The 121,896-nt window shown below is 32.9% G+C and overlaps 6 protein-coding genes across 9 annotated transcripts; 2 read left to right on the plus strand and 4 right to left on the minus strand.

Moving 5' to 3' along the window:
* The first annotated feature begins 14,310 nt into the window (after window positions 1-14,310).
* Window positions 14,311-16,916, plus strand: LOC100267688 (WRKY transcription factor 71). Its single transcript, XM_002283567.4, has 3 exons — window positions 14,311-14,975; window positions 15,461-15,604; window positions 16,184-16,916. Exons 1-3 carry the CDS (start codon window positions 14,542-14,544, stop codon window positions 16,539-16,541), a joined length of 936 nt encoding a protein of 311 aa, XP_002283603.1. The 5' UTR covers window positions 14,311-14,541; the 3' UTR covers window positions 16,542-16,916.
* A 28,829-nt stretch (window positions 16,917-45,745) lies between these two features.
* Window positions 45,746-50,531, minus strand: LOC100245375 (probable receptor-like protein kinase At2g42960). Of its 2 annotated transcripts, none has more exons than XM_002283553.5 (8): window positions 49,993-50,531; window positions 48,636-49,353; window positions 48,441-48,545; window positions 48,121-48,243; window positions 47,717-47,887; window positions 47,474-47,603; window positions 47,157-47,366; window positions 45,746-46,257 (listed from the first exon to the last, which is right to left on the minus strand). In XM_002283553.5, exons 2-8 carry the CDS (start codon window positions 49,280-49,282, stop codon window positions 46,132-46,134), a joined length of 1,512 nt encoding a protein of 503 aa, XP_002283589.2. In that variant the 5' UTR covers window positions 49,283-49,353; window positions 49,993-50,531; the 3' UTR covers window positions 45,746-46,131. The 2 variants fall into 2 exon arrangements, with proteins under 2 accessions (XP_002283589.2, XP_010657122.1); XM_010658820.3 differs by lacking the exon at window positions 49,993-50,531 and adding an exon at window positions 49,836-49,953.
* Window positions 50,532-67,030: 16,499 nt separating this feature from the next.
* On the minus strand, window positions 67,031-68,053 carry LOC100250504 (chlorophyll a-b binding protein 40, chloroplastic-like). Its single transcript, XM_002283530.5, is given in 2 exon segments — window positions 67,031-67,270; window positions 67,272-68,053. Coding segments are annotated over 2 exon segments (834 nt in total). The 5' UTR covers window positions 67,995-68,053; the 3' UTR covers window positions 67,031-67,159.
* A 12,859-nt stretch (window positions 68,054-80,912) lies between these two features.
* On the plus strand, window positions 80,913-83,818 carry LOC100254072 (receptor-like serine/threonine-protein kinase At1g78530). Its single transcript, XM_002279358.4, has 5 exons — window positions 80,913-81,493; window positions 81,598-81,936; window positions 82,035-82,289; window positions 82,372-82,505; window positions 83,585-83,818. Exons 1-5 carry the CDS (start codon window positions 81,358-81,360, stop codon window positions 83,777-83,779), a joined length of 1,059 nt encoding a protein of 352 aa, XP_002279394.1. The 5' UTR covers window positions 80,913-81,357; the 3' UTR covers window positions 83,780-83,818.
* A 1,721-nt stretch (window positions 83,819-85,539) lies between these two features.
* On the minus strand, window positions 85,540-104,240 carry LOC100255682 (T-complex protein 1 subunit epsilon). Its single transcript, XM_002283502.5, has 9 exons — window positions 103,869-104,240; window positions 102,528-102,846; window positions 99,571-99,919; window positions 99,157-99,289; window positions 98,995-99,047; window positions 89,371-89,473; window positions 86,425-86,591; window positions 86,234-86,347; window positions 85,540-86,025 (listed from the first exon to the last, which is right to left on the minus strand). Exons 1-9 carry the CDS (start codon window positions 104,065-104,067, stop codon window positions 85,855-85,857), a joined length of 1,608 nt encoding a protein of 535 aa, XP_002283538.1. The 5' UTR covers window positions 104,068-104,240; the 3' UTR covers window positions 85,540-85,854.
* A 6,770-nt stretch (window positions 104,241-111,010) lies between these two features.
* Window positions 111,011-119,674, minus strand: LOC104880844 (protein NLP3). 3 transcript variants are annotated; one of them, XM_010658819.3, is made up of 4 exons: window positions 119,446-119,674; window positions 118,748-118,815; window positions 113,679-113,812; window positions 111,011-111,771 (listed from the first exon to the last, which is right to left on the minus strand). In XM_010658819.3, exons 1-4 carry the CDS (start codon window positions 119,543-119,545, stop codon window positions 111,198-111,200), a joined length of 876 nt encoding a protein of 291 aa, XP_010657121.1. In that variant the 5' UTR covers window positions 119,546-119,674; the 3' UTR covers window positions 111,011-111,197. The 3 variants fall into 3 exon arrangements, with proteins under 3 accessions (XP_010657121.1, XP_019079383.1, XP_019079384.1); XM_019223838.2 differs by having other exon boundaries at window positions 113,679-113,795; window positions 119,446-119,462; XM_019223839.2 differs by lacking the exon at window positions 119,446-119,674 and adding an exon at window positions 118,922-119,274 and having other exon boundaries at window positions 113,679-113,795.
* Between the last annotated feature and the right edge of the window lie 2,222 nt (window positions 119,675-121,896).

Here is a 121,896-nt window from a genome sequence, read left to right on the forward strand (position 1 = left end):
CCTCAGATTCAAATTCGGTTTTTGCAGACATGCCTTTTCCAAATAAGGAGTCATATAAGGTTTTCTTTCTTATTTTGTTTTTCCTTTAAAAAAATAATAAAACAAAAATAAGTGGCAATTCCAAGTCTTTTCTAAAAATCATATTTTTCACCAAATAAATAAAAAACGAGTCTCGCCATCAAGTGGGGATGCACGTGAAAAACGCAGGTCCAAGCATGTTCCATGAGTGAGATGATTACTTTCCAAGAATGCCATCTTGACATCTATTTTCCATATCTCATAATCGAGATGTGCTGCAATGGATAAGAGTATTCTAATGGACTTGAGTATGAGTACCGATGAGAAGGCCTCCTCATAGTTCAAACCAAGTTTTTAACTATAATCCTTTGTTACAAATCTATCCTTATATGTTTTAACCTTTTCATCTACCCTTTTTTTTCTCTTATATGTCTTGACCTTTCCATCTACCCTTTCAAATGCTTCACAAGATCCCAAATGTCGTTAGAATACGTAGATTCTAACTCTACCTCCATAACTCCTTGCCATCGATGAACATCTATATCACTATGATGAGGCTTTCATGTACTAGAACTACTAGAAATGGTAAATATAGAAACCTCTGGACCCATAGTCCTATGTGCTAATGAGGAAGTATTTTCAAGTGCTCTTTAGTTTATATCATGTTTTGCCTTATTACTTACCATATAGTTTCCTTCCAAAAATCTAGCATTTATACTAACAAATACCTTATGGTCAACCTGATTATAAAAGTAATGCCCTCTTATTCCTTTTGGATAACCTATAAACTAACATACCTCAAACCTTGCTTTTAACTTGTCTACCTTTGGCCCTAGCATGTGTGTTAAGCACCCTCAAATGTGAATGAGTTGAAAACTAGGTTTATGACATTTTCAGATCTTCGTTAGAGTTAAAGTTACCAACTTGGAAGACACTAGGATAAGAAGGTAAGCCACAGTCTCCTAAGCATATCCCTAAAATGATACAAGAAGTGATGAGAAACTCATCATAGATCTCATAATGTCAATTAATGTTTAATTTCTTCTTTTCACTACTCCATTCTACTATGGAGTTCTAGGTGCACACAATTAGGATATAAGTCTTTTTCCACAATACAAGTGAAAGATCCCAGGATGGTTTGGAATTAATTAAAAAAAAAAGTAGGCGTAGTCAATTTCTTCAAGTTTTACATCAAGGGGCACAACTTAAGGCTTAAGGGGCATCACCACAAGGCGTGGCACCCTTGTGGCTTCAATTATGTGTTTTTTTGGAGAAAAAGGTAGCTATAGCCGTGGCACCCCTATAGCGTTCTTTATGGTACCCTTATGACTCCATTTATGCCAGAAGCATCACTCTTCTTCCTTTAGTTGGTTTTGCGAGAAAATGACCTTAAAATTTTTAAAACCTAGTTAGATTTAAGTTTAAGAAGTAAGAAATCCAAAAATAATCTTATTTGAACATCTTTAACCCCATCAAATAGTTAAAAACATTTTATTGGCCGAATAGGGACAACACCTGAGAGCTCCATACAACCTTAGTTTTTTATTTATTTAATTCATACCTTGTCCTTGCATCTAGGATGTCCCTAGCGAGTCTCAAGATCATCATTATTCATATAAGAAGGCTATAAATATAAAAAATTAGGGGAGGGGAGGGGAGAGGAATGAGAAAACTAAGTATACACAAGGTAGTACCCAATTAACTAGTTTGGGAACACGTTTAATGCATAAATCAAGCTAAAGACGTGATTTTTGCCCTTATCACCATGCAATTTATAAAACAAATCAACGGCATATCAATTACTTTTTCTCCTTTCTTGGACATCTTTAGTTGTATCTAAAAAATCACTTTTGAGAAAGAGAATGGCTGAATTATGAAATTGAGTGCATAAAACACCATTTTAAAGCTTTTCAGTAATATCAAATAAGGATCTCATTCATATCATGAATCATCACCAAAATATAAAACTTTCTCAAACAATCATTTTCATCTTACCAAATATCGCCAATAGGGCTTGATATTTGGTAGCTCATGAATTGCTCTTGACCATGGAGACCTATATTGTAGAGACTCTTATCTAGTGACAATTCGCCCTTATTAATTTCATGAGACCACCTATCACGGTTCCTTGTCTTTGACCTATTAATGCCTTGAACACTTTTTCCATATTGCTCATCCTACACATCAAAATTAGTTCCAAGCATATCTCACCCATGAGCAACAAGTTCAGCAATCATTTATCATTTATGGTACTTGAGGTCAAATAATCAGAATTTTCTCAACAATATTCCCATCAGCATTCTCATTACTCTCTAAAGAATATGTATATTCAACAAATTCTGTTATAATCTGTCCCTTAATTAGCTTATCCTGTCACACTTTGATTAAGTGCCATTTCAAAGCAATATTATGAAGACAAATGGTTCTCCTTCATCCACTCCCATGTGCGTTAAGGCCTAACATAATCCCAGCCACCAAAGTTAAACAAGTTGCTGATATATACAATTGTATGCCACATTCAAGTGCTCCTCCTTAATTCAAATTAGTCCTCCAATCACTTCACTAATAAACTCAAATTTAACTAAGATTTTTATGCAAAAGTCTCTACTTTCATTCCTCAAAATTCAATATTCTGATTCTAACAATATTAATACCTTTATATATTTAAACAAGATCATAGCACAATAATAGAATCATGATCATTACACAAATGTTAGGTTTTATACCAATACCCTAATTGAATAATCAAATAAGGTTTTTATAAAGCACTTTTACCAAAAAGTCCATTAAAAATGTAAAAATATGATTTAACAAATAATCAAGGGAGGGTGTTTTGACTTTGTATGGTTGAACATCCATCATGAGGACATTTTGAATGTCCCATACAAAACATTTGAACATTCAACCATACTTTTTTCAATTTTTCCTACAATTTTTTTTTAAATTTTTTTTCCTCTAGGTTCTCATTTCCTTTATATACCATAGCTATAGCCATTTAACATACTCTAACAGATTTAAGATAATATTTTTCCTCATATATTTATATGCTTACATAGAATAATATAAAGAGTTATTTGATTAAAAGGGTATGTGCAAACCCAATTTTTGAAAAAAAAAATGCCCTTATTATTTTCTTGTAAAAAGAACATTTTCTTTGAAAACTTACATATAAATACTTGAAATGATAAATGACATTTATGTCAAAAATGAGTTATTTTTCAAGTAAAAACATAAAAATGGTTGGATTTATAATTTGGGGATTATCTCATCCATTTTAACCAAATATTTTTAATATAAAATAGCACTACTTTAATTAGAATATATTTAGGGTTATTTGATTAAAAGAACCATTAAAAACTCAATTTTAAAAGTCTAACCTCTTATCTTTTTTTGGTCATATTTTGACAAAAATGTCATCATTCTTTTCTTGTAAACATAACCATTTCTTTTAAAACATATATGTAAATACTTAAAATAGTTATGGACATTTATGTTAAAAATTGGTATTATTCAAATAAAAACATGGAAGACATTAAATTCACAAATATAAGGATTATTCCATCCCTTTTAACCAATTAATTCTTATATTTAGTTCACTTTTTTTTTTACCATTTTTAAATATCTCCTTTTTTTGATAGATTTAAGTAATGAATACTAAATAAAATTTGGTTGTCTTATTTATCAATAAATTAAAATAAATACTAATCTTCAATCATCATATCCAACATGATAAAATAATAAAATAATATATCATGATTAACCAAACTTTCTTTTTCCATGAAATAAAAGAAAACATTTTCTTCATTAATCCGTTTAACAATATTTCTTACAAGATCACCAGTAAACCAAAAATTTCAGAGTGGAGAAACAATTATTTGACTTTTTTCTTTCTTATGTTTCATGTCTTTACAAGTTCCAAACATTTTTTCTTCCCCGCTCTTTGCTCAAAAGTCTTTATCATACTTCACATCAGCAAATCTAATTAATTGCAAAAGAAATTGGGTTGGAGCAGTTACATGATTTTTGACCTTTATACAAAGGGGTATTTCAAAGGTTTCTTTTTATATATTAGCACAGTTGCTGAATAGTTGTCCATGCCGTGTCATGACCCCTTCGTAGGTTGCTTCCTTCCTTCAACAAGTGTCTTACATGCTTCTTAGCAGGAATTCAATCTAGAATGTTGCTAAAACAAACCCCATAAAATAGTGATTCCAAGAAGCTTAAGTCAGTCTCTCTCGCTCTCTAACCCATAAAATAGTGATTCCAAGAAGCTTAAGTCAATCTCTCTCTCTCTCTCTCTTTCTCTCTCTCTCTCTCTCCCCAACCGAATCATTTATTTGGGAATGGTGGCATCAACTGCCTACCCCTTTGAAAATCTGCAAAAGCAAAGCTTTTAAGTGAATTTTGACCTAGACTTTGAGCGTAAGGCATGGGCCAGTCAAAACTTGTACCATAAACTGCCTTTGATGATTCAGATCATGGATCATGGAATCAATTATTATTTATTCATAAAATGTCTTGTCTAGCTCCTTCATTTTTCTCCCCAAGGAATAGTATATGACTATATATCTTCATTGGTGGAGCAGAGTCTTAAATAAAATAACCTAGAAATTAATTTTAAACGAAGACAATCCCAATGAAAAGGATTTGGGTTGATGACCTTCTCTCTTAGTCTAAGCACTTTAGTGGTTAGAAGCAGTCAAAAATAGTTCCGAACTTTTGAAGGAATCATACAGCCCCGACATCCTTTCACATTTCAATTAGGACTTTGTTGAAATTTGCAACATGCAAGTGAATTGAAACTGACATAAAATAATACAAGATGAAATATAAAAAGTATATATACGCAAAGTCTTGACTGCACCCATTTGATGGTGTTGAATATTTAATATTTTTTTTTGGTTAAAAAAATTACGGGGAGAAGTAGATAAACACACCTATCAAATATACTGATTATAAATGAGAGAGCCAATAGGCATTGAGGATTAATACTCAAAAATTACAAATTTAATACCACATTAAAATGACCCATTTGTCTCAAAATGAATAAGTTAAAATACTATAAAAAGAAGTAGTTATAGAAGAAGAAAATATAAATATATTTGAATTTCTTAAAATATAAAAAGATATCAATATAAAAGTTTTACATAGGTGGTTTTTTGTTGAATAGAAAAAGTCTAATTTTTTCTCTTTCATTAAAAATAATTTATTAATATCAATTAATATAATTAAATTAAACTTATTAATAATAAATTTATTTTTTATTAATATTAATAAATTACTTTTAATTGAACAAAAAAATCAAATATTTTAAAATTTTCTATTCAACTAAAAAATAAATGTCATCTTACACTTTCAATAGCATTCAAATCTTTGACTTGTATTAACATATTTAGTACCATATATATATATATAAAGGATATAAGGATTATTAGATCCAAAGTGAATAATATTTTAATTTGACAAGAAAATTGCAAATGTAAATAATTTTGTTTTAAATGGATTTTATTATGGATATATTATTTCTTAAAAATAAATATATATATATATATATATATATATATATATATATATTTATATATATATTTATTTATTTTTAAGAAATAATATATCCATAATAAAATCCATTTAAAACAAAATTATTTACATTTGCAATTTTCTTGTCAAATTAAAATATTATTCACTTTGGATCTAATAATCCTTATATCCTTATGCATGTTTATATGGTATTGAAGACTTCAGGACATCGAATCTGATTTTTAGGGTCATGTCGAATTTTTCTCCATTTTTTTTGGTGTGTAGCCTATTTTCCCTGTCCTTTTGCTTCCGTTACCACCGGAGCCAAAATTTGACCGGCGGAACTTTCAATGCTTGACTATGACCACATGGTAAAACATGTGGTGGAAAACCTACAGCATAATTGAGAAAAACGAAAGACCAAACAACATATGGCTCCTATAGTTTAATATAGACCAATAGAGTTATTCTCCATTGTTAATTCATTTATTTCAAAGACTTATCATTATTCAGCCTATTTGGTAATGATTTAAAAATAATAATTTTAACTTAAAATATATTATTAAAACCCTTTATGATGTCTCATGTCCAATAGTAAAAAAAGTTTATGATGTTATGTATATCCTTTTAACTGTATAAATACGTTTTAAAGTATCATTTTAAATTTAAAGTAGATAATATCTATATGGTTGATTACGAATAGTTATAAAATGATATCAAAGTCAATCCTCAACCTTGATGTGGAGATTTGTTTAGCCTTATAAGAGGTATTTATCTATTTGATCTCATGAGATGTATTTATCTGTTTGACCCGTAATTTCATAGGACACAATGAGGATATTATGTTTGTATGAAAAGTGTTTATGATATCCCACAATGAATAAATGAGAAAGTTCTAGTTACTATATATGTATAAATTACTCTTAATCATGTAGATATATTTTAAAATTATGATAACTCATTTAGGTGTAGAACGAATAATATCTACACGGATGTGAGTAGTTACAAAAATTTGATAAAATTTATGAAACACTTTAAAAAATTTTAAAAATCGATTATAATATTTTCTAAAAAAAATATTTTATAAATGATTATCATAAAAACATTTTCTTAAAAAACACTTCTACTAAAAATATTTTGAATATAACCGTTTCAAATGCAATCTTATAAATTTGTTAGAGGGATGTTATAATTCATAAAGGGTCTTTGTTTTTTTCTTGTGTTAAAAAAGTAACTGTATTTTTTAAAAATAAAAAGACTTTCGGTCATTATTTAAAGACAATACATTTTCTTGCTTTTTCTTGATACATATACTTTAATTTGAGTATAATTGTGGCAAGTGTTCACATTTATTAGTCCGAATCAACTATCAACTAGAAAATTTATGGATTGATGTATACATTTTCCAAACATCCTTGTTTTTGTTGGCATTTTTTGCTTGGTAAGGTAGGTGAGCTACATGTACGATTATAAAATAGACAAACCAAGCTGTTTTCGTATGCTATTTAATAAAAAATATTTCGAACTAAAAGGACGGTTATGCTACTTTCAAGTTACTAAATTTCATTTTCAGAATAAACAAAGAATTTCAAGACTTTTGTTTCACCCATGTGTTGCAAATCAAGTTGAACTTCTTCTTTCTATGTTTTCATGATATCGGAGATTACATGGAACACATTGTTGGTTAATTGGAAGTAATTAATGGGTATTTGGTAAATAAATTTAATAACTTAAAATGACTTAATAACTTAATTTAAGTCATTAAATAAATTAGATATGTTTCATAAAATAACTTAATAGTATGACTTAAAATTAAAAATAATTTTAAATGATAAGTAAAAATAATTAATTCATTCTTAAATTCATATCTTCATTTACTTTAATTATCTTCATAATCTCCCTTTTTATTCCACAACTTCTTATATTGTTACTTGACATCTTTTGTCATAATTATAATTTATGAGGATATATATATTAATTTAATGATTTATAATAATTTTTAAGTTAATTTTATCAAACAACCTTAATATTTAAAGTAAAAATTAAATAATAAATTTTAAATCAACAACTTAAATATAATTTAACTTAAAACCAATTTAAGTTATTAATTAACAAGTATTAAGTTTTATCAAACACACTCTTAATTTTTTCATTTATGTTATTATTTTTGTTTCATTAAAGTGATATAATATGGTAATATATACATGTATTATGTGAAAACCTTTAACTTTTTATGCTTACAAAAAATTAAAAATAAAATTCAACTTAAAAAAATTGCAATAACTTAGCCTTAAGAGATTAATACAATAAAGCTTAAGTGGAGAGGCAGTCAGGGTTTTTCTTTCCTCTCTCAATTTTTTTCTTCCCAATAAACCCCCTATCATCAAAATTTCTCCTCCCAAGCTTATTTGACAACAATAAAGAATTTAAATCAAATCCAAAGCTAATTTTAACCTCTTTTACATATATACTAATATTTTATTTATTCCACATAAATATAATTTAGGATACTCTTTATATAATTTTTTTATAAGAATTTATCATAAAAGTAGTTGAAAAAAAAAAAACCATTGAGGAATACTTCATAAGTGAAAACATTTAAAAATAAAAAATAAAAGTGAAAGAAAATTGTAGAAAAAAAACCCTCACTTGAAAGGTGATACAAAAGGTGAGCATCTATGGGTGCAATGTTGGGCACGGTTAATGATGTCCAATAATTAATCTCGATGTCTTGAGGGTGTTAGGAAATATAGTTTCGGTGCTTTAAAATCGATTAATATTATAATTTTAGATATTTTCTTAATTATTTACTTTATAAACCCTAAAATAATGAAAAAAAAAGTAAAAATAAATAAATAATACGAAGATTATAATTGGAGGTGCTTATTCATTTATCTATTATTTAAAAACCATAATTTCATTAGGGGTTTAGAAAGATTGAAAGAAGGAAAGGGATGAAGAAGAGGAGGAAGGTGAGCATATGAAGAAGAGGAGGAAGGTGAGCATATATTAAATTTTTTAAGGATATTATGATATTTTTATTAAGAGGTCTTTTTACCCCACAAAAAAGGGAATGTGAAGAGTTATAAAATAGACGTATGTGTATATATAATTTTTTAAATTAAATTTTTTAACTTTTTATACTCAAACAAGATATTTAAAAATAAAATTCAACTTAAAAAGCTATGATTGAAATGTACTATGACCATAGAGAAAAAACCAAAGGAGGTAGCTAGCCTTCATCTCCATTAATAAAATAAAGCCAAGTGTGGAGAGGAAGTCAGAGTTTTTGTTAGATACTCTATTGTTATGCTCCATATATGTCCTTTTCTGAGATTAATACTTCATGATATATATAAACCTAACAAAGCATCTGCCCTACCTTGACCGGAGACTTCCCACTTAGCTGTACAAAACGAAGGACAAGAATGTCAACAATCTCAGGCTCTTCTACTTTATTGTGTGTGAGTGTTTCTCTATAATATCTTTGTTCTCAAAATGGTAGCCCATGACCATGGCCAAGTATGCAGTATTGAATTCACAAAGCCTAGCTAGCTAGGGTTCCTGATCAACAGCTGTGTGTATATATATGTATCAGTACAATTTGCTTGGGTCCAATGACTCCAATATCAACTTTATTTCATGTTCTTCCTACACATGGATGACGTGAGAGCTGTGTCCACAAGTGAGTGAGTGGCTCCTTATAGGTAATAGGTATCATCTGATGTGATATTATTTTTTATTTTTATTTTTATTCTCAAGTAAAAATGACTGACCACAATTTCAAAAGCTTCTTCAGTGCTGAACCATTACCTTGAATTGCATCCCTGGAATGGCTCTCCAGCCCATACCCATTATCCAGCATATCTCCACTTTCTCAACCATTCCATGCACGTATTCTCTTTGACTTGTTCTAAAAATGACATTGTTACATGATGAAATAAGGCCAATTATGGTAAAAATATCTGAAGTTTTGTAGCTTTTTTTTATTGATTTCACCTTTGATAGAAACCATCTCAAAGAGAAATGGCTAATATTTGAATATAATAAAAAAATAATTTTTAAATTAAACACTTATTGAGTATTAATTTAAGAATTATGTAGATGTTTAATAAACAAATTTAATAACCTAAAGTGATTTAATAATTTAATTTAAATTATTAACTTAATGATATAATTTAAAGTTAAAAATAGTTTTAAAGAATAAGTAAAAATAATTAATTATTTTGAAGTTTACATTTTTATTTTATATTTTTATCCTTATTTATTATAATCACCTTCATAATCTCTTTTAGCACTCTATGCCATCCATTATTATTCAACTCACTTTACCTTAATTATAATTTATGAGGATAGATATATTAATTTGATGATTTAAAATAAATTTTAACAAATAATCTTATACTTAAAGTAATAATTAAATAATAAGTTTTAAGTTAATAATTTAACTTAAAATTAACTTAAATTATTAATTAATAAATATCAAATAAGTTAAGATCTAATTTTTTTTATAAAGTAAATGTTTTTAAGCTTTAAAAAGCACTTTACTATTTTCTTCTATATATATAATTAAAAAAAAAAAAAAAGGTATAACCCTTTGCCTTTGGTGTATATATATATATAGATATAACCACTCAAGATCATATTGGCCCAAGAATCACGGTATAGAGTAGGTTGTGATAATCATTTGGTTTAGAAAACCATGATAGGTGCTTGGTCAATTGCGGGACAATTCCCATTCAATATAATTGTGATGTGATTTTGATAATACGGCGCAATTATAGAGAATCCAACCCCAACATGGCTCCATTCAATTATTTCCATTTTATTGAAGGCACATCTTTTCATAATTCCCACTCTTTTCTTTATGAACATAGAGAAATATTTGGTGAAAATAAAAACAACAACAATAATAATAATAATAATTTCTAAATAACTAAAATAAAAATATGGAATCTAAGGTCGGTTTGATCATTTGTTTATAAAAACTATATTTTAGTTAAAATATATATTTATAGAGTTAAATGAGATTATATTTTTCTTTTATTTTTAAAAATTAGTAAAAAAAACTCTTACTTATTTTTAAAAAATTATTTTATATTTTATTTTATTTTTAAAAAACAACAACGACTAGGGATTTTTAAAAATGGTGTTTTCTTTTTAAAAATTGAAAACCGTTTTTAAATCACAAACAGAGACTCTAACCTAAACAGAGACCAACCTTTTTTTAGAGAAAATACTTTTTATCAAACTTTTTGTGCTCATTTCAAATCAAAATACTTTTAATTGAGATTATATTCACTTAACAAGTGAGGGTTAATTCTTCATAATGGGATTATCCCTCCTTTTTGACCCAAAATTTGTGTGTTTTAAAATGGCAATGAGGGTGAATGTTGTTGAAATTATCATTAGGGACACTTAAAGGTGATAGGTGGGTGAGACAAGAACCAAAAATTTTCAAGCGACTTGTCCTTGATATTATGCAAGTGATGATTGAATTGTGTTGATTGGTTCCTAGGAGTGGACTGCCTTTGTGGTGGATTTTGCTCTAATTTTGCAAACTATGTATGGTGCTGCCTAAAAAACAAAAGGGGAGCTAGGGATGATGTATGTTGTTGACTTTGAGTGTTTGGTAAAAAATCATTAGACACTAAATCCAAAACTTTTTTCCCCTCTTCACATCTAACTTCAACAGTCAATTTCAGTTATGGTTGCAGGGCTTGAGATGAATTTAAAGAGAATCTTTGTATGTAGTGCCCAAAGATATCACAAACATTTATATGAAACCCATATATAGTTGATGTTTAGTATTTTTATACCATTCAAGAGTTAAATGTCTCACCCAAAGAGTTTTGGGAAATGTGTGTGTTTTGATGGGCACTTTAAAAATAAAGTAAAAGGTAGATCTAGATTTGTAAAATTCAAGTATAAGGTAAGATTTGAACTTAATATATTGAATTTTAAAATAAATTAATATTTTATATATTTTTAGATCAAAATTAGTATTAATATACTATCTTTTAATTATGGAAGTTATATTTGACTTAAATGGGTATTATTACCTCATATTTGAAAATGAATAAAATTTTAATTATTTTCAAAAGTTTTCTTTTTTATTAAAATTTACTAACTAGATCTTTGATAGGCTTAAAATTTTATTTTATCTTTGAAAAAAAAAATATATGAAATATATTTTTTTAAATATAGTAATTAAAAAGCATTTTCAATTCTATGACACTTTTTGATAAGCTAATTAAAAAGTTGTCTTTTAAAATAACAATTTTAATTTAAGAATTAAATTTGAAAGTTATTTTATAAAAAAATAATTTTAAATTTTATATTAAAATTATCTTTTCAAAATATAACTTTAATTTACTGTTGGTAAAAAATAACCTTCTATTCCTATTAAAAAACATACCATAGATTTGGGATATATCTTTCTATTATTTGGAAATAATTTTCCAACTAGTATAAAATCAAAATTATTTTTACAACCACCACTTTTTTACTCATATTTTGTTTAAAAACTTACAAAAATATAGAAAAATTGTGTGGCAAGAAGGATGCACCTTTGAAAGTTGGAAGACATATAAATGGCTTGCTAAGCTTTGTAGGTTGGTAAAAAATAACTCTTCACAATAATCCTAAATTAATAGACCATCTCAATTTATCAAAATTCATATTTATACCTTCCTTTTCACGAAATAATGACCAACTCTCAAAGTTAGTATCAACTTATTGAGTTAACTACTTCAGAAGACATGTGATTGACTTCAATTCTTATGACCATTCAAATAAAAAATGTAATGGAAATTAAATGAAACTAACTCTAAGAAACATTGTGTAAAATAGAAGATAATTTAAAAAAAAAATACATCATAGAGTTTATACATGAACAAAGAAAAAAAAAAAGACTAATGGAAATAAATTACAATCTTATATCTCTCTTGAATCCAATAAATTAAGAGAGTATTTAGTAAAATTTAATACTTGTTACTTAATAACTTAAATTAACTCTAAGTTAAATAATACTTAAGTTATTAACTTAAAATTTATTATTTAATTTTTGTTTTAAGTATTAAGGTTATTTAATAAAATTAATTTAAAATTTGTTCTAAATTATAAAATTGACATATTTATTTTCATAAATTATAATTATGATAAAAAATATTAAGTAACAATAGAGGTTGTAGAATAGTAAAAAAGATCATGAAGGTAATTAGGATAAATGGAAGTAGGTAAAATAAAGGTATTAGCTTAAGAATAAGTTAATTGTTTTTATTTATTATTTAAAGTTATTTTTGACTTTAAATCATTAAATTGGCTTACCAAATACCAACTAAGAAATGAGTCATTCTAAATTTCTAAATGTTTTTAAAATAACAATAAGATAATTACCAAACTAATAACCACTATAAAAAAATAAGAAAAATGGGGTGATGGATGGATTTAATTGTTTTTTCTTTCAACACTCACGTGTAGAATGGTGGTTATCTCTGTCGTCGTTTAAGATATTGACAATCGTTTTTTAAAACAAATACTTATTTATATAAACAATATTAATAAAATTTACCATAAAAAATAATTTTATAAGAATTTGTACAAGTCATTTTTATGATAAATTTTAGGTGTATTCATTTTCTTTGAGCGTTCTGAATAATAATTTCCTTTCATATTTTAATTTAAAAATAAAATTTTGTTCTTGAAAATAATTGAGGTGTACCATTTTTAAGATTGCTAGTAAAAATTGGTTTTTGATGACTATTTTTGAAAATGTTTCCAAAAACAACATTATTTTTAGCAACTAATTTTTGTAATTTTTGTAAATTAATGAAAATTTAAGTGAGGAAATACCAAATCCATGATATCCAAATGCTTTCACGTAATTTCATTTGTTTGGCAAGGAAAAGGGGAGAAAGAAAGAAAGAAGGAAAGAACAAATGATTGCATGGAAGAAAAATGAGGTAGTAAGACAAGGAGGTTGTTGCAGGTTGCGAATAAAAAAGAGAGGGAGGTGTTGGTGACAAGAAAAAATACATTGACTGAGAGCAATGAAGATTGAAGAGTGTGAAAGGCACAAACTGGGAAGAAATAGCAACGGTAATGACGTTCAGGCCGCGTCACCTAAGCCTCAAGGCCTCAGAGCCCTCAAGGCCTAAAAAGGCGTAGTGGCAGGCGTGGTAAGCAATACTCTCTCCCACGTGCCGACTGGGCTACTGTGGGGCATAGAGAGGAAGCGGGTCAAAATGACGGTGCCCAATCACTCACACGTGTTAGCCTCATGCTCCATCCATAACTCCCCTTTCCATCCATCTTCTATCTTCTCAGTTGGAAACATTGACCGCCACTTCTTTCGCCCTTTTTGGTGACTGCCTACCACCGCTGCTCTTCAGTCTTCACTCGCCCATATTTCCATTCCATTTTTTTCCCAATTTAATTAGTATTATTATATGCTTCTTTGCCTTACAGATGTCAAATATTGTGTCACTAAATATATCTTAGAAATAATGGAAATTTTGATTTTGATTTTTTTACACCTCAACTTGTATGATCATGGGTAATATTTTATGTGAATTTCCATCATATTTATCTTTAATATTTTTATGAAAAATCAAAATAATTTTTTGAGTTAAGAAAAACATTTTTGAATATTTAAAAACAATTTTGAAATTTCAAAATTACTTCCAAGTGTCTTTTGTTATTTTCCTTTACATCTACATTTAATTGGTAACACCATAAAGAAGAAACTATAAGTATATCCATACTTTTGAGTGTACCCCTAAATTCAGCAATCAAACCTCACCGTGCCACAAGGTAGGAGACTATTTTTTCCTACCTGAAATGAAGCCAAACTCTTGTCCAAAAAGCTTCAACAAACCCCTTTCTCTTTCTCTCTCTCTTTCTCTCCAGACAAAAAGAGAATAAAATCCTCAAGCAAACCACTCTCTGAGCTTTCCTTTGATCTTCCTTCTCTTTCGTCTTTCTCTCTTCTTTTCTTCTTCTCCAATGTCTGATGAGAATAGGAGTACTCCTTACCACCACGATCCTTTCTGTCATGACCAAAATAGGGTTAGTGGGGCTGGCTTCCCATTCTTTTGTGAGAAGCCGGCCATCTTCAATCAAGGAGTGACTCCTTCACCGCAAGGCCTACACGCTACTGATCCCTCCTACATGACCTTCACTGACTACTTACATGGCTCTCTCGACTACAACACCCTTTCAAAGGCCTTTGACATGTCTTGCTCTTCATCCGAAGTCATCTCTCCAGTCGACAATGATTCGGGAAAGGGTACAGCCAGTCATGAACATCCCTCCACGCCTAATTCCTTGGACACTTCTTCTTCCACTGAGGCCATCACTGAAGATTCCGGGAAGAGTAAGCATAAGCCTGATCTGCAGGGAGGAGGGTGTGAAGATGGAGATGAAAATTCTAAGAAAGCGTAGGTTTTTTTGGGGTTCTTCTTTGTAGGTGTTGATTCATGGTAAAGATCACATGATTTCAAGGAATATATTAGTATATATAAGACTTTCTCTCATGGTAGACTTTCAAAGTCTTTGAATAACTGACATTTTTCTTTTATTTCCTTTTTTTTTTTTTTTTTTGCAACATTTTCCCTTGAATTCCTTTCTTTCAGCTCATGGTATTCGACTTTCTCCAGCTTCACGGACAAAAGAAATTAAAGGATTTTTGTTTCATCATTCCCTTTTTCTTTCTTGTCGACTTTCTGATCCAGTAAATTCTTTCTTTTCTGGTAGTTGAATGCAATACCAGTTTGTGGGATCAACAAAGAAAACGGCATACAAATTCAACCCTATGTAGCTGATTTATCATTTTTCAAGCATTCTACATACCCACCAAGGAAATTTTGGTTTATATCTCTGTGCTGCACACATATACTGACATTTTTTTTTGATAATGTTTCAGGAATAAATCGAAGAAGAAAGGAGAGAAACGGCCAAAGGAACCACGGTTTGCTTTCATGACTAAGAGCGAGATCGATCATCTTGAGGATGGATACAGATGGAGAAAATACGGACAGAAGGCAGTCAAGAATAGCCCTTACCCAAGGTTTTACTTCAATTATCACTTCACACAGCACAATTTTTTTAGTAAAGGATTTATTAATTCCCACAAAAAACTGAAAAAATTTTACCTCAATACTTCTGTAAATGAACCTAACTGCTTCATCTTGGCGATCTCTGGGGGAAGAACACTAGAATTGGTCTATATATGGTTATCACAGTATAGCACAGAAATATCAGCTTCGCTGAGTAGTTTTGGAAACATAGGTCTTGCTTGATGTCATGATCTAGAAAAATTCCCCAACATTCCATGGATTATACTTTGTTCATATAAACATAAATTATTGCTCTAACCTCTACATTGAACATGACCAGGCCTGGTTGCAGTCAGTAAGAGTTTCATGAATCATGGTTCTTGTCAACTTACAGATTTCTTATTTTAAAATTGATGATAGAAGGCAAAAACCACTTAGTATAGAGCTTCACTCAGGAGGGGTTAGTGATATTCATTAACATAAACATATGGACATTTCAATATTTTCATCCTATATTGCCTCGTAGAAATCTGTAGATTGCATAGAAGCATGTCATCTCATAGCTCTCTTCCATGGTTGTATGAATGCAGAAGTTATTACAGATGCACCACTCAGAAATGCACTGTGAAGAAACGAGTTGAAAGATCATTTCAAGATCCCTCCATTGTGATCACTACATATGAAGGACAGCACAACCATCCATGTCCGGCTACGATAAGAGGCAATGCTGCTGCAATGTTGCCAACTTCATTTTTCTCATCTGCTACAGTGGGATCTAGCTTCCCTCAGGAGTTTCTGACTCAGATGCTTCCCCCAAATAATCAAAGCGGTCCGAACTCTATGTACTATCACAACATTACTCCCCACCACCAGCAGCAGTTCCAACTTCCTGACTACGGATTATTGCAAGATATAGTTCCCTCTTTCATCCGCAAGCAGGAGCCATGAACTCTCTCTATTAATGTAGTTGTTTTGCATGGTAGATGAACCGATACCTTATGTCTAGCTTTTATATATGAAGGGATTGCAGTGAATGCATATTTCTGGCCTATGATGTTCGAGTACAAATATTATTCAGATCTTACAGAACTCCCTCACTTCAGATCAACTTTATCTTAAAGTTGAAACGCAGTGTTCACTTGAAGTAATGGCAGTTCGCTTTGACATTGCTTTCATGGGAAATGAAACATCATATCGGAGGATATGATGGTCAGGTCCAATTCGTATGATTGTAGTTGTTTGATCACACTAGAGACTGTAATTTTGCAATATTGGATGATTGTTGAACATTTTGTTTGGGAATCAGCAGTTTAGGTTATTGAACGTACAAGTTATATATACACACAAAAGATCCAACACATTGAACCTCTAAATTTTATTATGGGATAGAGCAATTGGGTTATAGAAGTTTGGTGGTTCACACTTCAGATGAATGACTCGGGGTTTGTCTACATATTCATTTAAATCCCATAATGCAAACCCACATTTTGATCTCTCTCTGTCTCTCTCTTTCTATATGTATATCAACCTAGTCTCTGAAATAATTCAATGGAGATCATGTCGCCATAGTTGCAGATTTAGAGTTCAGCTCTCTCAATCTATTCATTTAAATTTGAGTTTCACCTTTCAATAATCAGCTTTTTTGTTTTTAGAGCTTCTTCAGTGGCTGTTGCCATATTAATTTCGCACTTTATATGATTAAGGAGTGATGCTCCGACAGTGGAATATCAGCAGCATTTCATTCTAAGATCAGCATATCCTGACATGCTTATAATTACGAGGATATAAACTCAACCCCATTCTGTCATATATTGAGAGGCATTTGCAATAATGTTATGCGGGAATTTAGACTGATGTTCCAAGGAATAATAGGATTAGCATATTATATTTCAATTATACAATAATAACGCAAGCCCAAAGCGTGACATGCATTCCAGGAACTGCATAATTATAGTAGAAGAAAGCAAATCGCATTGCAGATGAAATGCTTTGTCAAATTGCTAAGGAATTGAAAGGCCAACATCTTGGAATATAGCTGGCCATGCACATGATAGCAGCCAAACCACTTACGGTACATATATTACTAGGGTATCTTAAAGATCCATTTCCGACATTCCTTCATCTTTGCATGTTACTTCAACATCAATCAGGCCTACAGGGTGTACTCTCTCTCCCTCCCTCTCTCTCTCTCTCTCTCTCTTTCTCTCTCTCTCTCTCTCTCTCTCTCTCTCTCTCTCTCTCTCTCTCTCATAATGAATGGAACTTGAATAGCATGACAAACAATAGTGTAGACTTTGTTTCATCATGAACCATATAAAATAAAGATGGACCATAAGGTCAAATGTTTTCCAAAACAGTTTTCAAAAAATAATTGTTTATGATAGTTTTTGAAAACAATTCTCAATTGTTGATGATATTTTTTAAAAACAATTCTCAATGTTCTCAAAAACAAGCAAAAGATTTTCGTATTTTCAATTGTTAGTGTGAACACTTAACACAAAACAACAAAAAAATACATTAAATTTCTATACAACAAAATTTTCAAATAAATTGTTTATTTTAAAAAATTTATTAAACATAAAGAAAGAATTCCAAATAAACATTAACTCACCTTTTTCATATAGTTCTATTATGAGATGAGCAACTTTAATCCATTGTAAGTGCTTTAATGACAAGGGATTCCCGCATCATATATCTAATGTATTCCGATAATTAGGCTTAAGACGAGATAATTAAGTACCAGTTATAAGTATGATTTTTCATTAATTAAGAAAAAAAAAAGTGTGTTCTTCCGAGTATGATAAGCTTTTGATAGCTATAGCATTTTCTTAACTCCAACTATCTTTCTTGCTGTGGATATTTAAAGACCACAAGAAGTGGGCATCGTCCATGTAAGCTTGGATCCTCCTCTTGGTTCAAACTGAATTACGAAGGATCACACTTTCAAGGATTTAACTGCAGAAAATTCTTCAACTTCAAGCCATGAACTCTTTGCCTGAAAGATTTGACGAATTAATTTTCTAAGATGGGATATGTATGAAAACAACGTACACATCGTGTTAAAAGCTTTTCTTTCTCTCTCTCCTTTTTCGTGTCAAAAGCTTTCTTTTCTTTCTCCTTTTTCGTGATTGAATTTTGGATGGCCTCCCAAGCTACAAACACTAAAAAATGATTTGAGTCCGAATTGCAGTGTAAAGTTTTATCTTTTTTTCTCCTTTCGACAACCCTTTTTGACCTTGTGATTTCCTTTCCAAGGAAGTATTGAGATTTTCTAGATCTTTGATTTCAAACTCTTTAGCAAGAAAATTCTTGAGTTTGCATAGTTCTTCCTCATAATCTTAGGATGATGATATCATCTACGTATGATAATGGCCATTTTAAGTGCAGTACAATTTGAAATATTGGGTCTGAACCTTTTATCAGGTTGAGTAAGACTTTGTGGTAAAGAAAAGTCATTTATTAACCATCTCATGTAGTTAAGAGACAAATCACAAAAAAAAAAAAAGCATGTGTTCATTAAAGGTCAAATGAAAGATCTTCATGTGTCACAATCCAATAATGCAATATAGGTGTGGAAAAATAAAGGACAACGACTCCAACAAATCCAAAAATAAAGAATTTTAAATATGGTTTGAATATATTTTTTGTTTTCTATTTTTAAAAAATAGAAAATTATAGTACTCCTTAAATTTACTTTAAGAAAACAGTACCTTTTTAAAACTGCTTAAAAAAATGAGGTTATTAAAAAAATTTCACCATCTCAATAAAAATTTTAAAAATAACTTTTGAAGGTATAAGACCAAATTCATGTTTTTTTTGTATATAAGAATTACTATATTTTATGTAAGGGTTACTACTTTAAAAAAGAAGAATTGTGTTCAAACGAGCACTTAGTAATTATGATATAATTATTGAAATAAACAAAAACAATGGATTGGATGATTAAGAAAGTAATTATCGATTTTCATTAAAAACTATCCAAATATGTTCTTCCAAATTCCCTAAAATGTTAATTTTAATTAGAGTATAATATTTTAAGTGTTAGGACTTTCCAAATATATTTGAAAATTTTCCTTAAATATTAACATTAATTAAAAAATTATATTTAAAAGAAACCAAAAAAACTATCCAAGCATATCACTCTGCAAACCCTATAAATAGTCCTCAATACTTTCAAGACATAACATATATAACATATGAATAGAGTTAGAGAAATTGTTTCAAAGTCTCAAGAGCTTTTCAAGCCTTGTCTTTTATCTTAAAATTTGAATTTAAAGTTTCAAAGGTTTTTCAAGGTCAAGTTGAAGATTCAAAGATCATTTAAGGAAACAAAAAAAGTTTAAAGGTTTAAAGTTTGGGAAGAACACAATCAAAATACTTTAGAAATCAAGCCCTTAAATGCTTTTGATCCTAGATTATTAAGCATTCAAACTCTTGTATTGCATTATTTTCTTTTGGATAGAAGAAACAAAGGATAAGATAGAGATTGTACCAATTTCTCAAATTGAGGAAATTTTTTAACTTGATCGTACATATTTTTGAAGAGAAATTTATGTGTACAAATTTTTGACTCGTTTGATGGAACCATCTCACAAGAATTCATTCATTACATTAGCTTTCCTAGTTGTAAAGGACATGGTTGAGCAAGTGGTATCACACTCAATCTTGTCTTAGAAAAAACCTTTAAACTCTAAGTCCTCTTCACTCAATAAGTTCATGAATCCAATAACGAGTCTATAGCAACATCTTTTGCGATAATTCGAAGGCAATGCATGATGTGGCATCTAGTTTTGTTGACACTTCTAGTGACATCATGCTAATTATAATGAGAATCATGCTCACTTTAGAACAACTTGTCAACATGACTAGAACAATTGAAACTTTAACTAAGTTTATGCCATAAACGAATGCTCAAATAACTCTCCATATTAGCGGAGAGAATCAAGTCATGGTGTTAATTTTTAATAAGCTCTATATCTCAAGAAAATCCTTTCCAAGCTAAGGTTTTGAACGTGTAAGATCAATACAAGAACTTCTAAGTCTCTATAGATGAATTTATCCCTATTAGTCAATTAAGGGCATTTCTCTTTGATACCATAAAAAACAAGGAAGAAAATCTTTCATCTTTCCATGCCTATGTGATGAGATCCCAAACTTAGTATCTTAATAGGGTCAATCAAACCTATTTTGATGAGTAAAAGGTCTCAAAATTAATTCCTAGTTAAAGTTTGGTGTTGGAGCCCTTGTTTTTGAACTAATGTGTTTTGAGGCTTAATTCAAGTAATTATAAGTGTTTTTAGCAAATTGGGAAGCCATTGAGAAGAAACGTGGAAAGAAAAAAGCATTCAAAAACACAATTTTCTAAGAGGATAATTGTGCACTCATTAGGCGCACAATTCTTAATTTGTGCATTTTTCGTCTACGCAATTTTAAGAATACCAACCCTTAGTTAAAGGAATTATGCACTAAAGAGAAGTAGTCAAGATTACACAATTAAAAAGTCAAGGCTGTAGGGTGTGTAATTTAAAATAGCACACCTCCCACTCTTCATACGTCAAAAAGCAAAACTTACTCTTCGAGCCTCAAATTAAGCACCCCTAAACTTAAAAGTGCACAAAAGACACTGTGTGAAAATTGTGCACCTCACTCTCCAAATCTAAAAGAGCACAATATGAAGAAGTGTGCAATTTCAAAGGCATGCCTACCCCGATAATTAAAAAATGCACCTCAAGAGGCCCTCATTACATGATTTCACACCTAAACCAAAGCTTGTCAACCATTTTCTCTGATTTCACGATCATATCCAAGATTGATGAAAACAACCATTCCTCATAGTAGTTGCTACTTCACCAACTAGCCCCATCATACCTATCAAGCCATTACACCAATCAAAATTGGACTCTACCTACCTAATTTTGGTGAGTACAATTACAATTATAGAGGCAAAAAAAGGGAGAACGCAAAAAAGCCAAGGCATCAACAATTTAGGAAGAGACATAAATGATGAAAAACATAGAGAAGATAGTATAGGACATAATTAGAGTTAGGAAATTTCTTAGGAAGTAGTGAAGGGTCTGAAACCTTTTTACCCTATTTCTAATCTCTCCATATCTTTCTAGTATAACACAATCTTGTATTTTTACTCTCTTTTTATTAATCCAATTCAATTTCTTGAACACCCTTTTTGCTTTGTGTTTATAATATAATTAATTTCCATGTTAAATTATTTGCACATGTTTTTCCATTTGATCGTGATGTTGGGCTTAATTAGTTGGGTGTTGTGAGTGGAAGAGTGGGGTATTTTCCCTAGCTCCTTAAAATGTTAATGTGAATGTGGATCGGGAAATAAAGCCAATGGTTGGAACAACTGCATGTTGCAATGATTGTGAAGGCCACAAGTTAAGCAATCATTAGAAATATGTTTGAACTGTAATGAAAATGGCTTATATCTCCCCTGAAATAGAGCATTATAGTAATGGTCAAAGCAGGACCCTATTGTAGTTAATTCCCACTACAATAGTTGTGAAGACCGCAAGTCAAGCAACTTTGAGAGTGAGTTTGAGCAAGAAAAGTTATGGCCTAGCTTAACTCGATCCAATACCTTAGTATCCCAATAAGTCAGATGACTAAAAAATGATACTCTACACCTATGAGAATAGATTGACTTAGCAAGTGAGATTTCTCCTCTAACCTCCACTCAACACCTTATCTATTTTACTTTCTAAACACTTTAAATCACACACATCAATCTTTCCTTACTTGGATGATATTTAGAAATACCTAGCTAACAACTTTGTAAGAAAGCAACTTTCCCTATGGGATTAATCCTAGTATCCACTAGGCAATAATGAAAATCTTTGCACTTAGAGATTTGACACACTTTTGGTGCACAACCAAGATCAACTACTATGCTAAGCCTTTCTTAGAGAGAGTCTAGCTTTTGAACATGCATATAGGCTTTTAGCCACCAAAATTTCAATAATTTGATGACAAAAGGAATCGAGGGCAACGTGTGGCCTATTAATGGAAACATGTAATAATGTGGGCATTCATAGGATCTCCTAGTCAAACAATTTGATTGTTCTATGAAAGAAAATGCCTTTGATTGGTACATCGATCTTAAATTTGGTTTAAAAGATAGTTGGGAACAACTTAAGTAAGAGTTCCTCAATCGTTTTTAAGGTACTCAATACATTGTAAGCATGAAAAAGCTCCAAAAAATCATTGATCGAATGAGGATTCTATCATTGATTGTATCAATAAATGGAGAACTCAACTATGATGACAAATTATTCACAACCCAAGCTATTAAGACGTGTACACAATTATTAGGATTTACACTACATTCTACAAGGAATAAAGCCAATAACCCTTAAAGAATTAAGAACATGAGCCCATGATATGGAACTTAGCATTTCAACTAATGGAAATATGGCTCTATTTTTTTAAGATCCAAGAAATGGTAAGAATAAGAAATACACTTTTAAGGGGTTAGAAATCTTCTATAAAGGCAAGTAACACAAGCATTATGAATACTAATACTATTCTAGAAAAACTCCTAAGTAACATGAATGGGTAAAAGTCCAAAATAATTTACATTTTTTAGGATAGAACCCTTAAGAGCATGATATGATATAATAGATTTGGAATTCATTATTTATTTGATGATATTCTAATTTTACTTTAATATATTATTATTCCATGCATTACAACTTATGAGGTTTTTTGCCTAGCATCTCTTTCATTGTATATGACTTGAGTGCAATAGGAGTTACATGAAAGTTCCAAGTTATGGGTTCCTTATAAGTAGATGACTTATTCACAGTTGGTTCATGAATTTAAGCAATCCATTAGAGAATGTAAGACACCATCTTCTAATTGGAGGTCGATGACTTGTTTTGATCATCAAGATGAGTTTCCCATAGTGAGTGCATTTGTGTGCATGGTTTATATATTGGATAGGATCCACAATGAGTCATGACGTAAGGTTATTGAGTAGTAATGACTTCACCAAGTTGTTATGTTGTATTGTTTCTCAATTTTGAGAGAATACTTTGCTTATGTTAAAATTAGCAGTAGCTTTGGCCCACAAGTAAGATCCTAAAGTGATCATATATCCCCTATGGATTGGGTTACTATTAGTTGAAGTCAGTAATAATAGTTATTCTCAATAGAGGTATCATAATATCTCATGAGATTCAGTTTCCTTGGGTGATTCTAATGATGTGTATTTAGCTATGGTCATTGTAGTTCCTTAAGTGAAACTTGACATTAGTTCTGATGAGTTAACATATGTCAATTGATCACATTATATGAGGATTTGGAACTCAAGGATTGTAGGTAATCATGAGAGGTTGATAGTTTTCACCTTGTTAGATTACAAATACCAGTTCATAAGGAGATTGTATACAATGGATAATGAGTCATAGGTTCAAACACCTAGTGTCTTGTTATAATATACTTAGACTACTAGAACATAGTTGACATTTTGTAGTGGAATATTAAGTCAACTTTTGAATTAGATTTTGAGAGAGCTAATACTATCTTCTAGGTCTTAATGGTCCCTATTTGAGTTCATATACCTTATATACCTTGTTGGCACGTTTTATGAAAGTTGAATCAACTCTAAGTTCACCTATGTGCATAAGGTCATTTTAGTAATTATGCAAGGTTGCATAGAAATTAGTGGACAACATCTCTAGACTAGACTAATTGATTAATTGGAACTTTATTAGGTTAATTAATTAATTAGGACTCTTTTTTGGGCTAAATTAAGTGATCTAAGCCTAAGATGAGCTTTAGTCACTTAAGCCCACTAGGAACCCTATAAATACCCCTTATAAGGTTTTTATTCTTCTATTCTTCATTCACATTCTAGAGATAGCCCTAGTCTTTACCTTAAGATACTTCTACTATCTCTATACCAAAGCTAAAGTCATCGAGTAGAAGATCTCTAGGTCTTCAAGGTCATCTTCAACACTTAGAATTTAAGGTTTGGGAACATCTAAACTAAATGTTAGATTTTTAATCCTAAAAATCAATTTTTTTTAAAAAAAATTGGTATTGCTTATATTGCATAGATCTTTATTTAGGGTATGTCAAATAAAATCTTACAAAGAGTAAAATTTTGATTTTATTACAAACAAAGAGTAAAAGAGAAAAGATAATAGGATATCGAAGTACCTTTGAGTGCTTCAATAGTTAATAGAAGGAGAAATTGCAACCCCATGGGTGGAGAGAATCTTTGAGTCCTCTATTAAAGTTAAAAAGAGAGAAAGAGTTTGAAATAGAGGGTTTTCTATTTCTGTTTGAAATAGAATAGTTTAGAGAAGGTAACAAGAGTTATATTTAGTATATATAGTAGCAGAACGGGCTATTATTATTACATCATTCTTAGTGGATTTTTTTTATAAATTTACCGATATTTGATAAATTAATTTTTAAAATACAGTAGATTAGAAAATAATTTCAATTATATGACAGTTTCGGACATGTAGGAATGTAATGTGAAAAAAAAAAAACATAATACTTTCACATTTTAATAAAAGTTTCTGATGCAAACCTCACGTCACTCATTTCTCAAACCCCAATAACCATTTCTCTTTCCTTCTCAAACTTTTCCCTACACTTGTTGCTTACCATCAAAGTGGAGCTCCTTGCATTGACATCAATAGAAATGAGGTGTAGGGCAAATCCAAGACACTGCCACTCGCAGGTGTTAGGTAAGTTTTGTGGTTGTGTTCGGTGGTTTAGAAAGTGTAAGAAAGTTGAAAAAAATGAAGTTTCCATTATTTTATTTTTATTTTTACAATTAATCTGAATAGACTAAAAGTCACAGAAAAAGTTTTCATTTTTTGTGGTTCCATGTGTTGTGATTCATGTCTATCCTATTAATCCATCATACACACCAAGTAAAGGAATGCATGCTAACAACACATAAATCTAAAAATCATCACTGAAAACACCCTTTTCATTTAATATAGATTCGATTTTGTGGACTATTGGAAAGTGTCTCTTCAAGAGATATTTTTAGTATAAATTCGATTTTGTGGACTTTTGAAAAGATTTTATGAAATTATGGAAATTGTCTTTTTTAGAGATGCCTTAGTATAAATCCAATTTTTTTGGAATTATGGAAAGACACCTTTAGTTTAAATTCAATTTTTTTTAAGCGTATACCAAGTATATGAAAATTATAAAGGGTGTCTCTTAAAGAGACCTTTGATGTGACAAAAAATGCCATAAATTTGTAAATATTTTTCGAACTACCATGTTTAAAGAATTTTTTTAAAAAGTTATTGTAGAAGTTAAAAAAAAAAATCCTTTTTGGTCTCAATATAAAAAAACCCGTAACTATAGCATCCATGCTTATTATCTTTGGTTGTGGTTTCCAATATAACTGCTACCGTATACTTTATCAAGAAATTTTCCCACGAGACTTTCCTTCTTCACATATTGTAGCCGCAAAAAAAGTCTTAGTGAGTCTATGTATCATCGTTGGTTGCAAAAATTTTTTACCCCTGTTATAGCCATGTAATATATGTTGTATTTCTTGTAGTGACTTTTAGCAATTACATTTATTTTCTAATAATATTTTTTCAAATAAAATTTATTCCCATGCATTGGACTCGTACCCTCCATTGTGGCTAATAAAAGATAATATTATTTTTTTTTATATCTTAATGTCATAGGGAAAATGTGAGGAATAACCATTAAAACAAATGAAAAACAAAAGTTTGAGGAAAATAATTTTTAAAATAATTTAATTTTTTTTACTTTGAATTTTTTTATGGACAATAAGATTTCAAAGAAAAGAAAATTTATGCATTTTCTTTGTTTTTTTTAAAATATATTTTTCTTTTTATTAATATTCCAAACTTGATAACTTTAGCCAACTAATTTTAACCATACTCAACAAAATAATTAAAATAAAATTTAGGACTTTTCTACACACACACACACACACACATATATATATATATATTGCATTGGCGTTGCATAGTGATTAAGAAAAAAATGATCAAAATAGGAAATTTATATTTAAAACAAATTGTCAAGTGCAACCTAAGTGTAAACCCCTTAAAAGACCAAGGGTTCTTTTCATTTGTTTGGGACCACCTGGGGAGAGAATTTTCCATTCATTTTTTTGAGATGAGAGGGGGACCCCTTTTCTGCCAGGAAGAAGCCGCATGGACAGGTGGCTAAGGACATGGCTGGCTATGAGGGTGGTTGAGAGGCCATGCTTGCTGATCGAGAAACAGGAGAGTGGGTGATAACTGTGACAAGAGGGTTTGAGGTTGAGGGGTTTGGAATGGCAGCTAGGAGGAGCAGAAAAAGGGGACTAAGTTTTTTTTGAAAAAAAATAAAAATCTAGAGAGTTGAAAGAGAGGACAGAAAAGATCACTGGGAGGAAAGCTGGAGAGAGAAAACAAAAATATGAGAGCTAGCTGGAGGGGAAGTTTTGAAGGACGTTGAGGAAAAATGCAGGAGAAGAGTCCAAAGAGGAGGAAAAACAAAGGAAATGGAACTGGCTGACGTTTTTTTTGGGATTAGGAAGAAGGAAACTAGAGGAGGAAGCTTTTCGGATATGGGTTTTTTTTTTTTTTTTTTTAGTAGGGAGGTGAGAGAAAAGCTGGACTGAGAGAGAGAGCAACATATAAGCAAAAAATGAACAGAAACTGAACGGGAGCACTCTCAAATAATGCAATTCAGAATATCACCCTGGAAGCTCCATGGTTTAGATCTAGTGAAAGATTATGCGCTTACATAAGTTGCAGTTCTTTGCGAGAAGTTGATGCATCAAAAGTTCTGTAAAAAATTCCATAGAAGCCAGCCAAAGGTCATCACTCAGGTATGTTCTTTGCCTCTCATATTTATTAGGGTATTTTGTTGTGATTTTCATTCAGTACTCATTGATTTATTTATCAATTGTTATACTTGTTTCATTTTATTAGTAGAGACCCGACTTTAGGGACTTAGAGGGGTGCTACGGTCTTTACCGTACCTTCCCGATAAGTAACCTGATCCCCGAGCCCAATCCGGTTTTTCGCAAACCACCTTTTCCAAATAAGGAGTCACACTTAGGGTTTTCTTTCTTATTTTGTTTACTCTTTTAAAAATAAAACAAAAATAAGTGGCGACTCCAAGTCATTTTCTTAATAAATAAAAATCATTTTTCAAATAAAAATCGAGCTCACCATCGAGTGGAAAACGCATGAGCCGAAATACGGGGTCCACAAAATGGCGACTCCACTAGGGATCACTAGAAGGTCAAGCTTGAACATAAATTAAGGCAAATGTGGCGTTTGATTAGTCAATCAGTGGGTACCCACCTTTCTTTGTGCGTGTATTTATTTGACTATTGATTACACATTGAGAGCTCTTGATATCATTACACTTGATGCATTCTTGGTTATTGTATTTGTTTGGGACATTGACATGTTGATTATATTGATTGATCATTTCGTTTTTCCTCACATGTCGACTTTCCTGGTTGTACGATCACTATGCTCACCTTGACATGTACATTCTTCTTGTTGCTTATCTCGTTCATCTTGACATGTTTGATTTTTGGTTGTATATTATCATGATTGTTATGGAGCATGCTATCATTGCCAGATATTCTTCTCGATTAGCTTGTGTGTAGATTTGGATGATATATACCTATTCTGCTTGTCTGTATGTTGCATGACTGTCCTTCTTCTGCATGATTGCATGTCGCTTGTCCGTGTGGGTAGCATATCTATCCCCTTACCTCAAACTCTCTTGGTTTCGGTCATTCCCTTAATTCCGGTTCTCACTATTGCAAGTGTGAGGCATTCTGTGTGCTTGTTCTCTGACCGAGCCAGAGATTAGGAGTAGGGTCTAGCGACGAGCTATACTGATGTTTGGGAGCATTCTTGAGGTGTCCGACACACTGATGTCGATTGGAGTTCGATCATTGAAGACCTGTATAGCCTAGAGCTAGGTTTTATGGATATTTGTGTGGCCAGTGTGTTTCCTTTTCTGTTTTAGCTTCTTAGGGTTTTCAGATGCACCCATACCACTCACTGTGCACCTTAGATCGTCAATGAGTGATCATGGTTGTGAGATATGCCAGCCATTAGGAGAGTTTTCACCATAGGAGCCCCTTGGGATGTCGAGGTAGTGCATGTGTGGAGGTGATGACCACCTTGCACGGAAGCGCCCCGTCTCTTCGGAGGCATGCAAAGGGTTGCGTACCGTCGGAGGGTACGATCGCTTCTGCTAGGGATCCTTTAAAGTCCACCATTTTTATTTTTAGAGCCACCTTGACCTTGTAAGTTGAGCCATAAATCCTTCGATTAGGACTCTCTCCTTACACGTGGGTGCATCTAAGGGCTTTCAGAGCCTCTATGGTCATAGTTTGGATTCGACACTCCCTCTTTTTAGTCTCTAGTTGAGAGTGCTCAGAGATTGGTATGAGTTTGAGTATCGGTTGGATCACCTTTATCATGTCGCCTTAGTTTGTTCTTTTCACTCGATGAGTTTGTCATGCTTTCTCCCTAAGGCCTTTCGTCTTTCTTTCTTGGCTCGACACATCCATTCACTTTGCTATCACTTGCTCGATGCTTTGGGATATGTTCATTGATAAGTTTTTTACACTATACACCCATCACAGGCTCAGTACCTCATTCTTTGTTGGATACTTGATTTGATTTTCAACTCGATGCTCATATTTTCATTACAGAAAGGTGAAAGACACATTTTCACATTCACACCTTTTTCGAGAGAGTTGTCTTGATCACCTTACCATTTTTTTTTCTTATGGAGCTCGAGTTGAAGGTTGAGTTAAGGACATGTGGTTATAGATGGAGTATTGATCTCGTGATAGCGTGTTTTTCACACTTCTTTCATCTTGGATTGTTGATAAGAATTCTCTAGTCACATTTGTAGTCATCTCGCAATTGACACCTTTATGACTCCAAAGTTCTCATCATACATCCAGATTTTGGATTACCACCTCAGGATCATGTGCTTGCATGTTGTATTGTTGTCTTTTAAGGTCTTATCTTGTGTCCTTCATCCATTTCGTTTGCATTGTAGGGTGTCATTTTATGAGTTGATTGAGTCTGGAGTTACATCCTTGGAGGAGAGTTGGAGGTCGATTGATCAGAGTAGATTCACATCAGAGTTCAGACAGTTCGATCGAGATGTCAGACGAGTTAGCTTCCACACTTGCTTCTATTCAGGAGTTCATGACATGGGTTAGTAGACGTTTGGATCAGATAGAGAGTTCTCGCTAGGATCATCATCTAGTTGGCATTAGCACCGACGATACAGTTCCTCATGTACCTCAGACAGCGCAGGTTTTTCCACCTGGGACTTCACCTGGCATTCCATTCCATTTATCAAATCATTGTGAGACTGCTCCACCACCTACTGCCACAATGTCACCTCCCATGGTTCCTACTATTGATGATGCTAGATTGGCCGAGCAGGAGGCCAGGATCAAGAGGCTTGAGTCTAAGATGAGACAGATCAGATTGCAAAATGGAGGTTTGACTTGGGATGATAGGGATGGTATATCGGCGGCTAGCTTGCCCACCAAATTTCGCATGCCAGACATTGAGCATTATAGTGGGATCGGTTGTCCTAAGATCCATTTGAGACTATACAACACAGTCATGAGAGCACACGGGATAAATGATGCACAGTTGGTGGCCCTCTTCCTTATGTCACTTAGTGGAGCGGCTCAGAAATGGTTTGCTTCAGTTGAGCCTTCGAGACTCCGCACCTGGGAGGATGTGGCTCATGAGTTCCTAACTCAGTTCGCTTTCAGTGCGGATATTGATGTATCTAGACGAGAGTTGGAGGCCACCAGGCAGAGGCCAGATGAGTCTATTTCTTCCTTTGTCATTCGTTGGAGGGCAAAGGTGGCTAGTATGATAGATCGGCCTAAGGAGCAGGATCAGATTGATATGGTTCTTCGGAACCTACAACCGAGGTTCGCGAGACGTCTTGTGGGCATCCCATTTCAGGATCTTAAGAGTCTAGTTCATGCAGCTTTTAGTGTTGAGGAGACCATCGCTCGAGGATTATGGACAAATACTACTCCTTCTCCAGACACTAAGGGGAAGAAACCGATTAGATCATTTAGTAAATTTGGAGAGGTTGGTGCTATTAGTTATCAGCATCAGCGACCTGCACATCACTCACCTTACAGACCTCTTACAGTCAGAGCTCATTTATCTCATCCACAGTATCAGTATCAGCTGGTTTATGTTCAGGAACCTTACATTGCACAGGCCAGCATGCAGCCACGACCATCACATTCGAGAGCCGCTACTCACCCACCGCCTAGACCATATGCATAGAGGCTCGCGAGACAGTTCACTCCCTTGGGCATGACCATGACTAGAGCTTTTGAGAAGCTCGGAGATGGCGGTTTGATCGTTCCTTTAGCGCCACGCCTTTTGCCACATCCTATTCCTCCACATTTTCGCTCCCATGAGCATTGCTTATATCATCAGATGCAAGGGCACAATACTGAGCATTGTTCGGCACTCCATCATGCGATACAGGACTTGATCGATTCAGGGTTGGTCAACTTGGTTGGGCCAAGTGTGACCACCAATCCTTTGCCTACGCATTCTACACATGCAGTCTCTCCTCCTCCTAGTCTTCAGTAGATCGATTTGGATGTTGATAGTATTGATGGTCGCATGGTATTTTGGGACATCCCGGGTTGAGGGTTTGGATCAGTCGACATGGGTACATCATTTGGTAGCAGTTCAGTTCAGAGCATTTTTCATGTTGATTATGGTCATCATCCGAGTCATCTCCATTTTGTTGAGTCCAGTTGTTAGTTCGTCAGAGTTGTTTTTATTTTGTTGAGTATGGTTTTGGTCTAGAGTCGTTTATAGTTCATGTTAAGAGTTTGGTCATTTATAGTCCTTTATCGTTTCACACATGATGTACTCGTTGGTTCATTCAGTGATATGATATTTTATCTGAGTATGTGGTATTTTTCTCGTGAGTGTGTTTTACATATCTTGTGTTGACGTGTGTTATGCTTTTGATATGAGACATCTTTCACTTACATCACGATCACTTTGGCCTAACCTATCATGGAAGATATTGAGCCTATGGACTTAGGATTAGGAGATCGACCTAGGGAGTTCAATACTGTAACCCATTTCACTTTCTGTTCGGAGCAGTACCATATCTATATCCATACCCTGACTTTGTGGACTTGATGACCTAGCCATTTTGAGCCTAACATGACACCACCTCTTGGTACCACTGTACGATTTTACCATCCATTGTTCATTTTAGCGTATTACAGTACCATTGCCTACTCTTTCCATCATTTCCTTGATTTGACTAGGTAGAGTCTGAGATGGTTAGACTCGAGGTGAGCTTTACACGATGATAAATGGATCGTGATGAGAGAGTGGCTTGACTGTTTGACAATATTATTGAGATAGAGGGGTTATCATAGAGCATCCAGATTTGAGCCATTGCATATGACTTCAGAGAGTCGGGATGATTAGAGATGGTGATTTTATGAGATGATGGTGAGTGGCTTGTGATGATAGAGTAAGTTGATTTTCAGAGGACATTGATCGTTATCATAGAACATCAGTGGGAGCTTTCGCACGATTTCAGAGGAGTCGCCATGACTATGTTGGATGGATGCCAGTCTTTAGTATTGACCATGTGATATCTCGAAAGCATGATGGGTGGCCATCATTTCATGAGTCTATTTACTTTATCACTCTCGCATATAGAGTTACCCGTTGCTAGCCCTTTGAGCCTCGCAGAGCATCATAGCTTTTTCTTTCATCACCTCAATAACCTATAACACCGGGTTGAGGATCCTATAGTGCTTGCATGCTATGATTGGATACGTCATGAGTTCCAGACCTCATTTCTCACTCTTCATTGTGATATTGCCCACTTGGGCATCATTTCATCACTATTTTCTGATATCACATATCATTACCTATGATATTCGTTCTCTGTCTTTTCTTTCATCAGTGCTTACTTGATATTATCCTTGTTTCACCTTGAGTGTTGGTTTCTCACACGTCACTACATAGAGAACTGTCACGTTCTTCCCCCCCCCCCCCCCCCCCGGTTCGCCTTATGAGCAGTGGTTCATAGATCATAATTTGAGAGGTTGTCTTGTTAGTGAGGATTCATGTTACATCAGTACATGGAGAGAGTTTATTCATTTAGCTATGTATTTCATGGGAGATCATTCACTATTGATCAGAGTATGCGCAAAAAAAAAAACAAAAAAAACAAAAACAAAACAAAACAAAACAAAAACAAAAAAATGAAAAAAAAAAAAAAAAAAGGATAGCGCATTGTTCATTTTCTTATTCTCCATTGAGCAGGTGTATGGACATGCTAGTTTACTTCATTGAGTTCATGTGTTAGAGAGAGTTCGTATGAGAGCTTCTTTCTGAGATTCTATCTTGGTATATTTTGGGTGAGAGTATGAGTTGCCCATTCGTTTTGGTGAGAAAGGCAAGTGATTTTTCTTTAGTATCTCTAGATCCTTGCTCTATCCATCATCCCATCTGTTTCAAATGTGACTACTTTCCATGCTTTGATGTAGGTTGACCATCACTCACTTTTCTATTTCTCTGTCTTATTTTTATCCTTATTTTATCCCTCCATTTCACTCTACCTCATCTGATTTCATTCTTTTCTCATCCTGCTTGATGTTTGACATGGGTTCAGCATCCACACTTTATTCTTGGTTATTCGATGTGACCATTCATTTATCATCACTTTTCGTGTAGAGACCCCAAGGTCCGGGACTCATGACATTTTCTACGTATTGCATCTCATGCACAAGGGGTATGAGAATTATATCATTGGGATCTTTGAGCCTAGTTTCCTTTCATTTCTTTCACCCTATTACCTTAGCCTACGTTACGTCCCGTGTCTGAAGACCACCTTGAGGCCATTACTTCACATTGTGTTTGACAGCTCACACGTGGGCAATACTCGAGCTTGGTCGGAGATTATTCCTCAGAGCATGATGATAGGGAGTTGAGATGATGCTTTACACTGGGGCATACCCCTCTTATCAGTGATGGAATTTTAGAAGTGATGTGATCTACACTGGGGCATACCCCGCTCATCAATGACGTTTTCTTTCAGGATGATGCCTTGCACTGAGGCATAGTCAGTTCTCCACTCATTGATGGTTGATTTTTTAGATGACGATTTATTTTGAGGCATAGTCCTCTCATCGATGATGGACTTTGATTTATCTTGGAGCATAGTCACTTCAGATGGTTTATACTGAGGCATAGCCAGTTCATTCGTACTCATAGAGCTCGGGGATTCTGATTTATATGGATTATGTTGAGATGTTTCTGTTTTAGCACCAGGAGTAGAGATTGATCGATTTGTTGACCCGTACTAGGCATGGTCTTCCTCAGCAGTTGTTGACTTGGGTATACTGCTTTACACTGGGGTATAGCCAGGATAGAGAGCATTTTTCATTGGAGCATAGCTACCATATTTGGTTCCTTTACGCTGGGGCATGTCCATCTTTTGGAGGGAGATCAGATTGATTCTTGACATTGGAGCATCTAACGAATGATATGGAGATCATTGGATTATTTCATGTTGTCCTCATTGCATACTAGGGCATAGCCACCTAGTTGGATTTTTTGACATCGAGATTTGACTTCCTGTTTGTGATTGCTCCACGATGGGTTATGGAGCTATCGACACCTCAGGTTTAGTCTTCTCGTCGTATTTGGATGATCTCAGATACTTACATACCTTTCATTTTGTACTCAGACATTTCACCTTGGATACTTTCACGTCTTCTATCATATCAGAGCCTGATCATCACCTTCTTTTATCCTACACATCCCATCGTGACACATGACCTCACCCCTTTCTCGATTAGGAGGAGATGTAGATCAATCCTCGATCACCTTGGTTGTGCTTTCATACATCTTTCGGACTTTAGGTTCAACATCTTCCATGATGGTAGGGCCTGACAGATTGTTGACTTATTAGTGACGATGTTTTCACTTAGACAGTTGACATGTTGAGTATTGATTTGCTTGCTCTTTGCATTTTGAGCACTGATCATTATTATTGTTATTCACCAGTTAGTTTTGTTTTGTTAACATGGTGTCATGATACATGGTCCTGTTTGGCATAACCTATCTGAGGTTGTACATTTTCATTACATGATGGATGAACATATTTCAGAGTATAGTAGTTTTGAGGCATTTTGCATCTCTGTCTGTTCATCATTGCATACTGGGGCATATCATCCTTCCTCGAGAGCATCGGCCTTCCACAGGCTTCATTCACCTTCCAATCTAGTTGTTGACTCCTTCGAGTCGTCATACTAGGGCATACCCCCTCTCCGAGAGCATCGGACCTTCCATAGGTTTCATTCACTTTTCGATCTAGTTGTTGACCCCTCCGAGTGGTCATATTGGGGCATACCCCCTTCTTCGAGAGCATTGGACCTTTCAGTAGACTTTCATTCACCTTTTGATCTAGTTGTTGACCCCCGCGAGTTGCATACTAGGGCATACCCTCCTTCCCTAGGATCATCAGACCTTGATCATGCTTCATTATCTTTTGACCTAGTAGTCGATCCTTATGAGTTGTCATACTGGGGCATATCCCCTCCTACTGAGTTTGCTTGCTTCGTTATCCTGGTTATCCTTTGGCTTTGGGCCACTTGATTAGATCACCATCATGTCAGTTCTGTTTGAGTCAGGGTCGCACCTATATCGATCGATCATCATTCTGTCTGTTTGAGTTTTCGGGACTGCACCTATATCGATCAGTCATTCATCTTGTCTGTTTGAGTTTGAGTCAAGACCGCACCTATATCGATAGGTCATTCATCTTGTTTGTTTGAGTTTGAGTCGGGACCGCACCTGTATCGATCGACCATTTTCCTATCATTTCCATGTCAGTTTGAGTTTTCGGGACCGCACCTATATCGATCGATCATCCTCTTGTTAGTTTGTGTTCAGTTTGAGTCGGGGCCACACCTATATCGATCAGCCATGTTCCTATCATTTTGTGTTCAATTTGAGTCGGGACCGCACCTATATTGATCGGTCATCATCTTGTCAGTTTGAGTTTGCGTTTTTTGGGCCGCACCTATATCGGTTGGCCATCTTCCTATCATTTCCTTGTCTATTTCAGTTTTTCGGGGCCGCACCTATATCGACCGGTCATTTATCGTCTTATCAGTTTCAGTTTGAGTCGAGACCGCACCTATATCCATTGGTCATCATCTTGTCAGTTTGAGTTTGCGTTTGGGAGGTCGTACCCATATCGATCGGCCATATTCCTATCAGTTTGTGTTCTGTTTGAGTCGGGACCGCACCTATATCGAACGGTCATTTTCCGTGTCAGTTTGAATTTTTGAGGTTGCACCTATATCGATCGGCCATCTTCCTATCAGTTTGTGTTCAGCTTGAGTCGGGCCCGCACCTATATCGATCGACCATCTTCCTATCATTTCCTTGTCTAATTCAGTTTTTTTGGGACCGCACCTATATCGATCGGTCATCATTTTGTTAGTTTGAGTTTGCGTTTTGGGGGCTGCACCCATATCGATCGGCCATCTTCCTATTAGTTCAGTTCGACGTCCAGGGTCTTTGTTCAATATGTCATTCAGAGTCATTCCTCTTTAGCCATATCATTCAGAGTCACAGTTCTTGGTATTCATATCCACTGGCATTGCACATCTAGCCTTCATGGTTTGCACTTGACCTCATTTTCCTCACCTCGTCACCCTATGCTTATCGCCTATTCTTCATTGCCCTTCTAGACTTCTCCTTCCACTACTCACGACACAGTCATTTGAATTCACGACACATACTTTGGTCATGTTGTTAGGCACCGCGCATTTGGCATTCTCATGTAGTTTACAGACAGCCATTCCCTTTGGGCACAGACTTCCCTATACTCTAGGGTGGTTAGGTTGTTATTCATCTTCGACGTTGGTTTTTCGAACCACTTGTGGAGATGTCTTAGAAAGAGTATGGGTCCTTGGTACGGCTTCAGAGGCACTTTGAGATATCCACTCTCCTTTTAGGATTTTAGGACTCCTTCTGTTCCTCTGATGGTTTGGGTGAGTTTGTGTTCTACGTGTATACCTTTAGGGGTTTTTTTTTTTTTTTTCTTTCTTTCTTCTGTAGAGTTCACTTTGTTACACTCACTATTCACACTTTCTTTTCACTCTAGTGTTTATGTTCCTTACACTTGTGAATTCTACCAAACATGGGCATATTTGTAAACCCCTTAAAAGACCAAGGGTTCTTTTCATTTGTTTGGGACCACCCGGGGGGAGAATTTTCCATTCATTTTTTTGAGATGAGAGGGGACCCTTTTTCTGCCAGGAAGAAGCCGCATGGACAGGTGGCCAAGGGCATGGTTGGCCATGAGGGTGGTTGAGAGGCCATGCTTGCTAATCGAGAAACAGGAGAGTGGGTGATAGCTGTGATAGGAGGGTTTGAGGTTGAGGGGTTTGGAAGGGCAGCTAAGAGGAGCAGAAAAAGGGGACTGAGTTTTTTTTTTGAAAAAAATAAAAATCTAGAGAGTTGAAAGAGATGACAGGGAAGAGCACATGGATGAGAGCTAGAGAGAGAACACAAAAATATGAGAGCTAGTTGGAGGGGAAGTTTTGAAGGACGTTGAGGAAAAATGCAGGAGAGGAGTCCAGAGATGAGGAGAAACGAAGGAAAGGGAACTGGCTGACATTTTTTTTGGGATTAAGAAGAAGGAAACTGGATGAGGAAGCTTTTCGAATATGGGTTGTTTTTTTTTTTTTTTTTTTTTTTTTAAGCATGGAGGTGAGAAAAAAGCTATACTGAGAGAGTGAGCAGCATATGAGCAAGAAATGAACAAAAACTGAACGGGAGCACTCTCAAATAATGCAGTTTAGAATATCACCCTGGAAGCTCCATGGTTTAGATCTAGTCAAAGATTATGCGCTTACATAAGTTGCAATTCTTTGCAAGAAGTTGATGCATCAAAAGTTCTGTAAAAAATTCCATAGAATCCAGCCAAAGGTCATCACTCAGGTACGTTCGTTGCCTCTCATATTCATTCAGGTGTTTTGTTGTGATTTTCATTCGGTACCCATTGATTTATTTATCAATCGCCATACTTGCTTCATTTTATTAGTAGAGACCCGACTTTAGAGACTTAGAGGAATGCTATGGTCTTTATCGTACCTTCCCGATAAGTAATCCGACCCCGTTCCCAATTCGGTTTTTCACAAAGCACCTTTTCCAAATAAGGAGTCACGCTTAGGGTTTTCTTTCTTATTTTGTTTACTCTTTTAAAAATAAAACAAAAATAAGTGGCGACTCCAAGTCATTTTCTTAATAAATAAAAATCATTTTTCAAATAAAAATCAAGCTCACCATCGAGTGGAAAACGCATGAGCCGAAATGCGGGGTCCACACTAAGTTGTAAATATTTGTTGAATATAAAAGGAAGTAAATTTTTTTAAGTGGATTGTTTTAGACAAAAATAAATTTAAAAAAAAATTACAAGCACTTGCATAGACACCTTAATAATTGAAGTTAATTTTTTAAATATTAAAATATTGATATTTAACATATTTAACTTCAATTTATCTATTAATATAATAACACATTATTAGATAATGTGTTTGCTATATCTATTATAAATATTATGATTAATATCATATTCTTAATTTGCATATTATGTCATTTTATATATATTTTTAATTAGTTTAAATTATTTATAAATTGTTTAAAATGAGATAACTTATCACAAATTACTTTTTCGAATAAAGAATGTGTATAGAAAAAATTTTCATCTAATTTAAATTAATTCAATATTATAAAAAATAATTCATAAAATTTTTCTACATTTAAAATAATAAATCAAATTTTCATAATCACTAATTATCTTTTAAAACATTCTTTTTTTTTTTAACCTACTCTACTTGTACAACATTATCATTTAAACCTTTTTGAAGTTTTATTCCTTCTTGCCAACCCCACTTATATGACATACAGATTTAATTTCACAATAAATTAGAAATGACATGATTTAAATGATATAATACAAATAATAACTAATAATTAAAAATAATACTAATAATAATTAATTTTCAAACATTAAATAATTTAATATCTAGAGTTATTATAGCACATTTTGATTTAGACAATATAGTTGAAATAATGATGTAATAAAAAGCTGATGATGATAAAAAATAAATGCATATGTCAATGTCAGTTTTTATGCAATAAATTTATTATTTAGGAGTGAAAATTTTGAAAATAATTATACACACTTAATATTGAAAAAATAGATTAAATTAGGAAACAACATCATTCACATGCACTCTCACTTTCATATATTTACCCTTATCGAAATTAAGTGGAAACAAGAAAAGAAAGAGAGATGACCCATTAAAATAAAGAATGAATGTGATTTAGAAACAGACAATTATTTTAAGTTATTTTTAACTTTCAATTATAATAATAAGTTATTTTACTAAACAATCTTAATATATTTAATGAGTTAAATTAAGTCATTAAAATAATTTAATGGCCCCTTGTGCAATATTCAAATATGAGATGAGTGATTGCATCGGGGTTAATGCTTGGTCCAATGAATTTTAAGCCGATAGGAGATAATTCTTGTCCCATCTTCATAAAAAAAATATTAACATAGTATGTAACTATTAACTTCATCTTAATGGTTAAGAAAAAAAGGCATAATCACAAAACATTTTTTTATTTATGTTGCTAAAATATATGGTCTTGGCAGTGGATGTTAATGGCTCTAGGAGGATGTGATCTACCTGCAAACGAAACTGATTAGGCCCAAAACCAAACTCAGTCCGATTACTGAGAATCCTCTCTATAGGGTATAGCCCATATCATTCAAAATAATGTGTTTTTTTTTTTTGGCAAATCCTTGACCGATTTCAAATGAAAGGATGGATCAAAACAGTCCCCTAAAGGTAATATTACCCATATAAGCCTACATTATCTCGGTGCAACTTGGGTGGGTTTATTAAACCCAACATGAGTCCAACTCAAACCCGATATAATTTATAATATTTATAATACAAATTATCCTATATAATAATATTCGTTTTCTTTTTCTGTTTTCAAGAAAAAATATTAAATTATATTATATCATTTATTTTTTTATTTTTTTCAAAAATGTATAAATTTACATTTATTCTTTTGTTGTTATCTTAAAATTGTATCCTATTTATTATTTAAATTTTTATGTAAATACATTGAAAATATTTTTTTTAAATATTATAGATGGATTTTGAATTATACAACCCGACAACCCAAGTCTATCTTGACAAACCCAAATCTAACTTGATCAATCTGAGTCTAAGTTGAACAATTTGAATTCAACTCGAGTTTTAAAAAATAAGATTGGATTGAGTTAGAATTAATACCTCGTGTTAGAGTTTGGGTTGGATTTGGTTCGGGTTATTTATTTCTCAATCCATATTAGACTCGAGTTAATCACCAACATAAGCAACACACCCAAAGTATTAGACTCAGGTGCCTAGTTCCCCTTCAACACAAAAATCTCACTTTCTCACTATTCTCATATGCCTAACTCTCATATTGATTTTCCTAACTCAAAAAATTTCTATCTTAGATTTTGAGCTATTAGGAGGGAGATGAGATAGGGTTCACAGCTTGTGGAGAAGACAACCCTTCTAGCTTCATTTTCTGCCTTCTTGAAACACGAAAAAAACGAAGTCGAAACTCACCTAGAGTACCAAAATTCGAGGTCTAAAGGCTTTTGGTTTTGTTTGAATTTCTTGTTTTCAAGTGAAAAAAAAAAAAAAAAAACCTAAATTTCTAGGTTTTATTTGCTCGAATTCCTCTTTCTTGTTCTTGCCTGAAAGCTCCATATAATTTGTTATTGTCAAAGTCAAACCAATTTGATTTAGTGGTTTAACATGCATGAAAACAATGAATGATTTTATGATTTTTATTTCCCTTTTATCAACTCATTAATTATAAAAAAAAATTATTTGCTTTAACCCTAGTTTGAAATCCGTAATCATTTTTCTGATAATTTTTTTTTCGTATTTATTTTCAAAATTTTCATTTCACATAGATTTCGTTTATGTGCTATTTAGAATTTAACAACTCCATAACCCATAATCATTTTTTTTTTCATTTTTTCTCTATGTTCTGTTTGATTTCTGAGAAAGTGTGGGAAAAGATATACACGAGTCAGAACGGGCTGGGGATGGGATTTTAATGGTTATTTGAAAACGGGATCGGGACCACGAACCCCTTCCTGCCCCGAGTTTGGGAAGGGGATGGAAAATAATTATATATTTTGGGATGAGAATGGGATAGGGGGAGCCCGTCCCAAATCCGCCCCGTTGTCATTCCTGGGTATTAAATATCAAGGATCTCCACCTATTCTTGGGGTCTCCTACCAAAATCATTAAACAATTGAACTTATGTGACTAAAAAACAAAATCCAAGGACAATGGCCCTATCTATCCTTATATAGTCTGGTGACCAAGTACTGATGGACCCAAGGCTCTCTAGTATATTTTAAATGTAAGGTCACAAAATCAAACATATCCAACTTTATATTAAAATATGTATATAAAATGCAAGCAAGTGGGAACTTATCAAAACACATCTATGCAGGTATAACCAACAATCAAATTCCCCAATTTTCTTATTATTAAAAAATAGTCGTTTGACAATACACAAAACATTCAACAATAAATAAAGAAATTCAAAAGAAATATGGTGCTTGTACTTCTAAAATCTCTATATTGACCTCTATTATAAGTCTTTGATCTAGATCAACACCTATAACATAATTATGTATAGGATATAACTATGAATATAATATAAGTTTACATATCAACACAATAATGTCCTTCATCCCACTAACCATCATTAGGTATCTTTTATTCAAAATGCTAAATGTTCCTTCATCCTACTAACTATTATTAGTTATCTTTTATTCAAAACGCTAAATGTTCTATCAATTGTATTTTTCGAGGATGTATGTTGAAGGTTAAAAACCCTCTAACAATTTTTGGTTGATGAGTCATGAGTGAGTTATATCTAAGAAAAAAAAACCGTTATTATTAGTAATAATCATTGGTGATAAAAAGTTATGTTTGTATTTAATCACTAATAATCACGTATTGGAATAACCAATTTGTCCAATTCTCTCATTCACATATCATCTAATTCTTGAATTATCCCTCTTAACTAAGTAAAATGAGTATATATACATAGAAAAGAACATATTGTAAAACTATTCTATGTTGAATGGTATCTTCATCTTCAATACTTTTATACAATACTATATGAAATTTAACATGAGAATATATATGACCCATTAAATCCTTCTTAACTAGGTAAAATATATATACCAAATTTACATTAAAATAAGGTCAAAATTGAATTTTATCCTTAAATTTCTTAAAGACACTCTAATCCATTGGATTGTCCATAGAAAATATCTCCGAAAAATGCTATAGCTCTAAAAACTTGTTGAAAACGTCAAAAAGGAGTTTCATTTGTTTATAATTCAATTCATTAAATTATGAATAATACTATAAAGGAACATAGTAACTTCTTCTACATTATTATATGCACTATTTCTATGACGACTTATTCCTCAAAGTATGTTTACTAGTCTTTTAAACGCATCCTAATCAATGGATAGTTGGTAATGACAATCTTCTTTGTTTATTGTATCATAATTTGTTCCATTAAGGCATGTCATTAGTAATCTTCTTCCTTTGAAATAGGCATTTCTGCATACGTTGCATATCTAGCTATACAAGTTCTAGTCCATCTTTTAAGTCTTTCTCACTCCTCCTACCTACACAAGTTGTAGCCCACCTTCCAAGCCTTTGACACTCCTAGCTACATAAGTTGTCACCTATCTTCTAAGCCTTTGTCACTCGGTATCACTCTACCAAATAGCAAAGTAATCATTCAATTTATCCCAATTATTAAAAGTTCAAGCATATAAGCAAAGAAGTTACTAATTGATTACATAATTCACTTCAATATCGTTGAAGTCTACCAAAAAAAAAATTAACTAGTGCATATCTGTTCAGCTAGGCTCCTTTCTGATTACTTACGGACCAATAGTATCTGGCGTGTGGAGAGGTGAGGAGGTCTCTTGTATTCCTGGGACTTGTTTATATTATACACCAGGTTTGTATCAGGCCCTACATGGCTCATGGAATCCATTTCTATGAAATGGAAGAAGACTACTCACTCAGCTTTTGAACCAAATTAAAGGTTTCATGGGATGAATGTAGAGGAAATGGAAATGTAAGTCTCACCCATTTAATTTTTAAATCATTTTTTTTATTTTATTTTTAAATTTAATTTTTTTATGAATAAATTAAAATAATTTTTATTTAATTATATTTATAAATAAGGCAAAATGACATTAAATAAGACAATACATGAATTCATCCTAGGCCTAGGATTTAAAATAAATTTTCAAACTCGTCCCAATCTATTCATCTTTATCCTCGATGAAGGTCATCTTTATCTTCTTGCATGCAAATTACTTTAATTTCTTCATGTTCTCTTACTCCATCTCTCACCTCCTTTGCGGAATATAACACAACTTAATATGAAATATTAGCCCAAGATTATGCTTGTTTTGCCCTCAATGATTCTTATGATGTTTCAGAATGATCAATCAAAATTGGGTCTAGTGTATGAAAATTAGCAAGACCTAACCGCCCAACAAATCACCACCTAAGTTTAGGCAATATCCTTTCACATTATGTTCACTTCATTGGACAACAACAGGACCATGACATGAAATTAAGCAAACTACCAACATCATGTTCACTTCAATTATTATTAGTTTCAAATTATCCTATAGATGTAAAATTTATTTTTAAAATAATAAAATTTATTTTTTTTAGAGAATTATTAAAGACATTTATTTAATCTAAAAAATAAATTAAATAAATTTATAAATATGCTAATTGACCAAATTTAAAACTAATAATGATTTGGTGTATTTGCACCAAATCTCATGAACTTCTTTTAGGACAAGCTAACGTGGCTATGTAGCATCCTCATTTGGTTTTCAAAGTCAATTACTCAACCAAGAAAAGTGAATTTTTCCTTCGCTTTTCACCCAATTTTCTCATCAAATTTTCCGGGAAAATACCTATATTTCAACATTTTGCTTACTACTTCCCCTCGTTTGTTTTGTTTCACATCATTTTCCTAGCATCCAAATCCAAATATAAGAACCTGTCTTTTAACATTTTCTTTTCCCTAAACACTCACTATAGAAAGTGACGAAAAAAATATATTTTCATACACTTATGTAAAAATAATTATAAAATAGAAACCCTTTAAATGTAATTCAAGTTTTATACGCTCACCCATTAAAAGTAGTGTGTAGGATGATCAAATATAATATTTATAATATTAAAAAAATATTTTGTTAAAATAGATTAAATAATCTTCAAATTATAAATCTAACTCTTTCTATGTTTTTTTTTTTTAAAAGTAACCAATTTTTTATATAAATGTCTTTTACCATTTCAGGTATTTATATATAGGTTTTAAAAGAGAGTTTATTTTTATAATAAAATAATAAGGCTATTTTTGTCAAAATAAAGTTAAAAAATGATGAGAAGTTAAATTTCAAAAATTTGATTTTCAAAAACCTGTTTAGTCAAATAATTCATTATTAAAAGGTAATACCACAATGGTCAAAGGTACCTTTTACCGAAAAGTATATAAAATACTAATTTTTTTAAATAGTTGTTTGAAATTTATATTTTATAAATTTAGGTTTCTATTTTTTGGTTTTTTTTCATATGAGTGTATGAAAACACAATTTTTTAAGGGTTTTTTTTTTTTTTTACTTGCTTTAAGACTTATATCTTTGGACTTTAATGTTTTTTAACTTCTCACTTTTTATAAATAACTTTATCCTAATACAAAATGTAAAATATTTTTATTTTTATCTTAATAGTAAAAATCACTTTTTCTCCTTTTTCTTTCCAACCTAACTTTATTGTTAAATTATTTCTAAAATTTTTGGATAGTTTTTATTTTGATAACTAATCAATAGAAAAAGTCATTATGACTTCAAAAAACAAACAAACAAATAAATACATAAACAAACAAAGACCACCTAAATCTTTCTCATTTTCCTTCAAAAGTTGAGAATTCTTAGAGAATTTTATTTGCTCGTATTTAATATTAGAATAAAAAATAAGGGAAAAAAAAAGTTAAATATAATTAAAATTATTAAAAAAAATTATATATTTTTAAATTATTTAATTTTTATATTGAAGAATTTAAATAAATAAAAATTTTAAAATAATATATAAAAATAATTTATTGATTTTATTTTTTTTTTTTTTTTTGGCCTTTTTTTTCCTTCTACATTTTGCTTTCTCTTTTTTTTTTCAAACTCCCCGACAACTAAGCATAACAATAAAAAAGTAAAAAATAAATTTAAAACTAATAAATTTCTCTGTATACTTCTTTAAATTCATTTTATTTATTTTAATACTTATATAAAAATTGAAATTTTAAACACATACATTATTAAACAAGTAAACATATCAACATCAGTGGTTAGGGTCCCATTTTCTGGTTCTGTCCATCTCATTTTCCGCTCCCCCAAACAGTGGCGGAAATCATTGGCAGTGACTAGTGAGAAGCTCCAAATACAAGCAAAAGAAATATGACCGTTAGAATGAGTGAGACAGGAAGTCAAAAGACGAAAGGACTTATGAATAATTGAATTATAACAGCAGCTCAGCTCTTATCTGAAGCTGACACAGCTCAGAAACCCAGGCCCCAGAAAAGAAAAAAACAATTTCCCTCCAACCACCATCTAATGAAATTTTCTATTAAGACGGCGACACAATCATAACCCTCAAGTAATATAAAAAATGAAGCTGGGACGGAGAAAAAAGAAAGGGGAAATGGAGTGTGCATCATTCAACAGCAACACAGAGATAATTTGCTGCAAAAAGCAGATAGAAAAGAAAATGATGAATGATTCAATACTTTGAAGACTAATGCAGAAGATATATTGAAGACCCAAATGTAAAAGGCAAGAAAAAAGAAAAACCCAGATGAGTTTTTTCACCATCCCAACAACAGGAATCAAGTCAAAAACAACAAAGAATAGTAATCATGTATAAGAAAGAAGAAAAAAGCACAGCCGATGATCCATCCATCCAAATCTGTACAGAAACAATCTCTCCAGCTCTCTGATATTTTACCCGGTTTTTATGTGTTTAAGAGCACCTCTGGTAGGGCAATACACAGGAGAAGGTAACATTTAAATAACAGCCAATGCTTTAAAAATGGAGAATCCAAATGGGCTTTATCCTCAATCAGATTGCTCTCTTACAAGCAGTAAACATCATTTTTTTTTTCCCTGGAAAACAAACTTTGGAAGGTAGTACCTTGATCTATTGATCTGTTACTGAGTGTTTATATTTTGGGTGAGTAGCATTATTCACCCAGTTGTCATGTCCGTGTCAGTCCTATCCATGAATCGCCTCTGAAGTATGGCACTCTGATTCATTTACCTTGTTCTCCACGTCGCCTGAACCAGAGTTCTCCTTCATGGACTCAAGGTCCATGCTGGTTGTTCGGCTCTTCCTTCGGTCCTGGGAAAAGATTGTACAAGCCAAAACTATCAGCTTCTCATCATACCACAGGCTCATTTGCAGTAAAAATTTTAGAATGGCAAAGCATCCATCACTAGAATTGACCTACACTACTATAACTAGAAACATGTCTCCATTGAATAGTGGGAAAAAAAAAAAAAAAAAACCAAAAAAAAAAGGGTTTTCATGGGGACAAGGGGACAAAAAAGATGGTCAATGTTATAACTTGTACTGATTTTGGATTTCACCAATAAAGCAGGGGTAGAAACATTAACAGGGATATGCATAATGGTAGATAAACATTGTGTTGGACATAGAAAAGCCCCTAAATCTAAATATGGGGATTTGAGGACACAACTATATCTGCTTGTGAATATGCTATAAGAAACAATATCTTAGTTGAGTTTCTAAACATATGGAAAGACCCCATGAGTTGTCTCGGTTAGCCAAATCCAAGATAGTAGCTATGGTGCAAAACAGTACAAGTCTCGGGTATCAAGAGATCTTACATTGTCAAAAACAATAAAAAAGAAATAAATAACTTTACACCGTCTCATATCACAAGCAGAAAACAAATTTGCTTTTGCACAATTTCTAAGTAAATAGAGGTGAAACTCCTCATGAAAAGGTTTCAGACTAGTATTAAACAGACTGGTGTGAATTTTTAATGAATGGGACAATGGTGGATATGTTGCTTTAAAATCAAAGGACAAAGGTAAATGTATAGCATGACTTGATTGGAAATACGTGATAAAATCAGTTGTGAGTGACAGAGAAAAAAATCAAATTGATTATTCTTTATCAATTTTATAAAAAATTATTAAAATATAGTAAGGAGAAATAAGATAAATAAACAAGTAATTAATTGTTAACATTTGAAGGAGAAAATTGGTAAGCACCTCACGAAATGGGTATTCATCCTGTTCGAGCATTCGAACAACCTGACTCATTTTGGGTCTCTTTTCTGAGTCAGGGTCAACACACCTAAGGGCGACAAGAAGAGCGCGTTTTAGAGCACGTGTTGTGGGCTTAACTTCAAGGTTTGGATCCACAACTTCTTCAGCTCTTCTTGTCCCTACCATCACTTTAAGCCACTCGACAAGATTAACCTGCCATGAGCATGAACAGCTTATCATAGCTCTTCTTGAACAAGCCTGTATATTTACCTTTCGACGAAAGGAGAAAGAAGTCCCCAATGCATTGGACAGAGAAATACCTCATTAGCAGGCCGGCCATAGTCAACTGGATCCCTTCCAGTAACTGCTTCCAGCAGGAGAACACCAAAGCTGTAGATATCACTCTTCTCATTTAACAAGCCAGTATTAGCATATTCTGGTGCCACATAACTGAAATCCAGAGAAAAGATGTCAGGTTCTGAGGCTCTCATAAAAAATTTATATCATACAGGTGGAAAAACTATAAAGACTAAAGGGGACTTAAGATGAACATATAAACATACCCAAATGTTCCCATTACTCTAGTCGTTATGTGGCTTTCACCTGAGCCCAAGAGCTTGGCCAATCCAAAATCAGAAACCTTTGCATTGAACTCATCATCAATCAAGATGTTGCTTGATTTTATGTCTCGATGAACAACTTTCGGTTCTATTGCCTCATGCAAATAGGCAAGCCTGCAACCCAATATGAAACATTTTTTTGACTTTTTCAAAGTGTGAAAGACCAAGATGTTCAATTTCAGTTCTGGAGTAGATTTCAGTTCTGAATGGAATAAAAACAATGACTGGAGTCTCAAAACTTAGAAAGGATTTCATAGAAATAGAGGAGGTAATTGCCTATATTAATCTCGGTTCTAGTAACGCAAATCTTAATGATGACACTATTTTCAGTTGAGAGATGGACTTACGCCTTGGCTGTACCAAGAATAACCTTCATGCGGGCCTCCCAAGTAAGGTTGCCATATTGGCGCATAGCTCCATGAAGCCACTGTTCTAAGTTGCCATTGTTCACATATTCATACACCAGCATCCTATATTAAAGAATAATAAGTACATAACCACATCCCAGGCAAATCAGATCGACAAGATTGCAAAAGAATTGGAAAAGTACTTTGTTTTTCAACGAAAAAGTACTTCATCATGACAATAAATAATAATAACATCCAACATGCCAAATGAATAGGAATGAAATAAATTACCACATCAATAAAAAGTGAACAAATCTTACCTGTGAACTCCTTCTATGCAATAGCCCAAAAGTCGCACAAGATTTTTATGCCGAACATGGCCTATAGCCTCAACTTCAACCCTGAACTCTTTTTCTGCCTGTCCCCTGTGAACCCATTTCATAATGCAGTCATAAACCAAATTTCAACCAAAGCATCATAAAAAGTGAGAGAAGGTGCTTTTGATCTATTCTTACAGATTATTAAGAAGCTTCTTCACTGCTACCTCAGCTCCATTGATTAGTCTGCCCTTATAGACAACTCCATATCCACCTTCCCCAAGCACATTTTCAGCTGAGAAACGACTTGTTGCATACTCAAGATCTCTAAGAGTAAACCAGTGGCCCCAACCAAGATGAGACACTTCTGGTAAACCGATTAAAGGAGAGGCTGATGCAAGCCCATATGACAATGAAGAATGCTTCCGAACAGTTCCAGAACTTCCTTCTTCCCCTGATTGTGAACTACAGCCTCTCTCATGATGATAAATGGAGCTGCACTGGCTGACATTGTCAGGATCACTTGATTTGCTCACACCCAAATGATACATCTTCTCAGAATTTCTGTCAGTTGATTTATCATTGACATTAAGGAATAAACTTTCATCATGAAAATTCTGAGTCCCAATCCTGTCAACCTTGATATCTTTAGAGACATTGGGTATTTGAGAAAGGGTGAATTTGTCAAGGGTTCTTCGAGATTTTCGTCTGAACATGACCCATATAGATAAGATACATAGAATCAAAACTATGAATGCACCAACACATACACCAATTAAAACCCAAAGTTTTAGACCCAGAAATTTCTTCGACAATTCAGTGTCCAAAGATTTCTGCGATGACATTTCTGATGCTCTGGTAGCAAAGAATGAAAATTGTGCTTCCTCCTTGTGATGCAAACTCAAGACATTTCCACCTGGGTACCATAAGCATGATATGTGACTCTACAAATATTAAAATACCTAACAAATATATGAATTTTTTTGAAAAATATTCTGATGTGGTTTTCATTTTCCTTGCTGGAACTCTGTGCAAAACAGGCCAGATATCAATAATACAAGTTACCCAAATGATAAAAACCATTCTTAACCTGATTCAACACTCAAACTCAGAAACAAAGACTAGCTAAATCCATTTGATGCAATTTGCAAAAAAAAAAATATGTATATGTCAAAGTAATAATAAGATTCATGGCTTCATCTAATCATTTAAAGAAATTCATATACATTCCTGTTGACAGCTTCATAGGAGAACAGTGATTACTAGACATTCCACAATAAAGAAGCAATTGTTCCCACATTCCATAAAACCTCATTTGCGTCAAATCCATTCCAATTTTAAAGAAAAATATTAAGCCAATTTCAACATTCCATAAGAAGCAATCACATACTCATATACCTCCTTGGATGAAATCACAAATCCAAATCTAAGAAAGCAGGAAGAAAATCTAAGAAAGCATCACTTATGAACCAAGTAAGAGAAAGAGAAAAGAGAGAGAAAGTGAGAAAAATGTGAACACTCCATCATAAAGTGATTCAAAAGAGAAAGCATTTACCTTTGTGGTGATCTAAGCTAACCCCCTTGATCTTCCTCCTTGAGAACCCAGAGAAGAAAAGAAAGGGCTTCTTTTTTAGGCAAGAGAGACACAATGAGCATAGATAGGCCAATGTAGACCTGAAATAACACAAACCCACCAAAACCCAATAGGCCAAAACAAAAGGCAACAGCCCCAGAAGGAGTAGTTTACAAGTAGAGCTTTGTGGCCTGAAGTGGGCCAAAAAAGAATTGAGAGAATGATAAAAGAGATGTTGATGAAGGCCAGACAAAAATCTAATCTTTCAAGGGAAAAAAATGCAATTCATGGAGAGAGAGAAAAGGAAAAGGAGAGAGATTATATAATTTAGAGGGCCATAAAAGCAGAGGTGGGTGAAATGGTTGGTGGGTTGTGTATATGTGGAGGAGAGAGAGCTCAGAAAGCTGGAAAGAAAGCTTGGTTTGCAATGGAGGAAACCAGAGAAAGAGATAGTAAAGAGAAAGCAAATGTGGTGAACAGCGTTTGCATTTATAACTGGGTAAAAGAAAAAAAAAAAACTAGGAGAAAAGGGGCATAGTGTGTGTGAGAGAGAGATAGAGAGAGAGAGAGAGTCAACTCAAAACCCAACAGGCAACAGGAGGGAACTCCAAATCTAGCTTCATGTGAGGTCCACTTACTAAATTGTCCTCATGTTTTAAGCCCAATAACTAAAATAAATATAATAATTTAGGTGTGATTTGAATATATATATATATATATATATATATATTATTTTAAATTTTTAAAAATAAAAATTTATAATTTTCACACAAAATATAAAAAATTTACCTTATATTTTCAAAAATTATTTTTAAAATTTAGATTTTTATTTTTTGAAAGACTTTTTATTATTTTTTATTTTTAAAGTGTTTAAGATTATTTACATTGTAATTATTTTTATTTTAAAAATTAAAAAATGACTAAAATTGTATCTTAAATTTTTAAATTTAAACTTCATTTATTTATACTATTAATTCTTCTTAATTTCTTGATTTTTAAATTTGTAAAATTATTATCCTTTTTTATTTCATGATAACTGGGTAGATTTTATTAACATTATTATTACCTTCCTTATAAGAAAAAAATAAAATAAAATTCAACTTCTAACATTTGTATCATTAAGAAATTAGCTTTGTTTCCATGTTTTTTATTTATTTCTTCTTTACCCTCTTTCCATAAGTATAAATAAGAATTATTAAAATATTTTTCCCTTTTAATTGAGGGAGTTATAAAAAAAATAATGCACTCAATTTTAAATTATCTTATTTTTCATAGATTTAGAAAATTATTAAGATTTTTCATATCGAGTCTATTAAGATTATGTTTGATAATAATTTTAGAAAACGTTTATAATCTTGCTAATACTTGAAAATATTATTTTTCAAATATTAAAAATATTGAAAACGATTTCTAAAATTATTATCAAATAGACTCTAAATTAACTTTGTAAAACTTTTTCATATATTTTTTTCATTTTTCTCCTCAATAAAATTGAAATTTCACCCTCTTGCGCATGCAAAAAACATATCAACCGTTTGTTTGTTTGTTAATAAGATTATTCGAAAAATGATACGATAAAATTATAAGAAATTCGAGGGGGACACATGAAGTGTCAAATTCACACCCATGTGATTCATGGGTCATCATCCTCATCACTCCATCTTATGTTGTCTCTGATAGCTATAGTTTTAACAAAGTTATTTGCATAATTTTTATTTTTTTCCTTTTTATCTTAAAAATAAATTACTTTCACCTTTTTTTCTATACCAATCTTTCTAATAAAATAAATGCAATTAAGTTGGCAAAAAATTAATAGGATTGGCCCAATGATTGGGATCTTCAATAAGTTTACAATAATTTCAAAATAAAATTATAAAAACACAAAACCTAATTAGTACAAAAAAAATATTTGGAATCTTGGACATGTGAATTTTTAAATTTAAAATTAAATCTTGATGACATAATTTTATTTCTATTAAATTGAACTAAAATTAATGCCTAATTTATGTCATGCAAACTATCATAAAATTGAAAATAGTTTTAAAATATCATTTTATAAAAATAATTTTTGAAATTTATTCTATTTGGCAAAGAAAAGAAAAAACAAATCCTCATTTTGACTTTTTTAAGTAACCTATTTTTAATTTTTAGAAAATATTTATGAAAATAATTTTAAAACGAGAGAGAGAGAGAAAGAGAGAGAGAGTGAGTGAGTGACAGGGAGATATTTCTTAGTCTAAAAAGAGGAATAAGGAGAATAATGGCTTCTCCAATCAAACAAGCAAGCAAAGTCTTTGTCTTAAATACATTTTACATCAAAAGTCAATTCCACTGGATAAGTATGTGCTTTCCACGTCGCCCATATTTAAACTTCTTAAATACATTTATTTACTTTTGATTTTTAAATTTAATAACAATTTTTCAAAAAAAAAAAACTAAAAGTAAAATTTTATTGTGTTGACGACCGTTTTAGACAAATTTTAATTTAATATTGGCATTTTGGACTTGTTTCATAATTGTTTTTAAAAATTATTTTAAAAAATAATTTTTTAAACTAGTTTTTAAAAAACTAATTTTTGATATTTTGTAAAATAAAAATCTATTTAAAAACTTCAAATATTTTTAATATTTTAAAAATAATGTTTACATCTAAAACTTTATTTTTAATCATTATGGATATTTATATAATTATTTTTTAAAACAAGTCTAGAAAGACAAGAGAAAATGACTAAAAAATTTTAAAAATATATATATATATTATCTAAAAACACCATTTTTTGTTCTTAAAAAAAAAAAAAACAATTTTTTTGTTATCAAACATGTTTTTCAATTTTTCCTTTTTAGAAAACAAAAAATTAATCTCAAAAATAATTATCAAACACAAACTTATTCTTTTCTATAAAACTAATAAAATTTGTCAATTACAATTAAGACCCCCGAGTCAATTTCTTTTTTTAAAAAAATAATTAAATTTATTCAAAAAAACTTATAATTTTAAAAAAATTAATATAAAAGTTTTTAATTTATATGATAATTTTTTATGTTTAATGTAATTTTTATAATATTAATATTGTCCTTTAAAAATTATCACATTGATTTCGATTTCAATTTTTAATTAAAATAAAAAAATAAATAAAACTTTCTCAAACTAGGGCTAAAGATGATTAAAATTCATAAAAAAAATAAAAAAAAGAAGTCATAAAAAATTTTCACCCGTTAATCCTAATCAATTCTCAGTGAGTCACTCATACATGGAATCAAATTAAAAAATTTGGTTTAGGTAGAGGCAGTGAATATAATAAGCAACTAATGGTTTATTAAAATATTAAGATTAGTTAAAGTTTGAGTGGTAACGGTCCAAAAAGGGCAATTATGTCAATAAAAGTTAAACTAAACCTAACCTTGTGGACTTAAAAAGAAGTGTCTGGGTGTGTTGAATATGATGAGAGGTGGCTTGGAAGGAGATAAAGCCTCCATTTGAGGGATGAACAAAAGCTTTGATTTGAAGCATTAGCTTTTGATTAAAGTATGCCCTAAAACTTATCTTTTTCAATCTTTTTTTGGACTTACATTTAATCTATGGGCACATATGCTGTGTGTTTGTATTGCTCAAACTAGCCAACCAACACCCATTTGATGCCTAAACCCAACTTTGACTTTGGCCCATGATCTTGACCATCTGATTTCTTCTCTGAATCGGACGGTTGTAGACATCCCATGGGGTATTGCTTTTAGTAGATGAACGAGCATGGAGGTGGACCACGTGGATGGCACATGGGAGGGAGGGCACCATTCCTCATGAGTCATGACCCACACTTTTCAATGTCACGAGCGTAGACCCCTTTCTCTTTTTGTGATTAGATCTATTGATGGAGAAATGTTTAGATGTTTTCAACCAAGTTAAGATTTTTACATTTTTTTTTTACTTTAATATTAAAGTTATTATTAGAATAGAAGGAATTTATATTAAAGAATATTATTTAGTGTGTGCGCCTAACCTTTCTATGAGGAAAAATAATAGAAAATTGTATAATTTAGTGGTGGTTTGCATAATTTTTTATTTTTTTTCAAAGTAGAAAAAGTAGTAATAAGTTTTAGGAAAAATTAATACTAAATAAAATGGGATAATGGTGATACGGATTCTGAAAAGTCACATATCTCATAAATTCATATGACAAACCAAATTTATTACAAATTTTTTACTCTTTAACGGCGATTTAAAATGTAACTTGCTAGAAATAAGAGAAAAAAAACATTTCTTTGTTTCACTTCACGTCTCATCGAAATTTGTAATTTAACTAATTTGATCTTCTCATTGTCATGTTGTAGTCTTAATATCCCTTCTATTAACGATGATGTAAAGAAAATTTAGAGTATTTTTCTTCAAAATGCACATTAATCTCTGTCTCTCCATGGATATTTTCGTTTTTTGTTTAAAAAATCATCTTTATAGTCATTTTAATTTCTCAGGTTTTATTTTGAGTATATGAGAATCCCCTTTATAATATTTCAATTTCCAAGGTTTCTTTGATTATATGAGAGATTATTTCCAATTATTTGAATTTCTAGGGTTTTTATTTAGGATATCCTAAAAAATCTTTTTTTTTTCAAAGATCTATTGCAAAACCAGAGTAATACTATTAGAAAATTTATACTTCGATTCTTACATTTATAGAGTTGACAATTTTATGACTCAAACGTAAAAAAAAATTATATGACTAATTATAATGTCTTCTATCTTATGGTTTTTGCTACATTTTATTATTATTGTCATTATCATTTTTCATCATTTACTTTCTTTACTTGCTTCAATTTTGCTTTTTTATGCATTCTTGAAGGTTTTTTTGTATTTTAACGCTGTTCTTTTTCAATTTTAAGGTTGATTTTTAGGAGTTTTTCCTTTAAGGCTCCATTTATGAAACTTAAGAAAAAGAAATTTGTCATGCCAATAGCTTTAGGAATCAAATATATGTTTAATCCTAAAATTTGTTTATACATTTATCCCTATAAGTTTTTTGTTTCTTTTCTTATTAAGGTCCTCAATGTATTTTTGTTTTAATAGAATTTTTGGTTTTTTATTTTTAGGGGAAAACAAATTGTCATACCTTTTCAATAGATTTAAAAGTAAAATATTTGTTTAAGCCTAAAATTTGTTTATACATTTATATAAATATGCATTTTTATTTTATTTTTTATTTTTCAATATGACAATCATTTCTTGGAGAAAGAAAAAATAGAGAAACAAATGCTTCGAAAAGGACAAATTTTGTACTTTAATGATAGATTCTCATTAGCACACATCTTGATACTCAAGTTGGTTGTAAGCTTACAATGTTGACCTTAAAAATCTATGTTGCTTATTTTTGTTGAATAAATAATATGAATTATTAGTCATTAGTATTGCAATGATGTTACTCACAAAGCTTTTTAATTCAAGAAAATGCTCTTATTTTTCAAAAAATAATATGAGATTGCTTAATGCATATTGGCATGTGACTTTAATTATTTCTACTCATTATTGCATTTGCATTCAATTTATGTCACTTTAAACACTTGAGGGCTATTATTCCATCTAATGTAGGTTTGAGTCAATTTACACTCTTTTTTCCTTTTATAAAATATAGATACTATAGGAACTTTTAATATAAATACACTAATATTATAATACATTAAGATAAGACATAATTAGAAACTTTTAAACTTTGTTTATGAAACTTACAGTTGTAAATTATCATGCTATATAAATATAGTATCAATTTGAATCCACAAAACTTGTATATTTTCTTTTTTAAATAAAAATCATTAAGTAATATTTCAATGCAGGTATTAAAAAACATCTCTAATAATATTACTTCTATCATAAAAGTTTGGTATAATAAAAATGCATGATAGTTACAACATAAATAAACTCACATTATGATACACTATAGCATGACTTAATTTATAAAGTTGTGAACTTTTTTTATGAAACTGACAATTATGGATTGTCATGCTATATTCCCTACGATGCTTTATATCACAAACCAACGAAAGAAGACAAATAAAGCACCACTTTGAATTCATAAGGCATACAAGGTTTTCAAATAAATAATTGAGTACTTTGTTGGAAATTGTGGACTAATAATAACTTAGAAATACTTTCTTATAATTTTCAATAGAAGATGACAAAATGCAAGATAAAGCTTTTGACATAACTTATAATGTTCAATGATAGTGAAGTTCGAGATACCATTTATAGTGCATAGGGAACACACAAAGTCCATGATGCTTTATTAAGAATAACTTATAATGTTCGATGATAATGAAGTTCAAGATACCATTTATGATGCATAGAGAACACGCAAAGTCTATGACACTTTTCTTAGGATTCATTAGGATTGTTTGAAGATGAACAATGTTAAAATAATTTTCATGTTAATGATTTCATTGTATCTATTTATATGCTAGTGAACTTTTTCCTTTTTGTTCTCTTAGTGGATAGTCAATTAATATGTTGTATCTTTTGAGAAAGAAATTAGTATCAAGTAATTATCACAACAAAAAGTTAAATATTTAGGCAAATAAGAGTTCGGTTGTTTCGATATTTGTGACATAAATTTTTTTCTTGATATAATATGATACTTAATAGTCATCTTATACAAAAATTTTATATAGATACTATTTAACATAAAGTTTCATATTAATTGTTCATACTGTAAATTTTTTATAATTATTTTCCTAGTTGAATATGAATCAAGGTTACTTGAATACCTCATTATTTGGACATTATTAAAAAATGTAGTTACTTATGATGATTTAGGCTATTCCACATTAATGTCAATTCACTTATTACTGTTTTTCCTAGTTGAATATGAATCAAGGTAACTTGAATACCATACTATTTGGACATTGTTAAAAATTTTAATTACTTTTAATGATTTAGGTTACTTTACATTGATGTCATTCACTGACCATTATTCTTTGTACTATCTACTTATTGACTTTTTGTAAGAAAATACATATTGTTTGTTTGAAAAAAAAAATGAATAGTTTTAAATTTGACCATATCATGATGCATCATACTTGTAGTACTTTTACATGATAATATTAATGTATTTATATCATAACTATAATTTGATAGGCTAAAAACCTCCCTAACATTTTACCATTAATGATATACAATACACATGTGGTAAATATAAAAATTCAATACATAAATCTGCAACTACATATTTATAATGTATTACACCAACTCAATTTTGTTAAAATATGATTAACATCTTCATCCACTAGATGCACTCTTTTTTGAATAAGTTCTTCTACTTCTTCATACTTGCTACTATCCCCAGATTCTTTAAGGGGTGATTATTTAAAGAAATGACAATCATGTTTACTATCGACATAATGACAACAAAAATATAACCTGTTCAAGTTATCATTTCACTCTAAAATCCTAACAATTGCCCTTTGTATAAGTACAAATCTGCACATACAATCACAACATACTAGATATTTACCTCATCTTCCATTACTTCTAATATTCCTAAATGACAATACTTGAAGATGTCATGATATCTACATTATTGAATACCCAAAATTAATTTATTAAATTTAAGAAATTTGGATTAAAATAACACCATGAAATTACTCATCAAGATAAAATATTTAGTCACCTACCATGACCTATATTATTATATATATAAAAAAAAGGATGATAATCATAATAAATTGAAAATGTCTTATGTTGTAAAGAAATGTATTTATTGTGCATAAGACATGCTAGGGAGTATAGCATAATAATCCTCAATTGTGAATTCATAAAAGAATTAAATAATTTCTAAATTAGGTTATATTATAATATACCATAACATTCGTATATTTATATAGTAAATATAGTGCATTGTGCTATACTTATATTTTATAATGAAGGTAATAATTTTAGAGATATCCATTAATACTGTATTGTCGTTTGGTATTAATAGATTAGATCGATATATGAGTATCATTCACTTAATGCTTTGAAATTATTTAATAATTTTTATAAAAAAAAATATTGAAAAACCTTGTGAATTGAGATCGATATTTTATTTGGTTTTAAGATTGGTTAATAATAGAATACATGCTAAGGTATATAGTATAATCACACAAAATTGTAAGTCCTATAAAATGATTCAAAACCTTTTATATGAGGTCTTGTCGTAATATTTTGTAACATTGGTATATTTATATTGTAGTATAGTGTATTTGTGTTGTACTTATAATTTAAAACAAAATTAATAGGCTTAAAGATATTTTTTTATACTTTATTGGCATCTAATATATCATATGAGCGTATTAACATCTAATATATCTTTTGGGTCCTTAGCATCTACAACCAACCTTATTTGGTAATTTTTTTAAATTCTATATAAAAAATATAAATATATCTTTATCTTTAAAAATCACTATAAAATTTTAAAATTTGAGGCATTAATTTTTTTTTTGATACTTTAATTCTCTTAAAAAGTTTTTAAAACCATTTACTATTTTATAATTTTAAAAACAAAAAATAAAAAGTGTATCCAAATGAACACCTAATTTGCCATGACAAATATCAAATAAAAATAAAAGTATAAATTATTTTATAAATTAAATACTTTCAACATCTTATGTTTGTGATAAAAAAAATACAAAAGCATAGTATAATACAAACTAATGACTTCAAACTCATGGTTTGTTTCCTCTTCTTTCTCCTTTTCCTTTGGAATAAAAATTGAAGATCAATTTTACGAGTTCACATTGAATTATTTAATTCTTAATTTATTTGATGATTTTTTATTTGTTAATTGTTTTAGGAATAAAAAGTAAATATTTAAAATAAAATAATTTATAAAAGATTGGTGCTACATATATGTCATATTTTTACCATAATTTTTATCAGAATTTTACTATCTTGTAATTATAAATAAATAAAAATTAGATATAATAAAAAAATATTTATTTATTAATTAAAAATAATTTTCCACATCCAATCATCACTTATCTCCTTATTAGGTGATAAAAATAACAGTACAAGTGATGAGTCACATGGTCTGACCAATGTTTTTCTTCATTAAATTATTTAATCAAAATAATCAAAATAATTTAATAAATTAGTTTTAATTTAAACATTTTTTGGACACTCAACTATACCATTTTAATGATATATTTTATTTTATTTATTTTTAAATTATTCATATAGTATGGTTTGAGTAGAAAATTTGAAATTTGAATAGAATAGGGAGATTATAAGTCAAAGGCCATTGAGTGCAGTGTAGAGGAGTGGAGGTGTAAGTGATGTAAGGGCCAAGCTTGAAGTCATTGAAAGTCTTTCCAGCTATATTTCTATTTTTGGTAAGTTTGTGTGAGTGTTGAAGAAGTGTATTTTAAGCCATAATGATATCATTACCTTTTCTTTTTAATAAAAATATAAGTTTTTTTTTTTTTGCCCTAGGCTTTCCTCAATCATGTCACTTGCTACTCATGATATATAGGATGAAGTAATTAAAAGTGGAGTTTAGTTTGATCCTTTATTATATATAAGCTAAATATTGTATTTTAAGAAATTTTTTATCAAGTTAGAATAATGATTTTTTTTTTTTTGGTTAGATTTGAGGAATTTTTATTACAAGTGAGACATAAATTTCCCAATTTATTTAAATTCATCATTATTTATCTTCTTCACGAGAAACATAGTCTTAAAAGAAGACTTTGTTTTTATTTTAATAATAATAATAATAATAATAATTCTTACCCATAGAAGATATAGATTTTCAATCAATCTACTAAATTTTGTTACCCTAGGCCAATAGCAAGCATTGTACTCAAAATTATGTTATGTTAATTGGTGTCCTTAATCTATATGCTAATTGGATCGGTGACCTACTATCCGTTATCAAGATTATCTTTCAAATCCTTGAGTTATAGATCCTATTTATTATTTGATTAATTGACATATTTTAACTCCAATGAGCATATGTCAAACTAAGTTCTTAAAATAAATTCAAATCAAATTCAATGTTCAAATATGGATTTAAAGAGATCGAATTTTAACATAAAAGAATATCTTATTTTGAAATCAATGGTCTTGTCAAGATAAACTCACATCTAAAGATCGATCTTAATCTAACTACAAAATCAAATTTCAAATACAACAAATCAGGTTGATTATGTTTTGTTCTTATTCTTAGAATTTAGTCCTTATTTATCTTCAAGTTTAGCCTTAATTTTGCTTACAAATGATCAAAATGAATTATCAATGAATTAAATCACAGAGATAAGCATTCACCAAACCAATTCTAGTATCAATTGTTCTAGATTAAGGGATATCTTATAGAGGGTTTATATAGTAGATATGATTACCAAAAACATAGTATAAAGGAAATTAAATAAATAAGGACTCTTCTTTCTTGAAGATTTATGCCTTCTTGATCTTTTTTTTGCAAAAGGAAGTATTTAGCCACATATAATGACAATTTCACATAATTTCTCTATATTTGATCATCAAGAAAATGAAAGAAAACTATAAATAAAATGGAGGAAAAGAGAAAATTTTGAATTGCAACTCAAATTCAAAAAGTGGAGAGAAATCCTAAGGTTTTTCTATCATCTAATTAACTCCTACTTATAGAAGAATATTAGGACAATCGACAATCCCATAAACTACCCAAAAATGCCTCTTAAGCATTCGAATATTCTAGAAAAGCAATAGAACTCTCAAGTACAGGTTCAACGTACAAAAATTGTTTAAATCAATTTTCAAAAGGCTATTACAGCAAAATTTGTCATACCATTCACTACTTCAGTATTAGAAAAGCTACCCTGTACCTAAATCACTTTTGATCTTGAAATTGTTGCCTTTAGGAATCAATTTGAAACTTATTCCAACTACTTCAAGTAGTATCTCCCAGTGCAGTTCACTTTCATCATCTTCAAAATAATTTTTAATCAATTTTTTATATTTGAAATCAATTTAACTACCTTGCGGAGTAACATGAAAGCAATTCCAAAACTGATTTTATAGTCAAATCGATTTACAAATTAGTTTAGTGTTACTTCAAAACCTATGCTTCATCCTCTTCTCACTTGCTTCCATTGACCTTTTTGTCTCATTAAATTCTTTTAAATTTAAGGATTAAAATTTGTCATCTTCATTGCATCTTACACTCACATGCACATTAGTCCATCATATCGGCACTTAGCATCGCTTTGAGCTATAGTTGAAGTAATTAAACACTACATATAGAGCATAAAACTCAATCTTTTAGTGCTCAATTTTTTTGAATGAATCAAACCCCTCTTGTTAGATACAAAGTTGAACTTGACAAACTAAACCTTGAGAGCTCCATTTATATATGTTTATGAACAACCTAAAAAAATGCAACGAAATGGATATTAAACTCACTTGAAAACTGAATTGAATATTAAAAACTCAAAACCAAATTTAGAAATAAATTTTATGCAAAAGTAAAAATGTGTAAAGAATTAACTCTAAAAAAGATAAATACAAAAGAAAACCTAAGTAAATGTACTAAAAATTAGATTTAGTTATAAATAAAAAGGAAATAAAGGAAAAATACCCACTATCCTTTTATCTTTTTTCCTAAGAATACTAAACATTCCATGGATGTGAGATTTTCTCAATTTTTAGGGGAACTCATATTCAAGAAAATTAAGATTTCTTTAAGTTATGCTTGTCCAAATATTACAATCTTATACTTCAACATAAGAAACTATTTTTTAAATTAAGATACTTGTGACCCTAAATTAAGGATTTTGCTCCATGCAAATTCACCACCAAAAAGTTATCTATCACACTTTTCCATGATTTTCAAATATGCTTGTTATACTAGCACATAGGTAAACTTATTATTGTTTTGCCTACCATTTTAAGTGAATGCCTAAGGTCCTTGTATGCTATCCATGGGATATGGAAGAAGTTCTCTTACGCTTCTTAGAAAGTAGTCTCAAAACTTTTCTAAACATCTGTATGAAACAAGTAGTTTTAAAGTATACTAGAAGATAAATGTATCAAATATTAAAGGAAATATCATATATTTTTATCACAATAAGCTTTAAGGTGATGATATTACCTTCACTTGTTTGCTCTACTTGATGTATTGTCACTCATTAAAAAAGATGTCTTCAATGACAATCTCCTTCTTTCTCCAAGAGAATGGTCACTAAGATGTTTCTATTACTTTGAAGTGTAGAGTTCTCCTATAACATTTCCTTCAAGGGTGCTTAATAGTGAGATATTCAAATGTTTCATGTCTGTTTGAGTTGAGAACATACTTAAGGAGTACCACCTACGTTTAATACACTTCAAGGTGAGTTTTGTCTTCCGTGTTCCATGCATAGTTTGAGGATCTTACTTTGATGCTAGAGTAATAGGTATGTTAAGAAGAAATAGTTTAAATAATGGCGACCTTGATTGGACCAAATTAAAATCTAAGACAAGGACCTTGATTGATCATAGGACATATGTTATTTTCACCACATTTTCCTCAAAAGAACCTTTATGAGGCTTGTAACCCAACTAGAACATAGTAAGGGGGAAAAAAAACCTTAGAAGGTTTGATAATTAATCATTAGTAACCCTTAAGTCTTAAACCACCATAAAAAATTCTAAGAATTTTTAGGGTACGTACCTCCATTTAAGAAACCTCTTTTAAGATACTATTTATATACCTACCAACTTTTGATTAGTTTGCCTCTCTTGCCTCCTAAATTTAGGCACCTCACCATTTACTTATCTACTATAACCTTACCTAGACATGGACCAAGAGGTATAAACCTAACTCTGCTCTGTTTCCTATAATATCATGAGAATGCCATTCTAAAAGTAAAAAAGAAAGCTTCATCACTCTTATCATAACCACAAAAACTAAGAATGTTCCTACACTTTCTCTTTCCCTCATTTTATTCTCATCATAAGTAAAAATAAATTCACCTTTTGATTTAAAGGCTAACTACACAAAAAGGGAAGACTCACTAGGTGTATAAACCCAAGTACTTCTCTTTGATATCCTATTTTAATCAGCAAAGCATTCTAACATAGAAAAAAAAAACATTAGATCTAATATTCTTATACCATAGAAAGTAATTAAAAAGCAAGTAAACAATGTAGGCATACAAGGACACATAAAGATATTTTATCATTTTGTTATTTTTTTTTAGCTAGGAACACACTTTACACAAGGTGTACATGAGCATGCACCAAATTAAATTATTATGTTTTGTTAGTGAAAAAAATGATTAAGATTCACTTTTGGAAGAATTCTACTTAGTACCATGAGTGCCAAGAAAATCACTTATTTCCACTGTTGCATCTATTTATTTTTCAATTGTTATATCAAATTTTTTGGTTAACAAATCACTCAAATAAAAAACGAAAAAAGAAAAAAAAAAAGTTAGTACTCTTTTGAATGGATTTTTTGTTTTTTTGTTTTCAAAAATAAAAATCAATAGTAACCCTTATAAAATATGAGAACTCTTTGAAACTTACTTTAAAAAGACAATGATTTAAAATTTTGAGGTATTAAATAATTTTAAAAACAAATATTCAAATGAATATTTAGATAAAAACTTTTTAAGAATGTCATAGCATTGATATTTATATAAAATAACTATATATGTAAAATATGGTCGATCTCAATCCTTTTTTCTAATGTGACATGATTTAATATCAAGCTTAAGATGTTAGGAAATATCTCTAATGTATATGAAACTTATTTAAGATAGAGCTTCAATACCACTTATCTCATGTATTCCTCCCTTGCATGTGAGTTTAAATATAAATGAAGAAAATAAATAAGCAGTCAAATCCAAACTCATGAACTCTCGAGTTAAAAATGGGGGTCTAATTAAAATTTCGATAAATAAATGTTTGATAAATTAATAATCTCATTTAAATAATAAAATCTTCTTGCCCTAACTCAGTATAGTGTGTATTAAATTAATAACCTCTTGGTTCTAAAAGTATTTTACAAGAGTTTCACTATAGTGTCATTTATTTATCCAAAAGTTCATGTTTTTGGGTATTAGGAAAATGGAACTTAACCGGAAATAAAGCTAATAGGAACTTAACCTTAAACAAGGTCAATGGGGACTCGACAAAGATCACCACCAAAAACAAGGCTAATAGGAACTTGATTAGGAACAGGGTCAACAAGAGTTTGGCAAAGAACACGGCCAACAAGAATTTCACCATAAGCAAGGTGAGAAACATGACCTAGAATAAGACCATTGAGAACTTGAACTCCAATTCCAAATAGGTAAGGGGTATTGGGAACTGGAATGGTTGCCTAACATTCACAAACGAGTTAGGTTTGCAAATTTCGCCTTCCAGGAATGACTTTAGCTAATAAAGAAGTTCTGAAAATGCTTAGGAAACCACCTTTGATCATGTGGATTGAAATTATATATTATACACCCTTAATCAACTTATTAGGCAGACCAAATCATGGTTAACGGTCATAATTCAATGTTCTCGATTGTTGTACAGTAATGGAGAGGGCATGACATGAGACCAGCCCATTAATCCATACCATTTGGCCAAGTGCTTGGGCTCCTTTACTTTCCAATACTTGCATTTTCCCTTTCTTTTTTGGGTCCTTGGCCTTTCACTTTCGTTCAGTAGACAGATTTGTATCTACATTTCAAGGCTAAAATATTACCAACTTCCTCTTTGTGGGCAATAATTTACTTTTGGCATCCCCCCCTAAAGATGTACTTTGAATAAACAAAACGGAAACATGGAGATTTCCTGCTCATGAAAATGTCACAGAATTTGTAATTTTGTTGGTTTCTTTGTGGTCCTTTGACTGTCCAATAAGATGCTGTCTTCTTGGATGCTTGCAGAAGGGCCTTTGAGAATAACTTCAGATATATTTTATATTTCCTCCCACACTCTTGCCATTATCAATGCCCTCATTCTTCATTATTTTAATAATGAGCACAATTATCTCAATCATGCTCTATTATAATCATATAGTACAACTAAACATGTAGTAAAAGGCCCTTGAACTATGGGGAAAATAAAAGGGAAAGTATGGCATTTTTTGAGGGCAAGATTCTTTGTGAGACCCTAGGAACGATTTCTCTTGCTCTATGGTTTCCTCAGACTTTTTCAACTGTTCACATTGTCTAACCTAATGTTGAGTTTGTTTTTGCTTTTGTTTTTGTGTTTTTCTTGTTTTTATTTTTGTTTTTGTTTTCTTTTTTAAAGGCTAGACACTTTGTTCAGGACAGTCCTCTCTATATATCTTAATGATTTGTGGTTAAATTTTGCAGCAAGTACATCATCCATCACAAAGCTTTCCACTTGCCTATTTTTTGGTTCATGATTTAAAATATGAACTCCATGGGGAGGGATGCAAGCATATTTTGAGCTGTTTCTTAAATAAATAGGTAGATTAGGTTCTACTTTTATTTTTCAAATTTTTTTTAGTCCAAAATTTAAAAACAATTTTAAAAATTATATTTTGTGTCATATTTTATATTTTGTTTTAAAATTTCAGATCACCTGCATGTTATTCTTCTTCTAAAATAGAATTATATTTAGTAACATATTTTATTTTCTTTTAAATTTGAGAGAGAAAAAAATAGAAAAATTAAAGGTATTATCAAATTTTATTTTTTTTGAAAAAAAAATAAGAAATTACACTCATGAGTCACCTGCATCTTATTCTTTTTTATCATACCAACAATCTTAATGTCTCACGAGTGAATATTTTATTGAAATATTATCGAAAGTCCCAAAGAAAAAAAGACCCATAAAAAATTTTCAAAAAAGTTTCTGTACTTGTTATTTAATTATAAAAAATATTTCTTTTTTATTTTTAAAATAAAAATAAAGTTTTATTACTAAAATCGTTTATGCTTATAAAAAGTAAAACCATAATTAAAAATCAATCTTATTTTCTACTTTTGAAATATTAAAAACAAAATTATATCCAAATTATACCCAAGTAGTGTATAAGTACTTTCGAGTTTCAATTAAGCCATTAGGAGAATACAATCCTAAGAATGTTAAGGGTGGGGTGGGGGGGCTTGTGGTTATCCTAACAGCCAAGAGATGCCCCTCGAAGCTATCCTCTGAATTTTGTGGAATCCATTTTGACCCAAGTTTGAGACTTGCTCTTTTGTTTTAATTAGGCCATGGGTGGCCCTCGTGTGTCATGCATTAATGTTGTTGTGAAATGAATATCCTCGTCATGTTTCCCAATGGGCCTTGAAGCCTATTGAATGAGCTTCACTTGGAACCAATCCCAATAAAACAAGCAAGCTGAAAGCCCAGAGAGAGGACTGAGAAGCAAGTAGAGCTTGGACCAACTTTGCTCAGCTAAGCAAATATTCTTCAGCTTCCCAATGTGAGGAGCTAGCTAGCTGTACCACAAAAGGAACTATGAATTCAGGGCAGCAATTCAATTGCTTTCCTTTTTTTTTTAACTTGAACCTCGTTCTAAAACAGGCCCATTACTTCTATCAGCCTATTAAAAGACAGACCAAGAACATGTAATTTTCGTTTGATCATATATATTAATTAATTCAACCAGATCAAATTGTTCATTTTGATTTATCTAAGCTGCCTAACATGTCTCATTTGAATTGTGACACTTTAGCCAGCCAGCATAATCATTCTGAAGTATCAAGATTTCAGGTTTTCTGAATCCGTTGAGTTATAAAGCCCTTGAAGATGGATTGATGTCTTGTTCAAGTGCTGACAATTTGGATTTTTAAACTAACATGAGTTAATTCAAAATTAAGTTGAATCTATTGGATAATGACCAAACAATATATATATTAATGTTTTAAGTTATGAATGGTAGCCGACTTTGCATATCATGCCAATTAATACTAAGGATAAGCCTTAATCAACACAAATTACTATATCATTGGACTTGTGGGTGGAATTGCTTGCAGAGAGATTAGTCCTTGGAATCCAAACCCTACAGCCACTGCAATTAATTCTAATTAGGAATATATTTCAAAAGGCGAAAAAAATTAATCACTAGCATAATAAGAGAACAATTTGAAAATTTTTCACATTAACTAATTAAGCTCCAAATGCTCACACCATTGTCCATTGATCAGTTTCTCATCAGTTGTAACAAGACCTCACAAATATTTCTCATCAACCAAACAAATACTATTCTGTCCATGGATCAATTTCACTTGCCAGGAACAAAGTTTGTGGCATATGCCCAAGCATTGTTGTTAACGGGGTCGGCAAGGTGGTCAGCCAAGTTCTCCAGTGGACCCTTTCCGGTGACAATAGCCTGAACAAAGAAGCCAAACATGGAAAACATGGCCAGCCTCCCATTCTTGATCTCCTTCACCTTGAGCTCAGCAAAAGCCTCAGGGTCATCAGCTAGCCCTAGTGGATCAAAGCTTCCACCGGGGTAAAGGGGATCGGTGACCTCCCCAAGTGGTCCTCCGGCAATGCGGTAGCCCTCAACTGCGCCCATCAGGATCACCTGTGTGGCCCAAATAGCCAATATGCTTTGTGCATGCACCAAATTAGGGTTTCCCAAGTAGTCCAGTCCACCCTCGCTGAATATCTGCGCACCAGCCTTGAACCACACTGCCTCCCCAAACTTGACCCCGTTGCGCGACAGAAGCTCCGGGAAGACGCATCCGAGAGCTCCAAGCATTGCCCACCTGCAGTGGATGACCTCAAGCTCACGATTCTTGGCGAAGGTCTCCGGATCAGCTGAGAGGCCTGCAGTGTCCCAGCCATAGTCACCAGGGAACTCACCAGTCAAGTAGGATGGTGGCTCACCAGAGAAGGGCCCCAAGTACTTGACTCGGTCAGGGCCATACCAGGGGCTTCCTGAAGAAACTGCTTTAGATTTTGCCACAGATTTTCTCATTGTGACTCTTCCTTGATCACCAGCAAGAAGCTCAGTGACATTGGGTGCAAGCTTCACAGCTTGTCCAGCAAGGGAAGGAGAAGAGAGAGCCATTGTTGATGAAGTGGCCATAGATGTGTAGAGTGAATATTGGTTTTCTGAGTAGAGTTGATGGTGTGGTGGTGTGGTGGTGTGATTTAATACCATATACTGAGGGGTCCATATTATCCTTATCACTATCTTTATCTCTTCTCCCATTGGCGAAAATGAAAGTTTTAAGGATTTTCTTGGTGTTTGTTTGGAGTTGGCATGCATCAGCTTTCCTTCTCCTCCACCAATTTCTTTGGAGAGTTGGTTTATGCCTTAATGGATGTGGGGCATTTCCAGCCTTTGCTTTAGATTTCTTGGCCTCCGTGCACCTAATCAAAGTTCCACACATGTTGCTTTCAGATGAGCTTTAGGATGTGGACACTGGAGAGCCACGCAAATTTCAAAAGTAATAAAATCTCAATCTGAAGCATGACATGTGATGATGTAGAATTTATTAAGAGACAGTTAGTTGAGGTAGTGGAACTGTTGTTTTAATGAAGATATTTTATTATCAATAAATAAATAGATAATAAAAGCAACTATTTTTCCGAGGTAATTAATTTTATGCTAATTGTAAACTATCTTAAAATTTTAAGACATACAATATTTAACCTATTTTAAAAAATGTAAATTTTAAGATAAAAGTTACATTGGACAAAGGTAGATCTCTCTATCTATATATCAATCCATATGTCTATATATATATATATATATATATATATATATATATATATATATATATATATATATATATATATATATATAATATATTAAGGATTGACATGTGGTATAGTGCATGTTTCACCTTCTGAAAAGTGGTGGCCGTACCTCTACTTGTGACCTTCCTCTATAACACAAGGAGAAAATGATTAGAGTGGGACAACCAATTTAGCCAATCCCTCTGTAATGGTGAAGTTAGTTATGGGTGGTTAGAGGGGTTAATAGAAAGATACTAAGAGAATGAATAAAGATTTAGAATGATACCAAGTTGGCTCAAATGATCACTTAATCCAATAAGAAAGTGTATATAAACCCTTTAGAGGTACAAGGCCTAACTTTTGGCCATTGTTTTCCCAAGTCTAGAAAAGAAAATTTTAACCTCCCTTAAGAGAAAACCACATTTTTCTTGTGCCAAAGATCCATAAAAAGAGTGATCGGACGGAAAATCTTTGGGTATACAAAATCTATGACACCTAGGCTTTGACATATGAGTGAAACCTTAAAGTGGTTATATACTCCCTATGAATTGAGTCACTATTGTGGAGGTTGTTGGCAACAGACATTCTAAATAGAAACATCATGATATCTCATGGAATTAAGACATTGTTTCTTCTTAGGTGATCCTAAGGACATGCAATTAAGAAACCTATGATCATAGTAATTTTGTATATACTCTTCGTAAACTAAAATATGTTATTTGATCACAAAATAGGAGGATCTATAATTCAAGAATTTGAGAGTTAATATTAAGATAATGATAGCATATACTTTGTTAGATTATAGAAACCAATTCATGGAGAGTCTGCATGTAGTGGATAGAAGGTTAGGGACCCAAGCTTTCTCTCGTTGTAAAATTATAGGATACTAGAGTGCAATTAACTCTTTATAGTGTGATGTTAAGTCAACTTCAAAATTGGATTTTGAGCGGGCCAAAATTTTCCTATAGGTCTCAATGGTTCTTATTTGAGCTTCTAATTCATCACTACACGTTTCTTTCATGGAATTATGTTTTGTAATTTGTTAGTATGTATAAAGGCATCGGGGTAAAATACAATATTACATTAGATCTTATAAATGGTCTTTTCATATTAGTTTAATTAATTAATTAGAGCCTAATAAGGATAATTAATTAATTAGAACAAGTAGGTTAGATTAAATGAACAAGCCCAAATTGGGCTCAAGTCATTTAAGCTCATAAGAAAGCCTTCTAAACCCTCTTAGGGCTTAAATATTGGTCATTATTTCCCAAATTCCATAAAAGAAAACCCTAACCTTCCTGTAGAGAAATGCCAACCTTCTCTTGTGTCAAAGATCCATGAAATGAGTGATCAATCAGAAAATCTTTGGGTAGACGAGATTTATGATGCCTATAATATGTTTCATCTTATTAGAATCGATTTGGGAACATTAATTTAGATCGCAAGTATGATGCTTTTCTCTTTAAATCTATGTTATTATGGTTTTAATTGTCATGTTCTTCCACTGTGTTTAGATTTGAAGAAGTTTAGGAATAGTTAGCATGCATCCTACAAGATCCAAGACCAAAGAATGGAGTACTTCAAGTTTCCCTATAGCTAGTTGACCACAAGTGCTTCACTAATACACTTAGGACTATGTTTCAGATGGGGGTCATTGAGGGGCCACTATATAAATTTTCATATTCTTACATAGCTACCTCTTCCCCCTCTAAGATTTGAAATGTTTTCCTCTTACTTTCATAGGGGGTTCTAATAAAAGAAATAAAAACCCTAATCCCAAATTTGTCAAAGGCTCTTAGGATCCCTATGACACCACCTCATAAGAGGGTGGTCGTAGGAGAGAAGTTTACCCAGTTCAAGACGAAAAAACCTGAGAAGGCAAAGTTGTCCCCCTCTCTCATTATAGAAGCTATGTTCCCTAGCAGCTTCTCTCAACACATATCAAGCCTTTCTTCCACAACATATGCCATCTCAAATAACTCATAAGGCAGGCATCTTCCCCCCAAATGATTGATTTTTCCATTAAGTGGGACCTCACTATGTGAAGCTCTCTAGGCATAAGCCTACAACATGATATTCTAAAGGAAGAGTGTCATAAGAAGAGTTTCAAGCATTGAATAAGATCATCTCACCTTTGGACTCTCAACACCTTGAGTTTACAATTGACGTGGTATGAGGATTTTTCTACTCACTTTTCTTCGTTTGCTGTTTTTTTCTAGTTTCTAACTATTTTCCTTACATGATTACCTCTAATTTTGTTTATTCAAGTTTTCTAGTAAGTACCATGAGCTATTGATGAATCAAGTGAAGGAGGTGAAGTACCTATGATTGTCTTTCAATAGAAAGGTCGTAGTCTAGGCCCAAGTTGAGGACCTGATCTTAGCCTTGGATATATAGTTGACCAAGAAATTCAAGGAATTGAGGAAAAAGGAGAAGGTGATTGCATTTCAAACATCAATTTCTATATTGTATATGAAAAACAAAGCCCTTTGAACCAAAGAACATCTTTCTTGACTTCCATATTAAGCTTTTTTTTTAAGTTACATGTTCTTTGAATAAATTAACCAAACTAGCATGAAGCTCTTATTGAGTTACAAAAATGTTTTTGACTTCTTAATAGTCAATTCAAATAATATCTACATAAGAAAATTGTTACAAGTTAAAATGACTTATCAATTTGCTTCAACAATATACTTGATAAAGTAATTTTTTCGTAAAAAATAATAATAATAAGGAGAATTTGAGTGGCATGTCTATTTAACAAATCGAATTGCAAAGTTTCCAATTTGAGTAGTATTGCTCAATTATGATATTTAAAGTCATTGGATGTACAAAGCTAATACTAGATTTTTGGGATATGACCAAGTTACTATAAAGATCATAACTCATATGAGTCTTAGTTTAACAAAAAAATTATATCACATGTCAAAGAATGGCATTTGTTGAATAACCAATTTAATAAATATATCATTTTTTGAATGCAATTGTACTTGGGTTGAGGAAGAAAACATTAACAGGCTTAAAACCTCACATTATTTTTGCATCATTAATTTGATCCAAGCTCAAATCCATACATAAAACTCAAATTGTCTAAGGTGGTGTTTGTTTTTTGGCTTAATAGAAAAAGTCAAAATATTTGGTTTTTTCTATTCAGCTAAAAGTAACATGTTGACATCATCCAACATAACTAAACTGAACCTATTGATAACAAGTTCATTTTAGCTATATTGGATGATGTCAACAACTTACTTTTAGCTTAATAGAAAAAGCCAAATATTTTGGCTTTTTCTATTCAGTCAAAAAACAAACACCACCTAAGTCTAAACTGAAAAATCATTGTCCGATAGGGTAACACCCAAAGGAGGTGAGTGGGTGAATTTAAAATATATATATCAGAGCCATCGGGAAGGGAAGTTGGGTCTTGTTTTGGGTGTTTTTGGCCTATCCTAGGATAGGTAGCAGTGTGCCTAGGAGAGCGAGCCCTGCCGATTGAGTCGTTGTTAGTCGTGGATAGGCGTTTGTTAAGCTGTAAGAGGGTTGGGGTGACGTCTCATAAGGTTTGTCAATCTGCTATTAGGCTCTAGATCAAAACCCTAAAATGAGTTCAATTTTCAGAACCATGTCTAGGAGATCCAGTGATTCTCAAGATACTGTTGTAAACAGTGAAGAGATCAATTATCCTAAGATCCAAAATGATTTAGATGATTGGAAGTTACCCAAGGTGTCTAATCAAGAAATTTATAAGAAAGGAACCTTTAAGTTCTTCACAAATTATACCATTAAGACCTCTGAAATGTTAGTCAGCTTAGAACAAGACGACCAAGTCATAAGACTTCTAGATAACAGATCCATTGAAAAGCATAAGAAAGATGACTATAATTTCATACACTTTGGTATGATTCAAGTAGCTGCTAAGCCTTTGACAAGATTAGGTTTAAACACCTCTATTGTCATGTGTTTAAGGGATAATAGGCATCTCGAATATCGAGATTCTATTATAGGCGCAGTCCAAGCTGGACTGAATGATGGCCCAGTTTATTTCCAGTGTTATCCTAACTTCACAGTTAGAATAAGAGATGCAGACATCTTAGATTCCGTTGTCCTGCATATTAAGACCCATGGCTTTAAGATCAAACCAGGAAACAATCCTGTTTCAATCATAACCAGGTTTGCCTATAAGAGCATGAACACAAGCGTTGGATCTGGGGCTCTTTGCACCAGTCCTAAAGGTGAGACCACTTACTTTCACTCAGATATGCTAGATAAGTCAGATTTCATCATCCCCAAGAAGATCTTATAGAAAGATGTTGAGTTTCCTGAAAATTGGCATTTTGTTAATGTTGTTCCAGCCATTGCACAGCGTTCTGAAAGTATTGAACAAATTGTTCAATATCCTGATGGAGGAGGAGAACTAGTTTTCTCCAACTCTTTCAGACATTCTAGCAGCCCTAGAGTTTCAGTTTATGAACCCTCTAGAGCTTCAAGCTCTTCCATCCCAGTTAGAACCACTAGAGAAGAAGAATACAGCTTAGGAAATCCTAAGAATATTAAGCTAACAAGTGTTAAAAGGCACACCAACTTGATTAGACCATTTTACACAGAGGAAAATGAGTCTACTCAGGAATCCCAACAGGATGAGTCTCCTGTTATGTCTCCTACATATTCCCAGATGATTAACACTATAAGCCTAAGTGATAAGGACTTTGAGATCAACAAGGATCTCTTAAGAAAGGACTTTTATTCTGAAGTCAATAAGCAAAGAAATGATTGGTTCTTTAGCACTATCCCTAAGGTCATTAGAACCATTTACCAAGAAGAATTCTATGCCTATTTAAGACAAGAAAAGAAAAATATTAAGTTTTGGATTTGGTTTGAACTCTTCAAACAAGAGGAATATTCAGATTATCCTTGTAAGCGTATTAACAACACCTCTACAAAAGCTAAGATATGGAAAACCAGTGACAACATTGTTATAGAATTCATTCATCCTCCTGAAGCTAAGATAGAAAAGAATATTAATGGAACCGTAGTCACAGCTTCACCTTTTAAGACTAAGCCAGAGGATAAAGGAACTGCTAGTGCAACCGATATTAGAAGGATTATGGAACAAATCAATTATACTAATATGTTTCTCATAACCATTGGAAATCAAGTCAACAGAGTTGAGGAGATTATTGAAACTCAGGATCACCTTAAGAAGCCTTTTGTTAAGAATGATAATAAGCCTTTGTTTAAGCCTTTTGAATTATCTAAGAAATTCCAGGAAAATCCTCAAATTGATCAAGCTTTCATTGATAGAATAAGCCAAAATGTTAAAGATAATCTTGTTATCCCTGAAACACCTCAAACTTTTGCTATGCATGAAACACCTCTACCTTCCCATAAGAGAATCATTTTGGTTAAAAGGGATATTAGTCCAAAAGCAAAGGATAATGGACTAATTAGGCTAACCAGAGAACCTTCTATCCAAAACCCTTTTAAAGATCATAGTGATAAACAAGAGATTATCCTTAATACCCTGACTATTAAAGATCTTCAAAAAGAAATAGGGCAGTATAAAAAGGATATTAAGAACCTAAGACAACCTACAAGCTCAGAATTCCCTATCCCTCATGATTATATCAACAAGGTAGGTTTTTACCACAGTAGTCCTAAAAAGGAAGACTTTGAAGAAGTTCTTGAATCTTCACAAGACAATAGTGATAAGATAAATGCATACTTAAATACTATTAGTAAAGTTATCTTCCAAAGGTGGGAAGTCTCCCTTACTATAGTAATTAAGAATAAATTTATCCTTGATATTATTGCTTTAATTGATTCAGGTGCAACTTTGAATTGTCTTCAAGAAGGTCTTGTACCTACCCAATTTTATGAGAAAACCAGGCAAGCCCTTTTTGGTGCTAATGGTAAAAAGCTTATTATCAAGTACAAGCTATCGAATGCCCATATGTGTAACCAAGGCATTTGCATTAAGCAAACCTTCATTCTTGTTAAAGATCTCAAGGAGAAAGCTCTCCTTGGAGTCCCTTTCTTAAGCTCCATCTTTCCCATGTGGGTAGATGATCAAGGTATAAGAACTAAGCTTTTAGATAAGGAAATTCTGTTTGAATTTGCCAATCCACCTGAAAAAAGAAGTATAAACACCATAAAAGATCAAGTGATTAAGGCTAAGCAAAATCATATTAATCTCTTAAAGCAAGAGATTGATTTGGTTAGAATAGAAGATCAATTGAAGGTTAAGAAAACTCAAGATACCATAGAAAATTTTAAGAATAAAATTATTAAGGAAGTGTGTTCTAACATTCCTAATGCTTTTTGGCACAGGAAGCAGCATGAGGTAGAATTACCTTATGAGCCTGATTTTAGTGAGAAAAATATTCCCACTAAAGCAAGACCAATCCAAATGAACAAGGATTTGTTAAGCTATTGTGAAAAAGAAATCCAAGATCTCATAGATAAGAAGTTGATAAGGAAATCTAAATCCCCTTGGAGTTGTTCAGCCTTTTATGTTCAGAAACAAGCTGAACTAGAAAAAGGAACACCTAGACTAGTCATCAATTATAAGCCCCTCAATGATGTTTTAAGATGGATCAGGTATCCTATCCCAAATAAAAAATACCTCCTTCAAAGATTAGTGAAGTCCAAAGGTTTCTCTAAGTTTGACATGAAATCAAGATTTTGGCAAATCCAGATTGTGGAAAAAGATAGGTACAAAATAGCCTTTGTGGTCCCATTTGGTCATTATGAGTGGAATGTAATGCCCTTTGGCCTTAAGAATGCACCTTCTGAGTTTCAAAACATAATGAATGAAATCTTTAACCAGTTTTCTGATTTCATTATTGTTTACATTGATGATGTTTTGATTTACTCAGATTCTGTTGAGCAACATTGGAAACATCTCAATAAGTTTGTTGAGACTGTTAAAAGCAATGGTTTAAGCTTGTCAGCCACTAAGATTAACCTCTTTCAAACTAAAGTAAGATTCCTAGGTCATCATATTCACCAAGGAACATTCATCCCCATTCAAAGATCAATTGAGTTTGTTGATAAGTTCCCTGATGAGATTAAGGATAAAAAACAATTGCAACGTTTCTTAGGAAGCCTTAATTATGTGTCAGATTTCATACAAGATTTAAGCCAATTATGTGCCCCTTTAAGACAAAGACTTAAGAAAAATCCAGTTCCTTGGAATGAGGATCATACCAAGATTGTTAAAATAGTAAAGTCTAGAGTCAAAACCTTACCATGTCTCGCCTTAGCTGATCATAAAGCCTTTAAGATTGTTGAGACTGATGCTTCTGACATAGGTTTTGGTGGAATTCTTAAGCAAAGAAGTAATAATCAAGAATTGTTGGTTAGATTCACTTCTGGAACTTAGAACCATGCCCAACTCAACTACAACACCATCAAAAAGGAAATTTTAAGCATCATTTTATGCATTTCAAAATTTCAAGACGATCTTTTGAATCAGGAATTTTTATTAAGAGTGGATTGCAAATCTGCAAAATCAGTTTTACAAAAGGATGTTAAAAATATAGCTTCTAAACATATTTTTGCTAGATGGCAAGCTATTTTAAGCAATTTTGATTTTCAAATTGAGTATATTAAAGGAGAAAATAACTCAATCCCTGATTTCCTAACTCGTGAATTTTTGCAGGATTCACAAGATCATGGCTCCCAAAACAGAAAAGCAATCCTTTAAGAAATCATCATCTTACATGAAACCTCATTCAGTCTTATCAGAAAAATTCAAACCTTTGTATTATGATTTTGCTTCGAGATCTCAGGAATCTACTTCTGATCCTAATCCTCCAGTTCTTAAGCATCCTTCTTCCCCTATTGTGGAAGAAGGAAATATTTCTGGTTCTCTACCTTTGGTGGAAGAACTCATCCCCTTAGACTTCTCTACTTTTGATACTAACCCCTTATCTATTCATAAGAGTATTTGTGATTTGTAGGCTAGGTGCAGGACCCTTGAAAAAAGGCTAGAAATAGCTAATTTTCCCAAAGAAGATATAAGCCAAGCCCCTTTTTCCCCATTGGAAATTGGTGAGAAAAAACCATTCACCCCACTAGTGAATGAGAAATTAAGTAAGGATGAGCAGGAGTGCATTATCTTTAGAATGTTTCACCGAAGGAATGAGATCCTGTCCACTCTTAAGCCAGATGATATTTATCAGCTAATTTGTGAAAAAGCCAAGTCCAGTGCAGAAGAAAAGCAAGTTTTTATTTCGGCTTATCTTCAGGATCTGCACATTTATCTCTCAGCCATTCCTGGTCTCAGTGTTCCAGGATTAAATTTAACTAAGGAAATGGAATTTGATGGCTCAAAACTTTGCAGAAATTGTATTGAATCGCTTCTTCATCAACATGACAACAAGCCAATTTGCAACTGCAATAGAAATTTCACTATCAGTAGAACTGCAATTGTATTGAGTCTGCATTGATCTATAGTATTACCAGCCAATTAACCTTGCTTTCAAATGAGAAGTTTTAATCCTAACTCCTGAAAAGCTTCTTGATTATGGATTGGTTTACCAACTTATCTGTTCTGATCCAAGTCAAGCTAGCAATTTTGGCAGAAAGGTTAACCTAAGCTTAACCCAAGGTTTTAAGTTAAACAAGAAGTTTGTTGACGCCATTTTTATTAGCAAAGCTCCTGAATGGATTTCTAGAGGCAAAATTCTTCCAGCCCAACACTATGTTAATCTTCATTACCAGAATAGAAGACCTACTCTTCTGTCCAGTCCCTTAGTTCAAACCGATATTTGTGCAGAGCCAATTATTAAGCAAATCAAGCATTGGAGAGCCAGATTAATCAGTAGAGACTTTGAAGCCTACCCAAAAAACATGGGGCATCTCATTGCTGCGGATTCCCTACATCAGATATTTTGCAGTAAAAAGATTGACCCTTTACCGTTCAAATCCACTTTTCAAGATACTCAGCTCCTAATGGATCACCGCTCGGAATATATTCCTCCCTAATTAATTGATCAGCAGTCATTTCAGCCGAAAGCAAGATTCCGGGTCAAAAGTCAAAAGTGCTACAGTTCCCTCTTACTGTTCACTTTTACTATTCAAGCACGGGTCTACTGTTCATTGTTACTATTCAAGATTCCTTTTGGCCTATTTAAGGGGGCTCGGTCCTCATTTGTAAGCACGCATAATTTTAGTTATGTTTCTCTCCCAAGCTTATGCTCTCCCTTCTCTCTTCTTTCTCTCTCATCATGTAAACCCTTCAAGCTTTCAAGCTTTCTCCAAGCTTTCCTATCCTTGTCCATTGTAAGATATTTCTCCTTATGTATAATATAAATATGTTTTGATTACCTCCTATATGGATGGTTTTTAATTAAGTTTTGTTTTCATTTCATTTTATGTTCTTATACCTCCTACATGGATGGTTTTAATTAAGCTTTGTTTTTAATTTTATGTTTTTATTTTGTACCGCCTACATGGTCGGTTTTAAGCTTATCATGAACTAACAAGTTTTTTGGTTCCTTCTCTTTAAATTTCTTGTTGGATATCTTTTGTATCATCTAACCCTCTTCTTTGTTATATATATATATATATATATATATATATATATTAAAAAGGAAGTTGAATTCTTAACTCAATTTTAACTTGTTAGATATTAGGAATAATCAAAATAATAAAATAAACATGCAAAGGACACAATAATTTTTACATGAAAAACCCTTACACTAACTATACTGATAAAAAACTACAGGGTCTATGATCTCAAATCTAAATCCACTACATGTGACCAAGTCACACATATTTACCTGGTTGTTTTACGATAAAAAATTACTCTCTAAAACTTACAACTTGATCCACGTCTTCAACGCAACAATCTCCAATTGTTCCAGTGAATACATCTCAAATTCACTGAAGGGATGTAGGTCTTCCAAGAACCCAATATTCAATCTTTAAATCTTTCTTGAGAGATTGAGAATGACAAGGCAAGTTAGGTTGAGTCTCTCTCAATGTGTTCTCTAAAAAAACATTTAGATAGAGTATATATTAAATAAAAAAAATAAAATTAAAAAATTAAAAACTATTGGAATTGGAATCAATTTAGAAATCATATTTTACTAAAAAACAATTTTGAAACTTAAGAGTTCGAAAAAGATTTGGAAAGATTTCATATTTTAAATTTAAAAAATATTTGAAATTTTTTTTCTATTTAAAATTCCTTTCCAAATTATTTTGAAAAGATTTTTTTTTTAATTCTCAATTTAAAATTCTTTCCAAATAATTAAAAAAGATTTCATATTTTAAATTAAAAAGATTTGAAAAAAAAATCTATTTAAAATTTCTTTCCAAATTATTTTTATTATTTAGAAAGATTTTTCTTTTTAACTTCTTAATTTAAAATTGTTTTCAAATAATTAAAACATTTTCACTCAATTAAAATTTCCATTTTAACCGTACCTTACCGGCAAAAAGCTAACTTATCTTTACTCAACCCTTTTAAACTTGCCTATAACTTTCTAGTTGAATGAACAATAACATTGAATTTTCAATAGAAAGTAAGTTACTATTTAAAAAGTTTCTTAAGTAAAAAAATAATTAGAACAAAATTGTCAACATACAATATAAACTCATTGTCCTAACACAAACCAACCCAAAGATCAATCCAAGTTGTTCAACCTAAGCCTAATCTACGCCTATTTTCTAAACTCAAATTCAAGCCAAATTAGGCTCGTATTAATAAATTTATGTTTGGACTATTTGGGTTAATAAGTACCACATAAGTTTAACATCCATTTCTTAAATATTTTATTAATCAACCTATATTTAATAAATAAAAGTAATATTTATTTAACTAATTTTTGCAAGTCAATATGTGAATATGTAAATTTATATTACTCATCTATTCAATCAATCCAACAATTTCAACTAAATATAATCAATAAAATGAATCAAAAGTTATAATCAATAAATATATAATCTATTTTAGGTTAGGCTCGGGTTAATAATTTAATCGCTTAAACTCAATACAAATTACAAATTAAGTTGCTCAAACCCTTTAAAATGAAACCTACATGTCCAAGTTGTAGCTCTACTTTTCACATCCTTTCAATTTTTGTCTTCTCTACAATTCAACCCCAAGTTCAACTTAATAGTGAGCGGTAAAAGTATCCATTAGTTCATTCTTGAGCTATATGTAGAAGTTTAAAAGTTAATCCTAGGCATTAAAAAAATCAATGACTAAATAGATTTTAAAATATCTAACTTTAGAGATTCTTGAAACTAGGGTATATCAAATTTTGGCATGCATTAAGTTGGGAGTCAGCCCTTAGATGAGATAAGAAAGGCATTAGAAGCAAATCTGGGCACGACTCCTTTGTCATGCGATGAATGAATGGAGAGAAGGTTCCTTCACATGCAAAACTTCTCTATAGTTGGACGGTTTCACTTTTCTCGTATTAATGGGAAGGGAAAGGAAAGTGTTAGGTAGAAAACAGATAGGAGTTTCACATGAATTCATGCGTGCGTCCACTTTCATTTGATCTTCAATGCATTCAAGAAGCCAACTCCATTGATAGCTGTAGAAAATATGATCAAGAATATTATTATCAGCCAGAAATGCAATTTCAAAATCATTTTGGTGCAGAGAGATATAGCAAATGCCAAAGTGTGTTGTTTCCCCAAGATTGAAAAAAATATAGGATTTGTTTGGAAACTTTTGGAAAACAATTCTCAAAAAACAATTTTTAAGAATAATTTTCAAAAAATATATATATTTTCTAAAACAAAAATTTGTTTAAATTTTTGAAATATTATTAACATATTTTCTATATATCCAAATATTTCTTAAAACTAATGGTTTTTATAGTGTTTTATTTTCAATCATTTTCTATCATCATATAATTGTTTCTAAAAAAAACTCTTAAAAATAAAATGTTTTCTTAAAGAGCATCCTATTTTCTAAATAAGTTCTATCAAAAAAGTGCTTTTTTGTCCAAAAAAATTACCAAAAACATGTTTTCAAATTTGGACAATAGTTTTCAAACTATTTTTAAAAACACTTCACTAACAATTGCTCATAATATCCTTCTTTTACCTTGCCATATCATTTTTTGTTAATGATATTTTTAGATATTTCTACAATATTTTGCATCATCTCATACTCTCTTGCAACAACCCTTTCCAAGGAAGAAACTTTTGCAAAATATACTTGATATATCTCCAAGATTTTCATAATCATTCTCTATTGGAACAAATGGGTTTATAAATATGGAAATCCAGATCCTCCATACACACAAACTAATTCTTATCAAGGCTATGCATTGTCTGACAGACCTAAGAGTGATTTTCAACAATAAAAACCTTTTCCTTTTTGGTTCCATTTAATTAAAGTATCTTTGGGTAACTATATTAGAAGTACTTAAAAGTAGAGGGGCTAACAAATGCAATGGAGTTCTCATGAGTGATATCTTCATCAAGCAATTTTCTCCTTCACTTTAGTAAGCTACTCCTCTCACAATAAGGAAGCTCTATTATTGTTTGCTGCAGTGTGAGGTATTTCTTTAGACAATAACTTCCCCAAAAAGAAGGAAAAACTGGTACTATATTCAGTCAGCTTCATTTCTTTAGTAAAATGGCCTGTATTAATGTTTAAATTTACATGGAATTGCATTCCCATGTTGAACCCATCTTCCAAGTTGTTAATACCCCATTAGCTTCTCTAAGCTTGAAAACACATGGGCAACGTTAGGGTTTTAGCTTTCTATATCACAATATGCTGCATAGCATTCATTGTGTCCAAGGTCATCATTTCATTTCTCCTCTACCAGAGATGGAAGAGAAAGCACAGCATTTTCCAGGACAGCATATCAGGTACGTGCTTATTGAATCTTGATGGTCTTCTAGAACTGAAAACTTGCAATAAAGTTTAAGCACAGGTGTTGGTAGCTAACATCTTAAAATATGCCAAACCCCAGTTGGGAAGATGGTGATTTTCAGGTCAGAGTTGATGCGATGTCTGACAGAGGATGTGTTTCTGAAGAAGACGATGAAGCTGACGAATAAGGATATACTGGGTTCAGGAGGGTATGGGACGGTGTACAAGCTCACGGTGAATGAGTCGATTGCATTTGCAGTAAAGAGATTGAATAGGGGGAGTGAGGATAGAGACAAGGGGTTTGAGAGAGAGTTGAAAGCAATGGGAGATATCAAGCATAGGAATATTGTAACTCTTCATGGCTACTTCAGATCGCCTCAGTACAATCTTCTTATATATGAGCTAATGCCAAATGGAAGTTTAGATGCATTACTTCATGGTCTGCACTTCCATGCATTTTTCTTCTAATTCTTTAATTCATGATTTTTATTTTTCCTCATCCCAATTGTAAAAGGATTCTACTTGTCCCAAATGCAGGAAAATCAAGCAACAAGATGACTCTGGACTGGCATTCGAGATACAAAATAGCAGTGGGTGCAGCACGGGGCATATCGTATCTTCACCATGACTGTATCCCTCACATAATTCATAGAGATATCAAATCCAGCAATATACTGCTTGATGATAACATGGAAGCTCGAGTTTCAGACTTTGGACTAGCCACATTAATGGAACCAGATAGGACTCATGTTTCCACAATTGTGGCTGGGACCTTTGGGTATTTGGCTCCAGGTTCCCTCTCTCCCTCTTCTTTTGTGTGTGTGTGTGTATGTGCTTGTGTTCTACATGTGTCTAATAGTGGGGTGCTTTCCAGAGTATTATGAAACAGGTAGAGCAACAGCAAAAGGGGATGTTTACAGCTTTGGGGTTGTTTTGCTTGAGCTCCTAACAGGTAAAAGACCGATGGATGAGACGTTCATTGAGGAAGGGACTAAACTGGTGACCTGGGTAAGGTCCTACAGAACTCTCTACAATTTTGTTTTTCTTTAGTGGTTGAAAGCATTGGTTAATTTACACTAATCTGGCCCCGTCCGAGAAATTAACAACACCAACAACAAAGTTTCCACCCTTGAATTTTAGAAGACTCTTAACCATTGTCACAAAGTACCCCTGTGTTTTCTCAAAGTTTGCTCAGAAGAAGATCTAATTATCAATGTTCTCAAGTCTTGCTTCTATTCTTTGAATTATCTGGTTATCCACCATTCCTCTACACTATCCAGTATATGACTTCCAACATTTTTGTTGAAAGATGGGCCTTGTAAATGGTTTTCAGCATAATCTCATGGCTAAAAATCATGTCCAGTGGATTTGGTTTACAACAAGACAACCATTTTGTCCACAAATTTTCCTTACCCTCTCCTACTGTCTCTCAATTAGGGTAAAATCTTAGCAATCTGATCACCCTAGTTTCTGTTTGTAACCAACCTTGCATTACACCCCACAAGTCTCAGAGGAAAATCCATTCACAAAAAGTGAAAAAAGGCCAAAAAGAAAGTGTAAGTGATCGTACTTGAAACCGACACTTTCTAAATAAGGCTTCTAGTCCACCCAATACACAAGCAGCAGTCAGTTCAATTAACACATTCATGAAATCTAGCCTTACAGATTCAATGAATTTGTTCCTTATATGCATAAACCTGGATCATTGATTAGCTGCCTTTCACCACCAACTATTTGTAAAAACTCTGTTGAGAAGTTTGAGCCTACCAGAGCCAGAGTATTATCCTGCACTTCCCTACTTCCATCAAAAGGAAACTTCTAATGTTTCAACAAAATGTGACAGGACCCAAATATTCTTGGTAGTCTGGCTTTGTGAAACCAACACACACTGTAGTACAAGATCTTCCACCATTACACTTCATGCCAACCTACACTAGTACACTAGTTACTCTTATCTGTATATAAGCATAAATGCATGCACAAATACAACAGATTAGTTTTGGGTTTTGTGGTGTTCTCTTGATCTTTTAGCCTTAGACTTCGTCCACAAACAAGATTTGACAACAATAATGTGCATACTGAAACAGGTGAAAGCAGTTGTTGATGAGAAGAGGGAAGAGCAAGCAATTGATTGTAATTTAGATTCATGTCCTGTGGAAGAAGTCAACCAAGTATTCTATGTTGCACTAACATGCCTAGAATCCGAGCCATCAAAGCGACCAACCATGGCTGAGGTTCTCAAGATGCTTGAGGAGATAAAATCAAATAAACATGTTTCCTAATGTAACACTTGCATTGCATCATGCTTTTGACAACAAAAAGGTATCGAGACAAAAGCTCTCATTATCCTCAAAAACAATGAACTTACCTAGTTATAGTATAAAAAAGGGATGCAACCACCCACTCCACACGCTTTAAAATTTGAAAATAATTCAGAAATTTGCAAATAATTCTATTTTGCATGGTGTTAAATGTATGTAAACACCTGGCAATTGAGGCAATCAATGACAAGAAAGATATAGTAGGATTCAAATGGGATTTGCGTCTTGAGGAAACATAGAGGATAACATAGGCAGAATGGATGAGGTTCATTATCCTAGGACTAGGAGATATGACCACCCTCATTCAATTTTTCTATTCATATTCCAATTATTACCGTTCCATTTTTTAATATTTTCAATATAGCTTCTAGGATTAATAAAATCAACGAAGAATATTGATTCAGGCCTAAAACTATTGATCAATCTCCTTTAATCTAATTCCAGTATCATCCCCTTACAATGATTCTCAGAGTATAAAAGTCGTGGTTTGAACACACTCAGCTCAAAGAACTACAACATGATTAATGGAAGTATAAGGGCCATCGGCACGCCTGGCCTTTATTCCCACTTTTATAGGTAAATCTTTAATCGAAGTCCAATGCCATCAACCATCTAAAAGCCTTAAATTTTCTATTCTCAGTAGGAAAAAAAAAAAAAGAGAGAAGTCGTTCTCTGATGAGAAATGAATTACAGACACACACAGCTGGGAAGAGAGAGGTACCATGTAACTATGCACACACGAAGAAGGAAGAGAAAGAGAGTTGAAGGGGGAAAATGAGAAGTGGTTGACAACCTGATTTTCACTCTGGTGAAAGGATGCCCAAGAACTCCTTGATGAAACATGTCCAAACAGCCACGATGTAACAATCTCTTCCAAGCATCTTCGGCCCAAGGGAAGAACACAAGATTTGCGGGAATGAGGAGGGTGGGTGGAACAAGAAGTGGATAAGAACTTGATCTTCATTATGGAGAAAGAAGTGGATAACAAGTGAACAACTTGATCTTCAGTCTGGTGAAAGGACTCAAAGGAACCCCCCAAAACTAACTCCTCGATGAAACACAGAAAGAACCATGGGTAGAACAGTCCCTGCCAAGCACATTCCGCCGAAGGACAGAGCATAAGATTAGTGGTTGGGACTAGTCAAAAAATAAGAGAAAATTAGAGGAATGAATTCTGTATTTGAAAGTGGTTCAGCACACAGACGGCTGACCCCAAAACATACAATTTATATGGCCAAGAAGATTGCACAAAGGCAGGGTTTCTGCACCACAGCAACGCTATACAGTAGGTATCGTATATGAGAGAAAGTCACAAAACACAAGGGAAATTTTGGCACAATTAGAGGGACATGGCATGGTTGAGTGGAAGTAGTTGAGAGTCTGAGACTTGTATAACTCTAAGAACCACAATCTTGCTCTCACCCCAACAACGCACAACAACCTCCACCCCTCACAAACACACGCACAGACGAAATCCCCCTTCTCTTTTCTACTTGTAAATCTGTCTACACCTTATCATCCATCTATACATATCTCTAGACTAGTTCCAGTATCTTCGATTATGTGGACTCCTTTAGTTAAGTTCTCAAGTGTTGCATGTCGCATACAGAAAGATCTCATGTGCATGAGAGAGAGAGTAATTGAACAAGCGTGAGTCGTCCATTTCAACTGAGTTTGGTCATTAGATGTATGATATGATTTGAATAAACTCAAACCTAAAATGTCAGATGGAAAAATACTTTCATACAACAATTTTTGCTCATTTTCTTGTTTCCATGTGCACAAGGATAAGGAAATGGGTCATGGCCATCAAGTAAACCATGAAACCTTTCAAAAAGAAACAACAAAATCAACAAGATATTAACCAAAAACGATGACGATAGTACAAAACCAAAAACAGAGTCCAAAATAAATAAGAAAGTCTGCGTCCAGTGGCCATATCATCCCTTGTGATTGAGATGCCATCCCAAGCCACCATTGGTACCGTGAGCACACACATCTAGGTGAAGCAAAACTTTGAATGATGTACCCATATCTCAGTAATCAGTAGGGGAGATGACATCATCGATCTTTAAAATCATCTTGACAACTTGTGTTGCCAGCAAGATTTGCTGCTGCTTCCCTATGAGAGTCTCAAAGACATTTTGCTCACGCATATCATATGTGCCAACATCATTGCAGTCAATCCCACAGTAGGCATTGTTATCCTGCATATCAAATTGAAATTTTCATTTTAAAATCAATAACCATTATGAAAGTGCATATGTTTCAGAGTGTGCACACAAGGGTGTGTATATGCATGTGCAGATCTGTGCGTGTGTGTGTGTGTGTGTGAGAGAGAGAGAGAGAGAGAGATTTAATCAGAAGCTCCAGGTCAGAGTGAAATTAGCTGCCATATCTCACGCATGATTTTACCTTAATTTGCTGAGATTTCACTGCAGATAGGGTTTCGATGGGTTGGAGGCCACTATTCTCTGCAAGTGCCATGGGAATTGAATCCAAAGCATCTCCAAATGCCCTGATAGCATACTGTAAACCAACCAGGCAAATAATTATTACTAAAACTACCACTAAGGGTATAAAAGACAAGAGTAACATCTTCATACCTGCTCAACTCCTGGATATTTATCAGCAGCTGCCTCTACAGCAATAGAGCAAGAAATCTCAGCTGAGCCTCCACCATACACAATAGAATTATTGCGAATGATATTCCTAGCCACACACAGTGCGTCATGGATGCTACGCTTTGTCTCCTCTATTATCATTTTGTTACCTAATGCACCATCAAACAGCAGAATCTTGTGTAAGATCGTTTGAATGCCTTTAAGACCATTCTTTCTCAGTTTTCAACTATTTCTTTCTAATAATTCTACCATTCATTATTGTTTTTTCTCTTCTCCTTTTCCCCATTTTTTTAGTTTTCGTATCCTATCTCTCACTCTTCTTCTTCCCCCACCCCCACCCCCACCCATGGAAGTTACAGACCAACCAGCTCCTATGAGAGGAGAGGAGATATAGCAAACCTCTGTCTTTCCCCCTCTCCTTCTCCCTGTTTGCCCTCTCTCATGCTTTCTTACACAACCACACAAAACTATTTATAGCCGATGCCTACCACACAACACGGGTTTTTTTAAGAAGTTGTAGTCCTGCTAAGAGTTAATTTGAGTAAGAATGAGTTCACTCTAGTTGGGAGGTCAAAACCATAGGTTTTTATTTTTTACCAATTATCTTCAGATGCAAAGTAAGGAAACTTCCTACTTTGTAGTTGAATTTGTAGTCAGTATCTTCTTTTAAAGAATACCATGTGCCAGGATGGAAAAAGGTTTAATGGATGAAAAAGACTTTTTATCTTTCAAAACTCATAGTTCTTGGTTAAGTCACCTGACCATTTTCATGGTATTTTCAAAATTCCAGTGTCAGCATCTAATAGATTGAAATGCTTGCAAAGAAGTTTCATATGGACTTGTGAGGTGTTGAGTTCAATTTTCATTTTATTTATTGGAATTTATTTTCCCTGGGAAGATCTTTGAGAGTGATTACCTGTGCTCTCTTAGGCAAAAGGCTTTGGAGGTTTGTAATAGAGAGCAAGTTTATGAAGACAGATGATGGATTGAAAAAAAAAAAAGCATCCAAAGAGGGTAATTGGATGTTTACAAAAGAAAGGGAGAACTATAATCATTGTAGCCTTCAATGGTTTTGGCAAGGACACTAGGGATGAAATGCTCTGGCAAGCACATTGCTCTCTATCATTTAGGTCCTATGATTAAAGATAAATACCCATATCTTAGAGGACAAATATAGATGTACAAATGATTAATCATGAAGGCTTCTCTATGCCTGTGAGTCTGATTATGATGGACGTGAGGGAGAGTACACGATTAACAGGAGAAAGATTGGGACCATGATGAACTCTATCTTGCTTTTAGTTAAATGATTAGAGAACATGTCAGTGTTCTTGCAGAGGCTTTATGCGTCAAATCTTAATAAGGACAAGGACAGTCTTGAATGGAGACTCAGAAAAACAAAACTTCATGATAAAATTTTCCTATAGCCATATATGGATCGGATCATGGGAGTTTGGACGAGCCTATTCCTTTCCTGCCCATGTGTGGACTGCAGGATTCATCTGCTGTTAAAGTGGAGGGCCCATTATTTTGACAACAAAGAAATAAGTTTCTTAATCATTTTGTTAGTATGGGTAAGGTTGGTTCTTACCACATCATTATTGGATCACAAATTGAGGGAAGAGTAGGAGGATTACCTAGTAATCCATTGGATAGTTGCTTAGAGCTTTAGAATTTCATTATTCTTTATTTGGCCTATGTTGAACTATGCCTACATCAATTTTGGACTTCATTCAGGGTTGGTGAACCAAGACCTGCAATGCAAGGGAGATTAATTGGGAAACAGCACCAGTTTGTGCACTTCAGTGCTTCTGGAATAAGACACTGTAAAATCATTGAGACCTTTTTCCAATGAACTTCCTCCTTACTCTCTGAGTTAAAGACTTTCATTTTTATTTTTATTTTTAACTTTGTAGATTTGTCGATTTCCTTGTCTTGTTATAGACTTCCCTTTCAGGATTTCGCATATTTGTACCCCTTATCATCCTACTTTTTTCCATTTCTTGGGTGCTTTTTATACATCCCCGTGTACCAGATTTGTCACATAACGAATTTTCTTACATCCCTCCACCCCCACTAACACACACAAAAAAGGAAAAGAAAAAGGTACAAGGTTGGTGTTTAATGTCAATATCTAACCATTATTTTCTAGAAATGTTAACAACTATCCTTTACCCTTCAAACAAGGACAAGTCACAAACAGCTTGGCCATAACAAAAATTCACACTTTAATTGATAGCCATAACTAAAATGGCTGACATGATTATTAAACAATTCATGTACTAGCCTTTTAAAGCACAACCAAACAGCACTGAGCTATTCCTGCTGGCTCACAACATGGATAAAATCATCACTCTGATCAAATATGCAAGGAATACAAAATAATAATTGATCAAACTAGAATGCAGAAAATGTCATCTCTTTTCCCAAATGTAGTGTTTTAGATGTGCAAGCAAGAATTAGTTTGATAAAATGGGTCACTTGGTAAAATCAACAAAGCTAAACCTTATGCCAAATTACAACAGGAGAACCCAGAACATGCCAAATGCAAAATTAACAAGTTAATAGCTTAGCTAAACTTACCAGCTAGTAAAATCATTTACCATCAGGGATGATGGTATCTAACACAATTCTCTAAATCTAACAGATTATATCTCGATAATCAGAAAAAAAAAAGAAGAAAGAGAAAAATAGGAATGTAATAAACAAGCAAATAATGCGCCATTCATATATGATATAACAACTAATTATAAAGCATTTAAATGAAATATATATACAAAATGAACATATTGCATTCTACTTTTTAACTCCAGACCACAATGAATATTTTGCTCAGATGACAACTCACAGCATTATAAACCAATATAATATGTCAAAAGAAACAAAATGATCATTACAGAAAAAAGGGAAGAAAAAACATAAGCCTACCACCACGAACAAATATGGTTACAGCCCTTGAATTTGCACAGCGTTCAATATACAGCATTCGGTCTTTAGTGGTACCAAATGATTTTTCTCGAACCAAACCAGCCTAAATAAATAACATGGAATACTATATCAGTGTTTCTGGTGCCCACAAAGTACAAGCACAATTTAAGAGGATAAATTACAAATATCAAGTTGAGAGTTCAATATAAAATAATATACATAAAATTCAAGTCACAGATTCTTAATGATCAACAAACTTCTCCGAAGAGTTTGGCTATTATAAAAAAGAAGAAAAACTAATATAATTAAAAAAAAAAAAAAGATAGTCAAGTGAGAGTAACAATAATAAATGATGATAGTTTGAGTGTCATTCTAAGCAATTATAAAATAAGATACTAGCATCAGATGTGAAACAATGCAAAAAAGATGTGGCACCATGAGCAACAAGCTCTTCTAAGGAGTCACTACATAGATCTTCACAATTTAGGCAACATGTAAGGAAGATTGTAAACACACACGGCAGAGAGCTGCAGGCAGTAATTGGATGTATCTGTGCATGTGACAGTCAGGAGATTGAAGATGGTGCAGGAGGCTCATTATGGAAGAGTGAACACTCATCCATCAGGCCCACATCACAGAATGATCATAATTCATACAAACAGATTTTTTTTTTTTTTTTTGATAAGTAAAAGAAGTATATTAAACGAAAAGAGGAAACACCAAAAACCGGTGCCCTCTAAGTATACAGGGAGTATACACACCACCTTCCCTAACTAGGAGCCTATCCAATCTACAAAACTTACAAGAGAAGAATGACTCTCTGCTAGGGAACCCCTGACCCATGACCAAAGATTACATACAAAAGAATATTTCAACCTTTGAAGCAAAAGATCCTCATCCCCAAACGCTAGGTTATTTCTCTCCTTCCAAACTGACCAAAAAATACATAAAGGCACCATTTGCCAAGCCTTCTTGCGTCTTTTCCCCACGAACCCTCCATTCCACCCAAGAAGGGTTGTCTTCACTGTACACGAAAGAGTCCAAGATATACCAAAAAGGGAGAAAAGGAGGTTCCATAGGACCCGCGTCTTGACACAATGCAGTAGGAGATGATCCACTGTTTCTTCTTCAGATAGACAAAGAAAGCACCTATTTGCCAAAGAGAACCCCCTCCTTTGAAGTTGCTCCTGTGTTAAAACTTTACCCCAAGAAGCCTCCCAAGCAAAGAAAGCTACCTTGGGAGGCACTCTTGCCCTCCAAATTCTTTCGCTAGGGAACATAGAAAGGCCCCCCGGCTCCATCATAGAATAAAGGGACCTAACTGAGAAAGCCCCATCATTTGAAGTTGTCCAGATCACTCTATCTTCCTCCTCCCTTTGAACCCTGAAAGCTTGGATCTTCTTCAACAACCACTCCACTAAATCAATCTCCCAATCATTAAACGCCCTTGCAAAGAGAGGAGTCCAACCAACCCCATCACCAACAGGATTCCAAACCTCCGAAACCCAAGCATTCTTCGACATGGACATGGAAAAAAGAGAGGGGCAAGACTCACAAAGAGGCCCATAACCACACCACTTGTCTTTCCAAAATTTCACTATTTGCCCATTACCCAAATGGAAAGCTACCCTGCCATCTAACAGCCCCCACTTCTTCCTAATTGCTTTCCAAAGCCCAACTCCGTTTCTTCCCATCACATCCCGAGTACACCAGCCCCCCTCCTCTACGCCATACTTGAGGCTAATTACACTCCTCCACAACGCCTCTCTCTCATTAGCAAACCTCCAATTCCACTTACACAAAAGGGCGCTATTCATCAAAGATAAATTTCTCACCCCTAGCCCACCTTTTCTTTTCTCCAAGCATACCAAGTTCCATCTTACAAGGTGAGGTTTATGGGCTAGAGCTCCCCCACCCCACAGAAAATCCCTCTAAATTTTCTCCAATCTCAACCTCACTTTTCTAGGCAAATAAAAGAGAGACATCAAATAAATAGGCATACTGGACATAGTGCTTCTGATTAGGGTGAGTCTTCCCCCTTTAGATATGTACCATCTCTTCCACATAGCAAGCCTTCTACGAAAACGCTCTTCAACCCCATCCCACACAACCAAAGAATTGAAAGCTGCCCCTAAGGGCATTCCCAAATAACTAGAAGGAATCCCTCCCACTTTACACCCTAACTCCAAAGCCAAACCCTCTATCTATATTCAACACCCTTCCCACCGGGATCATCTCACTCTTCTCTAAGTTAATCCTCAAACCCGAACACGCCTCAAACCACATGAGAAGTCAGCTTAGATAAGTCATCTGATCTGAAGACTCCTCACAAAAAACCAACGTATCGTCCGCAAACAACAAATGCGATATTTGCATCCCCTCACCCCTCCCACCACTCACCTTCCACCCAGATAAGTAGCTCCCACTAATAGCCCTTCTCATCATACTACTGAAAACCTCCATGGCGATCACAAACAAATAAGGGGAAAGGGGATCTCCTTGTCTTAACCCCCTCGTGCTTTGAAAAAAACCGGATGGAGAACCATTAACTAACACGGAGAATTTCACAGTGGAGATGCACCAATCAATCCACTTTATCCATCTCTCTCCAAACCCCATCTCTTTAAGAACAGCCAACAAAAAGCTCCAGCTAACACGGTCATAAGCCTTCTCTATATCCAACTTGCATAACACCCCTCCCACATTGTCTTTCAACCTTGAGTCCACAACCTCGTTTGCAATCAACACTGCATCCAAAATTTGTCTACCCTCCACAAAGGCATTTTAAGACTCTGAGATCACTTTCCCCATCACCTTTTTAATTCTATTGGCCAACACCTTGCCCAACAACTTGTAGAGGCTGCCTACAAGGCTGATAGGCCTGAAATCTTTCAAATCTTCAGCACCTCCCTTCTTTGGAACTAAGACAAGGAAAGTTGCATTTAGAGATTTTACAAATCTGCCCCTCTCATGAAATTCCTTGAAGAAGCCCATTATTTCAACCTTTACTAAATCCCAACTGAACAACCAAAAAGCCATGGTGAAGCCATCCAGGCCGGGAGCTTTATCCTTGCCTAGATCTGAAAGTGCCGCGAACACCTCCCCTTCCGTAAAGGGAATTTCCAGCCCCTCAATACCAGGACGCCACCGCCCTTCTTCGGTATACAAATTATTAAAAGCTCCCACCACACTATTTTTTAAATCTAACTCCTCCGTATGCCAACAATCATCCACTTTCAGCCTAGACAACCAGTTCCTTCTGTTATGCGCATTTGCCATCCTATGAAAGAATCTGGTATTATTGTCCCCTTCCTTCAACCACAATTCCCTCGATCTCTGTCTCCAAGAAATTTCTTCCCTCAACACCCATGTCTTATAAGCCTCCTTAGCCTCCTTCCTTGCTTCACAATCCTCCAAACTCAGATATACGTGTGCCACACTTTGCAGTGAATATGAGGTGTTGTCATACATGGGAAATTGCCAACAGCTAGACAAGAGAACCATGCAAAGCAGTCTCTAATATTTAATGTAAAATATACTAGCCCTTAGTTAATGAGCATCAATGCATTACAATCATAAACATCAGGGAAAGGATTTTATCATGTGACAAAAAAATACATAACGAACACATTCTTACAAACTCTTTTCCATTAAGATACAAACAGAACTGGCTTGTGAAGTCCAAATCAGTATTGAAGATCTGTGGATATGGGAACCATGCCAACAGATGGAACAGTAATTGTTGATGCAACAAAGGGTCCTATGAATCACAGCTCACATCTCGCTTTAAGAGCAGGAGAAATAGTTCAGAAGTCCACCCAAGTAAAATCCTAATTGCACTAAAAGGTATACCCAGTACATCTTAAAATGACTATAGAGATGGAAGGGATGAACAATAAGAGGGTGGAGGTAATTCCATTTATTGTTAGTAGATGATACCCTCATTTTTTGGTAATACATGTCAAGAACTGATATATTTGAGTGGGCTTCTCATGTGGGTTGATGCAGTTTATGGGCTGAAAATTGATTTGGAGAGGAGTGACATAATTCCCATGTGGGGTGAGGTGGGGGGAAAACTGCAATGATCCTGAATGCAGGGTAGACAAATCTTGAATACAGTTTCAATCACTAATGACACTATAGATTCTAGGAAAAAAAGCTTGAATGCAAGTTCAGTGTGCAAGTAGGACATAGAAAAAAGATATCATCACGTGAACTGAAATTTTCTCCATTCAATCATGGATAAATGGGTTTTGGGAGAAATTGGTTGAGATGGGTGTACTTTTGTATTATCTATAGTGAGATTCTCAATATTGGTCAATGGCACTCCCAAAGTCTTTCCAAGGTTTTAGACGGGTAGGGTGACGCTCTTTCCACTTACCTCTTTGTGTTCACCATAGAAGCTCTTTGCTGTTTCATTTTAAAAGCAAGAGAAGTGGGCCACAAAAGTGGTTTTAAGATAGGTGAGAGAGAAGAAGAGAGGATGGAAGTCCTTCATATATTAGTTGCAGAGGACACACTACTATTTTGTGAGGCCACTGTGGAGCATCTCAGGTGCTGGAAATGGATGCTAATATGTTTTGAGCATGCGTCATGTACAAAAATCAATTTACAAAAAGGTGAATAAGCTCTTGTTAGTGAGGTGTTTGAGATTAATAGATTTGCCTATTTGTTTGGCTGCAAGGTTGGTTGCATTCCTACTACATATCTTGATTTGCCTGTAGAAGCATCTCAAAGACTTAGTGGCATGTAGTACTTAGTTGAAAAAAGATTTTAAAAAAAATAAATCAATTAATCAATTAATTAAAACTAGCCTCTTGGAAAAGATAGTATCTATCAAAGGGAGATAAGATTAATCCTTACCAAGAACAATTTTTTGAGCCTTCGAATTTTTATGTCTTTATTTGTAATTCTTAGAAAAGAGAATATTAAACTGGAAGATATCTAGAGAGATTTTTTTGTAGAGAAATCGCTTAGAGGGGAAACAATACATCTTCTTAAATGGATGATAGTTTGCAAGTATAGAAAGTATGTTGGGTTGAGACTTAGGAAGTTGGATGCCTGAAAAAGATGTGACTTTGCAAATAGTTTTGAAGATATGCTCATGAGCATGATAGTTTGTGGAGGAGAATTATATGAGGTAAGTATGATGAAGAGGAAGGAGGTTGGTGTATTAAAGAAGTGAGAGGCTTTCTAGTGTGAGATGTGAAAAGACATGAGGGGGAGGAAATAGTTCAACCCAAAACTTCCATGTCAAGAATAGTAGAAGGACCAGATTTTGGTTAGGTAACTAGGTAGGGGAATGACCTCTACAAAAGTCGCTAGTGGAGAAAGCTCTTGAGCTTCCCTTCATTCATTGCTAAGCCAAGGTCCCAAGTCTCTAAGTCAACCTATGCTTTTTCGAGGAATCTTGAACCCATGGGCATACGGCCTAACAAACCTTCCCTTTTTGTCAACTTCATGGGTGTTGCCCCGTTCCCAAATCTTTTTCATTGACAACTTCAAACTAATCAATCGAATGCTCATTAATACATAATCGATTGAGCACTACTTGAAAATGGCCCTTCTGCTTAGAAACGAAATGATCCAAATGTTCCTAGAAATTCTTGTTCCCATTAGTGGCCAAAATGCCAAGCTAGATTTATAGCTAGGTAGAATAAAGAGAGGCCTCAAGCCCTTCATCCATCATTTTTTTAAACCACACGTCCCCCTGAAAATTTAAAGAATGAGTATACCATCTTTTATATAAAGCTTTTAGTGAAAAGAGCCTTAAATAAGCTTTACCTATGTTGTTTAGCATAGCCTCTTCCAAAAACATTATAGTTACATATCTATGAGAGGAATAGGAGAATGGAGGTCATTGGTCCTTGGGAGTTTAAAGATTGGGAAATGGATGGAGTGGGTCAATTTTTTAAGCCCTTATTTTTTTTTTGATAAGTAAAGCAATTGTATTAAAAGTGCCTAAAGTATACACGATGTATACAAGGCCAAAAAAGAGGAGGCATAGACAATTTTTTAAGCTTATTAAAGTTGTGAGCTTACAAACAAAAGAGAAATATAGTGTATTGGGGAGGGAGGAGAAAAAAGAGAGATTTTAGGTAAAATCCATCTACAAATGCTTATGTGCTAAGGCTAAAGAGTTGTTTCCTATTCAAGATGTTTAGGGTATTAGTGCACCTTTGAGAACCCCTTTTTTTCTTTTTTGGGGGGTTGGGGGTGGGGGTGTTAGGTTTATTATAATCTTTACAACTAATGTGATTAGTAAGTAAAACGACAATGATCATGAGAGAATCTCACCTAATTTGGGAACTCTTTTATTATCAATGTGTAGTATGTATTTATATTTGAGTTTGATGCTACTCATCCTAAAATGTAAAATAAAAACTACTATTATAAATATGTTTACTTGAATTTAGTTAAAGTAGAAAAATGAAAGTACTTCCTATGTAGGGCCTTTGAAAATGAGGGGCATCTTGTCCAAAGACTTAAACTTTATTTCCTTTGGAATATTTGGACATGGGCTAAGGTGTATTTAGTTTCAGGCCTTGTTGATTTTGTGGATTGGTTAGGCTTTGTTTGAGGGGGTGTTGTTTTTTGTTGTTCCCTTTTTTTGTGGCGTTCTTAGACATCCTTTGTATACTTCTTGTGTACTTTGAGGCGCTTACCTGGAGTGTCCTATATTAATATATTGTTTTTTGCCCATCAAAAAAAAGTAGAAAAATGAAAGTACCTTTTTCAAAAAATAAAAATAAAACACTAATGTACAATAATTTATTTAATCAAAGGATGATTTTTATATCAAAATAAAGGAAATTGGTTAAATATTTAATAACCTTATTTTGATCACTTTTCTCTTCTTTTTTTACAGATAAAGAAAAGAATATATTAAAAAGAGGCACCAAAAGTGTGACTCAAGGAATACAAGACCTAAACACCCACCACCAAAAAGACTCAAACGGAAGACAGATCTACAAAACAAGATGGACTATAACAACCTCAACAAGAGCCTAGCCAATCAAAGAATCTAATTAACGTTAAAGGACAATCATCTATAAACAACTTAGTCTCTAATCAAAAGAAGCAAACAAAAGAACTTTTTAATCTTTGGATTGGGATCACATCATCCTCTAAGGCAATTTTATCCCTTGCCTTCTACACCATTCCAAAGATGAATAATGAGATTGTTCTTCAAACTTTCTTAAGCTTTTTGCCCACAAACAAACTGTGCCAACCCAATAAAGTCTCTCTAGCCAACAATGGAAGCACCCAAGACACCTCAAAAAGGACAAAGAGCAACTCCCATAAAACCCTAGTTTTTACACATTGAATAAGGAGGTGATCTATAGACTCTTCATCCATATGGCAAAGATAACATCTATTTGCTAAGGACCACCCTCCTTTTTGAACTTGATCCAAGGTTAAAACTTTTCCCCATGTTGCCTCTCAAGTAAAAAAGATAACTTTAGGTTGCACCCATAAGTTCCAAATGCTACTCGTTGGAAAAGAAACATAGCTACCCAACTCCAAGGCGTCATATAGAGACTTCACAATAAACTTGTCGCTTTTTGTCTCTGTCCAAAACACTCTATCTTCCACATCCCTACACACAATCTTCCTATAGAAACACACCAAAAATCTCTCCACACAATCCACCTCCCAATCGTTGAAAGGTCTTGAGAAGCATCCCCCTCCCTCCTTCGATTAAGAAAATCCAAACATCTTCCACCCATGCCTCCTTAGAGTCAGCTAAAGCAAACAAAGAAGGGAATGACACACTCAAAGGTGTGTGCCCACACTACTTATCCTTCCAAAATTTCACCATTCGCCCATTACCGACCAAGAAAAAGATCCTACCACTCAAAAGGTCTCAATCCTTCCTACTCACTTTCCCCAACCCAACACCATACACCTTCCTCACTTCCCAAGAATTACACCCCCCCACCACACCCCCCACTTTCTTCCTCATACATCCCTCTAATAACTTGATTTTAAAGGCCTCTCTCTCATTCCTAAAATGTCAACTCCATTTGCAAAGGAGAGTCTTATTGATAGTTGAGACACACTTAATGCCCAAACCCCCTTTCCTCTTGTCTAAGCAAACAATCACTTATCTTACTAAATGTGGTTTCTGCTCAAGGACCCCACCTCCCCACAGAAAGTCCCTTTGAATATGCTCTAAATTCAATCTAGCAAACACATAAAATAAATGGGAAAGTTAGATAAAATACTTCGAATTAGAGTAATCATCCCTCCTTTGGAAATCTATTGTCCCTTCCACATGGTCAACCTTTTATGAAACCTCTCTTCCACTCCATCCCAAGTTGCCACTAATTTAAACGATGCACTTAAAGGAAGACCCAAGTAAGTGGAAGGGAGACTACCCACCTTACACCCAAGCTCAAAAGTAAGGTCACTTATATTTTCTACCCTTCTCATAGGAATTAACTCGCTTTTATCCAAATTTATTCTCAACCTTGAAATGGCCTCAAACCACATAAGCAACCAACATAGATAAGTCATTTGATCTTAAGATGCTTGGCAGAAGACAAGAGTGTCACCAACAAACAACAAATGGGAAATCTAAACCCCTTCTCCACTCTTCCCTTCACCTCACAACCTGATAAAAACCTCCATCCACTGCCCTCTTTAAAAGGCAACTGAGCGCGTCCATTGCAATCACAAATAAATAGTGCAAGAGAGAATCCCCTTGCCTCAAGCTCCTTGAGCTTTGAAAAAAGCCATTAGGGGTGCCATTAACCAAAACAAGGAAACTTGTTGTGGAAATGCATCACCTGATCCACCCAATCCACTTCACCCCAAAACCAATTTTTTGCATAACTGAGAGCAGGAAAGTCCATTTCACATGATCAAAAGCATTATTTTGGTCATTACACATGACAACAACTTGATAATCCATTTTATCAAGCACTTAAATTTTACTTTTAAAACCCACATCACTTTTGAAATCACAATTTACTAAATGCTCAACTGTTTTACATCATAGTACTGAATTGTTTCACATCACAATTGATTTTTTATTTTTTTTGTTTGCAGCACAACTAAAAACAATTTTTCCCAAAGTTGCAGCAATACCAAACTGACCATAAAGAGGTTTGTCATTTCACTCCGCTCCACTTGTTTTAGAGAGAGAGTAATAATCATGCGTTCAATAAAGAAGAGCATTCAAATTAAAAGTACAAGGATATTTTCATTAAATCCCTTTGGGAATGGTCCAGAGTCCTTTTTTTAATCGGAAATGGTACAGATTCTGGTTGCATCTGGAAAATTTTACATTATGGAAGTTCATTGATAGTCTAAACTGTAAATAACTAGATTGTGCTTTGCGTTTTCTTTTTCTTATTTTTTTTTTCCCCATGGGTGTTGTTAGAAGCCTTTCAATAACAATTTGTTTGCCCATCAAAAAAAAAATTAAAAACAAAAACAAAAATCTTGTCATAGTTCTTAGAACTTAATATTCTTCAGACTCTGAATCAAAGAAACACTACACTATCAGCAACAAAATAATATTCATATCAAAAGGAGAAAAAAAGCAGGTTAGGGAAAAAAAATTGTTGATTCATACAATTAAAAAAGAGAAAAAAAAAAAGAAAGAAGCAAAAATACCTTGCCCAGCTTTTCTGGTGTCAATTCTTGGAACCTTGGCACAATTCTTCCACCTACAAAGAGACCAACAGCATCACTGAACAAGTAAATACAGAAGATAAAAAGTCATAGTAACAGTTTTTGAGTGGTATAGCAGAACTAACAATCTAAATTGGCACCAACCTGTGGCTATTGCTATCAGCTCTAACTCCACACCTCCAACCCACCGGACAGCAGGCAAATTCCTGTGCATTAATAAATGATTTGCTTCATCATCAAACCCCCATTGGCAGATAACCAAGGTAGCACCAACATCCTGAAATTCAATAAAAATAGGGATCATAAAAGAAACATATATTTGGCAAATTAGTCTCCTATTGCTTCTAAACAACATTATAAATAAACCATTGTAATTTTACAATTAAAAACCAGGTAATATAAACTAATACATCAGCTTAATGACAATAGGTGATTGATATGACATTCCAAAAAGGAAAATAAATCAAACCAAAGGAAAATTAAAAAAGAAAACAATTAGAAAGAAAGATAAATGAATTGGAGTCATAAAAATGCCATAGAATTTTTCAGCAATTGCACCTTGCATTTTTGAACCATGTCATCAAAGTATTTCTGCTCTTGGAGACGTAAAGTCTGGAATTTTTCCACTGTATCAATATCAACCTTATGCTTAGTTTTTGGCTTAGGTGGCTCAAAGGGGCATGTCAAAATAGCAATTTTTGCATCTTCAATATGCTTGGGCATTTGTGGATGGCTCATATCCTTGTCAACAACAATTCCATGTATTAACTCAGTATCTTCCAGTTTTCCACCTACTTTCCCCTCTACTTTAATTAAATCTAAGTTAACATCCCTCCTCTCCAAATCTGCAACTGCCATAACTGCTTTAACAGCAATTTCAGCCAAACTGCGCTTGCATCGATTCACACTACAATATAAAGAAGAAAAGCATTACATTTGCAGTACAGAAACATATAAAAGATAAAGTTATCTAGAGAAGTTGAGCTAATATCATCATGCACATAAGTAGCAATTACCCTTCCTAGCTTGTCCATGTTTATACTTCACAACCCATTTATGTCAATATGAACTCAAAACAAAAAGTTCAAAGAATGGAAAAGAGCAGAAAGACAAATATTAGCAAAAACCTAATAAGATATTTCCAGGGATCTTTTGGTTTCTTCAACCACAATTTTGTATAGTCAATACACAATTTTCACTCTTCACATCCGCCTCAGCAGAGCCAAAATAGTTCTAGGACTATCCTTCCTAATACTTTTTTCTTTTATATATCAGGAACACACTACATCATTTCTATTATTAAAAGGGTAAAGAAGGATGAGACCTCTTTCCATAAAAATCTTATCAAAACAAGAGAAAGAACTCCTTAAAAAAGAGCCATATAAGCTGAACAAACAAGAAAAGATTGCCGAAAATCTAAGAGTGAAACATAAAAAACTTTTGCATCAATTAAGCTTCAGTAAATAAGAAGAGCCTATTTTAGAAAATATAATGTACATGATGCCCAAAAAGAGCAAAGCATACAATAAAAACTCCCAAGTATCGCCAACAATTTAAGCTTACAACTTTGTCTCAGAAGCTAGAAATTTAAAAATAATATATATATATATATATATATGAAAAGCAATAGCAGCAAAGAGAAAAGAAGAAAGTAGCTCCAATATACAGTGAATAGCAGGAAATTGAAGGTGTATATCAAGTAAGTTCCCATAAATTAAAATGAGAACTATAGCCATGGTAGGGGGAAGAAATAGTGCTCTTTGTTGGTTTTTTTTTTTTTTTTTTTAGTAATGCTCTTTGCTTATATTATGCCAACCAGAACCCAAAACTATGAAATACAAAAACTATTCAATTCTTAATTGGACTATCATTTCACCTTTAGCTTTAGCTTATTTCTCAATATTGACAACAATTGAATTCTTAATTGGACTATCATACATACATACATATATATATAAGAGATATAACTAAAAAAGAAGTCATATGGTTGAGACACAGAAAATCAAACAATTAAGCAAAAATCTTAGACGAGTCTCTTCATACTAGTTCCAGTGACTCCAATCAGCTATCTGATCATAGTGCATAGTTGTCTAGGGACACAATTCTACAGAAACAGATGCACAGAAGGAGCTAATTCAGACTGCAATAGGCACACAGCACACTATAGTAAGTGGCTCATTAAGCTATTTCATAATAAAAGACTGGCAACCTGAGGAACTTTAGCCCATCGAAGCTAGATAATACAGCAAGTACAGAGTGAGCTAAACTTCTCACCTATGGCGCTCCATGGGTTAAATTAATGTACTAGAAGTCTGCTGCTCAAGCTTGAGCTCAATGAATCCTCACTATTAGAAAAATTATAGTCAAGTGCAGAGTTGGACTGCCAACATTTTCAGGCAACTCATGGAAGATGACATTTTCCATTATAATCCACAAACCAGAAGCAAAACCATAGAAATATTAGAAGATGTTATGTTGCAGATACCATGGACCGGATATTAGATTTGATAAGGTATTTTTAGAACCTACAGTGATGTGCCCTCCAAATGGGGAGCAGAAGACTTATTGAGATGGAAAGCTGCAATAAGAGGGAAATTTTGAGTGAAATCTTTCTATCAAAAACTAATGCCTCGAGATTAAGCTGCTTTCCTAGATAAAGAATTACGGATGTTGACTTCACCATCAAAGGAAGCTCTTCGGTTTTGGATAGTCAGGTGAGAGAAAACTCTAACTTTGGGCCATTCAAGATGAGAGAGAGGAACATGATAGCCTGTGCTATACATGTAGAAGGAAGGAAGAATCATTGGATCATATGTTGATTCACTGTTCATTTTCCTGTAAATCATGGTTTTTGCACTTCCTTCATTTCCTATTTCTTGGTGCCTCCTGGGAACTTCAAAGAGATACTCGGTTCACATGTCAACCTATTAAGCAAATAATACAGAGGTTTCATGATGAGTCCCTTATTTTGTAGCCTGGCACATCTGCACAGAGAGGAATAGAAGGACCTTTGAGGGGATAGATCTACTCCTCCCAAAGTCAAAGAAGTTTTTTTTGCACTTGAGCAATCTTGGGTTGAGGATTATTTTTTAGGCAGGAAACACTGCCTAGTGAATTTCTTCAGTAGTGTGGGTTGTTCTCCAGCATAAGGAGTGCAGTTTTTCCTCTTTTCTTTCTGCATAGTGACTGTCAGTACAGTGTGAATATGCTCCTAGCGTACATGTATTGGACCCTATTCGGTGCCTTTTGGATTAGTTCCTCCATTTACATATGAATTTTACAAGATATTTTGGCACAATGAGCCCAACATGCAGGCAAAACCTACGATAGAGGAAGGATGTCAAATCTAGTGCAGACTGCTAGAAACAGAAAGTAATTTTCACATTGTAAAAAAAGGAAAATTAAGGCAGAAATTTTCAATGATATTGCTGTACGTAACATTATAATGCCACAAGTCATCATTGAAGAGCATGGAGATCCCATGATGGACTAGATGGATGGGGGAGTGAACTTACATCTTGGATGATAGAGTGGTCATGCAAGTTTGAACTAAAGGTTCTATATTTGTTACTCCAAACTCAAACTTTTGAGCAATGTGTTCCAAATGTTCAACAGCTATCCTACAAGCCATTTCATAGCCCTCTGCAACCCGAATAGGATGAATCCCACGTTCAAGTAGCCCCTCAGCCTGCTCTAGAAGTGCACCAGCCAAAACTACAACTCCTGTTGTGCCATCACCAATTTCATAATCTTGGCTTCGAGATAGCTCAACCATCAGCTTCGCAATTTGATTGTCAACATCCATCTGCTCCAATATTGTTGCACCATCATTCGCTAACAAAACAAATAAAAGGTGAGTGAAGATCATAGCTGAAGAATCAAACCATGGAACAATGGTATAAGATGGTCTATGTCAGGTCATACAACAGCAGAACAATTATGCATGAATGGGAATGTATAATCATTTGCCATCATGTGATGACCACACAAAAAGGTTTCAGCAGTCAAGAAGCAAAAATTGAATAATGGGTCAAGAACTGATACCACATTCAAAAGGGGAATGAACAATGTGTTTGGAGTGGGGTAGAAATAAAGTATTTGCTTAAACTGGAACAAAGTGTTTGAAGAAATTGAATGCAACAGTGGGGTTTCTCAATACAGATTACATTTCCATCTTAAGTGGCAGAATTTGTATGAAATTCATCAAGTTTTATCTTCATTCTTTTTAAACAAAGTCAAAAGGTCCCTGGAAAAGTCCTTCATATTTAACCTCTTCTCAGATGCCAAACAAAAGAAAGTAAAAAACCAATTCTTTAATTTTTTTTTCCTTTCCCAATAATTAAATTACTTTCCCTCATTTGATTCCAAACAGGGTAGAAAGAATTGCAAAAAATAAAAAATAAAAAATAAATGAGAAGACTTGGGGGATCTAGAGAACCTTATTTTAATACAACCTTCCCAAATTTGGGAAAAAATTAATCTTAACATCAAATACCTGTCTTATTTCCTATCCTAACCTCAGTTTTTAATAACACTAACAGAGCAAATTGAACACACAGTCCCTCCTTATTTTATTTGCCCCAATAAAATCATTTACTATCTAAAATCACACCATTGCCAAACACCAAAAACAGGGAATCATGTACAAATCCATGATCACAAGATCCAATCACGATCTTACTTACATTCAGCTAATCACCCCTGCACAGTACAAAACAACTTCTCAGGTTTCAAAAAAAAATACTTCATAAAATTCAAATCTCCCAACAAACAACTCGAAAATGAAATAAATATGGCAATTGAAATGCAAAACAAAGGAAAAACGCATGTGTTGTAAAGAGTGGAGAAGAACATACTAATGGTGACATCACCGTCGGGGCTCTGAAGTATCTTGTCCATTCCCTTGGGGCCAAGGGAGGTGCGGAGGATCCGAGCCACCGCTTTTCCGGCAGAAATGTTGGCTTTCTGAGCATCCAAACCTCTCAATCTGCTCTTTTGCTCTTGCCCCCTCAGTATTATGAATGGCCTTCCGAACTCATCGAATGCTAAGGCCATTTTCTTCTTAATTTACCAAACCCTTTTTCTAGGGTTAGGGTTTTGGTGGGAGATTCCAAGCACTTCAATATCAGTTCGTGCTACGAGCAAACGATGAGATAGATGTAGGGTTTAGGGTTTTGTTGGAAGGACAGATTTGGAATAGAGTTGGGTTGGGCCAACCGGCTTGAGTTGGGTTGAGCTACTACTTTAGTCACTGCTATTTTACACGTAAGTTACTTTCTTTTCTTTTCTTTTCTTTTCTTTTCTCTTTTTTTTTTTTATTTTTCCTATTTTCTAGTTGTAAAAATTATGTTTAGAAAATAATTACAATATTTTTAAAATATATATTTTTTTGGAAGAAGCATTTATTGATGGTTAATCCAATCGAGATATGTAATTATAAGGGTTAAAATAATCCCTATTTTAAAAAAAAAAATCAATTCAATTAATTTTTAAATCTTCAAAAATGATATTTTATCAAATACTTAATTTCTACGACTAAAAAAAAAATGCTTTCTTAGAATCATTCCAAAATGATATTTGTTTCATGGGAACTCGTCTCAGTTCCCTTGAGGAATTTTTTTTTTTTTTTTTATAATTTGGGAATTTAAATATATATATATATATATATTCATGGGAACTCGTCTTGAGGAATTTTCTTATTTTTATTTTTTTACTTTTTTTTTATAATTTGGGATTTTTTTTTTCATGGAAACTCGTCTATTCAAGAGACGAGTTACCTTGAGGAATTTTTTTTTAAAATTTGTGAATTTTTTTTTCATGGAAACTCATCCCTTGAAGAGACGAGTTCCCTTGAGGAATTTTGTTTTTTTTTTTTATAATTTAGAAATTTTTTTAAAAAAAAATTATTTTTGTTTTCATGGGAACTGTCTCTTCAAGAAACGAGTTACCTTGAGGAAATTTTTTTTTCTTTTTTATAATGTGTGAATTCTTTTTTTAAAAAATATTTTATTTTTCATGGGAACTCGTCTCTTGAAGATACGAGTTCCCTTGAGGATTTTTTTTTTATTTTATAATTTGTGATTTTTTTTTCATGGGAACTCGCCTCTTGAAGAGACGAGTTCCCTTTAGGATTTTTTTTTATAATTTGGGAAATTTTTTTTTCATGGAAACTTGTCTCTAGTTCCCGTGAGGATTTTTTTTTTTTTTTTTTTTTATAATTTGAGAATTTTTTTTTAAGAAAAAATATTTTTTTTAATGGGAACTTGTCTCAGTTCCCTTAGGATTTTTCTTTCCTTTTTTTTTTTTTTTTTTTAAATTTGAGAATTTTTTTTTAAGAAAAAATAGTTTTTTTTTTCATGGGAACTCGTCTTAGTTCCCTTAAGGAATTTTATTTTATTTTATTTTTAATTTGTGATTTTTAAAATAAAAAAAAAAATATTTTTTTCATGGGAACTCGTCTCAGTTCCCTTGAGGAATTTTTTTTTTTAATTTGTGATTTTTTAAAAAAATATATATATTTTTTGTTTAAAATATATATATTTTTTTTCATGGGAACTCGTCTCTTGAAGAGACGAGTTCCCTTGAGGATTTTTTTATTTATAATTTGTGAATTTTTTTTCATGGGAACTCGTCTCTTGAGGAATTTTTTTTTTTAATTTGTGATTTTTTTTATAAAAAAAATATTTTTTTTTCATGGGAGGATTTTTTATTTTATTTTATTTTATAATTTATGAATTTTTTCATGGGAACTCGTCTCTTGAAGAGACAAGTTCCTTTGAGGATTTTTTTTTTTTTTTTAAATATTTTTTTTTTCATGGGAACTTGTCTCATTTTTTTTTTTTAATTTGTGAATTTTTTTTTTCATGGGAACTCATCTCTTGAAGAGACGAGTTCCCCTTGAGGATTTTTTTTTTTTTTTATAATTTGGAATTTTTTTAAAAAAATATTAAATTTTTTAATGGGAAATCGTCTCTTCGTCTCTTGAAGAGATGATTTCCCTTTTTGAATTTTTTTTTAAATGGAAATAAAATCGTCTTCTGAAAAGACGATTTTGGTTTTAAAAAAAAAATTATCCGTTCACCCTCTCTCCTAGGTGGCAAAAACTACTATATATTTGTAATAACTTCTTTTACTACAATAATTTAAGAATAACTTTTTAAAATTACCGTACTATTGAGAAAAATCCAAGTTATTAACATGGTCATTCACCTTTTTGAGGTTTTGATTAAATATATCTTATTTCCATAAATTTATAATTTCATTAAATATTTTCTTTATTTTAAAGGAAATGGGAGGTGAGTGAAAATAACATATAAAAAAAATATTAATGAAATTTCAAACAAATGAAAATCAAGTGTACTTAACCAGAACTTAAAGAGGAAGCCAATAAAATTAACCCTAATAATAATAATTACTTATGATAACTTGGCTTTTGTTATACTTTGAACACATCCAAGTGACTAGACACCTAACCAACTAGACCTCAAACGTTTTGAAATTGTTATATTAGAGTTTTTAGTCTCGGCATAAGCAATTTGAGTGTTCTCTTGTACACTTTCAATTCATGGTACAAATTTTTTATTTAAATAATATTATTTTAAAAAAACAAAATTTTATAAAATATTTACAAAAATATATATTTTTTAAATTGTTTTATAAAAAAAAGATTTTAAATGCAAATATCATCTATAAAAAAAAATAATTTTACATTTCGAAATCATCCTTTTTAAAAAATATTTATTATTAATTGATATTTTAGTGGTGTTTGTTTTTTTTTGTTATCTATTTAGTTAAAAGTAACATATTGATATCAATTAATATAACTAAATTGAACTTATTAATAACAAGTCCACTTTAATTATATTGGTTGATATCAATAGGTTATTTTAAGTTTAATAAAAAAAATCAAATATTTTAGGTTTTTATATTCAACCAAAAAACAAATGTTACTTTTATCTTTTATCTTTTATTATTTATTATTTTGGTAAAATCTTCTTTTTCAATATGTGCACAATCTATATATTTGTACTAAATTATTTTGTTTAAAAGACATTATGAGATTTTATTTTATTTTTTATTTTTTTATCACCATCTTGGTTTTGATATAAAAAACAAGAGGGAATAAAAAAAACTGATCTATCCTTTGGTGAGAACCCAATCCATTTAACGGTTAAGGAGGTTTATCACCTTCAACAAGAATTGATATTTTGAAATAAGATTTTGAATTTATAAATTAATTATATTATTAAAATTAAGTGTCGAGTCTAAAAACCATTTTTTAATAAGACTGATAATATCGCAATGTCAAGATTTTTACTAGCATAATAATATATTGATGTTACATAGAAAGCAACAATTTTTTCAAAACTTATGAAAAAAGAACAACATCATACCTAAACAATTCAAAATGCAAACATGTTCATATTTTGATTTTTTAAATATGAGACAAATCATTCAACACTCCTTTCAGATTTCTAGATATGTGACAGTTCATTTAGCATTTTCTTCATAGATCATAGTTCTTATGTCTTGGTGGTTGAGATTATAATAAATAGCTTAGGTTGTTAAGAATACAAAATTCAAATTAAACTTGTTTGTTTATCAAACTCGTTTAATAGTATGAAAATTCTTATAAAGGGAATACGTTGTAAAGGGTTTTGATTTTATTTCTTTTTCATCTTAAAATAAACCAAAAATATAATTATCGGTGGCAACGGCTTTTTATTACTCAAGCTTAAAGTATTTTAGTGTACTCCAATATCTCAAATTTTATTGTTGAAATTCTATCAAAACTGATATGCATTTTTATTAAATAGTTTATTTAGAAAAAGACTACCGTCAAGTCAATTCACACATAATCTCAAAATAACTACATATATGAAAGAATAACGTGAGGTGCATGATTTATGAAATACAATTTGGTTCATCACAATGAATACATTTCAACTTTCAATAAAAAATAAATAAAAATTGAAATTTTACTTAGATTTCATACTATATATGTTATTGAATAACATTATTTTATTATATTGGTTGATATTGATAAGTTACTTTTAAAAAGCAAATTAAAATATTTGATTTTTTCTATTCAAACAAAAAATGAACACCATCTTTATCTTTTATTATTTCTTATTTCATGTAAAATATTTTTTTGGAATATATTCACAATCTATAAATTTATACTAAATTATCTTGTTTAAAAGACATTCCAATATTTTGTTTTTATTTTTATTTTTTTATCAGCTCTAATACAAAAACAAGAAGGACTACAAAAAAAACTAATCTATTGAAAACCCAATCAATTTAACGGGTGTTGAACGATATACCATTAATTAGGATCTAAAAGGATGTTTATTTACCTTTGATAGGAATTGATGTTTTGAAATAAGATTTTGAATTTATAAATTAATTATATTATTAAAATTAGGTATTGAAAACCTAACTTTCTCTACTAGTATTTTGTGTAATTTTGTTTGTTATAACAAGCTTTTATACATCATAGCATAAGGTTTTTTTTAATAAAATAAGACTAGCAATATCACAATGCCAGTATTTATCATAATAATATTAATAATATTTTGGTGTTACACATAAAGTAACAAATATTTCAAAACTTATAGAGGAAGAATATCATCATACATAAAAAATTCAAAATATGGTGTTACTATTTTGATTTCTTAAATATAGGACAAATGATTCAATTCTTGATATGTCACCGTTCATGCAACATTTTTTTCATCTTTGTCATCAACATTTTCTTCAAATCTATCATCATAATTCCGGTGTATTGGTAGATGGGAATATAGCGATAGTTCACGTTATCAAGAATACAAAATTCAAATTAAACTTGCTTCTACTCAAGATTTATTGAACTTGTTTAATAGTATCAAAATTCTTATAATGGGAAAATTTTATTAAGTTTTTGATTCTATTTCTATTTTGTCTTAAAATAAGCCGAAATAGAAATGAATTTTTTCTATTTTATCTTAAAATAAACCAAAAATATAAATGGATTTTTATCACTCAAGCTTAAAGTATCTTAGTTTACTCCAATATCTCAAATTTTACATTATTCAAATTCTATCAAAACTAAGATCTACCATAAAGTCAATATATATATTCTCAAAATAACTACATATATGAAGAGGTGCATGATTTATAAAATACAATTTGGCTCCATCACAGTAAATACGTTCTAACTTTCAATCAAAAAGAAAATGAGCATGCCCTCATGTTTTCTTCATTTATTATTTCTTATTTCCTTTTTTTTTTTTTCATCCATGTTTTTCATTTATTTTAGTTTTTATATAAAATTTCACTTACTTAGATTTCATACTATATGTCTCATCATCCCTTTACATTACTAGTGTTGAACTCTAGATTCGAGAAATTAACAGGAAAAGTCAAATTAATAATGTAATTATAAAAACATTACAGTGGCATAATTATTTTTTTAAAAAAAAAGACAATCTATCATGTTAAAATAAAATTAAGAAGAACTTGGAGAGAGAATAGTTTAAGAAAATGCAAATTATAAAATGCCTTCCATTAAATAAAAAAAAAAGGTACTGAATAACATTTTAATAATGTAATGTAACAACAAAATATTCAAGAAATGATGTACAAAAGAAAATAAAAAATTATAATAAAATAAATTACTTACGTTATTTTATTCCCATTTTCATTTTTCTTAAGAAAATGTTAAAAATATCAAATTAGGGTTTTCACTTTTTCCATTTTTTAAACTTAAGTTTCCCAAAAATATACTATTCAAACACGCTTTCGACCTTGATTTCCATTTTCAAATGAAAATAGAAAGGAAAAAGTATGTTTATATACGATCATATAAAAATAATCACAAAATAGGAACCTTTAAAAATAATTAAAGTTTTATACATGCACGGATCAAAGATAGTATGGTTAAAGGTAATACATATATTATTAAAAGATAATACTTGTATGGTTAGAGATATTACCCAATTTTTTTTAAAAAAGATAGAATTCTGGCCTAGCAGCATATTCCAGTGTGTTGTCCTGTGTTGAATGAAACTAACAGAAAAAACATGAACCTTGAGAAAGGAAATTACAAAGAGAACACAACAACCAAAGTCTTCTTCAAGTTGTGGCTAATAGAGCCCCAACACTAAGGCATACATAGAGTACACCACTACTTAGCTAGCATGGAGTATGGACCTCAAGCTGAGTAGACAACTGATGAGCCACAAATGAAAATAGAAATAGAAGATGCTCTGGACCCTGATAACTCAACTTCAAATATTAAACAAGGTAACATGTAGACTTTTACTTCCAGATGTGGTCACTTCAATATTTGGACTCCTAAATATTTTCTTGCAAGGGGAAGATATACAGAAGCAAAGTTAGTTCTCAAGGAAAACAAGGAGAAAACCAATGTAGTCAAGGCTTCTGCTAATAATGATAACACAGCTCGATGCTCATATTTGTCATTCTGTGAGGCCCAAAGCATAAACACATGATCGATCACCTCCATGCCTCCTGCTCCATTTTGTCAGTTGCATTTCATGGTAAGACTGACATGAAAAACTAGGGTAAATCTGCCACAAAGTAGAAGTGAATTGTCTTTTGAGTGCTAAATTATCACAACATACCAATCAAGTGAAAGGAAATATTGTTCAAAACATAGTCGTAGCCAAAACTAGGTGTTGGGATGGATTTGGCAATACAAGGAATGGTAAAATGTGGCAATACAAGGAACATATGCACCATTCTTGACAGGACCTTAAGAATGATGGTATGCAGCCTCATCAGCCAACTAAAAGATCAGAAATCCACAATCAAGTTGGATTCTTATTATTAGGAACTGAACCGAAGAAGGTGTGGTTAGAACTGTGATTAATAACCCTATTCAAATACACCTACTTGACAAATTGAACAGAAAGGATTGTAAGGTGAGCCATGTGCAAGCAGGCTAGGTCGTAGACACCTAGGATCATCATATGCCCACAATAGACCATACAAATGAACCAAAATGTTGATCAGGCTGCTGAATTGATAACTTAGGTATGCATATGTAAATGTTCCAACCTACCAATAAAGATTTCATAACACCCATGGCCAGTCTGAAATTGAAGACAAATTAAAAAGGATTGAGAACTCATAACTGAAATTGGAAGATTGAAAATTGAATACAGCAGTACCCCTAAGATTCATGAAGAGCCATTTATCCATTGACTTGGCAATGAAGATCCAAATATTTGAAGCAGCAACCTTCTCTCTTTCTTCCCTGCCTTGAGCACACCATGATCCCTACCAACACCAATCTTTAGTATTTTCCGTCCTTCCTCTACAGTAGTTTTCCTCACAGCCGTCAATAAACCTGTCCCTTGGGGACCAATGGTGCCCTCCTCTTTCTCATTTTCAGCTTTCTCTCCATCCATTACTAACAAATTGGCACCATTATCTGCCAATTGTTCAGACTGTTTTTTGTCTTCTTCATCAATTTCAACTCCATTACCAATGGTACCTTCATAGCCATCAGGACTGCTGCTTCCCCACCACTTATTTGAGGCAGTTGCTAGACCACTCGTTGGGAATCCATATTTAAATTCATCCAAAGAGGCTGCAATTCCTTTGCTCAAACTTGCATTAGGCAGATTCTGGGGTCGCCCATTTTGAATGTTCCTGCTTCCTTGCTGTTGCAACATATGAGGTGGTATGGCACCATGTAATTTGGACATTTTCCAGAGAGAACTTTTAGTATCGTTTTGGGGCTGGGAGCCACTGCATGCACAAAATTGGTAAAAAAGGAAAAATAAATAAATAAGAAAAATGGAACAATAAAAAGTAACTGTATGAAAATCTAAAAATTGGGGCAAAATGCATCTGATTGCACCCAATTATTTTGTTATTTCATACCAGAATTTACTAAACCATTTTCATCAGGTATTTCTTCCTGGGGTGCAACTCAAATGAGAGAACGAGAAGTAAAAAGGAAGACACATACCCCTAGACTATTTTATAAGAACAGGAAAATAGAGCAACAATAGCATAGAGAAAAAAAAAGTCAAGCAGCAGCATCATGAAAAATTAGAATCAATCCAAGTAAAGTTGTGTCCTTGCAAAACCATGGTAAATTGTGAGATTAGAACTTGGTAAATTGAAATTTGGGGAAAAGATTACATTTTTAAGGCCTAGTTGACTGGTTTTAGCTTTAGTTCAGGCAAAAATTTAAAATGGCGGGTTTTCCTGTCCACTTCTGGTGGAGAGAGATTTTTAGAATGGAGAACTATTTGTGGCAGTGGATGAGAATAGTACCCCACAAAACTGCTGACAGAGAACAAGAATTTTGGCAAAGTTGTGTGATAGAGAATTGGGGGAAAAAGATTCAACTTGGTAAATTGTGATTTTAGAACTTGGCAAATTGAAATTTGAGGAAAAGATTACATTTCTAAGGCTAGTTGACTAGTTTTAGCTTTAGAATGGAGAGTCATTTTTCTGGAGCATTTATGGCAGTGGATGAGAACAGTGCTCACAAAACCGCCTACAGAGAACAAGAATTTTGGCGATGTTCTGTGATAGATAATTGGGGGGGAACTAAAGATCAAGGTCAAAGAGGTTTCTTTCTGTCATCACAGTGCGAAATCACTCCTTGGATGGAGATATTGATGGAGAAAAGCTTTTTCCATGGATAGAGGAGTTTTTTTGGTGTGCATGAGGTTAAAGAAAACCTGCACCTAAGCTTGGAGCAGTGTGTGGACTTGCAAACTAAAATTTTGAATTTCCGGTTGGAAAATTCCAGTGGAGAGGGGTCAGTTGACTAAAGGATACAGTGGGATCCAAATTTAAGGTGGAATTTTAATTGGAAGGGTGATGCAGAGCCAGAGAGCTAAAATGATTGACATGAGTTTTTTAATGCTTCCTTTTGCATATATGTATAGAAACAACTTCCTTTTCAGGCCATTCTGAAGTTATGTCCAATCAGTTAAGCCACCTTGAGGGATTAAATGAAGAGGGTGCAGGGTCCAGTTGTCCTTTAAAATCATTTAGACCTGATGGCAATGAGGTCATCCAATAAGGGAGGTGGGTCTTCTAACGATAAGTTTGGGCTCAAGATGGAGATGAATTAAGCTCCCAAACTGCAACTGGAGGTGACAGATATGTTGGCAAGCCTCAAAAGACTATATTTTCAGAGAGTGCCTACTAAAAAAGGAGGAAGAAGAAAAGACTATATTTTCAGAGAAGGCAAAGGCTTGCAACTTCATCAACAGTAAATTACAACCTACTGCTGTGAAGGGTACAGAGGCATTAAGTTCCCAAAAAATCTGAGATGCAAATGGAAATCCTACATCAGGCTGGTTTCCACCTCCAAATGGTTATTTTCCTTGAAGGGTGCCTCATCAGCATGGAAACAGGAGGCAAGAAGCATCGCATTCAATGAGAGAGAACCACTTCCATTAATGATGAATTGGATTTCTTATACATATTAAATTGCTCATAGACGTGTGAACATTTACTAAAATAAGCCAATACATAACATGAGTCACAAATTACATGTGACAATCAGGTGGCCACCTAGGCAAGCAGCTAGCACCTAGGCCACCAGCAGGACCGCCGCGTAGGTCACCTAGGCACTTAGACATCCATCCAATAAAGAAACTACAGTTGAATCAAAAGACGAGACATCTTACAAGGCTGCTGATACAGCTGAACTTGTTAAAGCGTCATTTCCTTGCACATCAACCTTCGACAATTGAGCAAGTTCCTTGTTTCTTTCTCTAGCAGCATACTTCTTAATTTCTTCAACACTTGTTCCAGATTGAAACTAGACACATTTCAAAACCTTATGAAATAGATACAAAGATAATATAAAAATCATTCTGGAATACAGTCATCAACCAGACTAAAATATTGTATGCATGTCCAAACAAAATGACACAGACATGCCCAAAGGAAACCATGCATGCCTCTTTACATAATCATAGAACTTGTTAAAGCCTCACTCCCTAGCACAGGAACCTTCAACAGTCAAGCAAATTACTCATTTTTTTCTCTAGCAGCATATCTTTTAATTTCCTCAACACTTGTTCCAGATTGAACCTAGCTAAATTTCAAAACCATAAGAAATAGATAGGAAGGTAATATAAAAATAATTCTAGGGTACCTCTCATGGTAAACGAGAAAATTCCTTAGATTGAAACTCAAGATGCAGAATGAACGATAAGACATCGTTCCAGGATTTACAACGAACTGAACAAAAAGGAAATGTATGCCCATAGCTCCAAATCTATACAAAATAAACTGCCTCATAATAGTATACATCTCATTGTCACCCAACCACATTAAAATAACCAAAGAATACATACAAACTATTTTATATATGCATGTATAAATGATGCTATATAGTCAAAAGAATGGCAACAATAACATAGGAGTAAGATTCCAAAAAAATAAAAATAAAAATAAAACAACCTGTGAGTTAACATGCAACCCTAGATAGAGAATAATGGCATTACTGGAAGGTCAGGCACTGGCTCCTTCTCTGGGTTTTAGCCATCACCTTGTGAAAGGTGACTTGGCTATAGTGGTATCTTGTGTCTTTTCAGGAGTACATGCCCTGGAAGTGGGACATTTATTTGCGTAAAATACATGATCCATCTGCTGAGTGGATCACTCATTTCACCAACTATATAGATAAGTTGGCCAAGCAAGGTGCCTCATTGCAAGAGGTTTTTCTAGGTGAATGCATGCCTCCCCAAGTTTTATACATTTTATAGATGGGCTATTTGGTTGTATGTTACATTGTATAGGATTACCATTTGGTCCTTGGACAAAACCTTAGGAAAAAGATAGAAAGGAATCTTAAATTTTCTCTTGTTTGATTTGCTAAGAATAAAAATCATTTAAAAACTTAATCAATTTCAAAATTTGCATTCCCTATATAAAAGGGGAATAAAATTTAAGAATGAAAAGATTAAAAAACATGTTGAACTAAAACCTATTCTTTTGGTTTTCGTTAGTTTTTTTTTTCTTTTACCCTTTTCTTCTTTCCTTATTCTTCTCCCTCACAACTTCCTACTTTCCTTGATCATAACAGAGTATTAATTCATAATTCAGCCCATTATAGTTTCTGATAAAAAGAATAGTAGAAAAAGGTTCATGCAGTCAAGTGCAATTTCAACTAATTGGAGTTCACTAGGTTAAATCAGAGTGTGTACATGGCTATCCAAATATGCAGTATTTACAAACAAAAATATTCAATCATTGGGGAAGAATCAATACAATTCTAACATTGAATCAGGATCAACTAGGTCAGAAATAAAGTATCAGGTCAAACTCTTCTTTGGTGTTTGGGTCAAAGCTATAATAGTCATCAACTCTCACGAAAGTGAGCTTATAGCACTTCCTGACAAACTATTACTCATCATTCTGCCGTATAGCCATCTTAAGTCCAGCAATCAAGTTTTTGCATTTCACTTCACTGTTGGAATGCATGAATCGCAGCTGCACCCTTTGTTCAAACAACAATCCATCTGAGCTAGTTAGGAAAACTCCATCCCCAGCTCACTTTTAATCAAAGGAACCATCCATTCTCAAATTCCACCATTCAATCGCTAAGATGCAAGTACTTTTATCTCACCATCACCACCTTCTGGTAGAAAACCTACTAAAACCTAACTCTTAATGTTTGCTGTTAGGCAAAATTAAGTATTGTATTCTCTCAATTCTACTGCCCAAGTAACCAATCTTCCATAGAGGTCCTGCCTCTAAACCAGTGTGGTTAGCACACTGATAGATACCTCTCTTCAGAGGCAATCATATTTTTACTAATGTAGCATACGAGTTGATGAATTGATCCATCTTCTCAAGTTAAGATGGCACTTACAATTCATGCTGATGTGACCAATTAAAGAAGTCCTATCCTTTTTGTGGGAGTCTTAGTATCAAAGGTGTTTCAAAGGTGTTTCAATATACTTCTTCAGCTGGGACTGAGCTTCCTCACATTCCGAGGTTCATCCTAGAACCACCTACCTTAGGAGCTTAAAGAAGGGAAGGCGACAAACAGATACCTTGAGATGAAGTAATTCAAAGTTACAATCCGCCTATTTAAACTCTGGATATTTTTACAGCTACAAGACAACAACACTTATTGCACAGTTTGGATCAGATCTGGATTGACCTGAGTTCCATGCTACATAATCAGGTAACCAAAAACTTGTTATTTTATATGGCAAAGGTGCACTTCTATGGGTTCAGCTTCATGCGCTACCTTCTTAACATCAAGAGGGATTGAGCTAGATGTGCTCCATGTTCATACTACCTTGCACTCTTCACCAGCATGTCATATGAAAGGTGAATCTCAATGATAGAACACACCTAGAGAGGAGGTGAATAGGTGCTATCGACCAATTTTACCTAGATGGTGTAAACCTCTTGTTGCTAGAATCATGCAATGCATTCTTATAGCTATATGCGCCATTAGGAATTACTAAATGTTGGTGGTGAGTTGACAAAAACCACCTCCATTTCATGTATCCATCCCCTCCCCAAAATAATGATGTATGGAGAAAGGACATCCAATAGCATGAAGTAAACAGAAGTGGTGATGGGCCCTGCAGTACCTGGCAAAACTACCTCTCCTGCTCATAGACTTCCTCACCATTGAAACCAACAACGAAATTGGTAAATGGATCAATGGCACCAGGCCTTAAATCTATTTTCATAAAGGTAGTGGTGAAAAAGATATCAACATAACTTCTTGGGTCAATGAGGATAGGTCACACCTCACAGATGGCAAAGGGGAGTATTATCACCAACACTTCTATATGAGGATGACAGAAGGTTGAGTCACCTACTTCCAAGGACACCAGGTCATTGAGACCTCATTCTAAGCTGTTCACAATAGGTTGGGAGCCACTATTGATCCAGAATGCTTTGGACAAAACCGCTCTGCGATATTGTTCTCTAGGATCGTTCACTATAAATTGATTCTGGTCTCCTCCATGTACAATAGCAATGATGATTCCACCACATGCTTCAAACTACAAACCTTTCTGTTGTAAGACCTATCCCATGACAGGAATCATAATGATGGGAATCGTAATATTTGTTGAGATCTTTCATTGAATTGTTTATCATGGTTGTGGGCCAACAGAATCCCTCCTAGCTCATAATATTAGCAAATACCTTAATATATGGGTCTATTAAAGGAGAATTAGGCCCTGATGAGGGCAGAAGCACTGGAGCTTGTACCTTGTTTGGATGGACCTAGTTAGATGGCCCCATTTGGCTAATTTAAATTTTGAATTGGGTACTTCCCAGTCCATGGAGGCCCATTGCATGCCATATATCCCTTTTATAGGCTGCATCCTCACAACACAATTCGTTTTAAACTCTTGATGCTCATCATGTGCATCCCAACCCTCTATTGAAACTTGGCAAGTTGACTCAACGAAACATCAACCATAATCTTCTACACACCCAACAATTGAAACAAATATCATGAATCTGCATCCACCATCAGAGAACTCCATTGTTGTCAGAAAGAATAGCTTTTCAAACACCTCCACTCCAATTCTCACCTTTGTTAAATCTTTAAGAGTATGATTAATTTTGAGAACTTTCACCACCTCTATCCCAGATTCAACAGCCAGCTCTTAGTCCATAAATGGAATGGAATACCTCGCACTTCAACCAAACCATTTCTCAAAAAAATCAGACCAAGCCTCGTTAACCCTATGTGACCATCTCTCCAATCTTAATTAGATTGCCGGCACTTGACACCACCTTCCCAATTTTACCTAGAAAAATAGCTTCTTCTAATGTTTCCATAAATTGCACCCCCTTTAAAGGAGCAAAAGGAGTACTGCAACACACCCCTTGAACCCCCCACAGCTTTGAAATTGTTGTATCCACTTAAACCCAATCTCTTGAGAGAGCCTTCTTTTGAGATAATACAAATCTAGCCCATGTACCCATTAAAGATACAACACTATCTCTCTGGCCTTCCTCTCCCACCATCTTTGCATAGGAACAGAGGGGAAGGTTCTGCAATTCCACAGGTTCCCAACCACCTTTCTCTTTGGGTCATTCAAAAAAGATGATAGAACCTCTTTAAGATTACCACTACAACTAGGCCCTTCCAGGATAACCAAAAAGTTAAACATCTAATTTATGAAGACCTCAAAAGTCCGTTAGACTGATATGCCTCCCATTGCAGTTGAAATTAACCTCCAAAAGATGGGTTTTAAACTATCATCTGAATTTGTTGTTGAAAGCTATGTTTCTCTCCAAACCACAAGGTTTTTCTAGATGCTCAATAAACCTAACAACCTCCTCATTATCCAAACCCAGTGCTACCAATGCTCCTCAGCTATTCTCTACGATGGTAAGCCAATTTCCTCACCTGTCTTCAATCTGCAACTCAAATGTCTTTTTCTCCACTTCCAAGTAGTAACACCATCGCTGTTCCAAAGCCCTTTCTTTCACATTGTAAATTTTGACTTCACCCTAACTTTTTCCATCTCAAACACTTGAAGGTAAAGTCTCTGCATATTCTACTAGATATAGTGAATACATTAATTTAAATATTTCATGGAGGTCAAGTATATGTCTTATAACAAGAATTCACTGCAAAATCATTTGAGATAACATTAATAATATAAACTCTAAGAAACAGATCAGAGAGAAAAATATTACTTCCCCTACAACCGAACACAGATCAAACAAGAACAGAATGCAGGGGACTTTCCTAGCATACCTTGCGGTAGGGCCACCTCTGAAGTCCATTTTCGCGACATATTTTCTTCAGAACACTAGTGCAGACACCTGAAACAATAATTAAAAAAATGTCATCTGCTTTCTCCAAAATATACAGAGGCTTAAAGACATGATTTGACAGCATTTTCAAACTACTTTGATTGCTTGTGAATACCAAAATTACAATGACTTCCAAAATGCTAAAAAAACAGTCCATTAATCAGCCCTGGAGCGAGTCCCATGGTAAATAACACTTCTTTTATGTGCAGAGAAAATGTCAGAAAGGAAAATAATGTTTTTCCAACACTTGGGACCCAAGAGGACAAAACCCTCTACCTTCCTTGACTCGGTTGAGGATGCAATTTACACATCAAAAAATAAAAATAAAAAAAAATAAATAACCCTGGTAACCAAAACGTCTTACTCCGTTTGGTTACTGAGAAAAGGTGGGAATAAAATAAAATAAAAAATTTGCCCCGACCCAAGAGACCAAAAGCCTCCACTTTTGGCCTAATTGAGCAAACGGTTCGTTTCCCATAAACCAAAACCACAAAAAAGAAATACATATATCCAAAAATTCAAAATTCTCTGTTCTTTTCTTTACCTATCAAAAAAAAAAAAATCTCCGCTCTTTTCTTTGCTTTACTTTTATTTTCTGGGCAAGCAAACAGATAGATTGGAGAAAGTGGGGAGGATTACCGAGAGCGTTGGCGGCTTCGGAGATGGGCAAAGAGAAACAATTCGAGACGTCATCAAATGAGAGAGATTTGTCCGAACCTTGTGATGATTTACTCATCATCGTCTTCACCCTACTCCTATTTTTACATTTCTTCCATGAATTTTTTTTTTGGATAAAATAATATTTGAGACAAAACCTAAAAATAAAAAAAAATAAAAAAAAAAAGACAAAATCTAAAATTAAATAACATAAAATAAAAAAGTGAGGATGTTGAAATCATATAAATAGATAATCAATTTCTTTTATTGATAATATTAAGTAAAAATTAAATTTTATTAACACTCCCACTTTTACTAAAATGAATCTACTATTTGGAATAAGAAAAAACTTGATCAGAAAATATAAAATATTTTTTAAAAAACTTAAAAATTGAGAAAAATGGGTTTTGATTTACTAATATGAAAATAAAGGAAAAAACCCTCTATTTTTTAAATCATTAATATCTTCATCTATTTAAAAATAACTTAAAATATATATATTTTTTAATTAGTCATTTAATTATTTCCTATAATATCATTTTTACTTGTCGTATCATAAACATAAACATCCAGACTCCTCCCCTTTAAACATTATTCAAAAAGACAACCACTATGTAAAGGTAATTTTATCAAAAATCCTACAAAGTGTAATATGATTATGAGTTGCCTTCAATGAAATTAGTTTGAGAATAAGTTATTGAGAAAATAAAAGATATGCTTAAAGGAGAAAAACACCCAAAAGGAGGGTGAATTGGGTTTTTCAAAAACTTTTTCAATACAACAAATTCAAGCACAATATAAACAATAAATAAATAGATAGAGTTAGAGAATTCAAACTCGAATTTTATAGTGGTTCGACACTGCCTTGCTTACGTCCACTCTTCTCAATCTCCTAATCGAGTGAGGGTTCCACTAACTTGAAGATTCAACCAAGCTTCCAATCCTTTACACTTAGATTCCAGCTCCAATAGACTCTTACACAATCTCTTTAAGATTCAAACCTCTTGAAATATTTAACACTCAAGTTTTACTAGAAAGAAACCCTCAATCTAGTTCAAAGATAGTTCAAATACAAAACAAAGTTAAGATGACTCACAAGGGTGCATTAAAAGATATGCAAGTGATGGTTTAATGCACTAAGAAGAAATGAGAGTTTTTAAGTCAAGAACAGGTAGGTAGACAATTGATTGCAAGTGTTTTCTATCTCATAAATAAAGTGAAACTCTCAATTTATAGGTTTCTAAACTCGGGAGCCAAAAACAGTAAAAAGATAGCCTCGACCGGACGAGCTGGGGGTCCACCGGTTCACTAGTCGTTGGAGCATTTAATTCTTTGGCAGGTTACCGTTGCCTCGACCGGAGGTCGATCGGGAAAGGGTGAACCTCAACCGGGAAAAGGAAGCTACTGGATGAGAGAGTGTGTTCTTAGCATTCCTTGACCAGACCTTTATCGAACAAGGCCAACCAGTCGATCGGTTCCCCAACCGGTTGAGTCAGTTGACTAGAGCCTCGACCGGTTCAGCCTTTTGGCCCCGAAAACCTATCTTTTTCAATTCCTTTCTTTTCTAACACTTAGGCAAGATCTTTAGGTAAAATAATATGTCAATTTTGAAACGTTTTGCCTAAGGTACATTTGATAAAACTTGGGTTTTAATGAAATTGAAATTTTAAAGAATAAACCGAGTTTTCAAAGATGCATGAAAATGTATGAAAAACCTAAGTGCACCCATACATTCATCTTACATTTGTTTCCTATGATTAAAAGTCTTCCAATAGTCTCAAATATTGTATCACTTTGGTTATTTGATGAATTTTCGAATTTATACATGAGATTCTTTATCATTCAAACCAATTAGTCACTTAACTATGGTTTGTTATCATCAAAATCTGATTGGGAGAACCCTTGGGCTAACAGTTATGATTGTGATGTAATTAAGGGAGTTTTTCTGAAATATTTTTAATTTTTTATTTGATTTTGGTTGAATTAGAGATGGGGTGTATACACAATTTTACAAGTTTTAATAAATGTGTATATCCACAATTAACAAATATTGTTTGCTCCCTACCATGTAAATATCATCCATTTTGCGCCCAAGGACTTTCACGACTTTAAAACGTATCTACAATATGTGTATATATATATATATATATATACATGTAGCATCAAAACTTTTTCTCCTATCTGATATGAGATATCACATATTAGATTCAATAAGCTATTAGCTCTATCTTTAAAAGAAAACTATAAAATTGATTGTTGCAAATTTATCTTAATAAAAATAAGTGGTCAAATTGAAATTAGATCAATTTAGGCTTAGGCTTGGAGCTTGGTGTATCTTGAGCATGCTTGGATCTATCATATCTTACGCTTGGACTTTGGGGTGCCTTGAGCATAGGCTTAGATATTGACATGTTTTGTATTGAGCTTTAGACT

The sequence above is a fragment of the Vitis vinifera genome, chromosome 12, assembly GCF_030704535.1.
Source record: "Vitis vinifera cultivar Pinot Noir 40024 chromosome 12, ASM3070453v1".
Taxonomy (NCBI): Eukaryota; Viridiplantae; Streptophyta; class Magnoliopsida; order Vitales; family Vitaceae; genus Vitis; species Vitis vinifera.

What these genes read in the sequence shown, in the direction of transcription:
- LOC100267688 (XM_002283567.4), top strand. Translation starts at nt 14,542, where the DNA reads ATGTCTGATGAGAATAGGAGTACTCCTTACCACCACGATCCTTTCTGT. An exon ending in GATGAAAATTCTAAGAAAGC is followed by an intron (nt 14,976 to 15,460) that starts GTAGGTTTTTTT and finishes ATAATGTTTCAG; the next exon opens with GAATAAATCGAAGAAGAAAG. An exon ending in AAGAATAGCCCTTACCCAAG is followed by an intron (nt 15,605 to 16,183) that starts GTTTTACTTCAA and finishes GTATGAATGCAG; the next exon opens with AAGTTATTACAGATGCACCA.
- LOC100245375 (XM_002283553.5), bottom strand. Translation starts at nt 49,282, where the DNA reads ATGTCATCGCAGAAATCTTTGGACACTGAATTGTCGAAGAAATTTCTG. An exon ending in TGCATAGAAGGAGTTCACAG is followed by an intron (nt 48,244 to 48,440) that starts GTAAGATTTGTT and finishes TCTTTAATATAG; the next exon opens with GATGCTGGTGTATGAATATG. An exon ending in ATGGCCGGCCTGCTAATGAG is followed by an intron (nt 47,367 to 47,473) that starts GTATTTCTCTGT and finishes TGCTCATGGCAG; the next exon opens with GTTAATCTTGTCGAGTGGCT.
- LOC100254072 (XM_002279358.4), top strand. Translation starts at nt 81,358, where the DNA reads ATGGGCAACGTTAGGGTTTTAGCTTTCTATATCACAATATGCTGCATA. An exon ending in TTTAGATGCATTACTTCATG is followed by an intron (nt 81,937 to 82,034) that starts GTCTGCACTTCC and finishes TCCCAAATGCAG; the next exon opens with GAAAATCAAGCAACAAGATG. An exon ending in CTTTGGGTATTTGGCTCCAG is followed by an intron (nt 82,290 to 82,371) that starts GTTCCCTCTCTC and finishes GGTGCTTTCCAG; the next exon opens with AGTATTATGAAACAGGTAGA.
- LOC100255682 (XM_002283502.5), bottom strand. Translation starts at nt 104,067, where the DNA reads ATGGCCTTAGCATTCGATGAGTTCGGAAGGCCATTCATAATACTGAGG. An exon ending in GCTGATAGCAATAGCCACAG is followed by an intron (nt 99,048 to 99,156) that starts GTTGGTGCCAAT and finishes GTCTCTTTGTAG; the next exon opens with GTGGAAGAATTGTGCCAAGG. An exon ending in CACCAGAAAAGCTGGGCAAG is followed by an intron (nt 89,474 to 98,994) that starts GTATTTTTGCTT and finishes TTATTTATTTAG; the next exon opens with GCTGGTTTGGTTCGAGAAAA.
- LOC104880844 (XM_010658819.3), bottom strand. Translation starts at nt 119,545, where the DNA reads ATGATGAGTAAATCATCACAAGGTTCGGACAAATCTCTCTCATTTGAT. An exon ending in CGAAGCCGCCAACGCTCTCG is followed by an intron (nt 118,816 to 119,445) that starts GTAATCCTCCCC and finishes TTATTGTTTCAG; the next exon opens with GTGTCTGCACTAGTGTTCTG. An exon ending in AGAGGTGGCCCTACCGCAAG is followed by an intron (nt 113,813 to 118,747) that starts GTATGCTAGGAA and finishes AAATGTGTCTAG; the next exon opens with TTTCAATCTGGAACAAGTGT.